The sequence below is a fragment of the Kogia breviceps genome, chromosome 13, assembly GCF_026419965.1.
Source record: "Kogia breviceps isolate mKogBre1 chromosome 13, mKogBre1 haplotype 1, whole genome shotgun sequence".
Taxonomy (NCBI): domain Eukaryota; kingdom Metazoa; phylum Chordata; class Mammalia; order Artiodactyla; family Physeteridae; genus Kogia; species Kogia breviceps.
Window position 1 is genome coordinate 69,138,847 of NC_081322.1, and position 144,179 is coordinate 69,283,025.

Genomic DNA, 144,179 nt, shown 5'->3' on the forward strand with positions numbered 1-144,179 from the left:
TTAAGAGTCACAGATGATGCCCTGGTTCCTGGCATGAGTAGTTGTGATGATACTTACTAAGGGGGGAAATGAAATGCTGAGAGCATGGAATGTTGGCTAGAGACTGTGTATGCTGGTGTGTGGTGGGGGATTGTAGGAAATGAGAAATCCATTTTGAAAATGTTGAGGTTAAAGTATTTGTGAGTATCTAAATACTGATCTCTGGAAAGCAATTCACTTCACTAGTCTGAAGCTCAGGACAGGGATTGGGATATAAATACAGATTTTGAATTCATCTGTATACAGTATAAATCTAATTGCAGCCATGGGAATGGATTAGAGCTCCTAAAAACTTTTGTAGAGTAAAAACAATCTCTATGAAAGAAGCAAGGGTTCATGAGACTGCAGAGGCAAAAGAGATTTAAAAGGTCTGGCAAGAACTAAATTAAGAGAGCATTATATCAGCAAAGAAAAGGGAAGAAAGATTTTTCAACAAGACAGGAATTATTCAAAGGGAGGATAGAAGACATATATATAAGACTCAGAGGTTCTTCTTGACCCGCTTCTCAGGGAAGGTTCTTTTGATCTGAGTAGAGATTACTTGGGTGGATAATAGAAAGAAATGTGTGGGTTTTCTAGATAAAAACAAAGGCTGTACATTATATAACAAATCATCAAATCTGTTCACCACTGTACAAAGATATATTTGTCAAAGTGAGGTCTCTGGACCAGCAGCATTAGCAGTGTCTGTAAACTTGTTAGAAGTACAAAATTTGGGGCCCCACTCTAGAGAAAATGAGCATAAAGTCTAAGGTGGGGTCCATCAAGTTGTAGTTTAGCAAGCACTTCAGGTGATTCTGATGCCCACTGAAGTTTGAGAGCCACTAGTCTAATATAAAGCAATAGTATTTGCCCATTTCCTCAAACTACTGTGTTATTATATAATGCTAAACATCACTTTTTCTCATCCTCCATATCTAATAAATCATTGAAACCTAGTCTTCATGTTAAATATCACTAAATTAATCTTATTTCATATTTTATATTTATAGCATATATTGTTAATATATAAATATGTAAATATCTAAATTAATATTAAACTATATAATATATATTATTTTATATATACATATTTTAAAAGATTTTAAGTTGGTTATATGTTTTACATCATAAGAAACAGCACAGCATCAAGGCCATTGAAACCTTTTATGTTCTTATCCCTAACGATATTCTCCTGTACCTGAGTAATAATTTTTCTAAATATTCTATTTATCATGCCTTTCTTCATTTTAAAATTATACATCTATAGGTATAGCTTTATTAAATATAGGTGTATAGGTGAAAACATGAATAGAAAAATAAAATATACTGGTAGGTAGAACACTTGGTGTATAAGTAACACAGAAGAAGCATTCAGTAATCTATTATCTGTAAGGCAACTAAATCAACCAGTAAGACATAGATTCAAATTTAGTCCTTGCTACTTGATAACTAGCTAATTTGGAGAATATCCGTTTGAATCTCAGTGTCCTCATCTGTAAAACAATTATAGTATTACCTACTTTAAAGCTCTGTGTAGATAACAAAGTTAACACGAAGAGCACTTGGATAACTATCTACCATAAAGAACATAGATGGCATATGGGCTCAATAAATCATCTTGAGTGAGTGATGCGTACAGGGAGATGGGACTATCTGGTCTTAGAATATTTGCTGTTGCCTCCTCTGCACATTGAAGAGTACTTGTTGTCTGAGTGCTTAAAAAGCATTTGTTAAAAGAATGAATTTTCACCACTCTTTGCTTTCCTGCTTCTCCAGACACAATACTTTGTCTCTCAAGCCCTCTTGTCTTCTCTTTTCCATCAATCTTTAATGACACATAACATTGTTTGGCACTGAATAAAATATACATTTTTTCTCACCAGAGAGGCTGAGCATCTTGTCAGTTTTTTGCTGTTGCTGAAATGCTTTTTTATATCTTTTCCCCATTTTTTATAGTAAAACTTTTAAAATTAATTATATTTTACAGAAATGTGCATAGATGCAAAGTGAGCAAATTGATGATTTCTCATAAAGTTTGAATTGTTTAATCACCACCCAGATCAAGCAATCACATATTTCCATCTCTCCACAAGTAACACGTTCTCTCCTCTTCTCAGTAATAACTTCCTTTCTTCTCAAAAATAACCAACAGTAATTTTGCATGCTTTCAAATTCATATACTGTATATTTTTTGTGTCTGACCTCCTTCATATTTTAATCTTTTTGAGATTAATTCTTGGAGTGGATTATAGAAAAGTAAATTCCCACTATAAAATATTACAACACAATAACAATCCATAATTTATCAGTTTTGAAGCAGTGTTCAATTAATGTTGACTCTAAATCTAAAGCTGCTAGGAACATTATTTAATATATCTTTTGGGGACTACATTTAAGAAACACATTCTGTCAAGTATATGTTTAGGAGTGGAACTGTTGTGTCATAGAGTTGGCTTATGTTTGGATTTATTAGATATTGCCAAACAGTTTTCCAAAATGATTTTACAAATTTCTATTTGTCTATAGGTGTATTTGTTTTGCCCTTATCATCAAATGGTAATTTGGTTGTCAGCTCTTTGAATGTATTATTCCTTTACCTCCTTTTGTTGGCATTGAGAAATTGACTGTTAATCTAATTGCTTCTTGGTAAGCAATTTTTTTCTATTTTTGTAAGTGGTATGTTTCTTTTGTTGTTGTACTACAACATGTCTGATAGTTTTGCAAGATTCTGACATTTGAATGTACATATCTTGCATTAGTTCTAATAAATTCCCAGCTATTCTCTCTTATCTATGTTCTTTCAGTCCAGAAGTCTATGATATAGAGAGTATTATCTTATTTGTTTTCCAATGTCTCTTACCCCCCTCTCTTTTTACATTTACTTTTCTTTGATGTTTGCAATTTTAGTAGTTATTCAGTTTTAACTTCTTATTTACTCATTCTCTCTCTTACTATGTCTATTTTTCTGTTTAAACCATTTATTGAAGTTTTAATGTCAATGACTTCTCTGTTTTTGTCATTTCTTAAAGATTTTAAAGTTATTTTTACATCTTCCTGGCTATTTGATAGGCTTTTTAACCACAAAATTTCAATACCATCTTATTTTTATTTTTATGATATTAAATATGTTTTACATAGTCTTTATCTAATATACATGTATATGGCATTTTGACATGAATAATTTTGTTTCAACCTCTTGCTCACTCTGGTTAATGTTTTATATGCTGAGACTCTACGTTCCGCGGGGTTTTTTGTTTGGAAATACAGTGAGCTCTAGATTCCATCCTTCCAGAAATATTTTTTACATTTGTTTCCATTAAGTTTCCTGGGACATATGCAAGAGAAACAGATTCTTAAGTTATTATCTCATTTAATGGGTTCCACTATCACTGAGAACCCAAAACCTAATAAGAATATTTGCAGATGACTGGCAAATATGTTTTTTCTTTTCCTCTTAGTGTTCAGATCAAGGCCAAGAAAAAAAGTCTTCCTTCCCACCTCCCATTCCTAATGAGTAGATTTTTTTTTTTTTAGTTCAGCCCTTAACTAAACACGTCGCTATTCACATATCCTGGGTGCAGGTGAAGGTATCAATTATGATTACATCTTCAAATTTGCCCAAGGCTTTTCTCCTGAATGTGGAACCCTTAATTCCCAAGTCCCTTAGTTATAGTGACTGGCAAGCTTCCCCAAGGCAGGCAAAAATCTTAGCATTTACTAACAGCTCTAATTTTTAGTTTTTCTCACTCTTTGCAGCCTTAGAGATTTTCCTTACTCCATCAGCTCAGCTATGTAGTTTTCTTTTTTTCTTTAAGTTGCATTTTATGTAGCATTTTATTTATTTTGTAATAGGAGGTTTTCTGGCTCTCTAGTCCATAACATTTCCAGAAAAAGAATACTCTTAATAGTCTTAAAGCTCTTTGGGAATCAAGATTCTTTCTGATTTTCCTTTGTCTCCTGGGGTCACACAAACTGCCAAGTAAATAGTATCCAATAAATATCAATCAGTTCCTGGTTGATGGAATGAATAAAGTGACCTGATTTATTTAGGGAGCCATACATAGGTCAGTAATGTTAGAGAATAAGATGAAGGTTGGAATTATGAGAAGCAAAATATCAAAAGGTAGGTAGCAATCAGATGAAAATAAGTCTTTCAGGTAATTTAAGGAATGTGATTTTAAATAAGGAGGAGTATCTCTGAAGGGTTTAGGATTAACTGATATGGCAAAGCTCATGGGAGTGGGCTGTAGTATGCAGAGCTCTGTGGAAAAACAGAATCAATAGGAGAGTTTATATATAAAAACACATTATATATATATAATATATATACACATATACATATGTGTATCATATATACATTTGTTATATGTTTATATTATACATGATATATTTACATTATTTAAAAGAAATATAAATATATTTAAATGGATATTATATATATTTATATACACATATGTAGCGAGAGAGAGATTTTAAGGAACTGGCTCACGTGACTGTGGGGATTGGTAAGTCTGAAATTTGTAGGGAGGGTTGGCAGACTAGAAATTCAGGTTAAGAGTTGATGTTGAAGTCTTTGGTCTGAACTCTATCTCCAGGGCAGGTGAGCAGGTGAGAAACTTAGGCAGTGTACCTATGCTTCAGTCTTGAGGAAGAATTGATTCTTCCTCCAGAAACCTCAGTCTTTGCTCTTAAGGTCTTCAGCTGATTGGATGAGGCCCACCAACATTATGGAGAAAATGTACTTTACTCAAAGTCAACTGATTGTAAATGTTAATCACATCTGAAAAGCATCTTTAGAGCAACATCTAGACAAGTATTTGATCAAACAACTGGGCACTATAGCTAGTCAATTTTACACATAAGTTAACCATCACAAGGTCTAAGCCTGATGGCAAACAAAACAAACATAATCAGAAGGTAATTTTAACAGGTAGGTAGAAAGTGAAAGATAACTGGTGTTTGAAACCATTTCTTTCAGAACACAGATAAGCCCTAAATGACTTCTCAACTCAGTGTTCCACTAGCCACTATCAACTAGTCACACTCATTGCATAAGATGAAAACCAACAGCTAAGCTTGCTGTGTGAGGTTGACTTATCTGAAATAGCTAGATAATATTTCAAAATATTTGGGGCTCTGACCAAATATATAAATTTATTTGTAATTATATAAAAATGTGTAAAATATTTATTTTAAAACATAATATAGTATATATATATATATAATATATACTATTGCAGTACAATTTGGGCTCTAGATTTTTCCCAAAATGTTTTTTTTTTTTTTTCCTCTTTGCTGTATTTTAGTTCTTTCACCCATGAGGATGAAAGAAAGCTTTAAAACGGTGTTTCTCAGTAGAGTTTCATCAAGTGTGTATACTTAAAATGACGTTCATGCAGTAGGAAAAGCAATATACCACTGGCTTCAAGTCTTTGAAATTCTGCTGGGATTTGAGGAGTCTACATAACACCACATGCTATCATGTCATTTTCACTGCTCAGAGACAGAAAGAATGTTCCTTACTTTTCAGTTATCATTAATCTAGTATTCTTTTTTCATAAAGACTTAAACCAAAATCCTCCAAGGAAAGATAATCTGTCAAGATGTTTTTCCTTTCCCCTCTTAAAATACTGAATATAAAACATGAATTCTTAGATTGAATCGGAGGAGTTAACAAGCACGGGAGCAATTTAAGAAAAACAAATGTTACTTTTTTACAAGGAGTGGCTAGCATACAGAAAGAAAGGCCAAGTCAGAAGTATATTTAAGCAATCATACACAAAATTGGATGTTGATTCAAGTTGCAACTGAATATATTCTTGCAGAAAGAATATTGCCATTTTTAGCATTTGGAGGTGATAGGGAATAAATTCAGGCTTAACTTCAAGTATCCCCATGCAAAATCATAGAAAAGAGGGAGTGAACAGCTATGTCCCTGTTTAATTCAATAAGCCCTTCTCTGTTACATTAGGGTTTATTGATGCTCTAAGGTAAGAGTTCTACAAGAACTCTTTAGTTAGTATTCTATACAAGCGTTCTATAAAAGAAAGAAAAAAATGTAAAGATTACTAAGTGCAAAAATCAAATGTATAGTAGAATAATTTGATATCCTTTGAGATTATGACAATATAAAATAGCTAACTGGCTTAAAGCACATCTGTGCATCTATAAACCTAGATTATAATCATTTGTTGCTTCATTGAGGACTTAGGTTTTTCTTCTGTGGAGAAGGAATGCTGAATAGAAGAATCTAGCTCTTTCTTCTCAGGAATACTTGAAAAATAGTAGCCACTCTAAGTCTCTGGAAAAATCTTAATGACTTTGTTGGCATTTGTTTCAGATTAAAATATGTGATCTGAGGATGTCAAAGAGGTTTTTTTTTTTTTTTCTTTAAAGCAACACATGTGCCCATAGTATTCTCCCTCTCAGAATTTTCCCATCCCGTGCTATATATTACTGTCCCTTTTCTCTTTGACCAATGCCTTATCTGTAGAAAATATGACTAAATCCATCTGGACTTCAGTCTAGCACTGTGACACCTGGGAATTTGTTTTGAATCATTGTAAAAGTTGGCACTGGGAACATGGATAGAGGCTACTCTGATTTCTCTCAAAACCTCTAGCCTGAAAAACTCAGATGGAATGTATACTTCTTTCAGTTACTATCATATTTGAAAACCCAGAATCTCTAAAAGTGAGCTTGAGTATATCAAGTATTCACTGGAATATTTTTGTCCTCATCTAGGCTGGCTATAATGCGATAGCAGAAGAGATTCAGTTGATTGTTCTTAATAAAGCATGAAACAAATTAAAAAAAGAGAGTTAGAGCGAGAATGAGAAGGAGAGAGAGAGAGATAGAGGGGAGGGAGAAGAAAGGAGGAAGGAAGGAAAGGAGGGAGGGAGGGAAAAAGAGAGGGAGAAAAAGGAAAGAACAGGAAGGAAGGAAGGAAGGAAGGGAAGGGAAGGGAAGGAAGGAAGGAAGGAAGGAAGGAAGGAAGGAAGGGGGAGAAGGGGTAAAGAAACTCTGGGCAGCTATTCTCCAGATCTAGAATATTCTGCCTTAACAGTTTGCATATATCCTGCTGGAGGTTTCTTATCTGGCAGGAAATGTACTTGTATTCTTACCCTTTATAAATCAAACTGGCTCCTCATTTATTTTGCCTGTTTTGGTTTTTGTCTTGTTTTATAAATAAGAAGTCCTTTAACTAACCTGTTCATGTTTGAAAATCCAAATGCTTTTTATTAAGCTTTTGATAGCTTTGTTTGTAGAATAAATCTAAAAACTAAACAGGAATTCAAATTTCACTTGACCAGTATCGATTAGTCTATTTTGTGTTTTGGGTGGTGTGCTTTCTGTATAGTGTTTAGATCATCAGTGTCAATGTTAGAAAAGCAGATGAAATGCAGTGATGATAATACAGGATGGTTTTAAAAGCTATCACAAAGAACATGAAGCTACTGGGAACCTAAGACAATGAAGCCTTCATAGCTATCTTGGTCTAGCAGAGACCAGGTTGCTCTATAAAATCTCCATGTATGAAATCATAACTATTGAAGGCTTGGATTGTTTTGGACTTGCTGATATTTGTGGAGATTTCAGCTAGAATTCTTTCAAAATGTGTATATTCCAACAATTTTTCAGCTTGATCTTTAATTTATCATTCACTAACAACTCCAAGAGGAATAAATCTATTAATCTTTCATAGAAAGAAAAGACAAAGCTTGTTTTTGTTATTGTTTTTACAGATTGTATAGAAAGGAATTAGGGAAGACAACAGAATGGGAGAAGTGAAGATGGTGTTAAGAAATAGAAAATGAAGTGTTCCCTTAGAAATCATCTGATGGAAGGCTAAAGAAAGGAACTGTTGAGGTTCAGAGACCTCATTCTCCTATAAAAATCAAAGACAAGAAGAGATCTAAATTTAAAATTTTACTATTTGATGATCTGTCAGAAATTAAGAATTCCTATGAAGACTATCATGGAGCTTTGGGTATGCAACATTGTACTTATGCCCTCCCTCATTGCTAGCTGGCCAACTACAGCTGATGCAGACCCTCCTGGACCTGAAACTGAATGCTTCCTAGCAGGAGCTCAAGTTCATTGCATTGTGTGATATGCTCCAAGGAGAATCAGCTACCCCCACAGCTTGTTTACTTTACTTTGAACCTTGCACTGATGTTTCCTGCTTTCAATAACCTCCAAGGGGAATTCAGCTATGATATCTTTTATCTTATTCTTCCCATTATTGTATATTTTCCTTATCATAATTTATCATATATGGTTCTTAGCTCATTTGATGGATTGTTCTTCATGGGCAAGGAACCAAACAATATTCCTCAGTTCCCTCCCTGAGTATATGCTTAATAACTATTTTAAAAATTGTATAGATGTTATAAAGTATTCTTGAGAAAGACCTTAGGTCACAGTGAATTCCAAGGGAAAAGTAGGGGAATTTTATTTTAAAATCTGAGTAAAGGAGTTTCAGGAAGGTAAATAGCAAGTTAAAAATACTGAGAAAAAAAAAAGAAAATAAAGAAGAACAATGAAAACATCATGAGCTTGATAGGACATGAGTAGGCCTTTAAAAGTCTAACCACTGTACAGTAGCAGGATGAGATTTCTCACTTCTTCTTCCTGATCTGCATAATAAAGGATGCATGGATCTTTCTTACAGCATGTGGATGGACCTGGCATCTGAAGAGCTGGGCTTCAGCAGTCAACACAGACCATCAGAATAAATCTGTGCTTGGAGCAGAATGCAGAATATAAGCTCCCCAGATCCTACTTGTGCCACCTCAGGCTTTAATCAGACCACTGTCGTTGCCCTGGTATTTTCCCAAAAGTCTGAATAATTTTGGGGGTTTTCAGAGGACAGCTGGAAGATTGCTGACCTATGACTGATGTTGGGAAGTCAGGATCTACAAGTGTCCTGGAAAGGTGTGGTAATAGATGAAGTACTGCCTGCTAATGCTTATAACTAAGCTCAGCCTAGACTAAATACTGAATCAGCAGTCCAGAGAAAAGTCGCCAACAAAGGGAGAGTTCTCATTTAAGAGAGTAGAGAAAACTTGTAAAAAACAGATAAATTCTCCTTTTTTCCAGCATGTGGTTAAAATTAGGATTTTGGCTTCCAGCAGGTCCTTATTTCATTCATTTATACAGCTGGGCACTTTGTTTCAGAGGTGTAGAAAGGCTGCTTGAAAGACCAAGAAAGCTATGTCTTTAAAAAAGCATTAAATTGGATCAGTTTAGAAAATTGTTAAATCCTAATGTGATGCCCAAATCATCTTAAATGACTCGAGGGGAGTAGTTAAAGATGTTTTATATATTTGCACTCTTTAGCATAAAATAAACCAGGCACATCAAATGGAAGAATGTGGGTGTGGGTTTCTCTATTCTTGGTTCTGTTCATGTCCTATAATGATAACATGTGCATATGTCCAAAACAAAACAAAACAAAACAAAACAAAACCTCTCTTTTATAAGCCACTTTCAATTCTGATATCTTTGACTGACTGAATGGGGTTTGGGCAATGAGCTATTCTATCTTTAGAAGAGCAATCTTTTCTTCATCATATGTGGCTTTTAATGCACCCTTTATGCTATTTTCGGAATGTTGCTACTTTGCCCATGACAGGAAAAATCTGTCTAGCCCACTGATCAAAAATATCAAAAATCTTTCTCAAACTGAGGGTTAGCAGACAGAGCTATTTGTCAACAGCATGTGTTCCCCTCAGGTAATTTGGATCCTTTCTCTTTCTTATTTTTAGTACCTCTTTTATCAAGCTTCTTAAATCCAGGCCTAGCATGTCAAATGTACTTTAAAAACATCTGTCTACTACTGGCTTTGGAGAATAGCACAGGATTAGGAAAGGACAGAAAGAGTTAATTCTTGCAGTTTTCACACTGGAATAAAGTTAATAGGCTGCCAATAACATGGGTTATAGTTGCAAAAGCTAAACTTATAAGTAATCCTAAAGGGAAAGAGGAAAATTGTTCCTGACAAGCTGAAATTACTTTATAAAACCTCTTATGTGTTGAGAAGCCCTAGGTTGGTCAGGGCATGAAGCTTATTTCAATGTTTAACTCAGTCTGTTTATAAAGAAAATATCTTGCCCACTATCCGTTTTCCTAAAGCATGCCCTTTAACCTATTTTTTGTTTCTTTTTATTGTTGGCATGGAGACTAAGAAGCCAGCTGCTAGACTGATCAATGCATGGTTACATCAACATAACATTTTCAGTCAAGTTCCCAGGAGCCTTCCTCCTGAATCTGTCATTTTGATTCAGATAACTAAATCAGGCTAAGCACAGCAATGATAACGGATGACTTGCCTCATTAGCTGGCTCCCGCTGCTTTATGCTGCCAGGAAGCTCTATAGTGACTGCCTAGGATCTTGGGAGAGATAACTGTTTTCTGAAATTATTTTGGTGCATTTTTCTTGTAATTCTCCACTTGCCTTTTGACAGTAATTTTACAGGATGACATATGTACCAAATCCACACTCCTGGATCTTCTTTCTCTAAATATGTGTCATGTGACTGGCTTTATGAACACTGAGCCCAACAGGCTTAATCTAGGGGACTATTTAAAAATGTCCTTTCATTTGTCTCCTTCAAATATTACATATCTGATAGCATTTTAATTAATAGTATTAGCAATATTAGGATGATCTGTCTTCCTACATGAAAGCAGATCCTGCTATAAATGCTTTCCTAGATCCAAAATAATATTTCAGTTGGGCCTTAGAACTCATTGAGCTTGAATATATTAGAATAATAGTTTAAAAAAACCCACAACTAATTATTTGTAGAAATTTTGGTGTGGAGGGGAGACTAAGCAAGCAAGAAACAAAGGATTTCATTCAGTCATCACAATCTGAAATTAAGAGACTCATCTTGGAGACTCATGAAATTAGATAGAATTGTGCATTTAGCTGAAATCTGCCTGTAGAAAAAATGGATAGGAACACACAGTCAGAAGCCAAAGAAGCTGCAATTAGACCATGAGCAATGATCCAAGGAGAGAGAATAAGGGCAAATTAAGTAGGGCTGTTCCAAACCAAACATTATTTTAGTAATATTATTACTTTTCAATATCAATCTATGACCAAAAAGCTAATCTTTAAAACTAAACCTGTGATAGCAACATTTAAATTTCCAAGTATTCTGTGGCATCTTTCTCTTGACCTCAGCTGACTGACATTCTCTTCAACAAAAGCCCCAAACAATTTCTTGTTTCAATTTTAAGCGCCTCCACACTCATTCATGACACACTCATTCACACTAGGTAGTATTGGACATCTTTCATGAATCTACAATCTCATTTCAATGGATAAAAATCTGCAATGGGGTCATAAGGATATATCTGATAAGTATTTTGATCAAAGTTGTATTTTGGTGCCCATCTAAATAGAAGGGAAGGAAGACATCTGAATAATAAATAGTTTTGTCCCTGAAGTCCTGAAAAGTCAATTTGGTGAGCCTATATCCCCATGTATGGAATAGTAAGATTGTCTAAAAGTATTTCATTGTTAAACATTTAATATAAATTTCAATCCAGTAACTCTGCCATGAACCCACAATCCATCAATACATTCTGCTTCTTTTATTGTACAGATTAGAGTTTATGGTCCATCATCAGAATCTCCCCCTTACAAATATCTACTAATTTCCATCTTGGCAAAAGCCGTACTCTGTATGGATGGAACCAAATATTTGTTTTCTCTTTGCTTGCACTTGAATGGTTGAACTTTACAGGACAAACTTATAGAAAATAGGTGACTGCTTCACTCAAAATACATGACATCAAAACCCAAATAGATAATAAAAATTACAAGCCCTAAAATATCTCCCTGGAAGCTTATGTTCAGTCTCTAAAAAAGCAGTTTTATTCATTTCTTCTCATCTGTGGTCGAACTTCTCATATACCTCTGGTCATCACTATCAAGACCAATACAACCACTTTTACCTGATGACATTATATATATATATATTTTTTTTTTTTTTTTTTTTTTTCGGTATGTGGGCCTCTCACTGTTGTGGCCTCTTCCGTTGTGGAGCACAGGCTCCAGACGCTCAGGCTCAGCGGCCATGGCTCACGGGCCCAGCCGCTCTGCGGCATGTGGGATCTTCCCAGACCGGGGCACGAACCCGTGTCCCCTGCATCGGCAGGTGGATTCTCAACCACTGCGCCACCAGGGAAAACCCTGATGACATTATATTAAGTTTTATGGAGAAAACAGAAACCACTGATTAAGGATTCCTAGAACATCTCTCCACAAAATTTTCTGTCCTGTTTGGATGTGTGCTCATCCTCACATTTACCTGTTGTTATTAGGAACTAAATGTGTCTCTAAAGGCTAGTCCTCTCACTTACGCTCTATATAGGGCATTTTCTCTTTGACTATCCATATTCTTTTAGACATTTTCAACTTGGCCCTTTCCATGTATCAGTACTCTAAAATTATGTATATAATCAAATACTTCTCATTGCCTCCTTATCTTCTAGCCACTCTTTCATTCTCTTCACATCAAAACAGCTTGGAAATGTAGATTATACTGCTATCATCTCAACTTCCTTCTGTCTCATTAACTTTCCATACTTTTATCATCTGACTCACATCTTCACAAGGGCACTGAACATGCTCTGATCTCAATCATCAAAGGACCTCAAATTGCTAAATTCAATGGTCACTTTTCAATTTATACCATATTCAGACTCTCAGGAGCATGCTTCCCAGTTGACATTCATCTCCCTCCTTTCCAACATAATCTCTCTGCCTTTGGCTGATACAGATTATCCTGGGTTTATTCTTAACCTCAGTCCCTGCTCGCTTTCTACTTTCCTGATTCTGCATCCTCTTTGCTAATTCTGGTGTTTGCAGTTCCTCAGAGCTTTGCTCAGGACTTTCTTCTTTCTTTATTTTCTCTTCCTGGGTAATCTCATCCATTCTTGTAGCTTAATATGTCTATGTGTCAGCAACAATCAACTTTATAAACAGTCTGAGACCTCCTTTCAGATGGCCAAAGATGTATATCAAACTGTATCCATGATATCACCCCTGGAAAGCCTCTAGGTAACTCAAACTTCCAGTACTAGAAAACTTCTAAGTGATTTCCATTTAAGCTATATGCTAAATTTGTTTAGTGTCCATTAACTCCACAATACATGCTAACAGATGCCCAGAACACTTCTTCCACATTAGTTAACTGAAAGCTGGTCAAGTGTCCCTGATATTTGTTCTCAAATAGGTTTGAGATTTAAGTACACATTATAAAAGTATAAGAAAGATTAATACAAGAAAGTTATCATTAATGAAAACTGACTTTAAAGCTTTGGAAAGATTTAATAAATATGAACTGCTGAAAATAACATAGTGACATGAATTGTAAAACTGAAAGTGCTTAGGAGAAAAAAAAATGTGAGAAACATCTACAAGGATTTAGTACTGAGATGTAATTGCTAAGAGTCTTAATTTTTTTGGAAATTTTGTTCAGATTTCAAAGAAACCAGATATAGAGAAAATATAATAGAAAATTTATTATGGGTGTGGTTTACACAAGAAAGAAAACAAAAATTTCATCATCAGATTCTACCTTAAAAAATGGACATATGTGTGCATGTTTCTGTGTTTTAAGACAAACTACCTGTTTAACGTGTATACTGCAATGAAATTTGTAATGGGCTGAAGTTACAAACAGAAAAGGCTTGAATTTTATTTAATTAAACATGCTTTGGAAATTTCTCTTCTCAAAATCTTGCCAATAACAGGTACAGATCTCATGGAACTTGGGTCCTAAAAAGTCTGCTGTGGCCTAATTTTAAAACACAAATCTTACGTTCAATTTAAATATTATCCCTTTCCCCAGCAAAAGGCTGATCCATAACTGGAAACCCCATTGGGAAAGGAGATATGGTTTGTTCTTTCAGTCTGCTTTACCTATATTATTTTCTCTTCTATGGATTCATGCTCCTCCATGATCAGGACTGAGGGGAGAAAGAGATGGGAGTAAAAGGAGTCTACATAAATGATATTCTTCTAATCTTGTTCAATTCCCTCTGTGTGATAGGCCCTCACATTTTACTTCTTATGAATCATATGACAGAATTACTTTGGAAGGTCTCCACAAGGACTCTTTCCTGCAGAGTTCCCTGACGTTGATGATGCAATAGCTAACTAAACTAATTTCTCTCATGGTATCATGGTATTCCCTCCAGCAGCTCCTTGATGGAATTCCCTTATTTCATGCAGATATTTCTCCTGATAGGTAGGTAGGTAGATAGAGCACAAATATAGAAAGTATGAAAAAATATTCAACTCAGTGATTTACTAAAAGCAAATGTATTGCTATCATTACCCAGGTCAAAAGACAGAACACTGCAGGAATCTAAAAAGCACATTTTATTCCATTAATATTTCCCAATTGCTGTCTGCTTCTTTTCCACCAGGTAATTATTCATCTGACTACAAGAAAAATCACTTTATTGCTTTCCTTTATATTTTACCAATCAGTCATGTATATCTAAGCACTACAGTTTAGTTTTGACTGCTTTTTTTTGAATTTATATAAATGGAGTCATGAAATACATATTTTAGTAAATTTTTATTATACAATAATATTAGATTTAAGAAAAGCTGAGATAGTTCCTGTATATCCTATACCCAGTTTCTCATGTCCTTTAGATTTTACACTATATGATATATTTATCACAGCTAGTGAGCCAATTTTAACACATAATTAACTAAATTTCATACTTATATTTCTTTTTTAGCCTAATGTCCCCCTTTTTTTTTTCTGTAACAGGATCCCATCCAAGACACCACATTACATTTAGTAATTATGTCTCCTTAGGCTCATCTAGACTGAGATCATTTCTCAGACCTTCCTTGTTTTAAATGACCTTGACAGATTTGAGGAGTACTGGTCAGGTACTTTGTAGAATGTTCCTCAGTTTGGGTTTGTCTGATGTTTTTCTTGTTATTGGACTGGGGTTATGGGTCTTGAAAAGGAAGACCACAGAGGTGAAATGTTATTCACATCACATCATGTCAGGAGTGCATCCCTTAGTTCCCACAAATGTACACACCCCAGATGTTAAACAGAACATTTCCAAGATGAACACATTCCCTCACCCAGCTTTTTGACCCAATTTTTTTTTTTTTTTAGGCAGTACGCGGGCCTCTCACTGTTGCGGCCTTTCCTGTTGCGGAGCACAGGCTCCGGACGCTCAGGCTCAGCGGCCATGGCTCACGGACCCAGCCGCTCCGCGGCATGTGGGATCTTCCCAGACCGGGGCACAAACCCGTGTCCCCTGCATCGGCAGGCGGACTCTCAACCACTGTGCCACCAGGGAAGCCCCGACCCAATTTTTAAGATGCCAATTTCTTCTCTCCCTCCACCCCAAGACATGTGAACAACTGCTAATAAAAAGCAGTAGACAGATAACTGGGCTATAGCATTTTCAACTCCATTCCGAAGTGAAGATTCCAATTACATCTGAGACTTAAATTCTCTCAAGTTTCTTTTTAAAAAAGTTCCTGAGTCCAGTATTTATGCTATTACAGCACTAGCTGAGTTGTGTCTAAAACTCATCTTTGTCTGACTTATCACTGATGATGTTAGGCTTAGTCACTTGCTGAAGAAGTGTTTGTCAGGTTCCTCCACTATAAACTTAAGCTTTTTTTTTTACCCCATTTTTTATAACGTACCCTTTGGAGGCAAGTTATTATGTGCAGCCTGCACTTAAAGAGTAGGGAGTTATGCAGCATCTCCTTAGTGGCAGAATACATGAATTATTTGGAAATCTTCTGCATGATTTGGCTCTTATCCTCCACTTTTTTATTTATTCAAGAATTTATTTGTATCAGTATGGACTCATGGATATATATTTCATACTTTGGGTTATAATCCAATAGTCTGTTTTTTATTTTGTATCTTAAATATTTCCAGTTCTGCTCATGGAAAGTTCATTCAGTTGGCATTTGTGTACCTTTATGTATTGCTCCATCTTTGCTTTGTTTTATGAGCACTTTTGTACTTCCTGCAGCTATGAGAGGCTCAGGCTTATCTTGTAATTCCCTTCTCCGGTTCTAGAATATGTCATTTCTCTAAGGAGCTATGGTTTCTTTTATTCACATTATGATTTTTTTTATGCCACACTTCTGTTCAATATTATATACGCGTGACTCATCAATGTTGTATTTAGCTGCAGTTTTGTTATTGTCATTGCTATTTCTCTATAGTAAAAATTGGCAAACTACTGACTTTAGGCCAATTCTAGTCTTCCTGTTTCTGGAAATAAAGTTTTAGTAGAAGATAGACACAACCATTTATTTATCTGTTGTCGATAACTGATACCATGCTACAAGAGCACAGCTGAGTAACTAAGTTAGACACATTGTCTCACAAAGCCTAAAAGATTTACTGTCTGTTCCTTTACAGAAAATGTTTGGTAACTTCTGCTCCATAGTATTCTATGGCATAAATACATTAAAAATGATTGATCTGTCCACTGTCATTGACAATTGGGTGTTTCTAGCTTGGAGTTCTTAAAAATTGCATGGTTGGATTTTATTTTTGTTACAGATCTGTTAAATGTGAAAAGATGTAATATTTTTATTTTTCGGAAAAGAGAGAACACGAAAGCGTATATTTTGTGATGCTTCTTTTTCCTGTTCTTTTTTTTTTTTTTTTTTTTTTTTTTTTTTGCGGTATGTGGGCCTCTCACTGTTGTGGCCTCTCCCGTTGCGGAGCACAGGCTCCGGACGCACAGGCTCAGCGGCCATGGCTCACGGGCTTAGTTGCTCCGCGGCATGTGGGATCTTCCCGGACCAGGGCACGAACCCGTGTCTCCTGCATCGGCAGGCGGATTCTCAACCACTGCGCCACCAGGGAAGCCCCTTTTTCCTGTTCTGAATTAAATATATATACTATGCGGCTTCCCTGGTGGCGCAGTGGTTGAGAGTCTGCCTGCCAATGCAGGGGATACGGGTTCTTGCCCTGGTCCGGGAGGATCCCACATGCCGCAGATCAGCTGGGCCCGTGAGCCAGGGCCGCTGAGCCTGCGCGTCCGGAACCTGTGCTCCGTGACGGAAGAGGCCACAGCAGTGAGAGGCCCGTGTACCACAAAACACAAAAATAAATAAATAAATAAATAAATAAATATATATATATATACTATGGCTCATGTAAACAAGCATTATTTATATTATATATATATGTATGCCTTATATATATTTATTATACATATATATAAGGCATACATATACACATATTTAATGATGTTTTTCTCAATGGAAAATATTGGATTGCCACTATTCTGATCTTTGAAACAATTCTGATTACTATACAATTCCAGGGAGTTAGGAGGGAATCAACTGAAAATATTATTCTCTAGGCAAATTTAGACGAAGACAACAAAATAAAACAATTTAAATTTAATAATAGTTTTTCCTGAGTAAAGGTGTCATGAATTTGAACACACCTTTTGCAAATGTAAATGGTGACTGATCCTAATTTATACCCAACAGGGTTGTTTAATAAATTCAGCACTCAGCTGAATTTATTTATAGGTTAAGCCAACTGACTGTTATGTGAAATTATTCTTAAATTGATTTATAAGGGAAAATTATAACATTTTGCTTTGGCAAGTATTTTCATGCTGTATTTTATACTAGATATTTGCATCATTTGATTCTGTGGGGTTTTTGTTTGTTTGTTTGTTTTTTTGCAGTACACGGGCCTCTCACTGTTGTGGCCTCTCCTGTTGCGGAGCACAGGCTCTGGACGCACAGGCTCAGTGGCCATGGCTCACGGGCCCAGCCGCTCCGTGGCATGTGGGATCTTCCCAGACCAGGGCACGAACCCGTGTCCCCTGCATCAGCAGGCGGACTCTCAACCACTGTGCCACCAGGGAAGCCCGCATCATTTGATTCTTAATCATACTGTATCCTTATGCTTTAGGGTTTTTTTCTCTTGTGCATACTGCATATTGTATACTGTTCATTCAGCTGTTATTGTTTGTATTGCACTGTTTACCCCCCATATTTGAATTCTCCCCAGGCACGAAGACAACACCATTCACTATGATTCTTCAAATTGCAGGTGACACATGACAAAATATCTGAGGATCTCTCCTACGACACTCTGCTCTGTTCCATCAGGGTGGATGTTTGTGATTCTACAGTTCACTAAGTAGCCATCTGGAGATTGAAATGCTAATCTACCATATGTTCACACACCATCATGCTCTACAGATAATATTTACTTAGCATCTTCTTTCCCTTAATTGGTGGACCAGTACTGGGGGAGAAGAAACACCACAATTCACTGTGATAAGTTAACAATTTATAGCAGAAATTAATTATCTCTTGCAACTGATGCTTATTGTGATGAAGTAAAGAGGTAAGTCAAAGGACTACCTTGGTCATCCATTGCTAAACTCTGAACATAGTGGTTAGCAACTCTTCTGTAATGTCATTATAACATGAAGGTGCTTAGCTTTGATTTTATTTAGTTTTAGAACTTTAGCCAGTTCCCACCTAATATAATCCATGTATTATCTTGCTATGTAATAATATTTTATGATTCATTAACTTACTGTTTTTTTAAATAAAACATTAAATCTTTCCCTGATCCTATTGATTGCAAGGGCATTTGCTGGATTTCTGATTTTATTCTTTCATTTTCCTTACATTTTGCACTCTGCAAGTCTTCCTTATCTCAATATATAATACCAATATTCACTATTTAGTTAGGCCAATAATCTATTATTCTTCATTTAGGCATCCTTTCTCACATCTCATATTCAGAACTCAGCAGGTTCTGTTGGCTCAAAATATAACTTCTCCAAATTATATCTTTATCTCTCTACTTCTTTACATCTCCTCTTCCACAGCTGTATTCAAATCCATAACATTTCTGTTTTAGAGTAGTTCAAAGGCCCCTTAACTGCTCTACTAGATTCAACCTTTGCAAAATGCTGATGTATTCTTCACCCAGCAGCAAAATGAATGTTATGAAACATGAATAATATCAATACCTATTTTGCTTAAAATCATTTCAGTGCCTCTTATTTCATTTAGAAGAAAACTCAAATATTAGACAGTAGCTTGTAAAACCACGTGTCGTTTAGCATTTTCTAACTGCATCTCATGCCGTTTGTCTCCTCATTGTCTCTGCGGTAGTCATAGTGGCCTTCTCTCTGTTCTTGAAAGAGCCCAAGTTTCTTTGCCCCTCTTGCTTTTTCCATCTACCTAGAGAATTACCCCTACGGCTCTTCACAGTGGACTCATTCTCATTTCATCAGGCAGATATTTAAAAGGCTCCTTTTCAAGAGGCTTTCCCTTACCACTACCACCACTAGGCCAGGGAGAACCCATTATTCACTGAAATTATAGCACTCTATTTATTTGCTATTTATTTATTATGTAAAATATAATGCATTTTCAATTTAACACAAAGCATTGCAAGTTTAATTTTATTCATTTTTCTAAGCATTTGAGTTATCAGTTTCCTAATCCACAAATTGAGGAGGTAAGACTTACTTCTGATTTACACTGTGATAATATAAATAGGTCATTCTTGAATAAATATTTAGCCAGTGTTTAACATATAATGAAGAGCTCAGTAAATATAACTTCCTTTCTCATTAGGTATATGTTAGAAGAAGTACATTTACTTTTCTTAATAATTAAAAAAAGCAAAAACAAAAACAAAATGAAAAATCCTTGGTGAATATCTTCATTCTTGTTTTGATTTAAATGGGGTAATGGGATTCTTTTGATTTTTACAATTAAGTTAATGATTATTATGTTGTTCAAATAGGCAGATTTTAAATGAATACTTCACAAGAATTCATAGTAAGTCATATTTTTTAATTTATACCGATTTTATTTTTGTTACAGAGCTGTTAAATGTGAAAAGATGTAATATTTTTATTTTTCGGAAAAGAGAGAACACGAAAGCGTATATTTTGTGATGCTTCTTTTTCCTGTTCTGAATTAAATATATATACTATGCGGCTTCCCTGGCGGCGCAGTGGTTGAGAGTCTGCCTGCCAATGCAGGGGATACGGGTTCTTGCCCTGGTCCGGGAAGATCCCACATGCCGCAGATCGGCTGGGCCCGTGAGCCAGGGCCGCTGAGCCTGCGCGTCCGGAGCCTGTGCTCCGTGACGGAAGAGGCCACAGCAGTGAGAGGCCCGTGTACCACAAAACACAAAAATAAATAAATAAATAAATATATATATATATATACTATGGCTCATGTAAACAAGCATTATTTATATTATATATATGTATGCCTTATATATATATATGTATTATACATATATATGGCATACATATACATATATTTAATAATGTTTTTCTCAATGGAAAATATTGGATTGCCACTATTCTGATCTTTGAAACAATTCTGATTACTATACAGTTCCAGGGAGTTAGGAGGGAGTCAACTGAAAATATTATTCTCTAGGCAAATTTAGACGAAGACAACAAAATAAAACAATTTAAATTTTTTTTTTTTTTTTTTTTTTTTTTTTTTTTTTTTTTTTTTTTTGCGGTATGCGGGCCTCTCACTGTCGTGGCCTCTCCCGCTGCGGAGCACAGGCTCCGGACGCACAGGCTCAGCGGCCATGGCTCACGGGCCCAGCCGCTCCGCGGCACGTGGGATCCTCCCGGACCAGGGCACGAACCCGCGTCCCCTGCATCGGCAGGCGGACTCTCAACCACTGCGCCACCAGGGAAGCCCACAATTTAAATTTAATAATAGTTTTTCCTGAGTAAAGGTGTCATGAATTTGAACACACCTTTTGCAAATGTAAATGGTGACTGATCCTAATTTATACCCAACAGGGTTGTTTAATAAATTCAGCACTCAGCTGAATTTATTTGTAGGTTAAGCCAACTGACTGTTATGTGAAATTATTCTTAAATTGATTTATAAGGGAAAATTATAACATTTATCTATAAGTGATGAACATCTCTGTAAACTATATTCATATATCATTTCTTATAGTGATCTTTTACTTTATTTACCAAAAAACGTCCCTTGTATTACCATTATCTATGTGTCTTAATTGATGTTTGTTGAGTTTATCTTCTAAATAACGTTATATCACATATGTGTAATGTAATAAGAGAAAAATTATATTGACTGTTTTTCGATTAAAGCATTATATGCTTTGGTAAAATTACTGAACATGTAAAAGTATGTGTGTCAAAATCATTTTTAATGTTTTTTACCTACCTGTGCAAATTCATCTCTAGAATAATATCTTGGGCACTATTGTCCATATTTGTTTGGTTTTTAAAAGTAAATATATTTATTACCTAATACTTATTGAGTAATATATTAAAAATTAACTAATACTTACTGATTTGCCAAGCATTGTTCTAAAAATTTTATAAGGAGTAACTCATTTGATACCTACATAAGGCTTAGAGGTAAAAATTATTGTGATCCAACTTTACAAGTGAAGAAAGTATGTGGTATTTAATTTCGGGAGTCCTGGCTTCAGAGTGAATGATTTTTAACAGCTACATTAGTGTTGCTACTAAACATATATGCAGTTCTCTGTGTATATAATGTGCATGTGCATTGATACAAGTATGTATATGTATGCATGAGCTCCTCTGTGTGGGTACCTGTGTGTCTGTGCAGTTTTCTTCCAGATGACATTCTCTGTATATTATATTTCTAAAATGTCTACCTGACTTGTAATAAAATATAAATTGATCTGTATTTTCCATTTGAATAAACTAGAATCAATTGATTATACCTTTATTCCTTGGAGTCTTAAAAATGCCCAAATAATGCGTTCTTAAGTATATTTGAAAATTTCTCTATCCCACGGGCTTTGCTGTGGGACTAAAAGTAAAGAACTATTTTGTAATAAAAAGATCTTTTATATAATAATGTTTCTTATCTGCGAAATAGAAAAGTGTATTTAAATCAACAAACTTGTCACTTCTACACTTAAATATCACGATTATTTCCCACAAGTTAAAACTATGTTTTTCTGGATTCATAATTCTAAATTTCTTGAAAAGTCTATGTAGTAGATGGAAATAAAATTGCATTATATATATTTGTTTTACAGAATAAGTAACATGTTGTATAAATATGAATTAATATTTTCAACCTAATAATAATAATAACTAATATTTATTTGTCCTTTTCATTTGAAAATAAATGATACAACACAACTTATATAAGCAGAACACTTCACTAAATTTTTAACCATGGATTTTAGGAATCCAGTAAATAAAGAGGTAAAGAATAGAGGGAACTATAAATGAAAACACCAGGATGAATGGAGGGGCAATAAAGATAAAAAACAAAGCAAACAAGACAAAACTTCACCATACCATTTATAACAAGGCAAACAAACTTTATCTTTGATTTCATTCTCATCCATTATTAAATACTGAATTAAATCATAGAAAGTACACACTTGTTTGTTTTCTTCCCTTTCCTTCCTTTTCTCATCATTAAAATGGGTATAAATGGTTTCTATCTTACACAATCATTGTGGTATCAAGTTTAAAACAATGCAAATGAGATTTAGGGGATAAAGTAAAAGTCAAATTAAGGTCTAATCATAATTTCTGGTACATGATGACAAAAAGTAAAATGTTAGTTTTGTTTGTTTTTTCATTATTTTATTTTACAGATGAAGAGATGAGAGCCATAATACTATTTCAGTTGAATGTTGTAAAATCACAGACTTGGAAAATACATTTCTCTAGATTCGTAGTATAGGCTTCTTTGCTTTAGTGCAGATAACAGGTTTCTTATAGTTTAACATAAAGGCAGAAAAAGATGCAAATTTACACTCAAAATGAAAAGAGAAATTGTGATTAATATGATTAGTGAACTCTAATGTCCAATACTGCTATAGCAATGCTTCATTCAATCAGAAAAAGGAAGAGTAGCAAGTGAAAATAAGAGTCCTATATTGACCAAGGAGCCAAGTCTCTTGGAATACACTACAGAGTAATAGAATGACTCATGACTTTTAGCTTAAGTAAAAATAAAGGCACGCAAAGCAAAATAGATCCTGGGAAATATATCCATATTTAGTTTTAAAATGTTTCATGCATATACTATACATGATATCTGTATAAAGCATTAGAGTATATTTACTAGAAAAAGCAAAAGAGCTCCTATCACAGTCAACAAGATTTAGAAATTTCTTATAACAAGTCAACTTAAAAAAGGAGGCAGGAATCGATAATTTCCAGGAGTTTGCCACAGAAGTGACTATTGACAATAAATATACTAAATATAAATGCATGAGAAAAAACTTTTTTTTTCTACTTTTTACCACTGAATAATGATTTATATGTGGTGGGAGATTAGAAAACTTATATTGTTACATTTAATTTCAATAACATGAGCTTATTTCCATATTATAAAAGAAAAATAATTATTTGGCCTAAAGTAGTAATGAAGCTTCAAAATTAGATGCATTACCCATCTGTATCAGAAAACCTCAATCTATTTAACAGTGTTTAACACCTAATTATGATTAGACTTTCAAATTTAAAAGAAACTAGGCAGGAAATAACAAAAGAAAATTAAACAGAAAGCATGTGTTTTGCACCTCAAATGGCTAATGCAATTTATAGAATATTTTATTAAAGTACATACAAATGATTTTATAACAAAAATACTGAATAACATTGTGATTTTTATAATTATTTTCTTTAGCTGATTGTTATTTTGTATTTGCATTCTATACAGTCTATGTCAAAGTAGCTAAATATCATGATCTATAGATTTAATATTTCTAGTTTATATAAAACCATTGAAGAGCATGTAAAGATGTTTAAATAGTGATAAAATTTTCTAATCCCCGCTATGTATATATTTTAGATAAAGTCAAATTTGTATGAATAATCCTATATCCTATTATATTATACTTACAGCATAAACACTAGTATATAATGTTTACATTTAAGGGGAAGTTTAGATAACTTAAGCTGAAGTTATATATAAATATATATAATACATATATAAATGTGGTATGTGTGTATGCAATACATATGGGTAGATAATTGTATAGCTAGGTAGATGATAGATAGATGATAGATAGATAGATGATGGAATTTGAGGGGCATGGGCCAAGAGTGGTAAAAAGGATATATTTTAGATGCAAGTTAATGTTAAAGCTGAGGAATTCAAGTAATTCAAACCTATTATTTTTCAGATAAGAAGACTGAGGTTCAGAGAGTAATTTCTCCAGGATCATATGAATAAGATTAATTTTATGTTAATAAAATAGTTTTCATTGGGGCTTCCCTGGTGGTGCAGTGGTTGAGAGTCTGCCTGCCAATGCAGGGCACACGGGTTCGTGCCCCAGTGTGGGAAGATCCCACTTGCCGCAGAGCGGCTAGGCCCGTGAGCCACAGCCGCTGAGCCTGCGTGTACGGAGCCTGTGCTCCACAACAGGAGAGGCCAAAACAGTGAGAGGCCCGCGTACCACAAAAAAAAAAAAAAAGTTTTCATTAACTGAATTCTCTAAAATAGTATAAGTTTATTTTCTGAGCTATGCACTACTAAAAGAGATGTAAAATTAAGAAGAATAGGTTATTTTCAAAATGATAAACTGCAATTTTTAGGGTTTGGCTTTATCTCTCAGCTAGTAAGTTTTAGAATAACTCATACTTATCAAAAGATGTGCTTTAATTTGTCTATTCAACTTTCACTAAGTAATTCAAGTGATATACACTTGTACATATCCCTAAATTTATGTTTTTGTCTATGCATTATATGATAGCATAAATTCTTAAACAGATTTTGTAAAATAATTTTTAAAACATCATAAGTATACATTTACAGTCAGAGTTATTTGCCATGTGCACCAAATACCTACATATTTAGATTTTACAAGAGAGCTTTAAAGTCATAGCTTGCTCTTCCCTACTCTAATATAGCAGCTCTACTACATGAATTAAAATTAAAGGAAATTTGCAACATATTTGAAGAAGTTAATCATTCCCTCCAGTAGAATAGAGAGACAGACATATTTGGTATCTATTAATCATTGTATTAAATATGAAGCATAGAGGTAAGAAAATATCCACTACATATTTGGCAGCTTTAGTGAACATCCCACAACTACTAAGTATCCTGACTCCATTATGTTAAAAGTTCAGATATACATTGTGAGCACCTTATATATGTATAGAATATGTATAATAGTCCACTGTATAATAAATAATATTATTTATCAGGAGATAAATAATAGCTGAAAATTTCCAAAGTGCAAAAATAAATCCAAGTATTCAACTTGAAACATGCATCCTATCTCAAGTGAAATTGAGATATTTGTTTTTAAAGATAGGTTAAATATTTAGGAAAAAAACACGCACACACAAAAATCAAAACTGGCTAACCAGCCAAAAAGACAAGAAAAATCCAGCTGCTAAATTTCTAAGTTTCCCCTCCTTAAAAGTCAGAAGATAATAAAACTATAGCTACAGAACATAAGAGAATTGATGCATCCCTAAGATCTTATTTATTTTTAGTTAATTTTTATTAGAGTATAGTTGCTTTACAGTGCTGTGTTAGTTTCTGCTGTACAGCAAAGTGAATCAGTTATACATATACATATATCCACTTTTTTAGATTCTATTCTCATATAGGTCATTACAGAGTATTGAGTAGAGTTCCCTGTGCTATACAGTAGGTTATTTGTTATCTATTTCATATATAGTAGTGTGTATACGTCAATCCCAATATCCCAATTTAAAGCCAGAAAATGTGTGTATGATGTGTAAAGGCATAAGAAAGACTGAAAAAATTTACTTAAAAGAAGATATTAGTCTGCTGCACAGTGAATAAATCAGAAATTAGTTGTGAAGAATGGAAAAGCCATGGCATGAAAAATCTGAAAATGAGCACTGAAAATAATGCTTATAGTTATAACAAAATAAAAGTCAAATATTATTGGAAAATAATATATCTAACACAAAAACCATTAGAAATACCAGAAATGCCAGAATATATACATATATATAAATATATATATATATATATATATATATATATATATATATATATATATATATATATACACACACATATAGGAAAGCAGTGGTGCAACTGTGGGGAAAAAAAATAAAATAGAGTCTGATGTGAGCAATTGACCAATTGTGGGAAATTTGTGTGTATGTGAGAGAGAGGGAGAGGGAGAAATATTTGGAACATTCTCCCATGAATGAGATGTGATTATATCTCCCGCTACTCTATCAACAAAATCACATTATCTGTTATCCATGGAATCATACATATTCAGTTGTAATGTGGTAAAACTATATGCTATTTTTTATAATTTTCAAAAATATAAAAGAAAAATTAAAAGTTTGATTATAACCATGAAACAGAAAGTTAATGTTATAAATGTCTGCATTGTAAAGGCAATTTACATTATTTACAGTCATTAGAATATCTAAGAGTCAAGAGAAATAGTAGAAGCAAGGCAGATAACATTACACCACCAGCAGTCAAGAGATATAGTATAAAATAAATAACCAAACAAAAGTTTGATTTTATTGTTAAATGTATGAAGGTAATGAATAAGGAAAGCTTCTGCTTCTGTAAATGGCAGACTTGTTAACATGTATCAACCTTCTGCTCAAAACAAACAAAAGACTAGAAAATCTAGGCAAAATATGGTCTTAAAACTACTTGAAGGGAATTCACAGCTAATAAGGCAGTGAAAATTTATGAAATGAGATTTCCAAGTAGAAGAAATCTCAGAAATAAAACTCTAGCATTTTGGAACACTTTTCCCCTAAAACTGCTACCCAATAGAGCAGCCACTAGCTTCATATTGGATATTTAAATTTTAATTAATTAAACTTAATGAGAACAACAGTTTAGCTCCTTGGAACGTACTAGTATCATGTCAATTGCTCAAAAATCACATGAGGTCAGTGGTTACCACATTGTAAAGTACAGATAGAAAACATTTCTATTGTGAAAGAAGTTTCTGTTGGATAGTACTATAGAGATGGGTCTCTGCAATTAAAGGAGAGAAAAATTAAAGGCTAAGAAACAGTGCAAAGATTTGGACAAACTCATGGAGTTAGGGGAATTGATTATAGATTAAATTATGGATTAATGTCAGCCAAGGACAGTGATACCTGCTAAAAACGCTATGTTTTGTGTGTATGTGTGTGTGTGGGGGGGTCTCCAAAAGAATATATCTAGGAATAAGGGTAAACCAGCCATAATCTACTCCTTGAATGCACTAGGCTCACATTCAAATTGTCTCAATACCTATAACTGTGTTCAAGGGAACTTAGATAGATAAAGCTGCTACTCCTCTGACAGAGTTAAAAACAATTAAGTAGATATAGATATATATATATATATATATATACACAGATATAGATAAATCCTTTCTGAAGAAAGACAAAATTTGTTCAATCCTCAAGTTATTTGCACAATTTCTCTTTAATATCCTGCATAAACTTAAAAACTTAGGCACAGGAGGGGATAGGAAATGTTTATAAAAGCTAAGAGAAAAACAGACATATAACTTAAAATAACCATGTCTAATACTCTCAAAGGTCAGGAGATCTTTAGTAGAATGCTAAAAACTATTTTTAAAAACAAACTCAACATCAACAATGATAGTTTCTACTATTGAAAACATCCTATGTGAAATTAAAAAATCAATGTATGCATTTAACATCATATTTGAGGAAGATGAATTGAGAAATAGTGAATGAAAGACAGGTTTGAAAAACTATCCAGAATAAGAAAGAAGACTATAAAATTATTTGACATCTACTATTCCTAGTATCTCATTTTTCTGCAACTGAACATTCTACAATTCTGAAATAAACGATTTCTGGGGCATCAGAGAGGGGAAGAACATGCAACTGACAGAAAGAGTTCAGTATGAACTTCATTGAAAAGAGTGCTTTATGTGGGTTACTGTGATTCTGTTCTGTTTCTTGATTAATTACTCTTATTACTAGAATCTACCACCAGGCTTTGTGTACTATTGGGATTAAATGTGAGTTGAAGTGAATAAATAAATAAATAAATAAAATGATGACAAAATAGAAGAAAATATATGAGATTTAGGGGTCTAATTAAGTTCTAAATGGAGTTCTGAAGAAGAGAAGAAATAGAATAAGGCCTAAGCAATATTTGAAGAGATAATGAATGGGATTTCTTTCTCAAAAATTGTAAAAGAAATCAAACCACACATTCAAGAAACTCTACAAACCTTAACCAAAATAAATAAATACTTACCTTACCTGGCCTTATCATAATATAAGGTCCTGATGATACTCCTAAAAATGAAAGATATAATCAAATATCTAAAAGCATTCCAATACTCCTACTGCTGAAAAAAGACAATTTATTTTCAAAGAAACTACAATTAGATTTCAGATGATTTCTCAAAAGAAACAATGGAGAGCAGAAGACAATGGAAGAGAAAAATAACTGCTAATTTATAATTATGTATATATACAGTAAAGATAACTTCCAAAATATAAATGAAATAAATAAGTTTTTAGACAAAACACAGATAGCTTATCACCAAAAGAATTTATTAAAAAATAATAAAGAGACAGAGAAACCAAGATGGCAGAGGAGTAGGAAGACAGGGAGTTCATCTCTCTCCACAAATGCATTAGGAATACATCTACTGATGGAACAGTTCTCACAGAACACTGGCTGAATACTAGCAGAAGACCCTGGACACTGGAAAGTATAAGAAAGATCCCCTCATAACTGGGTAGGATGAAAGAAAGAAGGGAAAAAGAAGAGGTGAGGAAGAGGGATGGGATCTGTGCCCCTGGGGGGAAGCTGAAGCAGAGGTGAGGATCTTGCATCCAGGGAAGCCCCGTCACTGACACAGAAATCAGTTAGAAAAGAAGGGGAGCAACTAAGGCTGTCAGAGGAAGGTGAAACGGCTGTGGCAGACAGGACGGAATGAGACTTACACAGATGGTCCACGCCACAGCCCTGCACATCCCAGACTGGGACATGTGTCTGCTGGTGCACACAAGGGCTGAGAGCTTGAAGGTGGGGATTGGAGAGCAAACCTGTGGTGGGGGACTGCTGTTGGCTGTGAGGAGACAGCCTGAGGGGATGGTAGGGAGGAAATCTGCAACTGGGAGTGCTTATGGAGGAAACCCAGAATGCCATAGAAGACGCCACTGTTGAGTGATGCACAGGGGGTGGAGCCACCATTGTAGCCTCTCTCTCCCCACGTGCTGGACCCTTGCCTTGCCAGGCACTAGGAAAAGCCCCCACCAGGGCTGGCCTTCTTGTGCCAGCTGCCAGGCACTAGGAAAGACTCCTTCTAGGGCTGGATCTCTCAAGCTCATGACTGCTGGCTTTCCCGTGTACCTGTCACCAATGGGGCCCCCGTGTCCAGGCAGTCGTGCCACCTCCATGCCCTGTCCTCACTGAGACAGACCCAAGTGTTCCAGGGCAGCCTCAGGAGCAGACTCCTGTGGGTGGTCCACATGCAGAGGTGGGGCTAAAACCACAGCTGAGCCCCAGGGGCAGGATGACTAACAAAGAGGAACAAAAATCTTTCCATGCAGGTGCACAAACTGCAGATTAAATCCTCGTGATCAGCTTGGTAAACCTGCATCTATGGAATACCTGAATGAACGAGTGTTCCCCAAACTAAAACCAGTCTATCTCCAGCAGCTGTGGACTTTGGGGACTAGTATATGCAGGAGTTGGGCCAGGTCAGAGTCTGAGCTGCCGCCACAGTGCCCACAGAGGGACCAGAGACCTACCTAGCTAGAGGTTTTGGAGGGCCTCCTGAGGAGGTAGAGGTGGTCTGTGACTCATGGTGGGGGCAAGGACACTGATGGCTGAGACACCAGGAAAATATAATTATTACTATTTTTTTATGTTTTGTTCTGTTATTTTTTATTATTATTTGTTTTTATTTTTTATTTATTTTTTAATGTTTTTAATATATTTAAAATTTTTTAATATTTCTATTTCTACATTTTTTTTTTGTTGTGCTGTGTTTTTTCCTTCTTTTTTTTCTTTTCTATGTTTTATTTTGCTTATATCTTTTTCCTTTGTTCTATTTGTTCTTATCTTTTTTACTGTTTTGGGGTTTGTTTTGTTTTCTTTGCTTTTTTCTTCAGTTTGCATTCTGCTTTTGTTTTTTTTATTTTTGTTAGTTTTGTTTTTAATTGTTTGATTTCGTTTAGGGATTTTTTTGTTTGTCTAGTTGTTCTCTTGGTTTTTTTTTTCTGTTTTTGTTTCTTATTTTGTATGTGTGTGTGTTTGTTTCTTTGTTATTGTTTGTTTAGTTTTGTTTTTTACCATTTGTCTGGGGTTTTGTCTATCTGTTCATTTGTTTGTTTTTAATTGTTGCTGTTGCTGTCTGCTTCTTTTTGTCTTTGCTATTTGTCTTGGGTTTTTTATGTCTGTTTGTTTTCACTTGTTTTCCTCCTGCCTTTTTTTCTTCTTTTTTTCCCCCCTTTTTTGCCAAGCCGTGTGGCTTGCAGGGTCTTCGTTACCAGGTGGGGGGTCAGGCCTGAGTCTCTGATGTGGGAGAGCCAAATCCAGGATGCTGGAAGTCCAGAGAATTCCTTGCCCAAGAGAATATTAATCAGCAAGAGCTCTCCTGGAGGTCTCCATTTCAACTCTACAACCCAGCACCATCCAACTGACTGCAGGCTCTAGGGCTGAATGCCCCATGCCAAACAACAAGCAAGACAGGAACACAAACCCACCCATCAGCATACAGGCTGCCTAAAGTCATACTAAGCCAACAGACACCCCAAAACACATCAACTGATGTGGCCCTGTCTATCGGAGGGAGGAGATCCAGCTCCACCCACCAGAGCGCAGGCACCAGTCCCTCCCACCAGGAAGCTTACACAAGTCACTGTACCAACCTCACCCACTGGGTGCAGACACCAGAAGCAAAAGGAACTATGACCCTGCAGCCTGCAGAAAGGAGACCTCAAACACAGTAAATTAGACAAAATGAGCAGACAGAGGAATATGTTGCAGATGAAGGAGCAAGGTAAAAACCCACAAGATCAAATAAATGAAGACAAAATAAGCAATCTACCTGAAAACGAATTCAGAGTAATGATAGTAAAGATGATCCAAAATTTTGAAAATAGAATGGAGAAAATACAAGAAACATTTAACAAGGACCTAGAAGAACTAAACAACAAACAAACAGTGATGAACAACACAATAACTGAAATTAAAAATACACTAGAAAGAATCAATAGCAGAATAACTGAGGCAGAAGAACAGATAAGTGGGCTGGAAGATAGAATGGTGGAAATAATAGCTGTGGAGTCGAAAAAAGAAAAGAGAATGAAAAAAATTGAGGGCAGTCTCAGAGACATCTGGGACAATATTAAATCCACCAGCATTCAAATTATAGGGGTTTCCAAAAGAAGAATGAAAGAGAAAGGGTCTGAGAAAATATCTGAAGAGATTATGGCTGAAAACTTTCCTAACACAGGAAAGGAAATAGTCAGTCAAGTCCAGGAAGCACAGAGAGTCCCAGAAAAGATAAACCCAAGGAGAAACACACTGAGAAACATATTAATCAAATTACAAAAATTAAATACAAAGAAAATTTATTAAAATCAGCAAGGGAAAAGCAGCAAATAATATACAAGAGAATTCCTGTAAGGTTATCAGCTAATATTTCAGCGGGAACTCTACAGGTCAGAAGGTAGTGGCAGGATATATTGAAAGTGATGAAAGGGAAAAACCTACAACCAAGATTACTATACCCAGCAAGGATCTCATTCAGATTTGATGGAAAAATGAAAAGCTTTACAGACAAGTAAAAACTAAGAGTATTCAGTACCACCAGACCAGGTTTGCAACAAATGCTAAAGGAATTTCTCTAAGCAGGAAACACAAGAGAAGAAAAGACCTTCAAAAACAAACCCAAAACAATTAAGAAAATAGTAGTAAGAACATATATATTGATAATTACCCTAAATGTAAATGGACTAAATGCTCCAATCAAAAGACACAGACTGGAATGGACACAAAAGCTAGATCCATATATATGTTGTCTATAAGAGACCCACTTCAATCCTAGAGACACATACAGACTGAAAGTAAGGGGATGGAAAAAGATATTCTATGAAAATGGAAATCAAAAGAGAGATGGAGTAGCTATACACATATCAGAAAAAATAGACTTAAAATAAAGACTGTCATAAGAGACAAGGAAGGACACTACATAATTATCAAGGGATCAATCCAAGAAGAAGATATAACAGTTGTAAATATTTATGCACCCAACAGAGGAGCACCTCAATATGTAAGGCAAATGCTAACAGCCATGAAAGGGAAAATCGACAGTAACACAATAATAGTGGGGAATTTTAACATTCCACTTACACTAATGTATAGATCATCCAGATAGAAAATTAACAAGGAAACACAAGCCTTAAATGACACATTAGACCAGACAGACTTAATTGACATTTATAGGACATTCCATCCAAAAGCAGCAGAATACACTTTCTTCTCAAGTGCACATGGAGCATTCTCCAGGATAGATCACATCTTGGGTCACAAATCAAGCCTCAGTAAATTTAAGAAAATTGAAATCATATCAAGCATCTTTTCTGACCACAACACTATGAGATTAGAAATCAATTACAGGGAAAAAAAACTGAAAAAAAACTGTAAAAATTACTGAAATGGTAATGTAATTAACATTAGCTAATGACATGTGAAGTTAACTTAAAGTTGATTATTCAGGAAAGAAGTGTGTAAAGCTACTTTCAAAAAAAAAAACTGTAAAATACACAAACACATGGAAGCTAAACAACATGCTACTAAATAACCAGGAGATCACTGAAGAAATTAAAGAGGAAATAAAAACATACCTAGAAACAAATGACAATGAAAACTCTACGACACAAAACCTATGGGATGCAGCAAAAGAAGTTCAAAGAGGGAAGTTTCTAGCAATACAACCTATCTCAAGAAACAGGAAAAATCTCAAATAAACCACCTAACCTTACACCGAAAGCAATTAGAGAAAGAAGAAGAAGAAGAAGAACAACAACAACAAAAAACAAAGGTAGCAGATGGAAAGAAATCATAAAGATCAGATCAGAAATAAATGAAAAAGAAATGAAGGAAACAATAGCAAAGATCAATAAAACTAAAAGCTGGTTCTTTGAGAAGATAAACAAAATTGATAAACAATTAGCCAGACTCATCAAGAAAAAGAGGGAGAAGACTCAAATCAATAAAATTAGAAATGAAAAAGGAGAAGTTGGGTCATTTGCAGAGACATGGATGGACCTAGAGACTGTCATACAGAGTGAAGTAAGTCAGAAAGAGAAAAAACAAATATCTTATATTAACGCATATATGTGGAATCTGAAAAAAACTGGTATAGATGATGTTATTTACAAAGCAGAAATAGAGACACAGATGTAGAGAACAAACATATGGATACCAAGGGGGAAAGGGAGGGGTGGGATGAATGGGAAACTGGGGTTGATATATATATACTATTTATACTATGTATAAAATAGATAACTAATGAGAATCTACAAAGGGAACTCCAGTCAATTCTCCGTGGTGACCTAAATGGGAAGGAAACCCATAAAAGATGGGATATCTGTATATGTATAGCTGATTCACTTTGCTGTACAGTAGAAACTAACACAACTTTATAAAGCAACTATACTCCAATAAAAATTTTTAAAAATAATAATAAAGAGTACATTATGAGTAGAACAGAAATATTCTGAAGTGAAAATTCATATACAGGAAAAAAATAAAGACAAATTGAAAAAAAAAAAAGAGAATATCTCTAAAAAGCAATACCTATAATGTCTTGATAAGATTAAAATAAAATAGATTTAAAATCAAAGATCAGAATTGTATGTAAATTTGAGTGGTGTCCAAAGAGTATAATATGCTAAGTTCCTGAGTTGTCTGTGAAGTAAAAGTAGCAATTAACATTAGCTAATGACATGTCAAGTTAACTTAAAGTTGATTATTCAGGAAAGAAGTGTGTAAAGCTATTTTCTAAGATCATTAAAGTAATCAGTGAAGGAAATATAAAGAGAAGAGTTAATCTATATATATATCTGCAAAGAATTAGACTAGATTAAGCAGGTTAGAATTTTTTCTGTACTGCTATGGTTTTTATTTCCATGTGTATGCATTACTTATTTTATTTTTAAATAGATAAAAAGAATGGGCAATGTTGATTTGAACTGTGGAAATTTCAATGATTTTCAGATGCTAAAATCTTAAACAATGAAATATGTTTGGAAAGGTAGTTATTATTTATAATGAAGTAGGCTAGATTGCAAAATCAACTGACATAAACTTTAAAGAAGAAAAAAGTGCTTTAGAAGAATGAAAATTAAATTATCTAGATTTTGCAGTGCTTATTTAGGAAAATGCCACCATTGTGTACAAGCCAATTCATGCTTTGGGTACTGAAGAAGTAAGAGCAGAAATAGTGGTGTTCTCAGGGAGATGGTAGGGCAGGTTTAATGTAAGGCAACAGTGAAAAGGTAGTATTTTATGTATACTTCGAAGTAAGCATAATGTATTTGCATCAGTTTGAGGACTCCACGAGGCATGGTGGGAAAAATTGTGAGTGAAGGAAGCTGGCAATTTTTGCCTGAGTAATAAATTACTAAGATGCCACTAAGTATGTTAATATATATGTTCCAGTGGGTTTTTGACTTTTGGAAGATTAGGGATAAAAGCATGTATCCTCTAGATCCTGGTGAATAGAGATTAAATTCCACTGTGGTATCAAAGTCCCATGAGGCTAGCACAGATACAGGAAAACGTTTTTGATTGACTGATCTGCTTCCACTGGGACTCCTGCCTTCTTGATTGGAGGTGGAATTTGCTATTCCAGAAAACACTCATCAATTTATAGAATTAACAGTGAACCACAATGGATTAGAAGACATATGTAATGGTCAACAAAGGAAGCTATATTCATACAGCTTGTTATAGACATTGTGGTGCAGTTAAACCGATGCTATTTGCAACCTATCCCAATCCTCTCAAGTTCTTCTACCTAGCTAAAGAGGTTTCCCTATATTCTTCACAAACTTTGTACTTTCTGGGGAAATAATTCCAGCACCTGGACTTGTATTCTTCAGAACAACCTTTTTACCCTAATAACAATAATGTGCAGATGCAGAGATACTCTTTCACTACTGCAATATTTTTCCCCGTGTAGGACTGCCATAGCCATCTTGCAGCCATGCATGGAAGGCCAAAAGGAACACATTGATGTTGACTAAGAAAGACATTGCTTATTTGCCAAATAAATACTGGAAGCTGCTTATTATAAATTAATTAATTCTGCCATTAAACAATGGTAGGAGGAACTCCTCTTCCAAAGTCCATGCTTTAGAAGGGCTTCACTCTGTTCCTTCTTAGGGCACTCCCCATTCTCCCCCTTTCCGACCAAGAGTGTGCATGTGTGCACACGTACACATGCAGGTGTGTGCACAAAGGTGCACACACACAGAGGTCTCCCCCTCCCCAATAATTTTTGTCTAGAGTTGTTATTACCTAAAAGTTTTCTGCTTTTCGAGGACACCCCTTTCTGGGTTTCTTGGCCGTAGAAAGCAGGACTCTATGAGGACATTTTTGTTCTATATCAGCTGACATTTCCAGTTTGCCTGCTTCTTCAGCTCCAAGTCTGGGGTGTATGAGACAGAAAATCCAGGCAACTGACTACTATGTTGGTTCTTGGGTCCTAATATCTGTAGTGGGTCTGCATTCTTTTCTCTATCTTTCAGAGTCTTCTTCTATTTGTTTTAGATATAATGTGCAGCACCTTTATTTGTACTTAGTTCCCATAGGAGAGACAGAAATCCCCTCTGAACAACCCAACGTCCAAAGAGTTGTCAAGGGGCATCTACGCAGTATGTGGATTGGGCCTTTACCTGTGGGCTAGGGTTCTAAATATGTGTACAAAAGACCACATGATTTGTCATGGAGCCTGAAATGGGAAAAGAAAGGGAGCAGGACAGGGACTGGAGGTCAGCTCTGCACACATTACCATTATCTGAAATGGAATTCAAAGGAGTATGAGAAACCTAAATTAAAACTTCATCCTTTAGATCTCTACAAGGGCTTTTGCTAAAAAATGGAGTTCAAATATACTTTAACAGTTTATTTAATTGATTTTAACTACCAAATACATATGATATAAAGGCATTATGTGTGTGTGTGTGTGACAGGCCTATTTGTGAGTATTCGCTTTCAAAGTTAATTTTATAATTAGTAGAATGTTACATACCTAAATTGTTGCTAAGAATATGAATGTTAAATATTGTAGTCCCTTGTTAAGTTCTGAGTATTGCATCATCACAAAAAAACTTGCATTTTAAGGGGAATTAGAATTAAAGAACGATATTGTCCCCCAAAGAGGAAGTATTGGCCTTTTTGCTGAGTCTTAGACTTCAACACATTTTTCTACATTTAAGGTTTGGGATTACCCAGAAAATTTAAGCTTTAAAAACTTAAAATTTCTGTTTCACCATGATATTTATTTTCTACATTAACACGTCGAAAAGTTTGTATTATCCCTATGGAAGTACTGTTTCCCTCATGAATATGTCTTGACATCATAAGACAGATCATAATGAAATTTAACATACAAATTTAAGTTAGTAAAGAATAGTTCAACCTAACTGCTTTCCAAGCCAAATCAAGAAATTTAAGTTAGCTGAGGGTCGACACTTTTGGAATGCAAAAGATTTATGTCTTGGGCTTCCCTGGTAGCGCAGTGGTTGCGAATCCGCCTGCCGATGCAGGAGACACGGGTTCGTGCCCTGGTCCGGGAAGATCCCACATACCGCGGAGCGGCTGGGCCTGTGAGCCATGGCCGCTGAGCCTGCGCGTCTGGAGCCTGTGCTCCACAACGGGAGAGACCACAACAGTGAGACGCCCGCGTACCGTAAAAAAAAAAAAAAAAAAAAAAAGATTTACGTCTTAATAGAACTTATTGATGGTTTCCTTTTTATATTATGTTTATAATAACATAGCTGAAACTTTCTAACAGACACTGAAAATGCTCCAAAAAGTATGCATTCAGGTATTCGTTTTTTAAAATAAAACTATTAGAAAACCATAAAGTGTTAATGAATATATGTGAGGATTCTTGTCAACATGAATAATGATAACCTCAAGGTCAATTATATGTCTGACCCAGGTACAAGTGTTTCCGTGATTAAAGAAGTTGGGTGGAAATACGCTAAGAAGATGACTTACATGTTAGAACGACATTGACTTATAGGTCTCAGGTTGCCTAGACACCTCTCAAATTTGAAAAAATTCCCACTTGAGATGAAGAGTGGAAGCTGCTCAAATATCCATTAACATAAACTGGGATTTTTTTAAATTTTAGAACTATTATTTTATATAGAGGGAAATTTTGATCTTATTCTAAATTATTTATCAACTACAGCTTTTTGGTCTAATTCAGCATGGCTCTTTTATTATTCCACTCATAAAGTTGGTGAAATATTTCTATATATGTATAATATTTCCCTTTTAAACTTGACTGAATAAAATCAACTACCGAAATAATTGTGGTAGCCTCTATTCTAATGGCAGAGTAAACAAGTGCCTCAAGCAAAGATAGCCTTCATCATTGGCATTAATTAGTCCTATTGTTGACAGAGGCCACAGAAGATAGAACTATTTTCTCATCATTGGCATTAATTAGTCGTATTGTTGACAGAGGCCACAGAAAATAGAACTGTTTTCTCACATACATAAGAGGTTTCATAGTTTTGGGAACATCAGTGGAGCCTTTGTAAATAAATTCTGAATGGTTCCTTTGCCCTAACTTGATAAACTTGCTGTTGCTACTCCATTACAAATGCTCAGCACTTGATTTGCTAGATAAACTCCAAAAGAAATGGAATAAAAGCAGTAAGTTCCAAAAAGAAAAAGGGATCATGGTGGAAGCTAAATTGTATAGTGATATTGTTTGCCTAATTACAATTTTGTATAGTCAGGAAGGTTTAGTCATTAAATAATATTGAATAAAAAAATTAGAAAAATCATTATGCCATCATAAACTTACATATATTTTATTTTAAGGAAGGTCATATAAAAATCTCCCTGGGGTTTTCTTTAGACAATTATATCTACATTCCCATTCTTTTAAAGTAGCAGTGCTCTTTAAATCATTTTAGTTGGAAGGTAAATTATTTTCTTACTAAGCATTACATTTACAATCCTTAGGATATTGTGTTTTTCATATTTACTGGAGACTGAAAACAAATCTACCCCACTGGAAAGTGAATACAGACACATGAATAAACTGTTATTCTTTCCTAAGAAGAATAATCATTCCATATAATTAATATTCTTTGGAATATTATTAAAATGTTATTCATTTTTTAATTAGTGAGGTTGAATCTTTATCCTATAACAAAGTGAAAATATTTTCAAATTACATAAAATATATCTTGACATTAATAAATTAACCCATTGTAATTGGGTTAAACTCCACATGTTCACTTAGTATGGCCTTTGACATCACCAAAATGTCATATTTATAGTGTATTAAAACACAGTTAATGCATTGAACTCTTTCAGTTATGTAAAACATCAAATCTCACCTGTTTTGAGGCATTAAGAACATCCTTCATAAAAAGTTATCTTTCCGTCTTTTTATATAGCTATTCTATTATTCCATTAAGGTTGTCTTTATTATTATTTTTCTCCTACTTTTTCTTTTCCCCCTCCTCCCCATAATTCCTTCCTTCTACTTCTTCTCCTTTTTCTTCTTAGACCCAATATATTATATTTCAAAGGATTAAAACCATGCAAAGTATTATGCAACTAGAGTAGAATCAAATTAGAAATCAACAACAAAAAGAAATTTGGGAATATACATATATTTGGAAATTAAACACTTTTATAAACAACTCACGGTTTGAAGAGGAAATTTAAAATGAAATTAGAAAATACTGTGAGATGACAGAAAACAAAAGCACAACATATCAAAATGTATGGGATGCTGCTAAATTATGCTTAGAGGAAAATTTATAGCTTTAAATACCTCAGTTTTAAAAAAATGAGGAAAGATCTCAATAAATATCTTAAGCTTCCACCACGAGAAACTAGAAAATAAAAAGAGCAAACTAATGCAAAAACTAGCAGAAGGCAAGAGAGAAAATAATTAGAACAGAAATTAAAGAAATATACCAATAGAGAAAATCAATGTTGTATTTTGTTAAAAAAGCAATAAAATTTAGAAACTTTTAACTAGACCAACTAAGGAAAAAAAGAGAGAAAAGACAGTCATTAAAAATCAAGCATTAAAGAGGGGACATCACTACTGATGTTATAAAAAATGAAAGGATTATAACAAAATAATCTGAACAACTTTATGAGGCCAACAAAATAGACAACTTAGATTAACTGGAAAATTTTCTAGAAAACGTTACCATAACTGACTGAAGAATACATAGGAAATAGCAATTTAAAATAGTCCCTCAAAGAAAACTCTAGGTATATACAGCTTTACTGGAGAATTCTATCTAATATTTAAATAATGCAAATCATTCACAATTACATAATGTGTATAAGGCATTTTGCACAGAATCCCAAACAGAAAAAGAAAAAAACTATTATTACTATTAGGGTGATTGATTTTATAAACAAGAGGTCACTAATGCTTTTTATTAGAAGTGGGATAGAAGCCAAATTGCATGAATTTAAAAACATGATTCAGTAGAGGGAGAAATTCCATATTATTCTAAAAGAACATTTCTTTAGAGAACAGAGGAAAATAAAGTATCTTATAGTCTTTATAGCTAGAAACCTAAATTATATAAATGATAATATTTAATTCACATCAAATATAACCTTTTCTTGAAGAGTATTACCACTCAAACAAAAATGATAAATAACCACTTTCTATGGTCTAACAGAAACTACAGAAGAAATTTTCCTAATAAAATTTTAGATATCATTAAAAGATTAGAAATTATTTATTTCTATAAGCTTTGTGAAAACTCACAACCAGTGTACAAGTCCCTCTGATTATCTGTCATCACCATTAGATCTTACAAGTGGGTCTACTTTGTCATTCAATTCTTTAAGAATTTTATAGAAATTATTTTGCCTTTTCACCTATGGTTGCCTTCCCAATGTTTTCCACACAGATTTATGTAAGTATGGAATTCTTTGTTAGCTGAAGAAAAATTTATGATTACCATCATTTTCAAAATTTCCTCTGTAGCAGCCTTGAGTGTAAATTATATTTTCTAAATAAAGCTGTCATCATCTTTATAACATTTACATTCAGTAACTGATGCCGGGATGGCTTTTTTTAAAAAAACAGATTAAAAGTCTATATTCCTAGAATAACCAAAAAGGAAGGAAGACATTTTTAGCATTTGAAAAATTTTTTGCTACTTAATAAAATAAGACATTAAATGCTACTACTTATGTAAACTTCTATAAACTCCCCTGGTAAACACTGATTTTGAAAACAATTTTTTTTCCTTTGAAAATTTACTTGGACTATGTATCACTGGTGTGATGATTTAGACATAAAACCTTCTGAATATTACTTTATGCTAATAAATTCTCAAGAGAAGAGATACTATTTCATCAAATAAATTCCACAATTTTAGAAACAGCCACAACTTGCCAACCTATTGAGTGTATCTCTATATTTGATTACTCTGCACCTGTGTGAAATGAACATTAAAGCAGTATGTATTCTGAGTGAATTACAGAGTCTGCTGGCCTTATATTGATATTATCTTCATTTATTTATGTTAAATCTACTTAAAACATCAGGCTCATAATAAGGAACACAGGACAAAAGTTTCTATTACATTTACCAACAGGTATGTAGACTAATTGTTAAGAAGTATCTATGGGTATTTCATGTATCTTATGTTAGAAACGTTCTTGTTCTCTAAGAGCTAATAAAAATACAATAATATTATGATCATGTCATTTACCAACTGTATAACAATATTAAATGCATATTTGTATGATCTTGAAAAAATCACAGTCACCAACTCTATAAATATATTTTTTCAAATAAAGTTATCAATATTACAAGCTCTGGAAAAACTTACTTGTGTGGATAAAATTTGTTTCACCTGGAGCTACATTTCCCTGCGTTTGGAAACAAAAGGGAAATCCAAAGGTGAATTTTCCTTTCTCAGGCCAGATATTTACAAAGTTTTATTTATCTTTAGAGTTTAACAGAATTTTCATGATAAAAAAATTATTTAAAAAGAACAGTATGATTGCACTTTATTTTAGAAACTTTTACTTATAGTGTCTCTTTTGTATTAAAAAATGACAGTGCTTTAACCATCTGGATATGGAGATAACCTGAAAATACTGATGTGTATTTTCATGATCCATGTTCACCTTAGAAGTCAACTGTGTTCTCTGTCCCCTGACATTCAAATGAAATTGTAGCTCAATCTCCCTTCCACATCAAAAGGATAACTCATTATTTCTCTCACTTTCTCAGAGAATTCTTGAAGAAATTTGTTTTTCAAGTGTGGAAGAACTCTGGGATCCTACATTCACTAATTTTTTAAAAAAAATTTTGTATCCTCTCACCACCCACTGCCTTCGTTTCTCCTTCTCAAGCTGCTTCATATTGGGAGCTATTTAAAATAAAAGCCTACGTGGCAGAATTTAACTGAAGGTATGTATGGTGATACGGTGGTAGCAGTATCATCATACATATGGAGGGCAGGTTACATAACTAGGTTGATAATGCAAAAATTAACCTCATGTATTCCAATTGTTAAAAGACCTTTGGCCATTTTACAATTAGATATTTCTTACTGGCCAAAGTTTTCGGCAGCCCCCCAAAGCCTTTGATTATGTCGCTCAGAACCACCTTCCATTTTGTAGTTTCTTTTTTCTATTTTCTGGACTACTTGCCCCAATCTCTGTATTCCTATTAATTTCTCATGCGGAGTTTTTAACCCTCAATCTGTGCCGTAGTTTCATTTCTTCTTCTTGATCCACTCTTCAGCTTTTTCACCCTGCTCTGTGTCCCGAGAGTCTGATATGTATGGGCTGCCTGCAAGGGCTTCTTTGTACTCCAACATCAAGCTGGCTTCAACCAGTGGAACACACCAGCAGGAAATCAAAAGGTGGAAAATTGAGAAATCAGAGTATTTGTTCTGCTGAACTCTCACCTTTTTACGTTTCCATGTATTTATTACATCCCTCTACATAAGAAAACTGCCCCTGTGGGTGGCCATATCCATTCTTCCAGCCTTGCCTTTTGAGGCTTGACTTGTATACTAAAAAGTTTACTAAGTTTTTTTTTCAACCAAAATAATTCTTTCTGGGAAAATATATGGTGCCTGCAGTTATCATACCATTTTTTTCTTACCCTAATATACACATCTAAAAAGGAGTCAGCTTTGTTTACGATGCTGATGATATTTTTGAAGTAAGCCACAAAAAAAGCAAATGATGGTTATGGAGGGCTTTGTAGATTTTGGCTGTTTTATGGACTGACAGAGGGATCAAAAATTAACGTTATCTAACTACACCAAGAAAGACATAACCTAATATTTTCTAGTTATATGAAACAAAAGCTCTTAGAAAATCATTTTCCAAAAGAAAACTTCCCTCAATGATATACTTTTGTCAGGAAAGCACGTGGCACCTGAAAAGGAGCTTTTTTTTTTTTTTTTTCGGTAGGCGGGCCTCTCACTGTTGTGGCCTCTCCCGTTGCGGAGCACAGGCTCCGGACGCGCAGGCTCAGCGGCCGTGGCTCACGGGCCCAGCCGCTCCGCGGCACGTGGGATCTTCCCGGACAGGGGCACGAACCCGTGTCCCCTGCATCGGCAGGCGGATTCTCAACCACTGCGCCACCAGGGAAGCCCAAAACTAGTAATTTTTTGAGAATATTTATATTTTTGTAGCTCTAAGATCCTGGTGTTTCATATACTATTTTAACTTTATCTGAATTCTTCCCTAATATTGGATATGAATGCCTTCGTTATGTCATGTGTTTACAATCAAAATTTAAATAAACCAGTATGATATATAATTCCATATGTCTTGATTTTTAGTTTTAAAAATTCTGTTTATGAGCAACGATTTACAATAAGAAGCAAACCTGAATGACCCATAAAATTACAGCTACTTTCTTCCTACTGCTATTGTACATATTGATCTGAACACAATTTAGATGGTCTAGGCACAAAGAACACTGGAAGAATATATCTAACACTCCATTTTAAAGACATGAAAGGCAAAGCTATAGCAGCACTCATTTCCCTACCTTTCAAAACGGCCTAATTTCTAAGCTGATAATCAGCATAATGATTAAAAAGATATTATTTATGAACTTACTGACAATCATCAAGGGATGTGTACAATTACTATCTCATTTAAATCCAAACAACCCTTTAATATAGTTACTATTTAGCATTCCCAGTTTACTGATGGAAGAATAAGGCATAGAGATGTTTGCAATAACCACATCAATTAGCAACTGACTTAACCTGGGTTTGGTGAATTGCAATAGGCTATTAGGCTATTATTTGTTGGGTTTCCATAAGGCCCTTAAAGAATCTTCACTGAACTGTGAGAACTAAAGACACTTAAAGCAAAAACCCTCCTTTCAACATCTCCCTCCTTTTTGGCTACATCCTAAGAAGTAAGTGTTAAGTAACAGGTCAAGATTTGGGGCTTTGGCGTCAGACTTCCCAAGTCTCAGCTTCATCATTTTTGTCTTTGAGATCATGAACAAATTTAAATCCTCTTAGTTTGGGGTAATTCTTCTGCTAAATGAGGACAACAATATCCAACTCAAGTTTTAAGGTAAAAGTAAACAAGATTCTGTATGTTAGGAGAGTAGAATATATCTGACACATAAAATACTCTGGTTCTAACCAACTTCTCTAATGAATACCCCTAATCCCCTTCTAATATTACTGTTTCTCTGAACTCTCTGACTCTACCCACTTCAAATTAGGTTGCTAATCTTTCTTCTGTCTCTCCCCAGGCGTACAGCACAGAGTAACTTGCTTAGTCATGGAATCTCCTAAGAACAAACACATTCCCCAGCAAAAGTATGTGTGCCTTGGGATCTTACTCCCCAAAATTCAACTGCCACATTCCTCACTGATGTAACAGATGGGCTATAGAACTTCTGCTGACCATTACTTAAATTAGTATTAAACCTGTGAAGTCTTCAAGAGGCTCTAGAGTGCATTCTGCTCTTTTCTTCTCAATTGTGCATTCAGTGACATCATATTGGTAGCTAGATATCAGCCACGGAGGAAGGTTGTTATTATAAAAATCGGCAAACACTACAAATCAAATTTTTGTTTTGCTTTTTGTTTACTTTTCTAAAAGAGGTTTTTTACTCACTCACCATTGATTCAGACTAATATGCTTTATAGACCAGTATTACTCAAGTTGTGGTTCATGGACTAATGCCGGTCATTGATCTGTTTCCTACCTCGGATTAACTACAGCAATTGAATATAAGTATTTGGAAAAGTTTAGAGTATTTGGACATTGCCATTAATACACTTAAATCAACGATGCTTTTTAAATAATTAATTTCTGCTCAGTTTTACAAATTCTTCAGTCCATCATGGATTGGGAAAAAATATGCACTGCTACAGATGTGGTGCTTAAGTAGTCCCCATTCCTTGGCATCTCTATAACCAGATCACTTTCAACTTTTGCCCTTCCATGGAAACTGGGGCTCGTCCAATCCATTGGTTGCTTCCCTTTCTCACTGTTTAAGGACCAAGAATGACTGATGTCTGCACTAACTCAAATTACTGTAGTAAACTTATAAGCTTACTTTTTCTGTGTTCTATGGTTTCCATTTTTCTGGGAAATCATTTTTATGAAGCAAATTATAATATTTCTCTAATGAGGAAAGCTATCTAAGAATCACAAGGAAGAGATTGGCATGGCCAGAAGGAAAAGAAAATGGTGTTGGCAAATGTGGCCAGAAGTAATTCTGCAGTGAAAAGGTTTATGGCTTTTTGAGACTTGCTTGGAAGTTCTGGTGCAAAATATCTTTATTTTTAAACCTAATCTTATTTTGAAAGCCATGATTTACTTCAGAAACTTTGGCACGTATTTCAAGCACTTCAAATAATCTATTGAATATTTTATAGTTTGTATTTTCCCTAGTCTAAATTTATACTAAAATAAAAGCTTCAGTGTTATTTTAAAAGTCAGAAACCAGAGACAAAGGGAAAACCTTAAACCAAAGACTTGGTACACTTATCTCCTGCACATCCCATCTGATTATATTACTGTCAATTTCTACTTCAGGCTAAATTATGTGGACCAATGTATATTCAGCTTAAACATCAGATACACACCCTGTGCCTCTACAAGTTGTCTTCCCACTGACTCTTGAGTACCTCACTCAGGTAAAGGAAAAGGGAATTAATATTTATATAGATTCTACTATGTGCCAATTCATTTACATTTAGTATTGCATTTAATATCCACAGTTGTCAAATAGGAATATTATTAGCCTTAATGTATAGTCAATATATCTGAAAGCTAGAGAGGTTACACAATTAATAAATGACAAAACTAAGTTTAAATCTTAGTTTTTATACTGCACAGACAACATGTGTTCATTCCATAACCTGATACTACTTGTTAATCATTCAAGCTTCATTAAGTAAAAACGTTCAGTTTCCAAAATTTGCTTCATGCCAGAGTTGTCTCTAGGTTTATGAATAGTTTAGTTCCTTCCACACTTACTTTCTGCACCGTTTAACTCTTTTATAGAGAGGCCTCATATAACTAACTCACCCCAAATTTCATGTCATCTTGGTTCTGATTAGTTTTGTGAAATATTCGTTTCTCCAAAAGCAAATCCATTATAGAAGCAGAGAAAGGAATAAATAAAAGTTTACTCTGTTTGGAGATTGCAGACACTATGGCTCTTAAATGGCAAAAATAATACTTAACCAAAGAAAACAAAGCACAGAGAACAACTAACCCTGGATTGACTATGGTTATTCCAGCTAGATTTCTAAAATAGCAGCATTAATATATATCAACTAAAATCATTATCTTTAAAAAAAAATAAAAGTGACCTTTAACAGGAGCAAGATGGGTAATGATGGGAAACAAGGAAAATTCACTTATCCTTTTAATTGAAAGTAATGCTCAGCATGACTGTACCTATTTTTTTAAGTAATTGAAAAAATTAGGGACTCAACATATTCTGCAGAAAAAAAAAAAAGAAAAACAACTATATGTAATCAGTATATAAATTTTTATGGAGATATAATTTATAGATGATAAAATATACAGATAATTGCATATTGTCTATTAAGTTTTCATAAGTGTGTATACTTGAATAACCACCATTCAGATCAAGATGTAGAACTTTTCCTTGGTCACAAGATTTGTCCTACTATCCTTCCCTGTCAATTTCCATCAGGAGAGACTACAATTTTGATCTCTACTATCATTGATTAGTTTTGCCTGTTCTTGATGATATTATATAGACAATCAAATTCTTCTGTGCCTGCTTCTATTTTCCATCATATTTTTGAAATGCTTCCATATAAGGCAAACATCAATATACTGTCCCATTGTACAACAGAAAAGTGTTCATTTTATGTGACAATTTATTTCTTCATTTTCATGCTGATGGACATTTGACTTTTTTCTCTGGTGCTTATTTGTTTCCTATTTTTGGCTATTATGATTAAGGCATCTATAACTATTTTTGTAGGGGTCTTTTTGCAGACAGCAGCTTTTATTTCTTAGTTAAGTAAGTAGCTGTGGAATTGCTAAGTCATATGGTAGGTATATGTTTCACTTTTTAATGAACTTCCAAAAGTTCTCTACACTCACAAATTTTATAGCAATTTGTGAAATTTTCAGTTGCTTTATACCCTTTATACATTGTTCGTTTTTTTTAGTTTGGCCATTCTAGATATGAAATGATATGTTATTGAAATTTCCCTGATGATTACTAATGTTGAGCACCTTTTCATTTTTACACCTTCTTTTGTGAAGTGTTTGTTCATGTCTTTAGCCCCTTTGTTATTGGGTTGTTTTATTTCAATCCTTGAGTTGTAGGAAGCCTCCATATACTCTGTGTGTAAATACTTTGTCAGATATGCACAATATAAATATTTTTGCCCAATCTGTAATGCCCTTTTCATTTTTCTTTTGGTATCCTTTAGAAATTAGAAATTTTAATGTTAATAAACCTCAATTTAGCATTTTTCCTTTTATGTCTAATATTTTGTTTTGTATTGTATGAGAAACCCTTATCTACTCTAAGTATTAAGGATACTTGCATAAATTATGTTCTAAAATGTTTCTGTGTCTCGTTCTTAAGTTCAGATTTGAATTATATTTTGTGTGTGTAGTGATGTAAGACTTGAGGTTCATATTTATTTCTTACAGAAATATGCAGGTGATTCCTTGGGATTTAAAGGAAATACAACATGTTATTTTCCCCTTTAAATTCCCATTGGAATTTATTCAAATATCTACTCATACTGTTCATGTGGGTTTTTTCTCGATTATCTATTACAGTCCATTGATCTATCTGTCCATCCTTACCCCAATACTATACTGTCTTGATCACTGTATCTTTACAGCATTACTTAAAAATCACATGTGTGAGTTCTACAAATTTATTTTTTAAGATTGTTTTGGCTATTTATATCATTTATGTTTCTGCATACACTTTAGAATAAGCTTCTCAAGTTCTGCATATTAAGCACATTTGCATTTCACTTTCAGTTATTGAATTGAGGTGTAATTTACATACAGTAAATTGCACAGATATTAAAGTCACAGAGAACTGGTGACATGACAAATGCACATGCTTATGAAACCCACTCAAAATACAGAATACGTCTATTACCTCAGAAAGTTCACTAGTCCCTTTCCTAGGCAACTCCTCTTTCAAACCCAAGATGCTATCAATATCTTGATTTATGTCACCATAGATGATTTTATTTTTGTCTAATTTTTAGATAAATATATTCATACTGGATGTAACCTTTTGTCAATTTACTTTTCTCAGTTCATACATCACTTTTGGACATTTATCCATATTGTTTTGTGTATCTGTGATCCATTCCTTTTATTGGTTGGTAGGAGGCCATTTTGGGAATGTAACACAACTTGTTTATCCATTCTTTTATTAATGATCATTTGGGCTGTTTCTATTTTTTGACTTTTATAAATAAGTCTTCTATGAACATTCCTTTAAAAAATTTTGTATGAATACATGTTTGTCAATTCATTAATCTTCTCAAGTAATGTATTCTATTCATTGGTTCTATTCTTGTCTTACATTCTGGGACATAAGAAAAAATTGTAGTGGTGTCATACACTGTGAGGTTAGTTAACTATATGGTTTTCAAAAGAATTGTTCTAGGAATGAGCTGAGAGAGGATGGTAGGGGTAGAGGGTGATCACTTTTGTCTTCTCTAGGTGTTCTTACATCACTCATAAGTGCAGTAACAGTGGTAGCCTTACTTGCCAGAAGCTTGGTGCTTGATTGCAGAGGGCAACTCTGTTTTACCTAATGGATTAATCTTTACAATGCTCAGGACCATGTCAAGCACTATGTTATGTACTGGGGCTACGAATCTGAAAAAGGCAATTATAGCCTTTGGAAAAGTAATATTCTAGAGGCAAGAGAGATTTTACAAAGATGATTGCCATGCAGTGTTACAAGAATAATAGTAAATTCTTTACCAGGTATTATAGTAGCACAAAATGTGTAAATATTTCAGGAAGAGTGATTGATTCCTGAAAAGTCTAAAAGCGTGAGTGGGAATTATCTAGGCTGAATGAAGTGTCAGTTGCAGAATTCCAAGTGTAATGAAATTAAAAGCAAAAAATGGAGGCTAGAATTAGCATGGCGTGTGCAAACATAATGTATACATTTTTATTTCACTTAACATAATATCATTAACATTTTCCATATTTTTACATAATCTGTATAATCAATGTGTAGAGTTGCATAATAGTATTCCAAGTTATTATTTAAAACACTTTAAGGGTAGTTACTTTTATTATTTGAAAAATATTTCTAGTTTTAGAAATGTGTATTAAAGCTCAGTCATGCAATAAATATAAAATATGTATGCTTTTATTTACTTTAAAATTTTTTTTACTCCGCGGCATGTGGGATCTTCCCGGACCGGGGCACAAACCCGTGTCCCCTGCATCGGCAGGCGGACTTTCAACCACTGCACCACCAGGGAAGTCCTATGTATGCTTTTAGAATGATGTATTTTATTGTTATTTTTTCTCTGTATAAAAAGTAGTGTATTTATCTTTATAAATAAATAATACACAATATTTTTCTTAATCACCATAATATTGCTATTTTGAATTATAGAAGTTACATCAGCTATTGACCATAAGTGCATCATCTTTGTTACCTATTCATTGTTGAAGTGAGAACCAACTTAGAGTGAAATTTATATGCTAGAAAACTATGTTCCAAAAACTAAATCCTAAGTGTTAAAAAATGGTGTATTAATGTTTCATCATAATTTTGTTTGTTTATTTTGAATCAGATAAAACAAATAGTTCTTTATGTGTATCTAATTTCCACTCATCTACACACCCGTCCACCCACCTATCTATACATTTATCATTTATTTATGTATTAAATATGCACATGCATATTTGGAAAAGAGAAATAAAATTATATTCTACATGCCAATATGCTTTATCGACTAAGAAGATAAAGATGAATGAGGCAGGAATATCAAAGAACAAAAAATTCCTATTGCTTATTCTAGTATACTTGTGATTTTATATTTATCATCAATTGTTTGTCACTATTTGATTAAATAATTCCATGAAGTTAGATGTTTTAAACTGAATGGCATTTATTCTTGTGGAATTAATTCTTTATAGAACTAGGAACTCTATTTCACTTGGATCACCTATAACTAATACACTATATGAAAGATCATTCTTAGATGTTTACACTGTCACTTGTGGGCCATTCAAGTGCTGAGTAATTCCATTTATTGTCTTAACACGATTTCTGTTTTCGCTTACTTATTTAAGCCTAAACAAAATCAAGTTGTGTTTTCTCATTTTGGAGGGAAGAATTGGGGAATGGTCAAATTTTTTCTTTCAATAATTTGATAAGTAAATTAGACAAATGAATCTTTTGACATATTTATTATTTCAGTAAAATAACTTTGTAGATACGAGTACGTAAAATAAAGGTAACACATAACTGAAGAAGGCAGAACACTAGAATTTAGAGCTTATAAGAAAATGCTATTAAGGACACTTAATGCTAGAAAAAAAAAGTATGCACATATATGTTGTACTTTATGTTCCACAGAAAAGATTTTAGCTAAGAGACAGAATTTATATGCCATCTTATTTCAGTCACAAAAGAATCAAATCTTTCCTCTTTTCTGGGTTATTAATGCAGGATGCCAGCTATAATTAAGGTCATGTTTGCTTAGTTTTCTGGAATCAAATTTAGGTTTTATTTTCTCATTCATTTATGCATCTTTTATTTTAGTGTCATGACATTTGCTTCACTTACGATTTTAAAATATTAAAGTAGGTCCTGACTTTTAGATGTGTATGTGAATCAAAGCTATTTGTGAAAAAAAACAAACAGAATTTAGTACAACCTGTTATTCTTAATTTCTCAGAGAAACTTAGACCTACTCACCCTACACTGTTGCAATAAAACCCTTAACTCTCTGTTATCAGAAAGACTGATGAAGATTCTGCAATAACTATCACCAGGTAACTTTCCTTTTCAAAAATTAACTGTGTCACACTACAAAATATTAATAACTTGAGCAAGTAAACCTGGATATGAAGGAATTTTCTGTGGCTCTTAGCCATAAAAGAACATTGCAGAGTGTTTTAAATAAATACGGCCTTTAATGGATTTTAATAGTCCAAGATGCCCTTACTTATTTTTTGTCACCATATGCTTGGTACCTACCTCATCCTGATTTGTGCACAACACGGAGATAACAGATATGCCCACTCCAACAGCGAGGCTGTAAGATCTTTAATTCAAGTGATCACAGCCCTCCTCTTAAAATTTTGTGCAGCTTAGTCAAAAAAATTTTAGCATGGAATCTGTCATAAGTTGAGCCAACATTTAATCTAATTACCCATGGGCAGGAGGAGGAATCAAGGATTATGTAATGCTTTCCTTTGGAGTGGGAGGTGGTTGGAGCAGCTTAAAATAAATGAGTAAGTTGGATGTGGTAGGAAAGCTTATACAAAAGCATTAACAGTACTTATATCAAAGTTTATCATATGGTTTTAATTTTTAATTCATTGTATTTTCAACAATATACAATAAAAATATGTTTTTATAAACTCAGATTTCTATTAGATGCATTATTAGTACTGTTTTCTCTCCCAGCAAGTAAAGTAACAAACAGAAAGGGTTTGCCTCATTTGTGAAAGCATAGCTTAGCCTAACATATTAGGTGTCCCAACATACAGAGTAAAACAAGGCATTGGATGTGTTAACATGACTTAGAAAAATACTTTAAAATATCTATGATTTATTTCACCATATAAGAAAAATGCATGCATAAGTATTCTGATCACATGCTGAGCCATGTAATATTTTTCCTGGGTACTTTTCTCCCTTTTTATAACTCAGAGGCTTTTGCTTCAAGTGCGACTTTTGCATGTATTAACTTCCGATCTTGCTTAAAACTGAGATAACACTTACCATAAAATGGTAATCTATAATAAATTGTGCTTGCCCATATTTCATATTATTATGAAATTCCTGTTAGGTAATAGATATTAATGTATATTGGTTAAAAGTATAACATATTAACATATTTCATTTTAATTGTAATGTGACAGTAATGATTATAAGAAATCTCAAATGTACACCTAATATAATTGGATATGAACACCATAAGCTCAGTGAAGGTTATTTCCTTTATAAAAAATTTTATAAAGCTTTGTTCTTCTTTCTCAAGATTGCTTTGGCTATTCAGGATCTTTTAAGGTTCCATACAAATTTTAGGATTGTTTGTTCTATTTTTGTGAAAAATGTCATTGGAATTTTGATAGGGATTGCATTAAATCTGTAGATTGCTTTAGGTGATATGGACATTTAAAAAATATTAATTCTTCCAATCCATATGCATGGAACAACTTCCCATTTACTTAAAAAAAAGAATGATGATAAAAACTAAAAAATAAGGAAAAGGGGAAATATATACAGTTTTGCTACACTGGACTCCTTTCTCAAGGCATAAATGTAATTAGTCATACAATGATCTATTTCACATAGCTTTGTAGCTCTGCTGCTAATTTGGAGGACTGGAAATTCATGCATGTTCCTTTCTCTTGCTATTTATTTTTATACTTAATCATAATTCATGGCAGAGGGTTGACTTGTTCTAACAAAAAGCATCAAATATCAAAAAGATAACAAATAGTTCTTTGCTGAATCCTAATAAAAGAGGAATATTTTCCTTATAACTGTCACAGTGTAATTTGTCACTTTTAATAGTGTCATATTTTTATATTAGAAAAGATAGTTTGCAAGAAATCCAAGGTTGGAAATATCAAATAAGCCATTTCCAAAATAGCAAAACAAAACAAAATAAAACAGCAACAAAAAACTCATGATGCTAAAAAGAAACAATTTAAAAGATTGTAAAAATTCAAATGCGAAATATCCCTTTGGGAGCATTAAGTAGAGGCCTGTTAACAATCACTCACTTCTCTGACATTAAAATGGTTGCCAATATAGAAACAACGTGGTTGAATTTTTATGAAATTCATTAAGTACTGTCTCACATCTACACTTTCTCTGTTGTAAAACTGCTCATTGATAGAATTCTACTTCAATGTAGAAAAACAACATTTCCTATAAGAACAACTAGAAATCTGGATAATTGTTTTTAAGGTGCTTAATGGTGTTAGAAAGCTGAAGCAGCCAGGATTCGAGGAGACAGACCCATAAAAAGGGAAACTCATTAAAGTGAGTTAACTTCTGTGCTACACTTTTGCCCTTGAGCCATTTGGTAATATGAAGCTGAGTTTAGCAGAAAGCAGCTAAGATGGAGAAAAGCTAGCTGGGGAGAGAACAATGGGAGTTTGGAGATGTAAGGTAAACACAAATTTAGGGGCTAAGAGTCCAGAGATAAGAGAAGCCCCGTGAAGTGAGACTAATGCGTTGCCTTAGTTTTTGGCATAAGGCATTTGCCTTCTAAGCCATGCAGTGTGAACATTAGAAAGCGGCTGAAAATTTGATTGCAATATTTGAGAGTTACAAGTGTCACAAAATTAGTTCACAACTCACCTGGCTAAACAACACAAGCCTTCAGTTTGGAACCTGGAAGGACACATTGTTGAAGTGGGCATAAACCAGAGGTAGAAAAAGCCAAGTCGAAAGATAACATGAAGAGAATGAAAGGCAAATCACATACGGGGAGAAGATATTTGTTATATATGTATCCTTTATAACGTGAATACAAAGAATTTTATATTCAAAATATATACACACTACCCAAAATTGATAAGAACAAGACAGGTAACCCAACAGATAAAACATGCAAGGAACTTAATTCAATATTTTAAAACAAACAAAGAAAATATTCAAATAGTTAATAAACATTGAAAGAGCTGCTAATGTTTATTAGTCATCGGCAAAATGGAACATAAAACCATAACAAGATTTCATTAAATACCTCCTTCAGGAAAAATTTTAAAACAATTTTTGGTGAGGATTTAGAGCAGTTGGGACTCTTTGTGATGTTGTAAACTGGTATAATCACTCTAAAAAATTACTTGGAACATATCAATTTCTTATGACCCAACAATTTCAATCCTAGATATAAACTTAACAAAAGCATGTATATATGGCCAACAAAAAAATATAGAATTTCATAGCATCACTATTTATAAAAAGAACCCAACTAGAAACTATAAGTCTATCAACAGATGATTGAATAAATACTTTGGTTATTCTATCCCATTGATTCTCAACTGGGGGCAATTTGGCTCCCTGGGAACATTCGGTGACGTTGTGAGATGTTTTTAATTGTCATAACCTAGAGGAGATGGGGATGGTGTTACAGGCATGCAGGGGATAGAGGTCAGTGATATCATTAAATGTCGTAGAATGCACGGGACAACCCTCACAACAAATAATTATCTCGTCAAAAATATCAATAATGCCTAGGTTGAGATATCATGATCTTTACAATAAATATTATACTTTCCTGAGAATCAAAAAATTAACGCTATATGTAAACCACCAATTTATCCCACAAACATAAGATTGAGAAAAATAAACCAGAGAATACATATTTCATAATCCCACTTATATAAATTTTAAAAAGCAGAAAAACCAATCAATGTCAATAGAAGACAAGATGATGGTTCCCTTTGTGGAGGAGTGGTGGCTGAGAGGGTACAGGTATTATTTTATTTCTTGATCTGAGTATTTATTCCATGGGTGTATTCACTACTTAAAAATTGTAAGGTTATGCATAAACAAGAAGAAAAGACAACCTTCAGAATGGGAGAAAATATTGGCAAATGAAGCAACTGACAAAGGATTAATCTCCAAAATATACAAACAGCTCATGCAGCTCAATATCAAAAAACAAACAACCCAATCAAAAAATGGGCAGAAGATCTAAATAGACATTTCTCCAAAGAAGATATATGAATGGCCAACAAACACATGAAAAGATGCTCAACATCACGAATTATTAGAGAAATGCAAGTCAAAACTACAATGAACTATCACCTCACACCAGACAGAATGGCCATCGTAAAAAATCTACAAACAAGAAATACTGGAGAGAGTGTGGAGAAAAGGGAATCCTCTTACACTGTTGGTGGGAATGTAAATTGATACAGCCACTATGGAGACTGTATGGAGGTTCCTTAAAAAACTAAAAACAGAACTACCATATGACCCAACAATCCCACTACTGGGCATATACCCAAAGAAAACCATAATTCAAAAAGATACATGCACCCCAATGTTCACTGCAGCACTATTTACAATAGCCAAGACATGGAAACAATCTAAATGTCCATAAACAGAGGAATGGATAAAGAAGATGTGATACATATATAAAATGGAATATTACTCAGCCATAAAAAAGAACAAAATAATGTCATTTGCAGAGACATGGATGGACCTAGAGACTGTCATATAGAGTGAAGTAAGTCAGAAAGAGAAAAACAAATATTGTATATTAATGCATATATGTGGAATCTAGAAAAATTGTATAAATGATCTTATTTGCAAAGTGGAAATACAGACACAGATGTAGAGAACAAATGTATGGATACCAAGGGGGAGGGAGAGTGGGATGAACTGGGAGATTGGGATTGACATATATACACTACTATGTATAAAATAGATAACTACTTAGAACCTACTGTATAGCATAGGGAAATTTACTCAGTACTATGTAATGACCTACATGGGAAGGAAATCCAAAAAAGAGGGGATATATGTATATGTATATGTATGGCTGATTCAATTTGCTGTACAGCAGAAACTGACACAGCACTGTCAAGCAACTATACTCCAATAAAACAAAAAAAGAAAACAAAATTGTAAGGTTATAGTATGGACTTATGAGTGTGTGTGTGTGTGTGTGTGTGTGTGTGTGTGTGTGTGTGTATTCAGTACAAAGTTTACTTAAATTTTTCATTAATCACCAGCCTGTAATATTTAATGGGATGTTTAATACCAAGATTTCATGTATATGTGTAGTTTGGAATTCAGGCAACTTCAATTTCTTAAAAAGACAGAGTGCTATTTAAAGTGAAATAAAATCACCTAGACAGATGTCATTTTTATTTCCTAGGGGTGTGTGTGTGTATGTATGTATGTATGTGTGTGTGTGTGTGTGTGTGTGTGTGTGTGTGTGTGTGTTTGCAACACATTATCAATGGGGTCTTTTCAATACAGTGTTTAAGAAATTTTTTTCCCTCTGATGCTTATTTTTTATTTTCTTTCAAAGACAAATGCTTCAAAATGTTTTTTCATTTCTTAAAAAGTAACCTCGCTTCCACAAGAATAATAAAATAGACAGCATACCAGGGTACCCTACAGTGAAATACCATGGCAACAGATACTTTGGCTGAATCTTTTTGACTATGGGCAAATCTGTCCAAGTCTGTCAAATTCAATATCTTAAAATTGCCAATAGCAATATTAATGTTACAAGAGGAATAGTACTGTATCTTGGCAATATATTTAGTTAAGATATATACCTAGCTATGGTAAGTCAAAAATAAATCACCTGATCAAGGCTTATATGCACAGAGAACTAAACATTAAATATAAACCATTTTATAATTTCACTAAATTACTGTATGGTAAAAAATATATATGGATTAAGGGAATCAACATAGAGATTTCTATGCATATATGTATTTACAGGGTTCTGACAGAACAAAGAGTACAGAATTGAATTTTGAACAGTAACTGACTCTATATAGTAATATATATGCATGTATAAAACATAAATCGTAATATATCTACCAGTATAACATGTGTTTATGTGGATTATGTTTAATTCAAATATTCATCTTCTTAAATGCAATATGCTCATATGTATGTTCTTGTTGGTCTGCATCACTTATGCCTCCTACTCAAGGAGGATTTACAGAACAATGGAACTCTGAAGACTGTATGAGTGTGGTGGAGAGAAATTAGAAGGGCAGGAGGAAAGGCAGGAGGAGGGACTGGGGAAAGGAAAGGAAGGAAGTAAAACAGTAAGAGGAGGAGAGGATGTGGAAGAAGGGGCCATTGAGGAAGAACAGGGTGGAGACAGGAGCAGCACTGTATTCAGAGCCTCCATTGCAAGTGGGTTAGGCCATGTGACTAAACTGTGGCCAATGCAGTATTCATGGAAAAGCTCTCTGATACTTTGGTAGTTTCCTTTAAATGTAGTTTCAGCCTCTTCTCCCCTTTTCCTGAATCCTGGGGCGACTCTGTGAATGGGAGCCACATGCAGCAGAGAAGTAGGACAGAAGGATTCAAGGAACATAGTGCTACGTAACTATCATACAACCTCATTAAGTACCCTTAGATTTTTTAGGTAAGAAATAAATGTCTATCCTGTTATGCTATAATTTTTAGTTCTACCTTCCTCCAGCCAAACTTATCCTATTAAAGCTGAGCCTCATTTCATCTCCCATGGATCAGACATGGAGCTGGAAACTCAGGATACAAAGTACATGAAATGACCTATTGTACTCAAGAAACGAATAGTCTGGAATTTGAGAAATATTAAAATTTTAAACATTAAAATTAGTGCAGTAAATAGTTATAAGTGTAGCAATATTACCTATAATGTGTAGTACTACAAAACAAGGTCTGGGAGATGACCCTGGAGCTGATATGTCTCAAATGATTATTCCAAGGTGGACAGGTGATCATTCCAGACAAACATGTTAGAAGGCATAAACTTACTACCAATTACTTCTCAATAAACTGAAAAAATATTGAACGTATGATTCCTTTAAATGTTAGCAATACTTATACCAGAATCATGGAACTTGAACATAAGAGAAACTTAAGGCCAGAGATAGGCTTTATTGTTAAGTGATGGCCAAATATAGAGACACTTCTAGGACTATGGAATTTGAACGTTGTCCCCTATGCAGTAGTAGAATATTTGAAGAGTTTTAAGTATTGAGGATGAATTTATCACACACTTGTTTTGAAAGATCCTTTGGGAAGATGAACTGAAATAATGAGACAGGAGATAGGAAACATGATTAGCTCTGACCTAAGACAGAGCAAGTAGAGAAGGTTAAATTGATATTAAAGATGATAGTTGTAGAATTAAATAGTGCTCTTTCCTTTGTCACTCGTGTTAACATATGCTTATTGAAGCTTCTTATTATAATCAAAGGATGGCTTGTCTCTGTTTGATGTTCCTATCTCTTTAAAATATATGAGCTATAGTTCTGGACTAAATGCCATCCTCCCTGATATTTCCAGAACAAATTACTGAATTTGTTCTCAAAGGCTGCAACCACCATCTATATACGATGGTATGAGAAGGCTTTGTGCACATAATATCTATAATAGAAATATTAATATAAATTATTTAATATATATATATATTTAGTATTGGAGGAAAACCAATAATGAAAACATACTGTATCAGGACAGAAATAACTTCATTTGCTAAGCCAGAAAATTGAAAGTGCATGTTATAAATGTATAATAACTCAGCATACTTGGCTAGGTTCAAACAAAACAAGAAACAGGATGCTAGCAAATTCCCGAAAGATTTTATACTCTTCTATTCACTGCTCACCTCTCTCCCAAAGTTAAACACTATCCTGATTTTGAAGAGATAAATTTTCCTTTCTAGTTTGAATACGTTATGTATAGTCACATATAATCATATAGAATACAATCCTTTGTGTCTTCTGCCTTTGCTCAATATTTTATTTGTGAGATTGATTAATGCTTTTCTGTATACATGTAAAATATTCATTCATATTTCTGTATTCTATTCTATTGAGTGAACATTTATTTATCCAGCCTACTGTGGATACACATTTTAAACTATAATGAATAGTTCTATAACAAACATTTTAATGCATATGTTCTGAGGCACGTGTGGCAACATTTCTCTGGGATATACCCAGGAGTGTGTCACAGGTATGCCTATATTCAGCTTTAATAAATACTGCTTAAAGGTTTTATCAGTTGTACAAATATTTCTATAGACTTTTTCACCTGCAGCCTCTGACATTTGTATTTTCTTATCAAACTTGGCATTTTCTATTTCATTTTAGCCATTCTGTGGGTATGTTTAAGTGTGGCATGGTGCCTTTAATTTGCAGTTCTTCAATGACTAATGACGAGTTATGTTAATTTTTCTTATTAACTTGAAGGAGATATTTATATATTTTAATGAAGAGTTCTTTATAAGAGGTTTGCATTGTGAATATGACCTCTCACTGTATGGGTAGCTCTTTAACTTTCAAAACGGTGTCTTTTGAAGAACAGAAGGTTGCAAGTATAATATAGTTCATTTTATCAATTTATGTTTCTTCTTGGTCCACACTTGTATATACTATTGAAGAAACATTGACCTGAAGTTCAGAAAGATAATCTCCTATATTTTCTTCTAAAAGTGTTAATTTTTTTTCACATTTTACATTTCTATTTATAATTTCTCTGGAATTAATTTTCATGTAAGATGTAAGTAAGATACACTGCATTGTCACTATTATAAAATATGAGGTTGTATATGTTTGGGTCTGTTTCTGGATTCTCTATGGCATTTTATAGTTAATTTTGTCTGTACTATCCTAATTATAGCTATCCTGATTATAGCTTTATAAAACATGTTGATATCTTGAAGTGTAAGTTGTCCAGTTCTACTTTTATTCTTCATGGTTGCTTTGATTATTCATGATTTTATATTTTCACATAAATTTTTATTTGTCTGGTAAATTTCCACACACACACACACATTCACACAGTGGTAGGATTTTGTTTGGATTGTGTTGAATATATATATTTATTTGAGAAGAAATTACACCTCTGCATTACTGTGTCTTGCAGTCAGTGAACATGGCATATTCATCAACTTTTGTTCATTAGAATCCCTCATTAATGTCTATATAACTTTCAGAGCAGTCTTCTTTGTATGACTTTTGCCATGTCTGTTTCTTGGAATGTAATGCATTTTGTTGCTATTATAAGTGATTTTTTATGCTAAAATTTATTTTCTATTTCTTTTTGTTTCTTGATTTTTCTCCCAGAATATATAAGTAAAATTAATTTATGTATATTGATCTTGTATCCTCCAATGTTTTTCCTAAATGAACTACTTCAATGTTTTTCACATATTTTATATATTCTACAAATATCATTTGTGAATGGTGCAAGTTTTATTTCTTCCTTCCTAAACTTCATGTGGTTTTTTTTTTGTCTTATTACACTATTTTTAACCTCCAGTATAAAAATAAACAGAAGTGGAGATAGTGAATATCCCAATTCTGATATCAACAGTGGATGGTGGAGAGGGGACTGAATATTTGACAATTAACAATGATATAAGTTTTTGTAGATATTCTTTACAAGATCTAGAATGATTCCATTTGGTTTTAGTGTCTTAAAATTTTTTTCTCAGTAACAGTTATGTTTTTTTCCAAATATTATGGCATCCTTTACTTTGTTAATATGGTGAATGGTTTTCAATCCATGTTAAACTAAACTAGCATTCCTAAAATATACTCCACTTTGATCATGGTGTATTATCCTTTCTATACATCACTACATTCTTTTTTAAAATTAATATTTATTTATTTTTGGCAGAATTGGGTCTTCTTCGCTGTGTGCAGGCTTTCTCTAGTTGCAGAGAGTGGGGGCTACTCTGTGTTGTGGTGCGCAGGCTTCTCATTGTGGTGGCTTCTCTTGTTGCGGGGGCTCTAGGTGCATAGGCTTCAGAAGTTGCAGCATGTTGGCTCAGTAGTTGTGGCTTGTGGACTCTAGAGCGCAGACTCAGTAGTTGTGGTGAGGGCTTAGGTGCTCTGCGGCATGTGGGATTTTTATTTCTAAATAAAAAATAATTTCTGTGGCATTTTTATTTCTAAAAAATACGTAAAATGTAATTTCTTCATTTAATATTTATAAAAATTCTTCTGTGATACCATCTATACTTGAGGATTTCTTCATGTCAGCATTTATTTTACTAGTAGTTTAAATTAGTACTATATAAAGGACTATTAAGTTTTTCTATTTTATTTTGTGCAATTTATATATGTCATCATTTTTCATTTTAAAGAAGTTGTCAAATTTAGCAGGAATAATATCCGTTTAGATTTTCTCCTTTTGTTCTGGATATTGGTCTTTTAGTCTTGTGTCCTATCTCTCCTTCTCTCTGACTCCCTTTCTCTCCCTGTGTCTCTATCTCTTGGTCACTATTGCTAAAATTTAACAACTAAAATAGTGTTTTCCAAGAACCAACTTTTGGCTTTGTCGAGTATCTTTATTATATATATATATATGTTTCCTATTACTCTCTTTTTAGCATATATTTTTATTTCTGAAAAAAAGTAGAAGAAGAAAGTAAAAACTTTCTTGGACCTTAAATTGTTCCCCCTTTTTTAGCTTTTAAGGTGGAAGTATAAATAATTAATTTTCAACTTTTACTATTTTTAATGTGTACATTTAAGCTAAAATTTTTCTTTAAATACTGTTGTAGTTGCATTTCACAGTCTCTGATAGGTCATATTGTTATTGATAATCACTTAAAATTTTATTAATTTCCATTGTGAGATATTGTCAGATTCATGAGATACTTTAAGTGTGTCATGGAAATATTTGAAATGGTTGCATATTTTTGTCTTCTTTCAGTATTAGAACAAAATATAATCCACAGTTATCAGATAACATGAACTATATTGATTTTAACCTATTGCTATTTTGCAAACATATTTTATGCACCAAGATATAGTCTTTTTTGATATCCTATATGCATTTTATAGTTAATGGATGCAGTGTTCTATATGTGCCACCACCAGATCAAACTCGTTCTTAATTTTTCTTGTTCAGTTCTCATATTTCCCTTATGATTTTTAGAAGACTTTATTTTTTACTTTTGAGCAGACTTAGGTTCACAATAAAATTTATGGGAAGGTACAGAGATTTCGTATATACCCACTGCCCCCGCATATGCATAGCCTCCCCCACCATCAACATCTCCCACTGAGTTGTACATTTTTTACAACTGATGAACCTGCATTAATACATCACAATCACTCAGTCTCCATATTTTACATTAGGGTTAACTCTTGGTGTTGTACATTCTTTTGGGTTTGGACAAATGAATAATGACATATATCTATCATTATAATATCATGCAAACTACTTTCATTGCCCTAAAAATCCTCTGTGCTCTGCTTATTTATCCTTTCCTCCCCTGCCACCCCTCCAAGCCCTGGTAACACTGATCTTTCTACTGTCTCCATAATTTTGTCTTTTCCAGAATATCATATAGTTGGAATCATACAGTGTATAGCCTTCTTTCAATTAGTAATATGACAGCTGGTTCTGTAATTTGATTGAGGTATATTAAAATTCCAAACTATTATCATGGCTTTGTCTATCTGTACTTTTGATTTCAGCCAACTTTTTTATTATTATTGGCAGTATTGAATTAGCTGGCAGTAATTCAAGCCAAGTTATAAAGAATGTATAAATTTATAATTGCTTAACCTTCTATCTTTATGAAGTATCTCTGTCTCCCATAATAACTCCTGTATACCTTTTTCAACTATTTTATTTTCAACCTATCTGTTGAAAACATTTCTCTGTGACATCTGAGGTTTCCCAACTTGTCATATAAATAATGTCCATTTGTATTTCAAATGAAAAAACAAGAAAAAAACATGAAAAAACCCTAATGAAACAGAGATGAATAGTTTACCTGGCAAAGTGTTCAAAGCAATAGCAATAAGAATGCTAACAGGATGTGGGAAAAGAATATATGAACACATTGATAATTTTATCAAAAAACTGGAAAATACAAAAAAGAACCTATCCAAGCTGAAGAATACAATAACTGAAATGAAAGATATACTAGGATAAATTAACACCAGATTAGGTGATACAGAAGAACACATAAGCAATCTGGAAGATACAATAATGGAAATCACCCTGTCAGAACAACAAAAAGAAAAGCAAATTAAAAATAAAAATAAGGATAGTTTAAGGGATTTCTGATACATCATCAAGCATACTAACATTTGCATTATAGGGGACCCCAGAAAAAGAAGAGAGAAGTTATAGAAAATGTATTTGATGTAATTATGGCTAAAAGATTCCTGAACCTAAAGAAGGAAACAGCTTTCCAGGTACAGGAATCACAGAGAGTCACAAATAAGATTTACCCAAAGAGAAATACAACAACACATACTAATTAAAATGACAAAAGTTAAAGATAAAAAAATAATTTAGAAGGCAGCAAGAAAAATGCAAAAATACAAGTGAACCCCCATATGGCTATCTGCTGATTTTTCTATAGAAACTTTGCAGACAAGAAGTGAGTGAGTGACATGATATATTTAAAGTGCTGATAGGGAAAAATCTACAACTTAGGATACTCTACCCAGCAAAGTTATCATTTAGAACTGAAGCAGAGATAAATATCTTCTCAGACAGGGGAAAATAAAAAAAGAAGAAAAGAAAAGAAAGAGTTCATCAATACTAAACTGACCTTACAAGAAGTGTTAAAGGGTCTCTTTTAAGTGAAAAAGAAAAGGCTAGAACAAAAAATAAAAAATTATAGGAAGGAAAAATCCCACATGTAAAGGAAATATATAGTAAACACTGCAGACCAACCACTTAAATAAGCGAATACAATGGTTAAAAGACAGAAATTGTAAAATCAACTATAACTACAAAATATGACATCAAAAACAGAAAATCTGGGGGAGTGTACATCTTTTGGAATGTGTTTTAACTTAAATGACTATCACTTTAAAACAACTACATATAGTTATAGCTCAATATATATGAACTCCATGAAAATAACATGCCAAAAACCTACAATAGATACACAAAAACTAAAGAGAAAGGAACACAAACATAACACTGAAGAAAATCATCAAACCACAAGGAACAGACTAAAAGAAGAAAACAGTGAAAAATCTAAAAAACAACCAGAAAACAAGTAACAAAATTGTAATAAGTATATACCTATAAATAATCACTTTAAATGTCAAAGGACTGAATGCTCCAATCAAAGACATAGTGTAGCTGATTGGATAAAGAAAATAAAAAAAAAAAAACAAGACCTATCTTTCTGCTGCCTACAAGGGGCTCACTTCAGAACTAAAGATACACACAGAAAGTGAGGAGACGGTAAAAGATATTCAATTCAAATGGAAACAAAAAGAAAGTTGCAGGTAGCAATAGTCATATCAGACAGAGTAGACTTTATTTTTTTATTTTTTTATTTTTTTCAGAGTAGACTTTAAAACAAAGTCTATAACAAAAAGAATAAAGGGTATTGTATAATGATAAAAAGATCAATATAAGAAGAGGATATAACATTCATAAACATATATGGTCCTAATATTGGAATATCTAAATACATAGAGCAAATATTAATAGACATAAAGGGAGAAATTGACAATAATATAATACTAACAGGGAACTTTAACACCCTCTCTAACCCCACTTACATCAATAGACAGATCATCCAGACAGAAATCAATAAGGAAACAGTGGCTTTAAATGACACATTAAACCAGTTGAACTTAATAAACATCTACAAGACCTTCCTACTAAAAAGAGCAGAATACACACTCTTTTCAAGTGCACATGGAACATTCTCAAGGATAGATCACATGCTAGGCCACAAAAAAGTCTCAACAAGTCTAAGAGGATAGAAATTATATCAAGCACTTTTTTGACCACAATAGTACGAAACTAGAAATCTATTAATGGAATAAAAATGGGAAAAGCACAAAAATGTGGACACTAAAAAACATGCTACTAAAAAACCAATGGGTCAAGGAAGAAATCAAAGAAAAATCTGAAAATACCTTGAGATAAATGAAAATAAATATACAACTTTCAAAACTCTATGGGACACTGCAAAAGCAGTTCTGAGGAAAATTTATACTGATACACGCCTACCTCAAGAAACAAAAAAAATCTCAAGTAACCACCTAACCTGCCACCTAAAGGCATTAGAAAAAGAAGAACAAATAAAGCCCAAAGTCAGCAGAGGGAAGAAAACTATAAAGATCAGAGCCAAAATAAATAAAATAGAGGCCCCAAAATAATAGAAAAGATCAATGAAACCAAGGGAGGATTTTTCATAAAGACAAACAAAATTGATAAACTTTTACCCACACTCATTAAGAAAAAAAAAAAAAGGAGACCCAAATAAACAAAACAAGAAATGAAAGAGGAGAAATTACAACCCATATAACAGAGACACAAAAAATTATAAGAGAATAATATGAACATTTATATGCCAAGAAATTTTACAACACAGAAGAAATAGAAGAATTTCTAGAAATAAGCAACCTAAAAACTAAAAGTTGAACTACCACATGATCCAGCAATTCCACTCCTAGGTATATATCCAAACAAAGTGAAAATATTAAATCAAAAAAATCTGTGCACCCCAATGTGCATAGCAGCATTATTTACAATTGCCAAGACATGGAAGCCACCTAAGTGTCCATCAAAGGATTGATGGACAATGATGTGGCATACATACACACACACACACACACACACACACACACACACACACACACACACACAATTAATATTATTCAGCCATAAAAAATAGTGAAATTTTGCCATTTGCAGCAACATGGATGTACCTTGAAGGTATTATGCTTAGTGAGGTAAGTCAGACAGCGAAAAACAAATACTGTATGTTTTCAATTATATGTGGAATCTAAAAAATAAAACAAATGAATACAACAAACAATACAGCCTCACAAATACAGAGAACAAACTAGTGGTTACCAGTGGGGAGAGGGGTGGAGGTAGGTACAAGATAGGGGAATAGGGGAAGGGGATTAAGAGGTATAAACTACTAATATTCTCTAATACCTTTAAATGGAGTATAATCTATAAAAATATTGAATCATTGTACATCTGAAACTAATATAATATTATAAATCAACTAAACTTCAATTTTAAAAAAATCACACAAAAATGCATGAAATAACCTCACTGAAGAGGGCAAATAGGGCAAATTAGGGAAAATACACCGACCAAAATAACTTTGGAAATGAGTGAAGACTATTAAATCTAAAGGCAAAAGGAATAGTACATAAGCACTGTATTATTGCTGATAAAGTTGTGTCACATGGATGCCCAGGTTAACAATTCTTAAACCACTATTTGTGTATAATGGAATCAACCAATGAATTAATGGACAGTGGATGGTGAGAGCCAGGTTTATCACTGTTGGAGGAGAAGATTATAGAGAAGCAAGGGCAGAAGGCTAGAATGATCCATGTGTTAATGTATTTGAGTTGGAGTCATGAGTATGAACTCCCACTTAACTTCATACATAGATAATATATATACATGAATTAGTATACACGCATATATCTCCTTGTTCTGTCAGTTTAGATGTCCTAAAAGAACAGTAGTAACAAGCACATCTACCACCCAGATCTTTGTTTCTAACACCAAGATTGTGACAAAAGATTGTGGGCTCTTTGGAGAATTGGATGATTCTGAAGCTGGGCAGGGAATATCCAAGATGAGCCTGGTGCATCACACAGTTCCAGAAAGTAAGGGAATGTTAAACACACACACACACACACACACACACACACACACACACACAGAGTAGGGATGGGAGTTTGTCAAAGGTACACAGGAATCAACTAAACAGCTCCCAATGACCAAAGCTGTAGCAATTTGAACAACACAATAAATAAAATAGTATTGATTATATCCCAAAGTATAAAATAAATAACCTTGAGTTCATATGGAACTCAATGATGGAATAAAGATATTACTGGGAAGAATAGACAAATCCCTGTATAGAAGAATTCTAAATAATTTACATAGATCCTCCTACCTAAACAAGGTGGAACCGACTTTCCCTTCTTTATGTATTGGCTGTGCATAGTGACTTTCTTCCGAAGAATACAGACTGCAACAGTGGATAAACAGTAACTTTACAATGCAGAAAAGTGACAAATACTACCTTAGCCAGATAGGCTTAACATCATAATTGATAAATCATATTGGTAGCAAGTATCACTGATTTGTGGTGAAAGTGGCACCTTCTTCCCCTAAATCCATAAGCCCAGTCTAGAAATTAGAAAAACAACAGAAAAAAATCAAATTGAGGGATATTCTGCAACATACTTGATTAGTATTCTTCAAAATTGTTGTTATAAAAAAAAAAGTCTAAGAAATTGTCACAACAGAGAAGCATAGAGAAGCATAAAGAAGCATAACGGGGGCTTGGCTTCCCTGGTGGCGCGGTGGTTGGGAGTGCGCCTGCCGATGCGGGGGACACGGGTTCGTGCCCCGGTCCGGGAGGATCCCACATGCCGCAGAGCGGCTGGGCCCGTGAGCCATGGCCGCGGAGCCTGTGCTCCGCAGCGGGGGAGGCCACAACAGTGAGAGGCCCGCCTAGCACAAAAAAAAAAAAAAAAAAAGCATAACGACAATATAATATAGCATGCTAGATGAGATCAGAAAAACTACATTAAGAAGAAACTTAGGAAGTCTGAGGAAAGGATAGACTTAGACAATAATACATTGGTTTGCTGCCTGTGAGAAATGTACAAAGGTAATATAAGATGTTAACAGCAGGGGAACTGGGTGTGAAATATATGTGAATTATCTGTTCTGTCTTTGTAACTTCTATAAATTTTAAACTAGTCTTAAAAAGTTTGCAAAAAATAAAACATTACTTTTTTCACTTAACATATGTTGGAGAATTCAATATATCACTATATATGTATATGTATATATATATATATATATATATATATACACATATATACACATATATGGTATGTATATTAAAACCTTGTAAATGTGTGTTTATCTTTTGTTTACCATTTTCTTATTCATGGACATGGGATGTTTTAAATTATTTCCTTTTCAGGTCAATGCTGCCATATCCCTATCTCAATATGTACATGGTGAAACTTGTGTGTGTGTTAGATTTTTCAAAAGGGTTTTGGGTTTTACCTGTGCCTTACCTGAAAGACTATCCCTATTTTAAACATAGAAAATAGATATTCCATACTGGAATTCGAGTAATTTAGTGATTTCATTGTTTTTACATTGAACTTGTTCTGCCTAGAACTTACTTTTAAAAGTAAAACAGAGAAGAAAGTAATTTTTCTTCCTAGTTGACTATCCAGTTCTTAGAAAACCACTTGTTGAGTAAAAATTCTTTTCATCCTTGATTTGAAAAGTCATATTTACAATACACTAAATTGTGATATTCTTTACTAACTCTGAAGTTCATTTGCCTTTAAACTGCACCTGCTCTGTTTCTAGCAAGGAGCCAAGTATGCAATTCATTTTACAAACTGGTGAGATTTTTTTTTAAAGAGTGAATGGAGTTGATATCTGCAGAGATACTTAAATAAAATCCAACAAAAGATTTTAAAAATCTTAGGGAAAACAATTTTTAAAGGAGAGCACTTGCAGGCTGAGTAACATATACTTAAGCTTCTGAATTTTAATAGCATTGGTCTTTTATTTACTCCCTCCTACAAACTGGTACTTTCAGAATAACAGTTTATCTCCCTTTCCATCACATAAGCTTTTTGTTTAGTAATACAAAAGGCCAAACACTAGGAAAGGGGGTAAACATTATATATATGCCATATATATATTTATTTATTTATTTATTTATTTATTTATTTCTCATATATATGAAATAGCTATGAATTTATATATATAAATTCAGCCTGAAACATATGTTTTCCCAAGAACATATTTTAAGGCACCTCCATGTTTTAATACTGACTTGGCCTAATGAATAAGCACAGTAATTGGCCTCTTTTCATCCATCATAATTTTAGTTTTATTCTTTTAATTTTTAACATCCATAAGTTGAGACTAAAACTTAACAGACTTGTGACTGTGATTAATAGTATTTTCCTCTAGGTGTTAACAAACCTTCTGCCACTATTTTTTAAAGGACTTCAGAGGTAACACCTGTTCAATTTCTTATGCCAGAATTTATCTGTCCTTCTTTTGTTCTAATATAATACTTCCAAATTTATTTTAACAAAATGCAAGATGACAGAACTAATACATACAAATATTCTTAAAGTACTACATTAATTATGCTTAGCTATTTCATCCATCAATGTTGGGAAATGATAGATAAAAAAAATATTTCTAAATGATTTTTCTTGTGAAGCATAGCATATTAGCTGATAGCTGGTAGACATGTCTTATAGATATGACAATATTACATAGGAATATGGAGCACTATATATTTGATCATCATAATATCTGGATCACTCAGGGCACTCAATGATTTTATAAAGTTTAAAGGTAGAACTAACAAGTTATTTTCATATTTTATTATTATATTGAATGTGGCTTTTAAATGGACCAAATCTTTCTAGATTTATAAACAAAATACTTCTTCATCATAAGATAGGGAAGGAAAGTAAATATATACATCATAAAAATATACCACATACTCAATTTCTTTTTAAGTTGGTTTCTTCACAGAACATCTTCTTCAATAGTACTAAATTAAGAAAAAAGTTGGAGCAATGCATTTTCTCACATATCACCAGGATCATGTAAGATAGAAAAATAGTATATATCTACTACACTCAGAGAAAAGTAGCAAATATGCAGTCCATAAAAAATATAGCATCTCTCTTTACATAAGCTTTAATCGTGAATAAAAAGAGAAGAGAAAAAATATTTCTCAACTCTTTATGAAATCAACTTCACCTTGATATTAAAACTTGACCAGTTCATGATAATAAAAGTACAAACCAATCTTATTCACGATCTTAGAAGCAAAAATCCTAAACAAATATCAGCCAATAAAACTCCATGATTTAAAGAGGTGTTTACATCAAGAACCAAAGAAGCAGAATTTTAGGAATCCCAGAATGGCTTGCTATTTGAAAATCTATCAATGCAGTTCAGTTAATATAATAATAATAATAAAATGATATAATTCTTCAAAATATTCAGAAAAATAATTTGATAAAATTTAGTAACCATTCATAAGAAATTGTTGGAAACTAGGAGTAGAGGATAACTATACTTATAAAAGAGCCTTCAGAATATATCACATGTATCTTTGAATTTTAAAAATAATCTGCTTTATTCACATGGTATTCCATCGCCTTACAAAGTTATTATTTTCTTTTTGTTGGGAACCATGTTATACAATTAATTTTGTATTTGTCCTTGGCACTCTACTGGGAAAATAATACACACTGATTTGATTACTATATATATATATATATATATATATATATATAGATATATATTTACTTAAGTATGTACATACTTAAAAATCAGCTACCTAAACTCAGGTATGTTTTCTAGGACCATTGCATTAAAATTTAATTGCATTAACATTAAGGCTGAATCTTAATTTCTGATTGATATTTAAGTGTCAGTGATGTGTTTTTTTGAATATTCACTTGCTTGTCACATATTTCCCCGTCAACCCTCACCCTTTCTTTATGATAAAAAGCAATATGCCTACAAAAAATTAGATGAACTAAGAGAATAAATATTGAAAAGACATATCAGAGAGTATTCTGTCTTGAACAATTAATTTGGTAATATTTGATCAGGATGGGCTAAGTTATACTGCAGTAAGAAAGAGCCCCCAAATCTCAGTGGCTTAGAAAGAAATTGCGTGTTTGCTCCACATGTCCAATGTGGGTTAAAAATGAATTCTGCTTACTCCAGTCACTATGGAAGGGATGCTGATAGAGCCTCCACCTTAGCACATGCATCTAGTGTGACTTTGGTCAAGATAAAGGGAATATGCTGAATTGCATACCAGCTTTAAAGTTTCCAACCAGAAGTGAAATCACTTTTGCTCACCTTAAATTGATCAAAGTAAGATATGCGATCACAAAGAGTTTTGAGCAGACAGGGAAGTGTAATCGCATCATATGCTTGAAAGTGGGAGAGCTAGAAACAGCCATAATGAACAGGGTCTGCATTTCCCCAAGCAAGTATTCAGTGCACTTTCACATCTTCCCATGCTATACAAATCTCAATTTGTAATGACTCCTCTGAATTAATGACATCAAAAAAGTGAAATAAACAAGCATTCTCCTGATGAACTAAAACAAATTAAGCATTCTCTTGATCATCTAAAATTAATTAACTAATTAGTAAGTAAGTAAGTAAACTGCCCCTGAATTCTCACAAAAGTCTTCCATCTTAAAAGGGAATAGACACAGTAGATGCTGATATGTAACAATTCTGAAACCTACTGGGAAAATGTTTAGAATTCCTCTACCCTAAGTAAGGAGACTATTCCTTGACAATGATCCAAATTTCCTCCTTGGGAGGGATTCCCTATTTGAATTTTTCCTGAGGCTACTGTTTTATTCTCTGAAAGATTATTTTATCCTTTATTTTTTTTACATTGAACATATGTAAGCCAGGCACTAGAGAATAAACTTTTATTTGGGAGTATGCAACTTTTTAAGCCTATTTCTGTTATTTTTTAAAATAAGTTTTTAAAAATTAATTTATTTTATTTAATTTTGGCTGCTTTGCGTCTTCGTTGCTGTCTGCGAACTTTCTCTAGTTGCAGCAAGCAGGGGCTACTCTTGTGGTGCCCGGGCTTCTCAGTGCAGTGACTTCTCTTGTTGTAGAGCATGGGCTCTAGGCGGGAGGGCTTCAGTAGTTGTGGCACGTGGGCTCAGTAGTCGTGGCACACGGGCTTAGTTGCTCCATGGCATAAGGGATCTTCCCACACCAGGGCTCGAACTTGTGTCCCCTGAATTGGCAGGTGGATTCTTAACCACTGTGGTACCAGGGAAGCCCCCTATTTCTACTTATAAGATTGGGATCCCAGGGATCTTTGCATCAAAGAGTTAAAGGCTTTTCTACTTCAGGAATATATTTTATTTGACAAGAAAACCTTCTTAAAAACCTACTGAGATTCTTATCCATCAGATTCCAGTCAGGTCATAGGACAAAAAAACTAAAAGTAGAACTACCATATGACCCAGCAATCCCACTACTGGGCATATACCCTGAGAAAACCATAATTCAAAAAGATACATGTACCACAATGTTCATTGCAGCACTATTTACAATAGCCAGGACATGGAAGCAATCTAAATGTCCATCAACAGATGAATGAATAAAGAAGATATGGCACATATATATATACAATGGAATATTACTCAGCCATAAAAAGAAATGAAATTGAGTTATTTGTAATGAGGTGGATGGACTTACAGTCTGTCGTACAGAATGAAGTAAGTCAGAAAGAGAAAAACAGGTACCAGATGCTAACACACATATACGGAATCTAAAAAAAAAAAAAAAAAAAAAAAATGGTACTGATGAACCTAGTGGCAGGGCAGGAATAAAGATGCAGATGTAGAGAACAGACTTGAGAACACAGGGGGGTAAGGGGAAGCTGGGATGAAGTGAGAGGGTAGCACTGACACATATACACTACCAAATGTCAAATGGATGCCTAGTGGGAAGCTGCTGCATAGCACAGGGAGATCAGCTCCGTGTTTTGTGACCACTTAGAGGGGTGGGATAGGGAGGGTGGGAGGGAGACACAAGAGGGAGGAGATATGGGGATATAGGTATACATAGAGCTGATTCACTTTGTTGTACAGCAGAAACTAACACAACATTGTAAAGCAATTATACTACGATAAAGGTATATATAAGACAAAACCCACAACAATAATACATGACTGGGACCAGCTTAACCCGTTCAGTAGTTTTAATGTGTCTTTGACAATGAACATATCTTAAAATTTTAACTTTCTATGTTTAGGATTGAAAAGCAGTTGTCTTATCTAATCCTAAAATTTCTTTCAATTGCGTATCTCTCCACTGCCCTGTATAACTGCTAGCAACTGTCCAGTTCTTTCTTGAATTTCTCTCTCATATGTAATACCTTGTTTCATGTAGCAAATACCAAGAAGTTCTTGCTAATAATTTTATTTTCCAAACTTTTAATTAAGGAATTCAAGTTCGTAATGTACAAGAACATCCTTCCAAGTGATCTTAAGCTACCGTTTTACCAAATGTTTTGCCCATTGCAGAATACTGATCACTATTTATTCAGACTTAAATAACAGATGCTTCACTCACTGCCTAAGCTAATGCCACTACATATTTCAGGGTTTGTTTCTGTTTTTCTTATATGTTTCCTGCGGTTGTTATGAAAGCAGCTCACTCTTGGTACCAAATTCTAAATTAATTATATTAGCCAAAGTTATGTTGCACTAATTAACAACTCCAAATCATAGTGCCTTCACAAAATACAGTTTATTTTTCATTCCTGCTGCATTCAGAGGGTTGTCTGCTTATTATACCTACTCAGTTCAACCTTGTACACAACTGATACAATTTCTAAGATGGTAAAAAAATTAAATGGCAAATCTTCCACTGGCTTTCAAAGCTCTGACATGGCCCTGGCACACATCCTTTTCAATTAAAACCCTCTGGCCAGGGACTTCCCTGGTGGTCCAGTGGTAAAGAATCTGCCTTACAATGCAGGGGATGCAGGTTCGATCCCTGGTCAGGGAACAAAGGTAGCACATGCTGTGCGTTAACTAAGTCTGCGCACGCGCGCCACAACTACAGAGCTCGCACACCTCAACTACAGAGCTCACGGGCTCTGGAACCCGCGCGCCACAACTAGAGAAGAGGAAAACCCTGCACACCACAACTAGAGAGAAGGCTGCGCACTACCATGAAAAGTCCGCGTGCCGCAATGAAAGACTCCGCATGCCTTAATGAAGATCCTGCGTGCCACGACTAAAGACCCGATGCAGCCAAAAATCAACAAAATAAATAAAATAAATCTAAAAACAAACAAAAAAACCCTTTGGCCAACATCAGTCACATTTTTAAACTAAGTTAAAAAGGTGAAGAATGTATCACATGCATAGATTTGAAAAAACAGAAATCTTGGAGAATTGTACCCCAGCTAAAAATTTTAATGCTCTCTATTGTCTTTCTCCAGTGACTTTTCACATTTATGTATACATATTTAAGTTCTTTTGATCTTTAAGAAAAACATGTTAGGAAGAGCATAGTAGCTACTGATTTACAGTATTGGAAAATTTTCTCCCACCAATATCAAAATGTGTTCAATCACAATAATCATGTGTAGGCACATAATAAAATTATAGACCTCTAGTCCTCTGCAAAATAGATTCTGATTTGGCAGACCTGAGATGGACAACCAATACACTATCTTTATCAAATATACCAGGTGATATTCATGATCAGATAACTCAGAAATATTTCTCTGCCACATAATGTGCGTAAAAATACTTAGTCTTCTGAAAAAGATTCTGCAATTTTTACCTTGTGATTTAACTTATTGTTATTTTTAGAATGATTTTTGCAATTTTAGTTATTATTAGACTTTCTATTTTAAGCAGTTTTAGGTTTACAGAAAAATTGAGCAGAAACTACAGAGTTCCCATATACCCCTGAATGCCCTTTTATTAACATCTTGCATTAGTGAAGTAATTTGTTACAACTGATAAGCCAATATTGATAAATAATTAACTAAATCCATAGATTACAATGGGGTTTAATTTTTCTGTTGTACCTTCTATGGATTTGACAAATATATAATGACATGTATACACCATTAGGCTATCATACAGAATTGTTTCGGTGCCCTAAAATTTCCCTGTGCCCCACCTACTCATTTCTCCCCTTTCCCTCTGGAAACCCCTGGAAACTACTAATCTTTATAATGTCCCCATAGTTCTGCCCTTTCTTGAATGTCATGTAGTTGGAATAATACAGTTTGTAGCCATTTAAGACTGGCTTTTTTCCACTTGAGAGTGTGCATTTAAGGTTCCTCTATATCTTTTTTGTGGGCTGGTAACTCATATCTTTTTGTATTGCTGAATAATATTCCATTACAGGGTTGTACCATAATTTGTTCATTCACCAATTGAAAGATTTGATGCTGTCAGTGTTTTGGATTTTGGACATTCTAATATGTATGTAGTGATGTCATTGTTTAAAGTTGCTATTCCCTAATGAAATAGGCTGTTGAGCATCTTTTCATGTGCTTATTTGCCGTCTGTACGTCTTCTTTGGTGAGGTGCCCAATAAGGTCTTTGGCCCATATTTTTGGGGGGTTGTTTGTTTTCTTATAATTTAGTTTTAAGAGTTCTTTGCAAAATTTGGATACCAATCCTTTATCAGATGTGTGTTTTTCAAGTATTTTCTCCCAGTGTGGATTGCTTTTTAGAACGATTTTCAGTTGTGTGTATCATAGGCAGAATAATGTACTCTCAGAGATGTTCATCCTTTATTCCCTGGAACCAGTAATATGTTACCTTATATGGCAGCCCTGTTGACACTTAACTTTAGTTTAGAGAGACCTATTTTGGACTTCTGACTCCAGAACTCTAAGGTAATAAATAATAAAATTTTATTGTACTAAACCACTTAGTTAATGGTAATTTGTCATGGCATAAATAAAAACCAATAAATATGGTATACTAGAATTGTAAGCTATAACAAGAAAATACTTCTGTCTTGTCAAAAAGTCAATTCTGGGAGTTAAAAAAGAATAGTCTGTAAACCAGATAATCTGCTGAAAATTAATTTACATGCTTAATGAATATTCATGAATCAAAGTAAACAAGTATAAATAATTTTAAATAAATGGTAGGGATCAAATACAGTTTCATATGTTATAAATGATATTGAAATAGTAGGTTACTGAAAAAAATAACATGAAACTATGAAGTATACTGCTTCAGGTTTTTTTACTTTGGGGAGAAAGATTTGAAGGAATTTATAGTAAGTATCAGAGACCAGATCTTTTTCCTTATTTGCAAGACCTTAAGTGAAATTTTGGCATTTTAAAAATAAATGCGTGTTTTCAACAGAATAGTTTAAATTTTTAATTAATTTGAACATTACTAGAACAAACAAGGAGATAAATGAGAATCAACTGTTTAAGGAATTTGTCTCCTAGTTTGCATAAATTCACTTAAGAATTATTCTAATATAAATTTGGCACCAGATTAAGAATGTAAACTGTAGCATTTTATCCTTTGGGTAAATCAGAGACTAACCTTCGTTGTAAAGAAACATATCAAGAGCGGTTTTCTCCATATCTACAGAGCCTGGAACGTAGCTGGCATTCGAAAAATATTTAACAAATCAGCGTGTTCTCATCTGGAGTGGTAGATCTTGGAACTGATCAGATATTAATCTAGTCCAGAATCTTTTCACTTACTAAACCATGTCTACTCACTTGTTGTTACTTATAGAAAATATCTCATTTACACATTTTATATTCAATTGATTTGATGCACTTCACAATGTATGCCTTGCATTTCAAGCAAAAATGGTGATGAATGTAAGTTTCTTGAAATATTTTCAATAATAAATTACAAAATGTTAGTTCCCTTACAAAAAATACATAAATATTGTTGAGTATATAGAAAACATAGATAAGTACAAATTGAATAATGTGACACATAATACCAATATACAATGTTGTGTCAAGTTAGCACCCCTCATCAAAAGCTAAATATTTTTTTTAAAAATAGATAAAAGGTTTACTAATTACATAATGAAACTGGGAGAATTGTGTCTTCTTCCTGTTTAGTTTGTGTATAGAGAGTACTACTGCCATTGGATTTCTTTTTCTCAAATGCAACTGAGCCTAAATAAAACTGACTTATTCTCTATCATACGCATAGTGAGCTCCCTGAAGGCCACGCTATCACCCATGACATTCAGGAAGGGAGAAGTTTTGCCTAATGACCTGCAATTCTGAGCTCCCACTTCTGCTTGAATTAGTTCAATTTATGGATGATGTCTCTAACTCACACAACCCATCCTTGCTTAGCACGATGAGGTCACAAATGTATAAATTTGTCTTCTCGATAACCTCAAAAATCAATGACCTTCACAAACAAACCTCACATAAGTTCTTTGCATGTGTAGCACAATTTATTGTAGTAATTAACTAATACAAACAAATTTAAAATTGGAACCTGGAAATCTCTATAATTAGATTTAATAAATTAGGTTTAATCAGTTAATAGATTAAATAGATTAGATCTCTACAATGTAAGTATTCCTCCCATAACTTCACAATAAAGAAACTCATTTACTGATGCTAACAAACACTGATCCGCTTTCTGCAAATAAAGATTAAATTAGTTATTTCTAGATTTTCATGTAATGTAATGTAATGTCAAATATTTCATATACATTTAATCATACAGTATGCACTTTTCCGCCTTGTTTACTTACCTCAGTACAAACTTTGTGACAGGTATCTAGGTTTTGCAAGTATCAATAACTCATTCATGTTGATTGATGATTAATATTTTATTTTGTGGATATATCATGATTTGTTCATCTTTTCGCCACTTGATGGACAATGGGGTATTTCCATTTTCAACTATTATGTGTAAGGTTTCTTTGAACATTTATGTACAATTCTTTGTGCAGACACATGGTTTCATTTATCTTGGATAAACATTTAGGGTTGGAAATGCTGGGTCAAATGATAATTAAATATTTACCATAATGAGAAATTGCCAAACTGTTTCCAAAAGTGGTTTACTTCTAGAAGTTTTATAGGTTTACTCTTTATGTTTTGTCTATGATTAATTTCAAGTAAATTCTGGGATATGCTCTGTGGTCAGAGTTGAGTTTTATTTGTCATATGGATGCACAATTTTTCACTACCTTATTTTGAAAAGACTATTTCTTCTCCATCGAATTACTTGTGTACCTTTGCCAAAATCAGTTGACTGTGTCATTCTATTTCTTGAATCTTCTAAGTTCCATTGTGCCTTGGTAAGTCTACCTAGAGGCTTATAGATTTTACTAATTATTTTTTCAGACCTGGCTTTTGATTTCATTGATATAACTTATTTTTCCTATTTTCTAAATAATTTATTTTTCTCAGCTTTATAATATTTATTTACTTCTGATTATTTTTATTTAATTTCCTGATTTTTTCCCTAATTTCTAAATTTGATCATTGATTTGAATAATTTTATTTAATCTTACTTTCACTAAATTATTTTTATTAATCTTTATATTTTTAAATAATTTCCTATAGACATGAAAGTTGCAAAGTTAGTGCAGAGAGTTGCCAGATACCCTTCATAAAATTTCTCCTGTTGTTAATATCTTACATATTCATGGTACACTTGTGAAAGTTATGAAATTATGAAACCAATGTTCATATAGTACTGTTAATTAAACTTGGTTTATTTGTATAGAACTAGTTTTCCAGTAATTTTGTCTTTGTGTTCCATGATCCAATACAGCTTATCGCATTGCATTTAGCTGTGATGACTCCTTACTCTCTTCTGGTCTGTGATGGTATTTCAGTTTTCCCTAGTTTTTCATAACCTTGACAGTTTTAAAGAAACTAGTCATGTTTTTTGAAGATTGTCCCTCAGTTTAAGTTTGTGTGATGTTTTTCTCTTGATTAGACCAGGGTTGTGAGTTTTTGGAAGGAAAAGCACAGAGATGATGTGTGCTTCTCATTACATTATTTCAGAGGATACATGACATCCACATGGTGTCACAGCTGATATTAAACTTAATCACATGGCTAAGGTAGTAAATATTGACAGATTTCTGAATGAAGCTACTGCTTTTACCTTTCTACATTCTTTTGAAGTGAGTGACTAAGTTTATTCCTCTCAAATACACACACCTTGGGAGTTGATTAAGCTCTACCTCTTGGAGGGGGACTATCTAGATATATTACTGGAAAAATTATCTAAGGAAGATTTGTGTTTTAAGGAAGATTTGTGTCTTCTCCCACATTTATTTGTTCAATCATATATTTATATCAGTATAGAGTCATGTATATTTATTTTATACATTGGATTATAATCCAATATATTTTTTTTTTTGGCTCAAATTTTTGGTTCATCTTTGGCCACTGGGAACCCTTTTATGTTACCTCCTCTGTCTCCTTTCTAACCACACGTGGTTGCTGTTGTTTTTGTTGTTTGAGCACTTTGTTACTTTCTAGGGAAATATGATGCTCAAGGCTCATCTTGTATTTTCCCTGTCCCAGTCCTAGAATGTGTAATTTTTTCCAAGTTGTGGTAGTTCCTTTTATTGGAGAGTGTAATTTGGAAACAAAGATCTGGGCACTGGTGTGCTTCTGGCTACTGGGAGGCCTGGCTTCTAGAGCTTCTCTGGGGTCAGAGAATATATATGTGTAATAATCTACATATACACAGATATCTATTATTGTTTTAGTATATAATTATCTCTATATGCATACTAAGCTAAATATAAATTCATTAGAGGTCTCTAACTCTAATGAAGTACCTTGAGGTTTACTCTAGTCTTCCTTTCATGCCTATTTGTAACTTCCCTTTCTGAAAGTGAGAAACCTGTTTCCCAACATACATTATCCATTTACTTATTTGTTCAACCTCAATATACATGTACATTGTTTCAGATTGTTAACCCATACCTCCATAAAATACAAATTTACGAAGTAGGGTACAGTGTTTACGTATGAATCCTTTTATCTTTAGCTTCACAGTTTCCTGTCAAACACTGTTTTCCAAAGGTACATAGGTAAAATCCTTTTTGGGTTCTTTTATTTGTTTGTTTCCTTCAGTATGGTCGTATAAAACATCTATAGTACAGTTAGATTCATTTGTTGTCCTCTGTATACCATCCCAGTATCCCCCTACACCCTGGTTGACTTTTTTTCAATTATATTTTAACTTCCTAAATGTTAAGTTAATGATTGTGGATTGTCTAAGAGTATGCTAATTTCAAACATGCATTCACTCATACATTTATTCAAAACTTTATTGACATGCTAGAACATAAATTCTAGCAGGAAGACTTAGGATATAAATGTAAAAAATAAAAAAAAAATGAGATGACAGGGAGTGTTAACTTTAGGAAGAAAATAAAAATATAGCAGGGTACGTAGAAAGAGCAACCTGTCAGCAATGCTTTTTTGATAGGTTTATTAGGGAAAACCATTCTAATAAGGTAAAAATTTAATAGGGATGGAAGTAGGCAATGGTGTGGGTTATACAGATTTCTCCTAGAGACGGTTTCTATGCAGAGTGAACAGTAAGTGAGTGACTCTAAAATTGTAGCCAGTTTGTAGGTATATTCCAGAAAAGAGAAAGGAGGCAAGGTCACATTGGAGCCTCTGAACTGAGGAGAACAGAAACAGATGTAAGATCAGGGAATTAGTAGGATGGTTAAATCTCTTAAATACTGGTAAATACTTATAAAAACTTTGGATTGTGTTTTTCTAGGTTAAATGGAGCTATTGAATGGTATTTAAAGAAGAATGTTGGTGTGAAGGTCAAGTGAAGGATGTACCTCAAGGAGGAGTAAGGGATCAATTCTGTAGTATTGCGAGTAAGACCAGTAAGATGTGGAGTAGGATTTGAAAAGAGCAATGTCAATGAAGTCTTGAGATAAAAGCCTTAAAGAATTACGGTCAAAGGATGCTCCCAAAATCAGAAGTGGAGGCCGAAAATATGGAAAATATTTTCAACGAGTTTTTTGCTCTAATATAGAACAGAGGAACAGAATGGTCACTGGAGGGAAGTGTGAACACAAGGGCATATTTATTTTAGGATGGGGGGTATTATACTTGGTTTCTATGGTGATGGAAATAATTCAGTAGAAAGCAAAAAATGATGGTTTGTGGGAGAGAAGGAATAACTTCAGAAGTGAGTAATCAGGAAATGATAGAATCATGTATAGAAATGGAGGAGTTCACCTTAATTTACTTAAAGAAAAGAGGATAAGGAGTGTGTATGGATACAGATGAACATTTGTCGATATAATGAAGTGTGGGAGTGCGTGGGAGAAGAATGTAGACGGTAGAGCAATACAGAAGAATTTCTTAGTGAAATAAGAAAGATCATCAGTTGATGCTCATAAGAATAGACATGGAGCTGGAGGTTTGAGGAAAAAGAGAATAAATGACAGTCATCAATGGGAGTGGCTACTTGGTTAACAAGGGAACCACAGAGTGTTCGTCAGCACCATGGAGCTGCTTAATACTTACGGTCATAATTGAACGTGAAACAAATCACCATGAATTGTAATTTTCTCTAGCCATGTTCAACATCTGGGCTGCTGGTGTGGTGTATGCAGAGTTCAATTTAAATAAAGTCTATTTTATTGGGCATATGTAACAAAGAGAAGGGGGTATAAGCGATTGATGGTATGTGTAAGGTGTGATTTGCTAAACTATAGTATAAGGCAATAGAATATAGGTAGGAAGTAAGGCTATTAGTGGATGAGACTAGAAATAAAATGTTATTAAGTCAAACAATCATAAGTCTTAGATGTGTGGGGAAAATATTGAGTTGGATAACTGGAATAAACAGGTTGGAATTTTAAGATGCTGTGCTCAAGTCACTGAATTTAAGATTGTAGCACGATTGCAGGTCTACGATATGACCCTCAGAATAGTGACTAAAAAGGGGTGGAAAACAGGATCATTTGCGGTAGGGAAATCAAACTATAAATAGGATCTTTTACATCAGTATTAAATCCCTAAAAATTGTGACGAATAGTGATGGAGAGAAATAAAATAGTTTCTAGAATCTTTAAGGTGTGAGAGATCGTGAACTGGATGTTTGATTTTTTAAATTCCAAAAGAACAAGTAATAAACAGTATAGTTGAGTATCATGAGGTTATGAAATGTTTCATTTTTGTTGTTGGTGGGTTTTGTTTGTTTGTCTGTTTTGGAGAAGCGTGGAGGAAGAAAAAGGGGTGACTTAAAGTAGCAATGAAAAGAGCAGGGAGCACAATTATTCTGTTTCAGAAGCCATGGTACTTGAAGTATGGGAGGAAAATAGCTTGAAATTACTGTAGTCAAAGGAGTGTCCTCATGGGTTAGCCAGGTTTCAGTTAAAGCCATAAGGTGAAATCAGGCCTACCCTTAACTTTATAATTAGCAGGAAAATACTGCAGCTGGAAGCCTTCATATCATATATCTAAATATTTTTAATGTTTAAATCAAGCTCACAAACTATTAATAAATTATATTCTAAGCTCTTATCTTTACAAATATATTTTCATCATGACAAAATATATAAAATGTGTTAAAATGACCAAAAGTTGATAAAATATCAAAGATAATAAAATATAATTATTCTCTGTGAATGTGTCCAGTTGATGGGACATATTTGCATGAGAAATGAAATAAAGATATCTGTCTTTCTTATATTATTGTACATTTATTTCATTAAATTTATTTTCCTCATTCAAGCAAATTATTATTTATGCTGTTCTAATCAAATTTTCATATAAGTTCTGTGGCTGTTAACAAAAGTGACTGAAATAATATATTCTACTGAGTGAATTGTGTCCTCCTTAAAATTCATATGTTGAAGCCCTAACCTCCAACGGCTGTATTTGAAGATGAATCTTTTAGAAGGTTTTTAAGGTTAAATGAGGTCATTAAAAAGGTGTCCTAGTCTGATATAATTGGTGGTCTTATATGAAGAGACCTCCCTCCCTCCCTCCCTCCCTGAGCATTCAATAAGCAAAGACCATTTGAGGAAATAGCTAGAAGGTGGCTTGTCTGCAAACCAGGAAGAGAGACCTCACCAGAACCTGACCATACTGGCACCCTGATATTGAACCTCCAACCTTCTGAACTATGAGAAAATAAATTTCTGTTGTTTACACCACCCATTCTATGACATTTTGTTATAGCTGTCCAAGCAGACTAAGACAATATACTTTCACAAAAATGTAAACTATGACAATTTAAAACTTTGAAAATACATTTCATGTGTCTTCAAAAAACCTATTTTTAAACTATTGAAAATTACCCATTAAGACTGAGAAAAAACAAATAAGGAATCAAGATTATAAATCAAAATCATTTAATAAACTTTTTTTAATTTAAAAATATTTTATTCCAAATGTATCAAATATATTTGTAAAATATAACATTTCTAGCAGGTATTACTAGTTGCCAAAAGAAAGAATCAGAATCATGTTTTACAGGATGATTCATCTAGGCTCCTGTATATAAATCTTATATATAATATGAAATACTTAATATTGTGAAAGAATTATTATCTATTAATTATTGGGAATCATTTACTAATTTGCAAATAACTTATTAATTTGTGACTACCTCTATAACCATAACTGAAACAAGAAAAGAATAGGAAAATGGATGTTCAGCACTACTTGGAAACGATACTTCCTTATACAAGAATCTATTGCAATCTTGCTGAGTAGAGGATTCGAAAGTTAATTAATCTTTTTTCTTACATAAGCATTTCTGCTGTTCAAAATTCTCCCTGCACTTAATGTCAGCATCCATATTTAAGATTCCCGGAGGTACCATCCACAAAACTTCATAGCATTTAGATGAAGCTGCAATTTGTTTCCAGGACATAGGGAAAGAAATATGAAGAAGACTTTCCCTGGAGCCTGATCCATGTTGTTCAAGAGGAAGAATGTTTAGAGTTACAGGACACACTGTGATAGTTGCAAGCTCCAGAAATTGCCCATGGTTCTTCCATAATCATCTATGCACATGAGTGTGGGTTTGTGAGATGTGAGTTCTTCATAAGCAGTACTGCTGATGTGAAGGGTCGTTTTTTATTTCTCAGTATGAGATGTCAGAGTTTAAAATATAGGAAGCCATTGAATTCAGCGGACTACTTCCAATTCAACCAATGGATATTTGAAGTATTGGGAAGGGTGATGTTAACAGGAACCCTGAGTGCACTGAAAGTCCACTTGCAGTTCATCAATGTCACCTTAGAGCACAGAGGAAGGATCTGGAAGCAGGTAGAGGTGTGGACTCACCAATGAAAGTGTGAAAACTTGAGAAAGATCATTACGCAGAATATTCAAAATTCCATGGGTCATTTTAACTTCCATTTGATGACTGCACTTGTCGTCTCTTTTAAGTAGTTTAACTAAATTTTATTTTACATTTTATTATATTACTTTGCACTTCTAGAACAATGGTAAATGCTAGTTTCCGTACTGTACACTCTAATTTCTAAAAGAATAATGATATTACAGTATTGAGCCTATATTTTCTACAAAACTAAGCAGTTTCATCAAGATAATGATGTGGTTGTTGTCATCATTATTGTTGCTGCTGCTGCTGCTGTGGCTATTCTGACCCAGGTGGGTTTCCCCTCTAGACTTCAATCACAATCATCTTTCCTAAGATAATCACATATTTGTTCAAATATCTAATTTTCTTCTATGTAAGTGATGTGAATTAGGGGACACCGACTCTATCCAAACTAAAGAGAAGCTATTTTAGACTACAGTTGGAAACTCTAGAACGTGATGCCCTACTGGACATAAATAACGATGCATCTTCTTCCAGCAGCTGTGAGGAATCATGGTACCATGATGAAAGACAGCCTACCAACAAGGAGTGCAGGTCATGAAAAACTCAGAGAAATGAAGCCTGCATATTAGTTTAATTATGCAATTAATCTGCATACCTGAGCTTTCAGTTATATAAGATAATAAATTTCCATAATTTGTGCTGGTTTTTCTCTTACTTGCATATGAAAGCAAGCCAGCTGATAAATATATGAAAGAAATATCCTTCTATTCTAAAACTACATGGATGTCATTCAACAGAATAGTTAAATAAGTTCTGAAAAATCCATAATGTATCATGTTATTAAGAATGAGCAAAAATAATTAAGGTAGGGTCATATATACTATTGGAGAAATGCCCTGGACACAAAAAAAGATCTTTACTTTTAAAATCTAAAAGAAATTACTAGTTCTTTTACTAATCAATTGAATTTAGTTTTCAAATTTTATTTAGGCTTTTCTCATTTATGTTAATAAAATAAAATTGGTCTATAAATTTTTAAGATTTTTTATTACACAATTTGTCTTTTTTTGTTGTTGTTAACAGCTATTTTGGCTACATAAAATGAATAGGCAAACATATCATTTTACCATAATCTGGAATAAGTGTAATTCCCAATTTAAATAAAATTGGTAGTACATGTCCCCCTAGAATTTGAAAGAACTTTGTTTAAAACCATAGTGCCTTGAAAACTTTTATTTGGAGAAAAAAACTGATAACATTTAAAGTTTTGCTAAGTAAAACCCCTCTAATACTTTATTCTCTTCGTGATCAGTTGGTTAGGATAGAGTTATTGAGCCTCTATTTCACAGCATTCTGGATCTCAACAAAAATTGGCAATAAACTATCAGGTTGATTTATTTGACTGTTTGACTTCTATAATTTATTATTTTAACTTTTTAATTGAATAAATCTAAAAGATATTTTCTTTTATAATAAGAATCATAAATATTTGGGTACAATTTTGGTGTCAAAACGCTTTCTTCTTTCCCATTCCAAAACTTACTAAAGCTTTTGATATATGACTTCTCTGTGGAAAAAAATAAATTCTTTGAGGGTTTTAAATGTTAATTTTTTAATATCTTAAGGAAACTATATGTTTTTTCTCTTTAATTCTATTTAATATCACAAGGGCAGTTAGGTTTAAATATAGATCGTGCATTTCCTCAGTTAAAAGGAAATATATATTTACTATTGTTCAATTAGAAAAAGCAAATAACACCTGCCTAATTATGTTACACTTTTTTCAAAATAGAGCATGTCCATCAGGACTTCTACCTACCAAGGAACACAGAATTATTTTGAAAACTCTGTTAAAAATTGATTGAAATGTGACTTAACCTAAGGAATTCCATTCAACCATAAATAAACCAAAGAAAGGAAATGGATATTTGCTTCTTTTCAAGTCTGAAAATTAAGCTTTGGTCTACAATTAAATTAATGTCCTCTGAGAACACCTTCTTTTAACTTCCTAAAAATTATTTCTGAGGAATAGATTCAGTAGCACCAAAGTTCATTGTCCTTATAATGACAGAAAAAAGAATAGTTTTTATTGCCTTCATTGGACACAATTTTATCAAATATCTCTTATACCTGGATTTGTGAGAGAATGTAAATTATTTGTGCATATTTGTAATTCAGAACTACATCAAAATATTAAAAATATTCATCCTTTTACTTAATTGAATTTGAATACAATTCCAAGTCAGAACAATAGAAGCAGCAGGACACCCGGAAGGGGAAAGGAAGTAATTGGCACTCTGTACAGCACAAGCTGGTAAGATGGAATAGGTGAGACAGTACCATTACAGTATGCTACCAAATATGTAATTCATTCATTCATTCATGTCCTTTCATCCATTTCATAATTCAACATTTACATAATGAGTATGTACTATGTGGTGGTCATTGTAATCGCTATCATGTATGTAATGATAAGCCAGAAAAAAAGACAAAAAGACATAGTGCTGTCGTGGAAATTATATATTAGACATGTCCAACACTTAACAAAAATTCTCCAAATAAATGTGAAATGTACAAGTGTTATGTGTGTTGTAAAAGAGAGCAATATTATGCTTTGAGACCTTGTAGTACAGTGTATTTAATCTTGTTGGAAGAACAGAAGAGTATTCCTGAGGAATTAAATTATTAATTCCTAACATTATATGTAATGTTTATTATATATCAGAAATTCTTCTAGTTCTTAGGATGAATTATCTTATGTTGCCCTTACAACAACTATATGAGCTATATACTTTTTTATGTTTAATTTTTTTTAATATACAATTTTAAATGTTGTCTTTGCCCTGAAGATAAATGGTTCATAAATGAATTATATGTGGACTCAAAGGGAGGGAGGGAGGCTTAAACACACACAAACAAAAACATCTTGCCCCACCACAAATTTTTCTGACTTAAAGTAATTGAGCTATATACTTTTACTACCTTCCTTCTACCTGTGAAGACCTAAGGCTCAGACAGATTAAATAACTTGCTGAAAGTTACATAACTGGTGAATGACAGAGCCAGGAGTAAGATCCATGTAGTCTAATGCCAGAGACTACAATTTTAACTCCTGTAATGTACTCCACTGAGAACCTAACTATTGATATAATGTCAAGAGGCAGAGTTTATTAGACAAGCCTCATCATGTAGATCAAGCAACAGTCATCAAGGGAACGGTAAAGATAGTTCAGGAAAGAAGAATAATTATAATAATTATAACTCAAGTATGCAGCAACCTCGTGATTTAGGAAAGGCAGTGTAAAAAGGAAATATACATAACTAGTCTTGAATCTACTTGATGAAAACATCAGTAGTTTTCTTATATCAGTTTGCATACGAATCCACATAAACTCAATTCACAGAATGAAGATCAATCATATAATAGAAAGAGCCCTACTCTATGACAGAACACTCTGCGTCTGCTCCTAACCTTACAACTTAAAGTTGAATGACCTTAAGTGGGTCATTTGTCTTAAAACTTTAGTTTCTTTAACTGGGTAACAGGAATTGAACCACCTTTATTCAAGTCATAGGTACACAGTCTTTCCCCACATCAATCCGAAATTGAATTCTTTAAGTTAACACGTGCACATATATTTGCTTCTATTTTGTGAATAACTATTGTTAAATCAACTTTAACTCTTAAAAAGTAATGTTTTAATTTATTTCTTCAACAAATATTTATAAATCCCTATTAAAGACACTAGACAGATGCAATGAACAAAATAGAGAAGGGCACAATTTGGGAGCTTACTTTTTAGAGCAGGTAACAAATTAGCAAAATTGTATATAAATATTATTTAACTTAATAATTGAATATGAAACTTACAGAAGCAATTTATCAAATGAATAACTCTGATGTGGGTAAAAATAAAACACCTCTTTCAAATATATCATTGGGAAGTGTCTTTATAGAGGAATACATAAATATTCTTTTTTTTTTTTTTTTTTTTTTTTTTTTTTTTTTTTTTTTTTTTGCGGTATGCGGGCCTCTCACTGTTGTGGCCTCTCCCGTTGCGGAGCACAGGCTCCGGACGCACAGGCCCAGCGGCCATGGCTCACGGGCTTAGTTGCTCCGCGGCATGTGGGATCTTCCCGGACCAGGGCACGAACCCGTGTCTCCTGCATCGGCAGGCGGACTCTCAACCACTGCGCCACCAGGGAAGCCCCATAAATATTCTTAATAGAAATATAAATCATGGGATAAATACTTTGCTAAAGTGCTTCAATTTCTGAAAGCCACACAGTGAAGAAACACAGTGCATTTTTTAAAATTCCTATATTTTACACAATTTTTGCTGAATATTTATCATATTTATTTGTAACTGTAGTACGGCTTCTACAGAAGCAAAGTTAATTGATATTATAAATCCTATTCAAAAGTTTGCTTTTCCTTAAGCAAAACAACTCCAATATCTTTTGTGCAAACTCATTTTTTTCACTTATTGGATTTAAGAAACATATTTGCACTTCTAGTACCTTCTATTTTTTTTCTTCAATGCAAATATATCACCTCATTCTATTAAAAGAAATGCAAATCAAAACTACAATGAGGTACCACCTCACACCAGTCAGAATGGCCATCATCAAAAAATCTACAAACAATAAATGCTGGAGAGGGTGTGGAGAAAAGAGAACACTCTTGCACTGTTGGTGGGAATGTAAATTGATACAGCCACTATGGAGAACAGTATGGAGGTTCCTTAAAAAACTAAAAATAGAACTACCATATGACCCAGCAATCCCACTACTGGGCATATACCCTGAGAAAACCATAATTCAAGAAGAGTCATGTACCACAGTGTTCATTGCAGCTCTATTTACAATAGCCAGGACATGGAAGCAACCTAAGTGTCCATCAACAGATGAATGGATAAAGAAGATGTGGTACATATATACAATGGAATATTACTGAGCCATAAAAAGAAACAAAACTGAGTTATTTGTAGTGAGGTGGGTGGACCTAGAGTCTGTCATACAGAGTGAAGTAAGTCAGAAAGAGAAAAAAAAATACCGTATGCTAGCACATATATATGGAATCTAAAAAAAAAAAAAAAAGTTCTAAAGAACCTAGGGGCAGGACAGGAATAAAGATGCAGATGTAGAGAATGGACTTAAGGACACGGGGAGGGGGAAGGGTAAGCTGGGACGAAGTGAAAGAGTGGCATGGACTTATAATACTACCAAATGTAAAATAGACAGCTAGTGGGAAGCAGCCACATAGCACAGAGAGATCAGCTCGGTGCTTTGTGACCACCAAGAGGGAGGGTGGGAGGGAGACTCGAGGGAGGAGATATGGGGATATATGTATATGTATAGCTGATTCACTTTATTATAAAGCAGAAACTAATACACCATTGTAAAGCAATTATACTCCAATAAAGATGTTTAAAAAAGATCAAAATTTATTATCAATTGAACAAAACACCCAAGACCTCAGTAATCTCTAATAAATGCAACACTTTCCAGCAATTATACAGTATTTCTAGTAACGCCTCATTACAAAAAGATGTTTTACAAATTATCTTTACTTCTCAATTTTTCTTTTATTCATTTTTAGAAATCCTTGTCTTGTTTTTCACTGAAAAAGTCAACTATTCTTCAGGTATTGGCTTAAATCTTAACTCTTAAGAATCCACACAGGGGCTTGGGGGTGCAGTGGTTGAGAATCTGCCTGCTAATGCAGGGGACACGGATTCGAGCCCTGGTCTGGGAGGATCCCACATGCCACGGAGCAACTAGACCTGTGAGCCACAACTACTGAGCCTGTGCGTCTGGAGCCTGTGCTCCACAACAAGAGAGGCCACGATAGTGAGAGGCCCGCACACTGCAATGAAGAGTGGCCCCCCACTTGCCACAACTAGAGAAAGCCCTCGCACAGAAACGAAGACCAAACACAGCAAAAATAAATTAATAAACTCCTACTCCCAACATCTTCTTAAAAATAAATAAATAAATAAAAAGCAGCAAATCCTCTTCTTTAAAAAAAAAAGGAATCCACACAGATTTTTCTCTTTTATAGTACACTAATATTTTCCTTCATCCATGTATGACATTTTGTAAGTATCATTTATTTGAGTTTTCAATTGTTCAATATAGACTTTCCCTACCAATTGTATGCTCATGATCTCAATGACCATGTGTGTTTTGTCCACACTTATCTACCCAGGGTCTATCACAGTTCCTCATACAGAGTATAAAAGATGTCTTCCATAAATGAGTGAGCACTGGGTGACATGATAGTGGTAAAAGTCTTAACCCTTCATTTGTTACTTTCTTTTGCATAGGAAATACTTCAGAATTATTTATCACCTACTTAAGTTCCAATATTTATCCTTATTTGTGCCATTGCTTAGTTCTTCCAATTGCAAAAGATGCTGTGTTTAATAGAATAATTTGTTACAATTCTATTTCCTCCAACAGTCTCATGGTGCAAATACAAAAACACAATAGAGACTGAAAACCAATTTTTATCTTCTTAATCTACAGTTTTCCTGTCCCTATGAATTAATTTTAGTGCCCAAAATTTAGATAAATATGTCTACTGAGATTTTACTTCTTCCAATTTTACTTTATCTAATTTTATGGGCTCAAGAGACTTCACTGTGCTTAATTAATTTCAATGGTCAAATTTCTAATCTTTCCAGTTTCCCTAAGTAGGTCTTTAAGGGAATAAATTTAATAAGCATCAGATAATTTTTCTTTGTTCCAATCTATACTCCTATGCCTACAAGAAAAGATGCAGTAAATGTTAGAAAAAAACAACATAAGTCCTGAGCCAGGATATTACTCATAATGTCTGATGAACTCACATGCAATTTAACAATTATTCTATTTTACTGTGTCTAAGTTTGGATTACCACCTCCACCCCCAAGGGGGGGAGAAAAAAAAGGTCTGTAACAAGGGAACTGAAGTCATAGAACTGGAAACCAAGGAAGAAAAGTTAATCCAAGAGTATTTTTTGAACTAGTTACCCTGATCCACAAAGGCTTCATCCTTCTATAGACACTGCATAGAATACACTAGAATAGAAAGAATAGAATAGAAAGGAATAGAATAGAATAATAGAATAGAATGAAGCAATCAGATGGAATGCACTTGAGAAGTTTCTTCCTGAAACATGGAAGATGGGAATTTTATACCCATCATACCCTGACCCTTACTGGTTAAGTGTGGGTGAGGCTGTGCACCCACATTTTACCAAATGTAAAATAGATAGCTAGTGGGAAGCAGCCGCATAGCACAGTGAGATCAGCTTGATGTTTTGTGTCCACCTAGAGGGGTGGGATAGGGAAGGTTGGAGGGAGAAGCAAGAGGGAGAAGATATGGGCATATATGTATACATATAGCTGTTTCACTTTATTACACAGCAGAAACTAACACACCATTGTAAACCAATTATACTGCAATAAAGATGTTAAAAAAAAAAAAAAGAAAGTGAATAGAAAGAAAAGAGAAGAATTCCATGGACTCAACTCTCGGAAACTTCAGTATTAAGATACTAGGGGAATGAAGTAGGACCAATCAGTAAGATATATAGAGTGGCCAGGGAAAGCCAAGAGAAAGTGATAACTGGAAGCTAAGTGGTGACAGTTTTCTGAACAAGAAGTAGTGAACAACATTCTTTATTGCTTTAGAAAGCAACTAATCACACCATCAAAGTAAAGTTGATGAATTCTTTTCAGGGCCTTGTTTTAAAGCAGTAGAAATTTCAAGGATTTTTAGGTTTTCCAAGCCACTATGTTATTCTTCAGGATGTTTCTAATAAGGGAGAAGGGCATCATAATGTCTTTATAATAATTTTAAGATGTAGAAATGTTATTCTCTGGTTTAATATATCATTATATGTCCATGGAGATTTTAAAGTAAAATTAACACATCCATATAGAAAGTTATCAAAAAATCATTGCAATCATTGTGAAAAGGATACTGGACAAAATACACAATATAATATTAAACTAGAAGCACAAGTATATTATGAAATATTGTGGTTTTTTTTTAACTAAAGTTTATGGTGAACCAAAATTACTATTTTACTATATCAATATTATTACCTGCTTCTTACTTGGATTCAGTAGCTTATATAAGCATTAGTGTGTTATTTTAAGACAATACCCTTAAAATGTGGTTTTGCCTCTTAGTACATGTTTTATATTGGAACATCAGCTTTAGAGGACAATCTTTTAGTATAAATTAAAATAAATATATGGATTCCATCATTTGGAATATACCTTGGGTAGGTACAATTATAAAATAGAGAAGTGTATATACTGACATTCACTTAACACCATTCACATTATCAAGAAAGTGGAAACACCCTAAATGTCTAGAGACTAGAGATTAACAATGAAATTGATGGTTATATCCATATTTTGGAGTAGTATATAAAAAGAATAAGCTACCTAGATGAATTAGTAGATTACTAAGATACAAATTAGTAGGGGAAATGTCCATTATGTTACAATTTATGTTAAATATTTTTTCTTCAGGTTCATATAACCTTGTGTATATTTTGGTAAAGATATGCAGATTATTTATAGATTATTGGCCTTTGAAAAGAAGACTGGGATGTTAATAGTCCATTTTGAGTGAGATTTTGAATGATTTTGATTGAGCATATGTTCATGCATTGCTAATATGGTCAAACATTTAAAAAAATAATGTGCACTATCATATTCTGTATTTTAAGGAATGAGCAAAACTGTATAATGTCCTATATAAATATATTGATAAGTTTAGCCATAAAACTGAGCAACTTACTTATGATTTTGTCTTTATAAACATGTAACACAGAGTTTATTTCTCTACCAGATGATACTTTAATCAGATCTCACTTCATTGCTATTATAATTTAAAGATTCTGTTGACTGTTTTTTGTAAATATAATTATAGATATAGTAGATTCATCAATCTATTAAACTCAGTTACTGTAAAAAAAAAGAATTAATATAAATTAACAATAGACTTTCAGGCAAATTAAAAGGGTAAAAGCTAAATTAAAAATGATTTCTTTGGCATGATTAAAATTTATTCATGTATTTTGGACATAGATTATCCCTCCCTTTCAATAAAATAAATATTTGGCTTTTGGACCACAGGGAGGTTCTGATTTTGTTTTATTAGGCTTCATATGTTTATCCTAAAAACCTCAAGTGCTTCTGAAGAGAATGCCTGGAGCTTGAGTGGGAAAATCAACTCAGTCAACCAGATCATCACAGCTGACACCCAGATAGTGCTTCTAGGAGGTTTATATGTACTAACTCATTTGACCCTCATAAGAACCATGTGAAGCAGTTATCAATGAGAAAATTAAAGAATAAAAATGTGCCCAATGTCACATAGCTAATAAGTGGTAGATCCAGGATATGAAGCAAGCTAATCTGGTTCTCAAATCCAGTTAACAATGACTCACACACAAAAGTAGATTTCTACATCAACTGTGAACAGTCACTTATTTTTCAGGAACAACTAAAATATTCCCTAGAAAATTTTGAATTTTTGCTCAAGCATTCACCTAATTAAGCAATTTGATAGCAGCTAAAACCTAATAAAAACTTCAACTCAGATGTATGGACAATCACATGAGCCACTGATATTTTAAAAACACATTTGTAACATTGAAAGACATGATTTCTTTCCTTCACTTGTTATTTATCATTACATATTTTGCACATTGGAACATGGTCCCATGGAGATGACTCTTTTAGAACAGTGGTCCCCAAACTTTATGGCACCAGGGATGGGTTTCATGGAAGACAATTTTTCCACAGATTTCGGGGTGGGGGGCCGCGGGGAGTGGGGGATGGTTAAGGTGGTAATGAGAGAGATGGGGAGCAATGGGGAGTGGCAGATGAAGCTTCGCTCCCTCGCTGCTCACCTCCTGCTGTGCAGCCCAGTTCCTAACAGGCTGCAGACCAGTAGTGGTCCACTGTCCAGGGGTTGGGGACCCCTGTTTTAGAAGATAAATAAATTTAGCTCAGATAAATTAAAAAATTAGTTCAGTAATGAACATCCCATTAATACATTAAAAATATCAAATGGACCATAGATTCATAAAGGGTTAATCAGAAAGGACTTGAACTAGTGTTTTTGTCTTTTCAAGATATATGCCCAGGAGTGAGATTGCTGGATCATATATTAGCTCTATTTTTAGTTTTTTAAGGCACCTCTATACTGTTTCCATAGTGGCTGCACCAGTTTACTTTCTCACCAACAGAGTAGGAGGGTTCCCTTTTTTCTTCACCCTCTCCAGCACTTATTATTTGTAGACTTTTTGATGATAGCCATTCTGACTGTTGTGAAATGATACCTCATTGGTTATGATTTGCATTTCTCTAATAATTAGCAAGGTTGAGTATCTTTTCATGTTCCTGCTGGCCATCTGTATGTCTTCTTTGGAGAAATGTCTATTTAGCTCTTCTGTCCATATTTTGATTTGGTTTTTTTTTTTTTTTTTTTTGATATTGAGTTGTACGAACTGTTTGTATATTTTCTTGGCTTTTACTTTTGTTTACGGTTTCCCTTGTTGTGCAAAAGCTTTTAAATTTAATTAGGTCCCATTTGTTTATTTTTGCTTTTATTTATTTATTTATTTTTGCCTTGAGAGACTAACCTAAGAAAACATTGTTATGATTTATGTCAGAGAATGTTTTGTCTACATTCTCTTCTAGAAGTTTTATGGTGTCATTTAGACTTTATTTTTGTGTATAGTGTGAGGGAATGTTCTAACTTCATTTACATGGGGCTGTCCAGTTTTCCCAACACCACTTGCTGAAGAGACTGCCTTTTCTTCACTGTATATTCTTTCCAACTTTGTTAAAGATTAAATGACCTTAGATGTGCAGATTTATTTGGGGGGGTCTCTATTCTGTTCCATTGATCTGTGTCTGTTTTGTAACAATACCTAGCTGTTTTGATTACTGAAGCTTTGTAGTATTTTCTGAAGTCTGGGAGGATTATGCCTCCAGCTTTGTTATTTTTCCTCAGGATTGCTTTGGCAATTCTGGGTCATTTGTGGTTCCATATAAATTTCAGGATTATTTGTTCTAGTTCTGTGAAAAATTTCATTGGTAATTTGATAGGGATTGCATTAAAACTCTAGATTGCTTTGGGTAGTATGGCCATTTTAACAATATTAATTCTTCCAATCTAAGGGCATGGGATATCTTTCCATTTCTTTGAATCATCTTCAGTTTCCTTTATCAATGTTTTATAGTTTTCAGTGTATAGGTCTTTCACTCCTTGGCTAGGTTTATTCCTTGGCATTTTATTTTTTATGTGATTTTAAATGGGATTCTAAAAATATTTTCTCTTTCTGATATTTTGTTATTAGTGTAAAGAAATGCAACAGATTTCTTTATATTAATCTTGTATCCTGCTACCTTGCTGAATTCATTTATTAGCTCTGATAGTTTTTGTGTGGAGTCTAATTTGAAAAGACACATGTATCCTTATGTTCATAGCAGCACAATTTACAATAGCAAAGACATGGAGGCAACCAAAGTGTCCATTAACAGATGAGTGGATAAAGATGTGGTATGTATATACAATACAATATTACTTGGCCATAATAAAAAAATGAAATATTGCCATTTGCAGCAACATGGATAGACCTAGAGATTATCATACTGAGTGAAGTAAGCCAGACAAAAAAAGACAAATATTATATGATATCACTTATATGTGGAATCTAAAAAATAATAGAAATGAACTTATTTACAAAACAGAAACAGACTCACAGGCATAGAAAAGAAACTTATGTGTACCAATGGGGAAACAGGGGATAAATTAAGAGTATGAGATTAATGGATACACACCACTATATATAAAATAGATAAACAACCAGGATTTACTGTATAGCACAGGGAACTATAGTCAATATCTTGTAATAACCCATAATGGAAAAGAATATATATACATACATATATATATATATATATATATATATATATATATATATATAAACTGAATCATTTTTCTGTGCACCTGAAACTAACACAATATTGTAAATCAACAATACTTCAATTTAAAAAAAACGAAAAAGAAAGTACTTGAGCCTGATTTCCTTAGGTGACTTAGAGATTCTGCCTATGTGAGAAGTAGAGAAGCAGAAGTTGCAAATGCCTTTTAAATTTACACAAGCTAACAAGATTGCTACATTTGAAAATAGTAACACAGAACAAAAATGAGTCTTCTGAAACACCTTCACAATTAGGGCAGGATAATACTACAACACTTTTCAAAACAGTTCAAAAGGAATGTATTGTTACATTAATTTTTTCATCAAATTAAGTTTAAAATTAGTCCATGTATATGGGTTAGCATATGGTATTTGTTTTTCTCTTTCTGACTTAATTCACTCTGTAAAGATTATTGAAATTTTCCTTTACAGTGTGATAGGAATAAGCAGGAGTAGAATAGACAGCTAACTTAAATTTTGTCAAGCCAGTCTCTCTTAGTATTTAAATTTAACTCCACTGACAACTTCAATGAACAGTTTAAAATATAATTATGGGTTCAGTGACTATTTTTCAAATCAATTAATTTGAGAACTATATTCATAAAATAACTTTTCTGATAGTTTGCACTTCTTTTGATAAAAACCAGAATTCCCTTGATATGGGGTAAGGCAGGGCCATTACACACACCATGTTCTTTTGCAAAATTATCTTGGCAGTTAGTGATCATTTACTCTTCTATATGATTTAGTAATGTCAGCTTGTCTAGTTCCAGGAAAAATGCTATTGAGAGGCTAACTGGAATTCCATTTAATTTATAGCTAATTTTTTAGAACTGGTAACTTTATAGTACTGAATCTTACTATATATAAAATCATATTTTCTCGCCTTTTATTTATGACTTTTTTAATGGTCCTCAGTAATGTTTGATCATTTTCTTTATACAGGGTTTGAATTATATTTATATTATATTTATCTCTTTATTCCTTGTGCTTTATTGTTTAAAAGTATTAGTTTTCATATATTATATTTCAGTTTCTAATTTTTAATTGTATGAATTTTAAATAGTAATATTTCATCTAGAAACTTTGCTGAAATGATCATTCCTATTCTTTTTTTTTAGTGGATTTTTATAGGGATAATATAAGCCATACTCATAGGCAGTGAGTTCTGCCTTCTTATGAGAAGAGTCCCACTGTATGCTTTGATTTCAAACACTGAGCATGCCTCCAAAAACCCATCTCATACAGAAGAATTATGTTTGCCGTTGTTCTGCAGAATTCAAACTTCCTGCCACATCTGCCTGCTTCCAAACTTGGGGTACAGAAGGCTAGAGAGGAGCACCAATCACTGCTTTGTGTTTCTTTCCAATTTAGTGCCAATGGATTCTCTTGTGTTTGAATGGGATATGATTTCCCTAATATTCTTTATTTATACATCTTATATTTGTTTTCATGAGTTTTATGAAGATAAAGATTTAATGCATGAGTTCACAAAACTAAAATGAGTAAAAATTCCCATTAAATATATTATCACTTAAATATTATTCAATAATAATCAAATCTTCCCAAATTTCTAAAATCTGTAGTATAAGAGGCTAAATTTAGCATCCTAATACAGCGGAAAGAGCTCTGGTTCAAATCTCAGTTTTATCACTAATTAGATATATTACCTTACAAATTACAGTCTCTGTCCTTTGTTAAGATTAATACCTTTAGGGCCTTCAGTTTCCTATCTGTGAAATAAGAGTAAAAAGGTTTTTCTAATCATTATATATTTTATTTAAATGCTCTAAAAGTATAATCTCTTAACATTTATTCCTTTTTTAATGGTACATCAATTGAATATCTGGAAAAATAAGTTGACTTGAAGGACAGGAAAAGCTTGATTTAAGTGACATTGTTGGAAAAGTACCCCCTCCACTCTGGCCAACACTGAGGTTTACACTGACAGTCTAGGTCATCAAGTGTGGTTATCTTACAAAGCTATCTGAAAGGAAGAACTGAGGCGTTGTTCACTGCTGTCTTTATCAATATAAGAGAGTAAGTCCATGAGAGATAGATAACAGGAGTATATTTTTATATTGTTATTATTAGAAACATTTACTAATTATAAAACAAGATCCAGGAATTATTCAAGGGTGATTCCTGTTAATCTAAAATAAACAAGTACAAGATGATCAGCCTTTGAAAATTAATGTTAATAAATGAGAGACCTGAAAGGTGCATGCACAATGACAATTATATAGCATTCTGTATTGATTCATGTTAAATATATACTTAGAATCTAGATTCCATGAGAACTTGGTTATTTTAAAAACTGGACTCTTTTCTAAAAGACTTTAGAAATGAATTCATCACATTCTGAAATGGTTTCAGAAATATAAAAATATAAATAAAATGTCAAATAATCAGTTAAAATATCAACAATTTACTGAACCAACATGTTTGGGAAATTGCAAGAAAAATAAAAAAGCTAGAAATATATGTTACCTAAGTCCAAGAGAATGAAAGGCATAGTTATTTTATTTTTTTCTTTTTGTAATTTACACTTCAACATAAAACTGAAAAGCAGCATTACAGACACCTGCTTCAGTATAGTCATTGTTTCCATGGTGCCACTTTCCATCACCTATTTTTAATAGTTTACACAACAAGATCAAGGGTATCCCAGCTGTTGCTGCCACTGTTGCTAAGCAACCTTTAAATCCGAGTTCAAGAAGACAAAGAATCATGCTTCAAAAATTTCTCAAGTGTCTGTTTTATGCACCCCCGACCCTACTTTCCTCATTTTGCACCATTTTCAATGTTTATACTCAGATGATTGGGGTCTTTTCCTTAATTCAATATTCTATATATGAATCCACCATTCCAAATGTTACTGGAATAAGCTAAATGTTTTTGTTCATTTTCAAAATTTAAGATGTATGTTCAACTACAGGCTACCTCTAACACAAAATAAGCAGATTTATAGTGTTAACTTTGTTTTAATCAGAATGGGAAGTTGTTTTAGGTTTGTAATCTATTGCAACTATAGCATGGCTGTGCCTGAGAGTCTTGTGAAATGACACACATATCAACGGCTAGAGATTTGCTGCCTGCAGAGAATTACAATACCCTCTTGTGCATTCTGAAATCTAAATATCATCACCTGCAAAAGATAGACAGGTCAAAATTCTATAAGAAACAGAAGAAAAACAGAAGTGAAGGAGTTAGGGAACTTTGAACTTGGAATTTCTGGCTGATGCAAATTGCTATTAATTAAAAAGACATACTTTTTTTCAAACATTTCCGTAAACAATAAGGTTTTTTTTTTTCTCCAAAAGTAATTACTCAGAAACCAATGGCATATCTCTTTCTTTAACAGATAAGTAAACGTAAATCAGCAGTGTGGAAAGTAAATAATAAAGGGAGAAAACACCTTAGCTTTGCATGTAAAATTTAAAGTAGGATAGGGATTTTAAGAGCTCTTAAGTCATAATCAAATATTCCTGAATAATCCATATGACAATAAAGGAATATCATAATATGATTTAAAACTAGAGATTTGATGAACCTGCACGTATGTGTGTAACTATGTCCGGCTGCCAAATTAGTTGATGCAGCTGGCGTTTAACCCATTGCTGAGATTGAGAGTTCTGGTCCACACAGTGCTGGCCCATGCAGTGAAATGGTCCATACTGACTCAAATACTCAGCTCCTCAGATTTTCTTTTTACCCTCTTCTAACAAAACACAAGGCTACAGTATTTTCCTTCTAAATTTTTTCATATTCTTTGCTCTATTTGGCTATTATTTTCTGGCTGTCTTCTAAATTCTGCTAAATACCTAGAAATCTGTTTGTTGTTGTAATGGTGGTGTTGGTTTACAAATTGTTAAAGTTCACTGAATTGATTTAAATTATCCACTATTTGTTTGTCCTTCTGATTTCTTTAGCACTTCTCACTCCTATTGTTATCTTTAAAAATTTGTAAATTTTCTCCTGCAAATATATGTAACTGCTAAAAATGTCAGTTCACTATTAATTGATCATATTTCCTACTCAAAGCTATGTATGTAATGATAATGGATTTGGGTTGGATATATGTGAAAGTAACCAAGAGGTCCTCAGTGACAAAAGAAATTCCCCTGTGGTTGCATCCATATACATGTTAGAGAGTCTAGAGTCCAAACTCCTTGAGTAAATTCTGAAGTGTTGGAAATTAACCTGAGACATTCAGCTGAAGTTTAGTCTGTGTTTTGATACAGCTGTTTAACTACCCTTGCTAAAAAATTGTTATGAATGATAAGGTTTAATAAAGTTCTCTGGTATTAGCTCACTAAGCTACTTCTTGACACACCCCTCTACCTCCTTTTTTGTCTTTGCTACAACAATCACCTCCATTTCTTCACTGCTTTATTCATCTTGCTTCTTCCACATTTTTCTCTTAGCTTGAAAACATGCTATATTAGTTTGCTAAGGCTGAAAAAAACGTACCCCAGACTAGGTGACTTAAACAGCAGAAATTTATTTCCTCTCAGTCTAGAGGCTGAAAGTTCAAGATCGAGGTATCATCAGGGTTGATTTCTCCTGAGGGCCTCTTCCCTTGGCTTGTACATGGCTATCTTCTTCCTATGTTTCACATGATCTTCCCTCTATTCATGTATTATATCCTAATCTCCTCTTCTTAAAAGGTTACCAGTCATATTGCTTTACGGCCCTCTCTAATGACCTCCTTTAACGTTAATTATCCCTTAAAAACTCTATCTCCAAATACAGTCACATACTGAGTCACATATTGGGGGTTAAGGATTCATCATATGAATTTTGGAGGGACACGATTCAGTCTATAACACATGCCTGTCCATCATCCTAATAAAAATTTTCCATGGAACTTCCCTCTACCCCTCCTCCAGCAAAATGATTTCACCACTCTTTTTCCTGAGCTTGTTAAGAGACTACACTGAATTCAATCTGTGCATCTGCACCTTCTATTTAACTCTTAACTCACTGGCTTTTACCTTCTATGCTGAGAAAATTCATTCTAAACATTATCTAATTATGTCTTCATTTTTACTAATAATTCTGGTGACTATTTTTCTTATAACTATATACAATAGTATCTATTTTCTGTAGAGCTCCCCTTCATGCCTCAAATATTGTGTCACTTTTAAATGTCTTTCTCTTATAGTTTTATTGAGATATAACTGACATACAACACTGTATAAGTTTAAGGTGTACAGCATAATGATTTGAGTTACATACATCTCAAAATGATTACCACAATAAATGTAGTGAACATCCATCATCTCCTAAAGAAACAACATTAAATAAATAGAAAAAAAGTTTTTTTATGATGAAAACTCTTAGAATTTACTCTTAATAACTTTCATATATAATTCACAGCAATGTTAATAATATTTATCATGTTGTATATTACATCCCTAGTACTTATTTATTTTATAGCTGGAAGTGTGTACCTTTAAACTACCTTCATCCAATTCCCCCTCCGCCTAACCCTCTGCAGAAATCTGATTTCTTTTCTCATGTATTTATTTGTTTGTTTTTGAAGTATAACTGGCTTACAACACTATGTTAGTTCCTGGTACACAACACAGCGATCAATATTGCTATACATTTCAAAATGATCACCAAGATAAGTCCGGTTGTCATCTGTCACCATACAAAGACATTACATAATTATTGACTGTATTCCCCACACTGTATATTTCATACCTGTGACTCATTTATTTTGTAACTGAAAGTTTGTACCTCTCATTTCCCTCACCTATTTTTTCTTCTTGCCACTTCCTTCCCCTCTAGCAACCATCTATTTGTTCTCTGTATCTATGACTCAGTTTCTTTTTAGTTATGTTTGTTCATTTGATTTTTAGATTAAATATATATACATACATTCCTATGTCCATTGCAACATTATTTACAATAGCCAAGATATGGAAACAACTTAAATGCCCATCAATAGATGAATGGATAAAGAAGATGTGATATATATATATATATATATATCCATATATATATATATATTCTCTTCAATGACTGAATATTATTATTATTCAGCCATTTAAGAGAATGAAGTCTTGTCATTTGTGATAACATGCATGTGCCTAGAGGGTATCATGCTAAGTAGACAAATATTGTATGATTTCACTTAAATGTCTTTTTTTTTCCCTATGAAATTCAAACTATCATATATGTGATTGGTAGTATCTATCACATGTCCTGTTCAGGAACTCAAAATTTAATTGAAGCATCTATATACCAGAATTTCTATTATATTCTAAATTAAAGGTTGTTTATTTGTTTGTTAGTTTGGGGGTTGTTGTTTTTGTTCTTGTGTGTTTTGTATTTGTTTCCTTTTCTTATTTTTAATAAAGATTTCAGGATTTCCGCATCAATCTATTCTTCCATGTCTAGAGAGAAAGAAAAATTTTCTGGACACATCAATGCAAATCAAGGTGTAAGTGTGGGCTGACATAGTACACAAATATTTATTAAATACCTTGTATATACTTCCAGGAAATTTTGCAAATGCTGGATATTGAGCAGTAACCAAAGCAGACAAGGTTCCTGTTTTCATGGAATATATAATCTACTGTAGAGAGAAAGAGACAAACCCTTAATATATACAAATAAATACTAGAATGGGGGAGATAATGGCTATTAAGACAAAAGAAAAATAGCATCAGCAGGACATGGACTCATGTAGCAGGCCTTGTATAAAATGGCCTTAGAGAGAAGAACTAAATATAGAGAAGGAATGAGTAATGCAAATATTTGGGGAAGAATATTCCAGGAAGTACAAGTAGTATGTGCTAATCTTGGAATATAAAAAAATAGTGACAAAGGGTCAAAATGGCTGAAGCGCAATGAAGAGTGAAATAGGAGATGTACTCTAGAATATTAGATCTGAGCAATTAAGATCATATAGGGACTCTGTGCCCTGGTAATGATTTTGGCTTTGATTTAAGGGTGATGTGAATGTTTTGAGCACAGGACTGATGCAATATACATATTTTTTAATGATTACTCTAACACTTCTTCTGACCATAATGGAATTGCTTGCACCAGACCAATATTCTAAGCAAGAACTATAAGAAAAGCAGGATAAAATGGAAAAAATGGAGACATAAAAGAACTGATGAGTTTCACAGAACTTGAGGAATCAAGATTCCAGAGATAAAGGAATCATAGAGAGGTGAGCTGACATTTTACATCTGCTTCTTCTCTAAGTAAATTTACTGATTCTTCAGTAAATCTGCTACAAAAGGCCAAGGCTAAGAGTCACAGAGCCAGAATAATTTTTGGACATTTCAGATGACTAAATAGGAAAAATTGGAGGTAAGAGCTGCCCATAAAGACAGGACATAGAAATAAGTTAAGTTCTCAGGAATGAGGAGTCAAAGAGAAGTAAGCTTAAGCCTTGCACTCTGAAGATTTTCCACTTGAGCTCAAAAAGTCTGAAGGTAAAAGACATTACAAATACTAATCTAGCAAAATCTATATTAATAGCAAACACAGTAACTTTAAGTGAAGAAGTAATATAGAAGGACACTGTAATAGTAATAGTTAATTCACCAGGAATATTAAACAATTCTTAATTTATATGCACCTGACAACATAGCATCACAATAGTTAAATAGACAAATCTATTATCATATATATTGGTAAACTTTGTTACATACCTCTCAATGAGTATCTTAGGCTGTTTGGGCTACTATCAAAAATATCATAGATTGGTGGCTTATAAAAAACATAAATTTATTTCTCACAGTTCTGCACATTGAGAAGTCTAAGATAAAGTCACTGGCAGATTCAGTGTCCGGTGAGGACCTGCTACCTGGTTCACAGACATCTATCTTCTCACTGTGTCCTCACATGGCAGAACGGATATGGGAGATCCCTGAGGTCACTTTTATAAAGGCATAAATCCCTTTCATAAGGGCTCCACCCTCATGACCTAATCACCTCCCAAACACTCCACTTCCAAATACCATCACTTTGGGTATTAGGTTGCAACATATGAATTTGGGTGGGGACACAAATATTCAGTCTATAACAACGGATGATAAAATACACTGACAAAATTAAAAGACATCAAATTTTATTTAAAGAAAGCTTTTTAAAAACTATAGACCATAGCAAGACTGATCAAGAAAAACAATTTTTTTTTTTTTTTTGCATTACGTGGGCCTCTCACTGCTGTGGCCTCTCTCGTTGCGGAGCACAGGCTCCAGATGCGCAGGCCCAGCGGCCATGGCTCACGGGCCCAGCCGCTCCGTGGCACGCAGGATCCTCCCTGACCGGGGCACGAACCCGTGTCCCCTGCATCGGCAGGCGGACTCCCAACCACTGTGCCACCAGGGAAGTCCAAGAAAAACAAATTTTTAAAAAATCAAATAATTGACATGAAAAAGCATATCATTACATATTCAAATGACATAAAAAGATGATAAGAAGGTATGAACATACGTATGTTAAATTGTAAAATTTACATGAGATGAGCAGATTCCTAGAAAAACATGATTCTATATGGTTAACAAAAAGACACAATCTGGGGCTTCCCTGGTGGCGCAGTGGTTGAGAGTCCGCCTGCCGATGCAGGAGACACGGGTTCGTGCCCCGGTCTGGGAAGATCCCACATGCCGCGGAGCGGCTGGGCCCGTGAGCCATGGCTGCTAAGCCTGCATATCCGGAGCCTGTGCCCCTCAACGGGAGAGACCACAATAGTGGGAGGCCTGCGTACCGAAAAAAAAAAAAAAAGACACAATCTGAAGAGGCATTATTTATCAAAGAAATAGAATCTTCTAAATGTCCCAGAGTGTAATCCACAAAACCACTTAGTTTTATTGGAGAATGCTTCCATATTTAAAGGTGGAAGTAACAGCAATCTTAAATAAACTTCTGAGATTAGGAAAGAAGAAAGCATTTCCCAAGTCATTGTTTGAAACTGGAAACATTTGTTGCTCAAATATCATTAAAAATGTTAAAAAGAGGAACTCAAAGGCAAATACCCCTATATATGCAAGAATCTTAAACAAATATAAGCAAATCAAATCCAGTTACCTATAAAAAGAAAATACCATTTGTTTGTATTCCAAGAATACAAGAGTTGCATAAAAATTGAAATACAATCAATGCAACTCTTCGTTACGCGGGCCTCTCACTGCTGTGGCCTCTCCCGTTGCGGAGCACAGGCTCTGGACGCGCAGGCTCAGCGGGCCCAGCCCCTCAGCGGCATGTGGGATCCTCCCGGACAGGGGTACGAACTCGTGTCCCCTGCATCGGCAGGTGCACTCTCAACCACTGCGCCACCAGGGAAGCCCAATGCAACTCTTTTTATTTAAAATATAAATTTAAGTCATTTTATCATCTGAATAGCTACACAAAAAAGGGTTTCATAAAATTCAACATGAATTCATTTAAAAACTCTTAGAAATCAGGCAATAGAAGGATTTTTAAAAATTCTGTTTAAACATAACAACAGAAAACCTATTTCAAACATTATACTTAATAATGAAAATTTTAAGCATTACCCTGAGCTCAGAAATGCAACAGAACACTCCCTTTCACCATTTTCTGGTACCATTGTACAATCCTTGTTAGTACAATAAGGCAATAAAAATAAATAAAATGTATAAAATTTGGGAAGAAATAAAATTATTTTTTCACAAAGGATATGGTAGTAAATATAGACATTACTAAAAATTTACAAATTATCAGTATAAATAAGTGTACTTAGCAATTTGTTAGATAGAAGGTCAATTTACATGAATTATCTATACCAGCAATAAACAAAAAGAAACTAAAATTTGAAAATGAACCAATTTATAATGGGCTTGTCAGTCATTAAATATCTAGTAATAAATTTAATGAAAGATGAACTGATATAAATACAGAAATTACAAAAGACTCAAAAGGAGGGGTAAATGTTCATGGATTTGAAGACAATATATTTTGTTAATATTTCCACTCTTCTTAAATTGATATATATATTCAGTATAATCCTAATCAAAAGAAATTAGTATTAACCCCATTCTCAAACTATACACAAAAAATTAGTTCTAAATGGATTGGAAATCTTAATATAAAAGTTAAAACAGTAAAGCTATTAGACAAAAGTATAGGTGAATCATATTTTGATTTTATAGTACGAAATATTTGATAAAAAGGACATAAATAACAATAAAGAAAAAAAATAATTTTGACCATATTTATGACTTTAAGGACAACAAGCCATAGACTGAGAGAAAATGTTTGCAATACACAATTCTAATAAAGAACTTGTATCCAGAATATTTAAATAACCTGTACAAAAAACCCTGTCAATCCTATAGAACTTGGAAAAAGTCTGATACAGGCACTTAAAATAAAGAGTACCAAACGGTGAATGGACACACATAAAGATGCCCAAATTCAGTAGTGATGAAAGAAATGTCTATAAAATGACAACGAAGCACTACTAATCACCAAATATAAGAGCAAAATAAAAAAGACAAAGTACCAAGTATTGGTCATAATATGCCTTAAGTGAAGACCTCATACACTGCTGATGGCTGTGTATATTTGCACACCACTTCAGAAATCTTTTGGCTTTTATCTACTAAAGTTGATCTCATACATTCCCTCCAATTTCACTTTTAGATATATACCTAGAATAAAAGCACATATAGTTTCCAAATATGTGCAAAAAGTGTTCATACTAGCACTATTTATAAGATCCACAACCTGGAACAAAGCCAAATAGTAGGTGGGTATACAAATGTGGTATAATTATACATTGGAATAGTGTATAACAATGAGAACATTGAACTCTTCAGAAAATATTTAGAGACATAGGAAAAGAAATAGACGATTTGATTTTGTACATGGTAACATTAATAAACCTACTAGGCATCCAAGGAAACATTATTTGACTGTAAGAAGCTGAATTTCAGGAGAAAAATTGGTAATTGAGATGTAAATTTGGAAGTCATCACTTTTTACATAGTAGTAAAATCATGCAACTGGACAAAATCAGCTAGAGGATAAATGTAGAGAGAGAAAATGGCCAAGAATTGAGCTTGGAGCATTCCTAAGTTTAGATTCAATGCGATAAAGAAAAACCAGCAAAGGTTTAGAAGGCATGATGAACCAAGAAAGAGTGATGTCAGACATCACATGAATAAAGCATTTCAGGAAGGGGTGTGCAATCTCCTGTTTCAGGGAGTAACTTTTAAGTTACTAGTATGGGCATTGAGAGTTGAATTTCGAATTTGGCAATACCGATATCACTGGTGATTTTAACAAGAGTTGTTCATGTTGAGTGGTGAAAATAAAGTCCGAACTGGAGAGAGTGCTAGAAAAAGTGGGAGAAGAGGAAGTTGAAAAATGAGTAAAACAATCTTTTTAATCATTTGCCATAAATAAAATCTAAGAATCAGGGTTGAATGGGGAGAAGGGGTACATGATGAGGTTTACTTTTAATTTTTCAAGATTGTAAAAGTTTACAGATTACAAAAATGATTTAGTAGACAGGAGAGCTTGATGATGGAATGAGAAAGGTGAATTGCAGGAGCAACATCCTTGAGTAGATTAAAGGGAATCCAGAGTACTTGCAGAGTATTTAGCCTTAGGTAGGATCAGAAACATTTCAACTTATGTAACAGAAGAGAAGTCAGAATATGTAACTATGGATGCAGGAATTGCAGATAGACCAGGTGAGTTATGTAGAAGATAGAATTAATTCAACATTTTAATTTCCCATTGTCATTACCTTGCATTCTCCGTATTACATGGAGAGTTTTAAATTTAAAAATTGGAACGTAGAGTAGATCATTATTTTTTTCAAATTTGTTTTAGCCACATGGCTTCCCAAGCAAATAATAGATAATTATCTGCTGAGTGCATATGCAGAAAAAAATCCAACCTGTTTGAAAATTATATTCACACTCACTGAGAAAATTCCCATAAGGTTTTTGATGACATTCTGGACCAAATTCCTGTAATTACTTATATATGTAACTCTTCTTTCCAAGTCAGTTACATATGCTAGTTTTATTACCTTGTTGAAAGTAAATTTATTAATCCAGAAAAGAAAGCTTCAATGACAGATGTGGCCCTGAATGCGGAATTTCAGAGAATAATTATCTCCTCCCAGTATAAAATCACATCTTCTGTTAGCAAAGGATATAAAATAGAAACTTCTTCAGATGGAGAAGAAAGATATTCTGGAGGTTAGGGGGTCACTCTAAATTGTCTGCATATTCCAAGATATCCCCAATGTAGTTGACTTATAGTGTATTCTAACCAACACCCTGGTTTTTACATAACAAATCTGGCTGAATTGTGTACTACTCCAACCTCTGGAAAATTTCAGGAACATTTAGAGTCAATCTCTGAATATGGATTTTTATCCCTGTTATTCCTATTGTAAAAATAGTCATTTTTTTGTTTTGGTTTGGTTTTGGGGTTTTTTTGCCCTGCTTAGAGTCCAACTTAATTTTCATTCCATTATTTAATGGAGGAATTTGGACTTGTTACACTTCATGTTAAATATTGACTTGTATCTGAAGCAACTAGCTCTCTCCTCAGTTTTGCCATTGCTTATACCCTATAAAATTTATCTATGGAAGCAGCTACCTTTTCCACAGAGATTCTGTCAGTGGGAAGACAGTCTCAGAGGATTTAGAAATCAAAATTTGATTAGGTATTTTACCAGTGCCAGTTATGGCTATTACATTACCACCCATGGGGAGTTTCGTTCCTTATTGCCCTCTCTTGGTCTGAAGAATTCCAAAGCCACACTTTTCATTCAAGATCAGTTGCCTGTGACCCACTCTCAGGTACTAACTTTTGTATTATTTTTATTTATTTAGTGCTTTAATGTATTTGAGTGTCATGCACCACAAACCAACTGAATAAATAAAAGGGATAGCTGAGTGATAAAAACTTCTTAGAAAAACTCTTGGGTTAATCATAAAATCAAAGAAAAAGCTGACGAAACAATTCCCGAGAAGAGCAAGGAAAAGGGAAGATCTCGGAATTTCAGCAGCAGGAGTTTGATGTTATGAAACCTTTAAGGTTGTCACAAGGTAACTCCAACTTACAGCCTTTACTCTCTGTATGTTGTTCTACAATTTTCAAAATTTCTAAAAGATAAACTATAATTGACACAGCATCTGTCATATGATTGTATTTGTGACCAGATGAGAAAATATTTTTACCAGATATATGTTCAGGGTGGTAGGTGACAGGTTTCTGGCTACATGGAGAAAGTATGTGGTATATATATATATATATATATATATATATATATATATATATATATACACACACACATATATATAATATATAATAATTTAATAGCTATCACCCTGGAAATGTAGATAATTCATCATACTTTTGTTTATTTTCTTTCTCCTTCACTTAAATTGGTTGTCTGGTCCTATAATGTATATATAATTAGACCTAAATAGCTTTCAATTACATTGCCTCTTCCTATAGTCTTGGGATGACAAGTGTCAGCTCTCTTCTATTATTTCATTTTTCTATCCAATTTCCATTGGTTTTCTTGCACAAAGTCTAAAACTGTACATATGAGATTCTACTCTTAAAACAAATACATTTAAAATCAATCAGACATCTCTTGACATTGCCTGTGGTGCTTTTCCAAGAAAAATGGGAAGTGGGAAAAGAGAGCATTCTGTGCTGAGAGTAAATAAAAGCAGAGGTAAAGAAGTGAAAATATAAGGTTCATTTAGATGATTCTGAATATTAAATTACAAGTATTCTACCCCAAATTGTGAAGTATAAAGGTGGATAGATAATCACGTAGGATAGTGCCTTCTAAAATTTCATTTAAAAATCACATCGTACCTTAGCCATTTGAAAAATGTATTTCAGTTTAAAATTTATAATATTTATTAGCCACAAAATATGAATTGTACCAGTGGTTTTCAAACTTGAGTTCCCAGTCAATAATTTAGACTGCTTCATAAGAATACAGAGTTCCTTTTTTATAACCTGTTACTTTGGCCCATAATGTCTTTTTTGGGCCCAGTAAATGGTATGTAACAAACCACACAGATTCTGGAGCAGGCTCTCTGTAGATAAAAGCTGAGGAAAAATTCAACTATACTTTCAACCCTATGTGTCAATCATAGACATAAACAGACTTTATGAAACTAATTATCACTATTGGCTATTGGTTGCTAAATGTGCACTTTTGAAAAGTTGAGGAATGCCTTCCCTCCAGAACTTTAATTGCAAATATTAATTAATGTACTAGTGTACTTTGTGTCATAATTATTAGGAAAAGAAAGAGCCCATATTCACTTATTTATTATCATATTTCTCTTATAAAGAAATAGAAGGGAAACCAAAATTAAGGCATGGTCCCAAGATTACACAGCAACTGAGTCAACCCCTATTTATTATTCATTCACTCTCTTCCACTGTCACTACAGTAGCTATCAAAGTATGTTCTAGAAAAAAATGTAAGTATAGAAAATAAGTAATAAGAGAGGTTAATTTCACCAATTAATGTAAGTATTTTTTTTCTTTTTTTTATGCTGAAAGCAGCATAGGGGTGCTATTTCTCCTGGTATTTCTCAACCAGACTCTTGCATGATAAAACAATTTTACTCTCATTGGTCTATTGTAACATTTAAGTTCATTTCCCATCCATCTACATTCCAATTGTGCACCATATAGGTTTACTTTTCTATCCATCTGCTGCAGCAATCCCTTCCCGTCTATGCTAATGATAGAAGAAGGATATAAAAAAGGACCCTGTGGTTGTTTTAGTTTTGTTTTGTTATGCAATGCAGAGGCACTTGGAGCAGCAGGTCAATGAATTCTGGGAACTACATCATTTTGACACATGAGACTTTGTGGAATGAATCAAAGTTAAATCCCATGAATAAATGCTAGTGTTTAATAATCATTCCATTTATGGAAGCTTTATTGTGAATTCATAAAAGCAAGGACAACATTTCCTTGCTAGTCCACAAATCATCATCATAAGTAAGGCAATCTTGAATAAACTGAGCTGGACTATGTAGCCTGCTTGGCAGTTGTAAGTTTTTAAATATGGATTAGAGACGCAGACACTGGGAGAAGTTGTCCTGAAGCAAGCAAGTGACAGCTCCCACAAATAAAGGGAAAAATGTTAAAACAATAAACAAAAGAGAAACAATTACTTGCTCATTACAAACATGTCATATTGCATTCTTTATTTTGATTGTGGAAAATTAGCCATTGACTACCAGGAACAATTGATTTTCCTTCACAGCTGTTTTCTAATTACATCTGAACACTGAAAATTCTAGTGCAGCCATTCAGCTGTACAAAGAGAATTTTCTTTTCTTACTGCTGCTGTTGCTGCAAGCTCTACCCAGCAGCATGACTGCAGTGAGATGTTCTGTACTGAATGTCTGTGGTGTTTGTATTGAATGCCATGCTTTTTAGGGATGTTATAAGAACTCAAATATTTTAATTTACATAGGGCTAGACTTAGTGTACAAGCTGTCTCCCCAGATGCTATTACGTAGCTTTCTCTTTCTTTTTACCACCATCATCAAAACAAGGAAAAAAGAATAAAGATAGCTTGAATCTGTACATCTATTTCTTAGTCAATGCATAGTCGCCAATGGATCTATTTTTGTCATTGTGGTTTCTGATGAGTGCTTTGGCACAGTCTTGCTGGGAGGGTGGAGGGTGACAGGCAGTTTCCTGTCAGTTGATTCTGTGGGTAAATTCTAAGCAAAGAGCATGGAGATTATTAACAGGCAGGATTCCAAGGTTTCAGAGAAGCATTTGAAATTTTGGATGCTTCCTCTAAGCCCTTCAGAATTTCTCCTAAAAATGATTTCAGTCTTAAACGAGGCCAGACATGTGAAACTTGCCCTTGGGAGTTTTCTAGGACTTGCAGGTAGGAAATTCTGGAAAAAGAGTTAAGCTACTTCCTTCATAGCTCCAGGTCTCTAATTAATCCTTGCCATAATTTAGGTAAAAACAGCAATGTTAACAATTCTACGAGAATAAAATGAAATATCAAAATAATTTTTTTCTCAATGATGTAATTTCTTTAAAAAGTCATTTAACTTTTTAATGTTATTGTACCAGATCTGGTTTCTTTGTTGTCATTTATTAAATATTTGCCCTCCAACTTTGAGGTAATCTTAACCACAAACCTGTTCACTAGATTGTGATTATTTCTAGTCTTGAATGAGATCTACTAACCTCTGTAGTTCCTGGAATGATGCAGTGTAACTTGACATTTGCTATTTTATTTGGAAATCTCAAAGAGCCTTCCATGGTCCAACCTATCTTAGTATCTTTTGACAAGATTAAGAAGACTAGGGTGATATTTTTATCTCATTTTTTTCAATGTTCTTTATTCCAAGTTTGGACAAATTTCATTTGTGACTTTTATAATATAAATAAAGTTTAAAAAGAAATAAAACAATATAAAATAAATTGTTAAGGAAAACCCAGAGCCAGACCATAGATCAAGCAGAAACAAACAGATTTTACTCAGAAACTATTACAATAGAGGAAAAGAGACCGCAGTATAGACTGGGCTCATTTCCAAATACAACATGGACAAGTGGGGATTTATATCCAAGGGGCAGTTTAAGGGCATCAAAGGTTGGAAACCTCACGGGTGAGTGGTGATCTGGATTAACAGATTCAACACAATTCTTACTAAAGGCAGGCTAGGTGATCAGCTATCCCTTGGGGATAGTAGGAGATGAAGAATTTGATCAGATATCCAGGGTGGTGAATTCTCACTTAACAGGATTCTTGCTTAAACTGGACTCTTGAGGACACGACCAAGGTTGGATCTGGTCAGGCTCCAAGGAGCCAGTCAAGAGTTTGGTCAAGGTGAGAGTCTTTGTCATAATGCACTGACATTATATTAATTTTATTTTATCGCCATTTCTCAATTTTTGACATTACAAAAGATGAAAACCATTAGCATCGAGTTTTTTAATCTCTAAAGAAGGACTTTTGAAACAATGAGGAAAAACAAAGAGAGCTTTGGGTATGATGGAGGTACATAGTTAATTTAATAAAACCAATTCTTTTTAAATTCTGGGATTTTCCTCACATAACCATAAAAGCATTAATAAAACAAAAAGCATATGCTATCAGCATCAGAGAATGCCAAATATATACTACCAAATAGTCAGTATTCAGTTATTAAAATTGAAGGCACTGTAAATATTTCACATCTGAAAGGGTTTAATACACAGAATTAGAGGCCAATACAATTGTTGGGAGGTGGGGGAATGAAGTTCAAAAAGTCTGCTTTCAAGAAATTCTTAAGTGAAGGAATCTCAGGAAGTCATTCATGCTTTCAGTTGCCTCCCATACCTCAGAAGACAGTTATCAACAGGATAACCCAAAATCTATGGGAAAAAAAAAAAAAAACATATCCACCAAAGCCCACCCATTTACCCTCCACTACCACCTGAGAACAATGGCTTCTACTCCTACACAATCTCATGAGATTGCCTCTCACCAGCTTAAAATAACTGAACCCCAAAGGTCAGGATATGTAGTTTCCAGTCTTTATGCCCCTGAGGAATAGGAAATATCTTAGAAAGTCAGAGATGATCATATAACAACAATATCTAGAAGAACTACATTTGAATACAACAGTAATCCAGTCCCTGAAAGTAATAAAGTAATAGCCACAATAATGATATCTCATGTAGAGATGTTCAATGTGATAGTCATTGAATTTTTCCTTACCACACTATATCAATTTCTTTTCTCCAGACTTAACTCTATATCAACTATTCAACAATAGCAGCTGCAATATAGCCCAAAGGAGAGAAGTGGATAATAAAATCATATAATTGATTCTGCTCTTCCTCCTCTTCTTTCTTTTACCAAAACAACAACGACCACCACACAACTTCAATTTTGAAACAGCAGTATGTCTGACATGACATAAAATGAGAAAAAGTATCCATACTGTATTAACTCTCTTTATGAAAAAATCATATAAAAAATACCTATTAATTGACAGCCGATATACATATCACAGTGTTCAGTTTGGGCACCTGAGTTGTTCTGGGGATAGGTTATCATGAAGATGAATTATATGTGAAAGCAGAGAACATGTATGTTTAGCATTTTCCAGATGGAATATCTAGGTCTAATGTGTGAATATTTTAAGCATATATATTATGTGACAATATTAAGAAGTTTTTTTCAATATTCAAATAAATATAATTCACAGCTTCCTGTATCTAGAGTATGATTTTGGCTCCTTGCCAGGAACACACAGCAATTTATGTTGGGTATTTACTGAGGATAATCTCAAAGTTTTATTCCAAATCTTATATTCTATATGATTACAGTTTGTAATAAGTTCTTAGAAGCAAAATCAAGATTGAAAAATAATTTATTTGTATATAATTTCAAAAGCCTCTTAGTAATCGGTGGGAGATGGGTTCCTTGTAACTTATTTTAAGAAATCTTGAGAATAGAAAGTACGTTATGAACTAAATGTGTGTGTCCCCTAAAATTCAAACGTTGAAGCCCTAACCTCTGTTGTGACCAGCAATGGGACCTCTAAGGAGGTAATTAAAGTTAAATGAGATCATAAGGGTGGAGCTCTTATCTGATGGGATTAGTATCCTTATTGAAGAGTCAGCAGAGAGCACCTATCTCTACCCCTTGCTCTCTCTCCCTCTCAGACATGCACAAAGAAGGGATCAGGTAAATATGAAGCAAAAAGGCAGCTGTCTGCAACCCCAGGAGAGAGCTCTCACCAAATGATAACTCTGCTGGCACCTTGATCTTGGACTTCCAATCACCAGAGCCGTGACAAAATAAACTTCTGCTGTTTAAGCTACCTAGTCTGTGATAGTTTGTTATGGCAGCCTAAGCAGACTAGTACAAGGTATAATAAAATTGAATTGTCGATTCACCAAAGAAAATACAATAATTGCTATTTATTTGGCTTGTTGGAATTGTCTGGGAATGGACATTCCCATGGTCACTCACTCAGAACTTGATAACTATTTATTTCCAAGCATGCATTTAATCCCATTACTTGGTATTTCACTTGAATGTGTGCTCTACAGTTATACCAAATTATGACATTCCTTTTATTGACCCCATATAAGGTGATCTTAGAAATTTAGGAATTAATGTTCCCAATTCAGAGAGTATTAAATTGATACAAACTCTTAATTCTTCTAGATGGAAAAATAAATTCTTGATTTCTTTTGCTACCATAGTATGAAACAAGAGGAAACAAACTCATTTTTTTCTAATTTTTCATTATTACAAACCATACTTCAATGAACATTCTTATACTGTTTTAGTTTGAGTACCCCTCTCCCAAATCCAACTGAGCCAAGAATTTGGAGACAGCCAATTTATTTCAGAGGGTATCCCAGGCACCACAAATGAGAATCAGGAAAAGAAAAACAGAAAAGAGAAAACGGGCAATAAAGTATGTTTTAACAGGATAAATACCACTGTGAGCAACCAGGGTGTGATTCCACTGGGGACTGTGTGGAACATGTCTCAGGATTACTCTCCCAGAGTACGAGGAGGCTGGAGCATTTAGTTCCTGCTCCCCATTCCCTATGTTGAGAGCTGCCCTCAGCAGTGTTCACACAGACACTTCCTGATTGCATCCATGTCCACCATTTAGGGCCCATTTGTTTCCAGAGAAAGGGCTCAAATAGAGAAGGAAGACCCAGACACACAAGGTTAGGGTCTGGTAGCAGGTCAATAGCTGTTTACAGAAGCAGTAGGTGAACTCAGGCAGGCCAAAGGGACATGGGCCAGGCATCAACAGCATCTGCTAAATCCTTATGCATTCACGTAAAAGTTTCTCTAGGGTACATACCTGGAGATGCTTCCACTGAATTGTGTAATAGCTGCATCTTTGACTGTACCAGATAGTGCCAAATTGCTCCTCAAAGTGGTGATGCCCAAAGATCATTCTGCAAAAACAATATGAAAATTTCCAATGGCTTGTTCTTTTCACCAATATTTGCCATTATGAGAATATTAAATTTCTTGCCAATTTGTTATTGTGAATTAATGTCTTACTCTATGTTGGCTTGTAACGAATTCCCTTATTACTAGTGAGCTGACCATATTTTCACATTTTTAACTGCCATTTATATTTTTTTTCTTTTCTGATTTGCCATTTGTTTTTTCCATTTTGCAGGAGTAATTTTTTCTTTTTTCTCAATTTGTTAGTGATTTATATACCTTAAATTTCCAGTGTCTTTCCATTTTTTGGTCTTTATTTATGGCTGGTAGGAATGTAAAATGTACAGCCACTCTGGAAGAAAAAATTGCACATACTTTACCATATTACTCAGCAATCACACTTCCGGGCATTTGTTCTAAAGATATAAAAACTTATATGCACACAAAAAACTGTATGTGATTTTTCATAGTGGCTTTATTTGTAATAGTCAAATAGAAAAAACCCAAATGCCCTACAATGTGTGTATGGCTTAACAAACCGGTAAATCCATACCATGGAATAGTAAACAGTGATTCTATTGATACAAGCAATGATTTGGAGAGATGTCAAGAGCATTATGCTGAGTGAAAAAATATTGCATCAAAAAATTACATAGCATGCTATTATTTTATATAACATCCTTGAATGACACAAATATAGAGATGGAGAACAAACTAGTGGTTGTCAAGGGTTAGGGATATTGGAGAGGAGGGTGTGAGATCTTTGTGGATGAAATACTTTTCTATCTTGATTTTGGTGATGGTTACATGACTCTACACATTATAAAGTGACATAGATCTATATACACATGTTGTATCAATGTCAATTTCCTAGTTCAGGTATAGTACTATAAGCAGGTCAGATATAACCATTTAGGGTAACTGGATGAAAGATACACAGAACCTCTCTGTACTATCCTTTATCTTTGCAACTTCTTGTTAAAATATAATTATTTCAAAATAAAACATTTGTTAAAAAGAAAGTAAAAACAGAAAAGGAAGCTGCCAGACTAACTGAAAATGTGGTTTTGTCATTTTTGCATTCCCATCAAAAGTAAATTAGTTTTTATTTCAACATATTAAAAATATCAGTCCATTATATTTTTGTTTGCATGCTTTCAGGTGAGAAGTCTGATATATTCTTACTTTATCTCTGAGCAATGTATCTCTTTTTTCTACTTGCCTTTAAATTTTTCTCTTTTATCTTTCTTATTTGCAGTTTGAACGTGATATACATAGGTTTTTGTTGTTTGTTTAGTGTTGCTTGCTAAACACTTGTTCTCTGAGAAAACTGGGTATTTTGCTTGTTATCTGTCACTAATTTAGAATGTTCTTGACCATTACTCCTTGAAGTATATTTTCATCCCAGTTCTCTCTTTCTTATATTCCTGGGGTTCCAACTAGATATATGTTAGAGTGCATGATATTACTATTGTTCCTCAGGCCATGGATCCTTTGGTCTATCTTTTTTCTTCTACTTTTTTTTCCTTTTAATTTAGTTTTCTGCCTCTCTTTGGAAATTCTATTGACCTATCTTCAAACTGGCTGTATCTTTCCTGGGCTGTTTTCCTAATCGAGTCAAAGTCTACCGATGAGCCCATCTAACACATACTTAATTTTCTTTATGTGTGTTTTTTAAAAAAAGTTTTCTATAATTTCAATTTAATTACTTCCTACATTTCCCATTTCTCTGCTAAAATCACCAATCTAATCTTTCATGTTGCCTACCGTTTCCATTAGAGTCTTTAACATACTAATCATAGTTATTTTAAATGTCTTTCTAATAATTTCAAAATCTGTATCACATCTAACTATGGTTCTGATAATCGTTTTGCCTCTTTAGATTGTGAATTTTATTGTCTGTTTGTATGCCACGTACATTTAGTTGGCATCTGAAAATGCCATATAGGATAGGCCAGTCAAAAATGAGGTATATATATATATATATATATGGGGGTGGGGAGGCAATGAGAGCCTCTCTTTCAGGCCTTTAAGTTTTTCTTGTGCAGTGTGCTTTCACCTAGACAAAATTTAGTCATGGTTGGAAATTTGCTAGAGTTTGAGTATCCTTGTCTGACTGCTTCTCCTCTCTGTGTTGCTCCTCAAGAGACTCTCTTACCACTATCCCAGCTGTATTCCAATACTATGTGTACTCAACACTTGTGGTGGTAGTTGTCCCTTTCAGGGTAGAGGGAGAAGAGGTGAGAGTTCTCTGACGTTCTGAACATGGGTCTCAGGGATATGGCCTTCGGAAACATTCCTGCCTCTCCTCCAGATATATGTTGGCTCTAGTAGTTTACCATTCCTTCCTCCAGAGTTAGAGTTTTTGTTTGTTTGTTTGTTTTACACCTCTGTTCCCCAACCACCAGCTGCAGTAGGTTCCACCGATGCCCTCTGTCTACAATTGTGTTGTCTTCCACCCTGAAGATTAAATATTTTCTTCCATAGGGAAGTCAGGGAGATGGATTCCAGGCCATATATGATAGTGCCTGCTATTCCCATTGCCTAGCTAGCACCATGAGGGAAGCTTTCTCACGGTTTTCCCAGTCTTTTGAGCTTTTTGTGGTATTCCTGAAGGAAAAGCTTGCAAAATTATGTACATTCTTCTCTGTCTATGGGTTCCCATCTGGCTTTTAGCAATGTATTACAAATTTCTAGCTGTATCTTCTCACTGGATTAGATGGTTATAGTGGCATAGGTGGTGTCTTTGCCAAGTAGGCAAATACTCAGGTTCTGTGTCTCCCTGCAGGTCTGTCTTTAGATTTCTGATGCATTGTTTATCCTGTGATCTCAGTCTCTTATAGTTTCAAGGAAAGTAATTAATTTTCAATTTTTCTTTCACTCTCTCATAAGTGTGGGAGTTATCCTCTTTTTATCCCTCTACATGTCTGAGCTGAAACTAGAGTACTGATCATTATTTGAAAAAAAAAAATTACTAAGATATTATATTGGGTCCAATTTTTATCATTTACCAGTGAGAAAACTAAGGCTCTAGAGTTTATATACCAAAAAACTTGGCTAGTTATTGGGAAAACAAGGCCAGAATCCAAGATTTCTGAATCCCAATATAATATAATACATACCAAATGCGATTGTATCTCATTTTCCTTTTACTCTTTCTGTTAATTATGGGGTTTTGTAAGACAAATATATACAGAAACCATTGAATCAAGTCTTTAATTTTGTACTTATATTAAACAGAGACATGACTTTTAAGAAACATGTAGGATTTTAGTGGAATATCTGAGAGTACTAAATTTCAATGTTAGTGATGTTGTGACATTATATTTCCTTGGTGTGAAAAAAAAGCCATCATATATTTTAATGACTTTTATAACAAATTATTTTTGAGAAGTATGACTAAAATTTTGAACAGGCTGTAAAATCAAAATGACCTTTATATCTAATATAAATATTCACAGTGAACCACTATAGTCATCATATTTAGATTTTTATATTTTGTAACTCTCTTGGTGGAAATACAAATGAGCCAAACATTTGTTCTTACATGATTATATATTTTCAATCATTAAAATCTGGTAAATGATTTTTCATCTCCCTCTTCATTTATAGGGAAAAAGTTCATAGTTTCCCTAAACACTTCCAAATATGCATTGCAGATCTTTATGTATGTATATGTGAGTTCAGTTTTGTTTTTGTTTTTGTTTGCTTTGCAAAGAAAGAATATTCAATACAGCAGTAATAGCTAAGAAACAATTCATATTTTTAAAGTAACCTGCAGTGTGGTTTTGGAGTATAGGGGACTCATATGGATAAGTGGGAACAGATTATAGAGTCCAAATGAGATATATATGGTCAATTTATTTTCTACAACAAGTAAAGTGTAGTCTTTACAAAAAAAATGAGAAAAGAGGAAAGGGTAACCTTTACAAAAAAAAAAGAAAAGAAAAAGTTCTGAAAACGTTAGATATCTATATCTAAAAGAATGAACTTCATCCCATAACTCATACTACAGACAAAAATTAACTCAAAATGAATGATGGAAATAAATGTAAGAGGTCAAATTATAAAGTTTCTAGAAGAGAGAAGAATAAAGTCCTTGGTCTATAAAATGATTATAGTGTATAAAATTTGGATTTCATAAAATATTAACTTCTCTTCAAAACAAATGGTTAAGAAAATACAAAATCACTCCTGAGACTGGGATGAAATTTTGCAAATCATATATCCAATAAAGGGTTTCTATTCAAAATACATAAAGAATTATTCAATAACAAAAACAATAGCTTTTATTAACTGAACAAACAGTAAAAATAGGTAAAATATTTTATTGGACACTTTACTGAAGAAAATACTTAAAGTACGTTAAAACGGTAGCCAGCACCATTAGTCATTAGGTACATACAAACTAAAGCCACAGTAAGATACTTCTACATACCTAGCAGAATAGCTAAAACTAAAGTGTCTGAAGATAGTAAGGCTGAGTGAGAATGAGGAGAAACTCTCATACACTGTTGGCAAGAATGCAAAAAGATAATTACCATTTCTCACAGTTTTATATTTACTTATCATGTGATGCAGAAACTCCACTGTAGGTATATGTTGAAGAAAATGAGTATGTTCACAAAAAGTTCTGTGTTCAAATATTTAGATTATTGGGTTGGCCAAAAACTTCATTTGGGTTTTTCATGACATCGTATGACAAAACCCAAATGAACTTTTCGGTCAACCCATAGATATATACATAAAAGCCCCAAACTATAATCAATTCACTCAACTCAAATGAATCTCAAAGAATTATTCTAAGTGAAAAGACATACAAGGAGGATAATGTATCATTCTTTTTATATGGAATTTGCAAAAAGACAAATCTATAGTGACAGAAATAAAATCACTACTTGCCATAGACTGGGACTGGGGTATGAAATTAACTACAAAAATGTCTCAGGTAACTGTTTCAAGTGATGAAGATAATCTCTATTATGATTACAGTGGTAGTTCCACACTGCAATGATTAGTCAAAGGGCATCTAATCTTACACTTAAAACTGATTAAATTCATGTCATAAAAATTATACCTAAATAAAACTGAGTTTTAAAAAGTATGCTACAAAAAGTCAGTAAATGGAGGAAAGTTAGTCTTTTCAAAAATGGTACTGGAATAACTGAACATCCACATGCAAAACAATGAATCCTGAAAAAGACATTTCACTCTTCATAAAAATTAACTCAAAATGGAATAAATACCTAAATGTAAAATTCAAGAAGATAACACAGAAGAAAATCTAGACAAACTTAGATACAGAGATGACTTTTTAGATACAAAAGTAAGGCATGATCCGTGAAATAAATAATTGATAAGCTGGACTTCATTACAAGCATCTGATCTGTCAAAGAAAATGAAAAGATAAGCCAAAGACTGGAATAAAATATCTGCAAAGACATATCTTATAAAGGATTCGTGTAGAAAATATACAAAGAACTCTTAGAGTTCAACAATAAGAAAATGAGCAAATAGGCAAAAGATCTTAGACAACTCACCAAAGAAGATATACGGATGGCAAAGAGCATATGAAAAGGTTCAACATCCTATGCCATTAGAGAAATGAAAGTTAATGAGATACTGCTAACCACCTATTAGAATGCTCAAAATCCAAAACATTGACAGCACCAAATGCTGGTGAGGTGTGGAGCTACAAGAACTCTTTATTAATTGCTGGTGTAATCACACATGGTACAGCCACTTTGGAGGAGAGTTTGGAGGTTTCTCATAGAACTAAGCATACTCTTGTTATTCATCTTAATTCAAAAAAACAGTGAGAAAACCAAATATTATAAAAATAGATAAATTAAACCCAATTGTACTAGCCTATTAAGTTTCAAGAAGCTGTATTAGGTATTTATTGCTGCCTATCAAATTACCCAAAATTTTACTGGCTTAAAAGAGAAAACATTTATTACCCCAAAGCTTCTGCTGTTCAGGAATTCAGGAACAACTTCTCTGGGTGGTTCTGGCTCAGGGTCTATCCAGAAGTAGCAGGCATGGCTTCACCCAGGGCTACAGTCATTTGCAGTCTTGGCTAGGGCTGAAAGTTTTATTTCTAAAATGGTTTACCCATATGGCTAGTAGAAAAAGTCTTCATTTCATCACAATGCAGATCTCTTCATAAGATGCTTGACTATCCTCATACCTGGCAACTCACCCTCTCAGAGAGCAATCTAAGAGAGAGAGAGACAGAGAGATACAGACAGAGAGAAAGCAGGAGTGCAAGGAGAAAGCTACAGTGCCTTTTATGATCTAGTCCCTAAAGGCATACATTGCTGCTTCCAGTTAATTCTATTTGTTAGAAGCATGTCCTCAAACCAAGCCCACAAAAAAGGGATGTGGGATTAGGCTACAACTCTTGAAGGGAGGAGAATCAAAAAATTTGTGGACAGAGTTAAAAGAAGAGTGATTACCTGGGATAATTAAAGAAAGAATTAGTCCACAATGAAACAAACATGAGGTACCCAGGCTTAGTTTTCTCTTAGTTTCTCCTTTTTCTGCATATTGCTCTTCAAATCTAAAGAGAAACATAATCCAATAGAGAGTATAATGGCAATGGCTGAAATATGCTATTTTTAAAAATGCAATTTTCTACTTAAATAATAGTCTGGGTGAGGTGAATAGAAAATATATTTTACTGGTGCTTAGTATTGCTTAATATAAATTGACCCTAATGGAGAGAAGATGGTAGAGAATGTGGTGATCATTTTGCAATATATACAAATATCAAACCATTATGCTGTACACCTGAAAGTAATATAATGTTATGTCAATCCTCACCTGATCCTCTCTCCCCCACCATATATATAGCCAAATCAAAATGGGCCTCCTCATGTTTTAGCCCCTGCTGTCTCCCCCTTCCCTCCATTTCTCAAGGGCTAGAGGATTAACTAACAGGGGAGACATTCACTTCATAATTGAATGAAGAGGTAGATAAAGAGAACTGATAAGCAGTTCACTTTTTTGGGGGGGTGTGGAAAATCTGGAGGTAGAAAATCTCAGTGCATCCGCTTGTCTGTCTTTGACTACTTTCAACCTAGTTATTAAATTCAAAAGTTTGGGGCTTCAGCCTCTATTTCTATATTCTATTTTCTGATCTAGATGTTGTTAATCCCCTAAAGGATAAAAGGTATGATATACAGAAAAATAAAATATTTGAAAAAGGAAAGCAAAACTACTATACAAATTATTGGTAAATGATGAAAAAATTATAAAGTAAAACCAAATGGAAATTATTTTCATAAAAATATAATACCTGTGTTAGAAATAAAGAATTCAGTAGAAGGATTTTATAACTGAATAATACAGCCAAAAGTGCTATCTTATTGAAATGGAATATTAAGTTTAAAAAGCCTTCTAGAAATCATCAGAAAATAATAAAAAACATGGAAGGAATAAGAACCTGAGGTATCTACGAGATAGAAAGACATGAAACTCCCTAAAATAAGAATCTTAGAAGGAGTTAAAATATATACAGAGCAGAGGAAATATTGAAGCAGTAAGGAATGAACAGATCCAAATATTAGAGAAGATGAAACATCTCATATTAAGAAGTCTCATAGTATAAAGACAAGATCTTTTAAAAAGCCACAACCAGACACATAATAGTGAAACTAAGATTTTCTAGAACAGTGGGAAAATTCTAATCAACTCTTTATTAGATTTATAAACCACACCAAGGACAAGAGCACAATGGAAAAATATTTTCAGAGTGTACAAGATAAAGGACTGTATGATACTATTATTTTTATGGCAAACTAAACTGATATATTAAATAAATATGTAATTTAAGATACCTCAGGAATTTTATGATACAAAAATATTTACTGGAGGATATCCTATTGAATAGATATTAACAAATCAAAGAAAATGCTTGGGCTTCCCTGCTGGCACAGTGGTTGAGAGTCCGCCTGCTGATGCAGGGGACACGGGTTCATGCCCCAGTCCAGGAAGATCCCACATGCTGCGGAGTGGCTAGGCCCGTGAGCCATGACCGCTGACTCTGTGCGTCCAGAGTCTGTGCTCTGCAACGGGAGAGGCCACAACAGTGGGAGGCCCGTGTACCGCCAAAAAAAAAAAAAAAAAAAAGAAAAAGGAAAAGGAAAATGCTTAATTAAATATGTAAGATAAGGGTGAGTGAACAGTTTAATAAAAATTATTGTCATCTAAAAACAGCAAGAATAAAAATGGAAAAGAAATGGAAATTTTATCCCTACTATTGTAGACTAAAACTACAGAGGATATTAATATTGTGAGATGAAGAGGTGCACAAGACAAAAGAGAATCTTAATGTCTACTCTGGCTCAAGAGAAAGATAAAGAAATCAATTACTGAAAATTTCAAGGGAATCCAGAGTTCTGATAAATTATAAGCAACCACCAGATTTAAAAAATATGTAATATTTTCGAATCAAAACAAGAAAATTTTATCTCTTCTTAAAATGAGAAAAAAATAAATGCATTGAATATAAAATGAGATGTAAATCTAAATATAGTCATGATTATAAAAAATATAAATCAATTAAATTTAATAATGCAAAAGGTGAGGGCTTCACCTACATACCGCCTCTCCATGTGGCCTTGATTTATTGACAACATATATTTCATGGTTGCTCAGGTCTATAAAAGCAAGTGTTCCAAGATAATCAGATGGAAGCCATATTACCTTTTCCGACCCATCCTTAGATGTACCATAGTCTTACTATTGCTACCATACTAACAAGCCTGGGATTAAAAGGAAGAGACTATAGACCTCAATTCTCAGTGGGAAGGAAAGATGTCAAAATCACATCATAAGATGAGCATATGGCCGAGGAGATATTATTGTAACCATCTCTGGAAAATAAAATCTGTCAGTCTGTCTTCTAACTAAAACAATCCATTTTCCTATTTCCTTCTCACAAAATATAGCAATGCCTTCCCCTAAAGCCCCTAAGCCTTCTCCTATAACAACATCAGTCCATCAAGGTTTAAGATCTCCTCAGGTAAATCTGGTTCAGCTACAGCTGAGGCTCTTCAGGTCCTGTACCTTGTGCAGAACTCTTTGAATACAATTTCTCTCAAACTGATAAACTGTGAACTAAAGACATATTATACGTTCCCCACATAGGGAGCACACAATGATGGGACAGGCATAGAATAGCTGATATAGACACTCCCATTCAAAAACAGGAGACACACAACAGTTACTGGTCTGTAAAATTATCTGAATCCATCCAGGCACATGTGGTCAGTTAACTGTTTAGGGCTAAATCTTCATGCCTGGGATTTCTTGGTGGCCCTAGGTTCTATGATCTGAGATCTTGGTTTTGCCCTCTGAGGCATTTTTCTTTTTCCATAACAAATGGCCTGTGGTTGCAGATGAGTGGTTTTCTCAGCCTGCTTCCTGCCTGTATTCCTTAAAAGAGTGTGAAAACCTTCCTTTATTTTATATAGTCTTTCTTGCCTTTGACTCAATATGATATTTCTTTAAAAAGAATCTCTGTTTTGTGGTATCCATTTATAATATACTCCATTAGACAAAGGCCACATCCACTAAAACCTTTCACCAGGGGCTCCCTTTGAATTTACCACGTGATAAGCTTTTCAAGATTCTTAGAAACCCTTTTTTTTTTTTTAACAGCAATGGCCACAGAACATGCCATTAAGATACTTGGAAGGCCTTTTGTGTGTGTTAAAGGGTCTGTGAGGCACTTTTGAGGTCTTAACAAACACTTTTAAAGTTGCACTCTTAGTTTCATCTTTACCATGAGACATTTTTCTGACAGCGCCCGAGAGTTGATTTATGAACTGTGGCTATTTCTTACTTTATGACTCTTCTTCTAGGGGAGGTTAGGAATGAGAAACAGTTTCATTTACAAACTCAGCAAGTCTAGGATCATTTATATTTATACTAAATTTTCTCCTCTCTCATTTTATGTTTGGCAGCTAGAAAATGATAGCACACTCAAAACTGTGCTTGGAAATCTAATCCCTTTACCTTAGATCATCAAGTTCTTAGTATATATCCTCTATTTTCTACATTACTATAGTTGTCAGTTTTATACTTTCTGCCTCTTCATAAAAGGGTCTCTTTTCCTCCAGCTTCCAGTAACATTTTCCTCTCTTTTCTTTAAACCCTCACTTACAGCCTCCTCACAGTGCTTTATACTTTTACTAACACTGTCTTTGATGCCCTTTAGGATTTCACTAATGGTTTTCTAGGTGCCCTTTCAGCTTCTTCCTACCAACCCATACCAACAGCACTGCATCATATCTTAGATTTTGTAAAGGTAGCCTTCCATTACCAGTACCACAGTCTATTATGGCTATCTATTTACCTATTATAAAAATTACCCAAAAAGCTCATGGCTTAAAACAACCATTTTATTATGCTCACATACTTTGTGAGACACCAATTAAAAATGGGCACAGTAAGGTGGTTTCTCTCTTCAACTTGTTATGTAAGGACTCAATGGGAAGAAGTCATAGATTAGCAATCACTGGCCAGAGGGAGGCAAGACTCACCTAGAGTTTTCTTCATTTACATGTCTGATAGTTTATGGTGATTGCAACTGGAGATGTCATCTGGGACTGTCAAGCAGATGACAATTTGTCTACATCTACAAACGGTCTTATATGTGACTTGAGCATCCTGACAGCACGGTAGCCTTGGATTTCTCGTGAGGCACTCAGGACTTTAAAGGCAAGTGTTCCAAGTAAACAGGCTGGAAACTCGGTTGCCTTTTATGATCTAATATCGTGACATAAACCAAAAAACAATTATTTTGTTGAAATATCTGAGTATGTGCAGGGACGAGTGAGGCTGGTTCATCTCTTTCTATCTTCAACTGGGGCAACTTAACATAGGACCAGGTTATCCACTTTCAAGAAAACTCAGTTACATACTTGGTAAATTGATACTGGCTGCAGCCTGGAAGCTCAAGCAGGGCCATTGTGTGCATATGTCTGGGGAAGGGTGGGTGTCTTATTTTCTCTCCATGTGAACGTTTCCATAGTCTACTTGGACTTCCACACAGCCAAATGACTCAGTTCCAAGAAAAGGTGTCTCAATAGAATCAAATGGAAACTATTTTGTCTTTGACAACCGAGCTTTAGAAGTCACAGAGCTCCTCCGGGTCGGGCGGTGGCCGGCCGCTACAGAGCATTATTTTTGTCATGTTCACAAACTTATCCAGATCCAAGAGGAAAAAGCAGACACCACTTCACAATGAGACTACTGTCAAAATTATATTATTAAAAGAGAATATATAATGGGAAATACTGTTTTAGCTATCTTTGAAAAAAGGAATCTACATGATGAGTATGGTTAATGTTGCTATATGCTATACCTGAAAACTGCTAAGAGAATAGATACTGAAAGTTTTCATAACAAGGAAAATTTTTTTTCTTTTTTGTTAACTATGTATGAAGTGATGAATATTAACTAAAAAGAGTGGTAATCTTTTTGCCCTATATATAAGAAGTCAGGTCATTTTGCTGTACACATTAAATGTATACAGGGCTATTCATCAATTATATTTCAATAAAACTGAAAAACAAATTAAAATGCAATCTGCCAAACCACTCTACTATTCAAGCTTTTTAGGAGAAAAAAAGGATGTTATATGTGATGCATGCAAGCGTAAATGTATACACAATATACATACACATGCAAGAACAATCAATGATTATGAAATTAAGATTTTTTTATCCTCATTTATATAAAGAATTTATCTGAATCTTTAGTACTTTTTAAATTAAGAGGCAGTCTGAGTGTCTTTGTTTTGTGTCCACTTTGAGTTTACTGTACCAGACAAGCTTAGGGAAAGACATATTATTCAACACACAGACATGGAGTTTTTGTTGTTGCTGTTTCTTCAGGCTACAGTAGGAATTAAAATTTGATTTTATTTTTTTATATAACTGGTATATTACATACTCCCACAAAATGTCTTGTATCATTAAAGAAAATTATCTTTATTATTATACCAAAGTAGAAATAAATATTCCAATTAACTTATCTTTCTGATTATAAAGAGCTGTTAGTAAATGTAAAATATTGAGAGATATTTAATTTCAGTTCTTGATGATTTTAAAACAAAGTCAATCTTAAACAGTTAAGCTAAGTAATTCACTTAAAATAATAACAAAATAAAAGATTCTCAGAATGGGAACAAAAGACAGCACAGCTGGATATTTTTTTCATAGAAAATTACATTTTAGATCGGCAATTTGTAGAAAAAAGTCAATATCAGATTATACTCAGTTTGTTCTACTCTTAAATAATATAACACCTTTATTAAAAACAAATGTAATTCTCCTTATTTGGTCACATAAATACAAATTGTGCTTTTGCTTATTTGGCATTAGAAAACATAATTATGGAATTTATGCCACAATAAAGTGGCACGAAACTCTTACACTCTGGATGTATTTGAACCCATCATGTAATTTTGATCTGGTACTTATTTTTATAAAGTTAAACTGCTCAATAAATCTAGATCTTATAAGGCTACCAACAGGTAAGAAATTGATCTATAAGAAAAATGCTGGAAGCCTGATATGGAAAAAGACTATTTTTAGCTTACTGACGTAAGATGATTAACAGAGGACTAATAACTCAAAGACAAATTAAGTATCTGTTTTTCAAAACACCAATTCTATTTGTTTTGAAATATTTGCTGAACAATTGAAACAAAAGAAACCATAAGAAATGCCGCATATAAAAGCTGATTATATTTTAACTAAGTTTTAGACAAAGGAAGAGTTGAGGTGATTTTATTCTGACAATTAGCTATGCCCAAACTACTTTCCCCTCAGTTCTCTTCCTTCTGTGATTCTAGGTTAGAGTTGGGGCACAACAGAACTGTTTGCAAATTTGAAGCTGAAATGTCCTTAATGATGCTCCAGGCTTCAATTAAGCTTATTCGAGTTACCAGCATTGACTTACCCTGTCATGTGGGCCACTACCCTAGATCCCAATTCTCCTACTTCAGTTGCTCCAAGTCACGGCACATGTGCAGCCCCACTGTAACTGATGCGAGCAACTTCTGGAAGAAACTAGCACTTTTGAGGTTGAAGGCAGTTAAAGACACACACATGCTTCAGTTTGTCCCTATAGGTTCCAACTTGCTTTTGCTTTCCTTTCTCGTCAGGGCAAGCTTTACCCTGCCTGTCAGCTGTTTTGACCTACAGCAATTTTAGGCTCACAGCAGACAATGGTGTAAGTTCTCATTAGAATCCTTCAAGGGTTTCCACAATTATGTAACTCCATCCCTATAGTAAATCCCATATTTCATATTACTCATCCTGGTATACTTCCCTGGTCAAACTGTAACTAATACATCAGTCAAGTCAGTTAAATCAGGTTTAGGACACTTAATCTACATAAGTTTGGGGTTCAGTTACTGTGTTTTTATAGTCTTTGCACATGTCATTTTCATATTTCCCTCCTTGAACATATTTCTCCAACTTTAAGCAGACATTGAAGAGTTACTGGATGAGGACATACATGTGTTGGAGAATTAATGAAATATGAACATACCATCCCTCAAGCATCTTGAAGTATATATTAATTAAGAATGAAGTACTATAATTTTGTTTAGTCATATAAACTACCCTTGGTTTATCTAAGGTAGGATTTATAGAAATTGACATAAGAAAATATACCAAAATGTTTTATGATTATAAAAAGGTTGATAATTCCATTCATTAACCATACACCTTCTATGTGGAAACAGTAACATTTAGGGTGACTATACAGATAAATAAATAATGCCCCCAAACCCTCCAGGTAAGCTTACCATAAACTAACAATGTTGGTAGTAATATGAGAATGTCTTTTCTTTGAAAACTTAAAGAGCATGAATAATACAGTATCTCAGATGAAGTGACATTTGAACTGGGTCTTGAATAACAGGAGATGTCTTCTGGTATTCAGAGGACCAAGAAAGGATGTAGAGATAGAAGTAATAACATAAAAGAATGGAGACATAAAAAAGCACCCAATGTGCAAGGAATGGTGACCAGTCTGATGTTACTACTCAGATTTGTGCTTTCGATAGATAATTCTGAAGTCAATGACGAAAATAAATTGGAAGTGGGAATTGGAGAATGCATCACTGGTTTGCAAGCTTGGGCATTAATAGTTCAGGAAGGAGGTATTTTATACCATGCACTTGAGATTCCTACAGGACACTGAGATAGAGATCTCTAGTAAACTAATTTACATCTAGGTTTGAAGATCAGTTGAGTGGTGGATACCACTGTTTAAAATTGATCAATCACTAGCCTTTGGGGAACACCAAGTCAGAACACGAAATACGGCTTGCTTGTTTAAATGTATTTGAGAGACAGATCTTATTTTCAATTAATTTATAATTTTGACATGAATTATAAGTTGTTTAAATAAATCTCCAAATAAGCTTAATATACTAAAATATAAAGTTATCTGAATAACTAAGTCTTTTAATAGTGAAAGTATAATATTTCCCCCAAGATTGTATCTTTAGATAACCCTGGGGTCCCAGACTGCTTTTAGTTCTCTAAGATTAAGTTCTTAATGTCTCATAGATTTCTACTGAGTTTATAACTATTCTACTCTCTATACTGGTAAAAGAAAATTATAGTCAACTTCCTCGGGGATGTGATCTAATCACAGATGAAACGTGGCATCTGAGAAACCATTCCTCATAGACTAATATTGGCTCAATACATACAAGTTATTATTTCACTGGAAAGATCCTTCCTTTCATGGGAGAACCAAGGTTAGTTTTAATTTTAATACTAGCATTGTGTCCTTCTTCATGAAACATACTTTCAAATATTCCTAGCAATTCATAACTTTTTAAAAATGCACTGATAGGGCTTTCCCTGGTGTCGCAGTGGTTGAGAGTCCGCCTGACGATGCAGGGGATGCGGGTTCGTGCCCCGGTCTGGGAAGATCCCACATGCCGCGGAGCGGCTGGGCCCGTGAGCCATGGCCGCTGAGCCTGCGGGTCCGGAGCCTGTGCTCCGCAACGGGAGAGGCCACAACAGTGAGAGGCCGGCGTACCGCAAATAAAAATAAAAATAAATGCACTGATAAAAATGTATTTAATTTGAGATTTTGATCATTTAGTTTCCAAAAAACATTTTAGGGAAATAACTCTTATCAGAATAAAGCAAAATTAATTTGCAATACATTAAATTTAATTCAAAGATGGAAACCAACTAAACATAGGTACTGATATTATGGCAAAAGTAAGTAAACCTAACATTTAAGAGATTTATTGAAGATCTAAAGGAAATTTTCCTGACACTATCAAGTTGCCAATCAGTGAAATATTGCAATTAATTGTGAAAACTTCCTCAGAATACTTAAGATATAGATGAACCTACATATCACTTATATGTTCCTGGCAATAAACACAGAGTAGGAAAGATTTATCTTTATATACTATGCACCATAGGAACAACAAATCAAGGAATCTCTCTAGATAAACTGCAGATTAAAAGACACTTTCTTTTGTGTGTGTGTGGTACGCGGGCATCTCACTGTTGTGGCCTCTCCCGTTGCGGAGCATAGGCTCCAGATGCGCAGGCTCAGCGGCCATGGCTCACGGGCCCAGCTGCTCCTCGGCATGCGGGATCCCCCCGGACTGGGGCACGAACCCGTGTCCCCTGCATTGGCAGGCGGACTCTCAACCACTGCGCCACCAGGCAAGCCCAAAAGACACTTTCTTACTTCGAAACAATGAGAGAATTTGGGGGATATTTTTGTACAATATTATGGAAAAGTAAAGATATCTCATCATACTACAATATGATAAAAAAAGTTCGAAGAAAAAATAAATATTTAGATAATTTGAGGAGAGCACTATTGAAGCAAAGATTACATAGTGTGAATGAAGCGATTTTGAAATTCTATTTAGAGGATAAACTGAAATTTTATTAGTATTATAAAGGTTCTTTTTGGTATGAAACTGTGCATGAAAAAAGACTAAGGAATGGAAATTACAGTAATTTATTAACGCAAAATTATTTAATATCTGTGAGCACTATACTTTCTTTAGCCCAGAAGATCTGTAAATGAAAATATGTTTCCATTCTCTTCAAAATATTTGTACTGTATTGATTAAAAACTTTATTCAGGGAGCTATTTCTTGTAATTGTAGAGTAAAGATAGTTGGACAATTCTTCTCTTAAGAAAACAAATATAAAGCTGGACTAAATTGTCCAAAAGGGACTTTTCAAAGCACTGAAAAAAAAAAAAAAAGTAAACAACAAATTTAGAAGTGTTTACTCTGGATAAGCTGTTGTAGGAACTGTAGCCTTGTTGCCACATGACAGGGCCTGAGAAAGCCCTTTGAAGCAAAATTCAAGAGAAACTACAGAACTTGCCCAATATTGAAACTGTTTCTCAATGCAAATATAGCCCCATCGACAGAGCTTTAGGGACTCAGGGTGGCTGACTACTTTGCAGAGAAAAGAGGCACAGGGAAGACCTTTAGGGAGCCAGGCTTAAAAAAATTAATGTATGGTGACATTAGTGACTCACACAAGGTAAGGGTGACATTCTGCTATTTGAGTCCAGGCAAACGAAAAAACAATAATCTTAAAAAATAAAACAAAGATGAGTCTCTACAAAGTATAATATACAATATACAGTTTTCAACCAAAGATTACTAGAAGAGCAAAAAAAAATTAGAGCATTACTCATACCCAGGAAGAAAAAAATAGTCAACAGAAACTGACTCAGTATGGGCACATGTTGAATCGAGCACACAAAAACTTTAAAACAACCATTTTAAATATTTTTAAATAATTAAAGAAAAATTATTCTCAACACCAATGGAAATATACTAAGAATGATGCAACAATATTCTACCAGCGAAATGTATAATCATTAAAAAAAAAACTTCACTAGATGTGTTAAGCAGCATTTTGGAGATGGAAGAAGAATCACTGAATTAAATTGGAAGATATATTAGTAGTAATTAATACAAAAATCAGAGAGAAATAAAAGTTGAAAGAAAAATGAAGGGAGACAGAGAGGTGTGGGAAAATTTATGCAAACCAACATATAAGTAACTCTCCCAGAAAGGAGAGAGAGAAAGAATTAAAAGTATATACTGGAAAAAAATAATAGCTGAAAACTTCCAAAATTTAGATAAAACCTTTAATTCACAAATCCAATAAGCTCAATAAAATCCATGAAGGATCAAAAAAAAGTGAATTAGGGATAGACACACCCTAATCAAACTGCTGAAAGCCAAGATTAAAATGAAAATCTTAAAAGCTGCAAGAGAAAAATGGCATCACACATGGAAACAATGATCTGTTACTGGCTAATTTCTCATCAGAAACAATAGAGAACAGAAGGGAGAGGGATGACAAATTGAAACTGATACACACACAAACACAAACTACCAAACAGAAATTCTACATTCAGCAAAATTATCTTTCAAAAATTAATGTTAAATGAAACCAGTTCTTGACTTAAGAAAATAATAAACTGAGAGAATTTATGTTTAGAAGAACTGCTCTACAAGAAATAGTAAATAAAGCCCTTCAGATTGAGAGGAAATGATGTTAGATTTATAACTCTGCTGGAAAAGAAACAAGGAAGAACACTGGAAATGGTAAATACAAGAGCAGTTACAAAATATTGATATACACAATTTTATTTTTCTCTTGGTTTCTTAAAATCCATGGGACTGTTTAAAGCAAAGTACACACACACACACACACACACACACACACACACACACACACATCAGCAGAAAGAGGAGACTAAGCAAATGAAGATATTCTAGGGAAAAGTTGTTTTTTAACCAATGTAAGTCAATAATAACATAAATAGGTTATGGTAAGTTAAAAATATACAGTGTAAACTTTATGGCAACCACTAGAAAGCTAAGAGCAGGAACAAGACAAGGAAATCTGCTGTCACACTGCTTTTCAACATTGGAAAGGAGGTTCTAGTCAATAAGTAAGTAAAAAAAACAAAAAAACAAAAGTCACACAATTGGAAAAGAGGAAGCAAAGCTGTCTATTCACAGGTGGTATGATTAATGAGTGAATTTAGCAAAGTCACAGGATACAAATCAATATGCAAAAATCAATTATATTTCTGTACACAATTATCAAACAACCTAAAGACACAATTTTACAACAGTCCTATTAACAAAAAAAAATAAATTATAAAAAATTAATGGAAGATGTACAATGCACGTATGCTAAAAACTGTAAAACAATGCTAAGAAAAAGTAAAGAAAATCTACATAAGGTGTCAATCATACCCTTTTCATCTGTTGGAATATTTGGTCGTGTTAAGAAGGCAATTTTCTCTAAACTGATATGTTGATTAAAAGTATTCCCTGTGAAATCCTGGATCTTATTCAGAAAGTGACAAGCTGAATTTTTTATTTATATGGAAATCCAAAGTATCTACAGTAGCCAAAACGATTTTGAAAAAGTAGTACAAAGTTGGAAGACTTATATTACATGATTCCAGAATGTACTTTGGGGTTCCATAGTAGTTAAGACAGTGTGTTATTAGTTCAAGACTAGACATATAGATAAATGGAACATAGTAGAGAGTCAGATATTGACCCAAAGACATATGGTCAATTGATTTTCCCACAAAGGTGCCAAGGAAATTCAATAGGTAAAGTATAACATTTTCAGTAAGTAGTGGTAAAACAGCTGGATACACAAATGACAAAAAAACAAAACATTTAACTCTCACCACACTCCATTCAAAATAATTACATCATAGTGTTGATAAATCATAGCCATAAATGTAATAACTAAAATCATAAAACTTCTGGCATGAAACACAGGATAAATTTGTTTGTGTTTTGGGGTTAGGCAAACTTTCTTAGACAGAAACAAAAGCTGGAACCATAAAAAGGAAATCTTGATAAACTGTACTTTGTCAAAAATTTTTTTAATCACACAAAATCTATCCAACTTTATTTAATCACAAAGCCTATGCTTATAGTGGTGAAAAGCATACACAGAAGTTAATTTATTGCTTCTAATGTAGGGAAAAGATGTAATCCTTAAAATTTTTGTTTTGTTTTAAGAACAGCCTTATAAAATGCAAAACAAGCATGCTGCCTCAACACTGAAAAAGAATATTCACATCCAAGTCCACAAGCAGCATGTGTATGTACTACTAATAATACTCCATACTATGTCAGAGAAAATAAGAAAAACATAATAAGTATATAAACTTCATCATAAAGGCAATATATATGTGTCTTTGCCAAGAAATTTTGAATGTAATTTAAAATGTTGCAAAGCCAACTAAAACATTCAAGTCTATTCTGGACAAATGGCAATTACTAAAACTATCTCATAGACATGGCTGTTTATTTTTTTAATTTTTAATTTAATTTTTATTTTATATTGGAGTATAGTTGATTTACAGTGTTGTATTAGTTTCAGGTGTGTAGCAAAGTGATTCAGTTATACATATACTCATTCTTTTTCAGATTATTTTCCCATATAGGTTATTACAGAATACTGAGTAGAGTTCCCTGTGCTATACAGTAGGTTCTTGTACATTATCTATTTTATATATAGTAGATTATCTATTCCATATATAAACTCCTGACTTATCCCTCCCTCCCACCTTTCCCTTTTGGTAGTGAGAAATATGTTTTCTATATCTGTGAGTCTGTTTCTGTGAGTCTGTTTCTGTTTTGCAAATAAGTTCATTTGTATCATTTTCTTAGATCACATATAAGTGATATCATATGATATTTGTATTTCTCTGTCTTTCTCAAGGTTTGACCTTAAAAAGGCACTGTTAGAAAAATTAAAATGCAAGACACAGACTGGGAGAAAATGTTTTCAAAATATAAATCTCAGAAAGTAAATACTTGTATCAAAAATATATAAAGAATCTTAACAACTCAACAATAAGATAAACAACCCAATAAATAAATATGCAAATGATTTAAATAAACACACAACCAAAGGAGATGTTTAAACACATAAAAATATGCTCAAAATCCTAGTTATTGGGGAAACAGAAATTAAAACAACAATGTGATACCACTGTGTGTACAATGAAATGGATAAAATTAAAGAGAATTGATTTTTCCATGTGTCAGGGAGGAAACAGAAAAACCAGTCCTTTCAAACATTGCTACTGGGGATAAAAAATGGTCCAGAAACTTAAGAAAATAGTTTGGCGGTTGGTGTGTGTGTGTGTGTGTGTGTGTGTGTGTGTGTGTGTGTGTTTTAAGAAAAACATACACTTACCGTAGGACCTGGCAATTCCTCTAAGGAATATATCCAAGAGAAATGAAAACATGTCCTCAGAAACACCTGTATGCAAATGCTCATAGCAACATATTCATAATACTATAAAACTGTGACAAGCAAAATATGTTTCAACTGGTGAATGGGTGAAATATGATGTATATGTGTACTTACAAGTAAATTTGAACTAAGTGTAAATACACACAAAACATGAGTGAATCTCAAAAAACATAATGTTAAGAAAAAGAAGCTAGTCACAAAAGACTATATGGTACATAATTTCATTTTTGTAAAATATCTAGAAAATGGAAAATGTAGCGTGCACATGAGCACACACACACAAAACAAGATTAGAATTACTTGGAGATAGGAATGGGAGCAGTGATTGACTGCAATAGCATGGAGGAAGTTGGGGGTGATAGATATGTCCTAAAGCTGGTTTTTGGCGAAGAGTGTATAACTGTATACATTTACTAAAATCACTGATGTTTAAAATTAACATGGGTGAGTTTATGGTATGTAAATTATACTCAGTAAAGGTGTCCAAAAAGAAAGAAGCATTTATAAGTGTTAGTAAAAACATTGTGCAAATTAATATTTATTGGAAGTATATGTACACAGATATTATGTGCAGTGGTATAGAAGCAAAAACTAAATTTGTTTAGGAGACAGATATCTCAAGTGCCAGACTTCAAAAAAGAATAAATATTTTTTAAATGATATCTTCTGGCTTATCTAATGAGTACGAAATCATGAACATTAGTGGAACTCCCCAAAGCCAAAATAAATTTGTATCCTGAGAACTAAAGGAGAATAAAAAATGCAATTACATACTTTCTCTTTAACTACTTGCATTACTAATATGTATTTATGACAGACATTGCTTTTCTTTAACCCTGGGAAAAGAAGAAAGGCTAAAGCATACTTTACAGGTGATAAAATATACATATCTGCCATGCTTAGCATTGTTGAAACATGAGGTATTTGTCAAATGAAAATTTCAAAGGCAAGGAAACTATATCCATCATTTGCAAATATTTTATAGTATTTTTCAGGATATATTTTAATTTGCTAGACTTGTTCCTACATTCACAAACATAGTATGATGAAATTTAATATAGCTTGATAAACATTATTTGTTAAATTTAAGCATTTATCTAGTGAAATAATTTGGAACTCTTTACATTGCCCCCCTTCCTCCCATCCAATGATGCCAAGTTTTTACGATTATCAGGAACTATATTGGAGGCTTTCTATCTCTTTCAACCATATCAGCTTCTGTTCCCCAGGGTTGCTATGTGTCTACATTTAGACAATCTCCCTTTTGAAACCTTCACCTCATAGCCTCTTTAAAAGTTATGCTCCTGGGCTTCCCTGGTGGCGCAGTGGTTAAGAGTCGAACTGCCGATGCAGGGGACACGGGTTCGTGCCGCGGTCCGGGAAAATCCCACATGCCACGGAGCGGCTGGACCCATGAGCCATGGCCGCTGAGCCTGCGCGTCCGGAGCCTGTGCTCCGCAACGGGAGAGGCCACAACAGTGAGAGGCCCGCATACCGAAAAAAAAAAAAAAAAAAAAATTTATGCTCCGCCTAAACTCCAGAGGACCCTAACAACTTATTTAAATTTGTTAAATTAATTTTCCACTAATAGTACATAAGCTGTAATTGAGGACTTGAGGGCCTCTCGTATTTAAAAAGTGCAGAATATTAGTATATGGAATTTCTGACATTCAATTTGCTGATCAAGGAGTTTATTTTCCTCATTTTGGTTTATTCACAAGAAATATTAAGTCCCTACTATGCTCCAGATGCCGGCATTTTCTCTAGTACAGCACTGAGATTCACAGTTATGTGGCCATGGGATAAATGCATAATCAAATCTACCATGTCCTCCTTCTGAATGCTTTATGTCAAAACCTTTAATAACTAATAAAACACATTTAATAGTTTTATTTGAAGATATATAAAACCACATCTAATCAAATAGAACATTTTGCATTTGAATTTATACTGAGTAGCACGGTAAACTTAACTCACTAAGAAATAAGAGGAAATTAAAATGTAAACAAATATGCATATGTTTAGAGCTAAGTGAAAACACCATACATATGTTCAGATATAACTTTAATTATCCACAAAAGGGAATAATACAGATTCAGCTTCAATATAATCAATGTTTTATCATTTTCAGTGGAGAATTATGTAGTAAGTTTTCTTTGCATGCAGGCATAGTTAGGGTAATGAGAGAATCTACTAAGTCATTTTGAAAGCATATACAGGTAGAAATTAAAGCAAAGAGAGAAGCTTCTTTTTATTCATTAAAATAGCTAAAATGGATTTTTTCCTGTAATTGATACCTAGTGTCATAGCGTTATGGTCAGAAAACATACCTGATATGATTTCAATTTTCTTAAATTTACCAAGGCCTGATTTGTGAGCCAAGATATGACCTATCCTGGAGAATGTTCCATGAGCACTTGAGAAAAAAGTGCACTCTGTTGTTTTGGGATGGAATGTCCTACAAATATCAATTAAGTCCATCTTGTTTAATGTATCATTTAAAGCTTGTGTTTCCATATTTACTTTTATTTTGGATGACAGCAAGATCCTTTCTAACCCACCTCATAGAGAAATGGAAATAAAAACAAAAATAAACAAATGGGATCTAATGAAACTTAAAAGCTTTTGCACAGCAAAGGATACCATAAACAAGACAAAAAGACAACCATCAGAATGGGAAAAAATATTTGCAAACGAAGCAACTGACAAAGGATAATCTCCAAAATTTACAAGCAACTCATGCAGCTCAATATCAAACAAACAACCCAATCCAAAAATGGGCAGAAGACCTCAGTAGACATCTCTCCAAAGAAGATATACAGATTGCCAACAAACACATGAAAGGATGCTCAACATCACTAATCATTAAAGAAATGCAAATCAAAACTACAATGAGGTATCACCTCACACCTGTCAGAATGGCCATGTCAAAAAACCTACAAACAATAAATGCTGGAGAAGGTGTGGAGAAAAGGGAACCCTCTTGCACTGTTGGTGGGAATGTAAATTGATACAGCCACTATGGAGAACAGTTGGGAGGTTCCTTAAAACACTAAAAATAGAACTACCATATGACCCAACAATCCCACTACTGGGCATATACCCTGAGAAAACCATAATTCAAAAAGAGTCATTTGTTATTCCCGTCCTACCCCTAGTCTCTTCATGACATTTTTTTTCTTAGATTCTATATATATATATATGTGTGTGTTACCATACGGTATTTGTTTTTCTCCTTCTGACTTCACTCTGTATGACAGACTCCAGGTCCATCCACCTCACTACAAATAACTCAGTTGAGGGTATAGGGAGGGGGACGGGTAAGCTGTGACGAAGCGAGAGAGTGGCATGGACATATATACACTAACAAACGTAGGGTGGATAGCTAGTGGGAAGAAGCCACATGGCACAGGGAGATCAGCTATGTGGTTTGTGACCACCTAGAGGGGTGGGATAGGGAGGGTGGGAGGGAGGGAGACACAAGGGAAGAGATATAGGAACATAGGTATATGTATAACTGATTCACTTTGTTGTAAAGCAGAAACTAACACAGCACTGTAAAGTAATTATACTCCAATAAAGATGTTAAAAAAAAAAAAAGAGTCATGTACCACAATGTTCATTGCAGCTCTATTTATAATAGCCAGGACATGGAAGCAATCTAAGTGTCCGTCAACAGATGAATGGATAAAGAAGATGTGGTATGTATATACAATGGAATATTACTCAGTCATAGAAAGAAACTAAATTGAGTTATTTATAGTAAGGTGGATGGACATAGAGACTGTCATACAGAGTGAAGTAAGTCAGAAAGAGAAAAACAAATACTGTATGCTAACATATACACATGGAATCTAAAAAAAAAAAAAAAAAAATGGTTCTGAAGAACCTAGGGGCAGGACAGGAATAAAGACACAGATGTAGAGAATGGACTTGAGGACAGGTGAGGGGGAAGGGTAAGCTGGGACGAAGTGAGAGGGTGGGAAGGAGATGCAAGAGGGAGGAAATATGGGTATATATGTATACGTATACCTGATTGACTTTGTTATACAGCAGAAACTAACACAACAATGTAAAGCAATTACACTCCAGTAAAGATGTTAAAAAAAAATAGCTAAAATGCCACTTGTGGCACTGACATAAAAGGAAAATTATTCTGAGTACCTAGAAGTAATACCTCATAGGATAACCTCAAATGATAACTTATGGGAATGCTTTCTAAATTGGAAGAAAGTACAGCACAGAGAATTTAACTACTTTGCTAACAATTAGTTCATTGATATGTATAATTTTTATTTTCTTTAAATCAGTCACTATAATATGAACATTAGATGTCTTACCCTGGAAAATTGATAGTAATATTATAAAGAGGGGGAAACATATTAGGTTTGATTCCAAATTCAGGTAGCAACTTAAAATTGTATACCAGAAAGAGATATTTGGAAAACAAGGAAAACAGTTAATACTTTTATAAATAATCTGACAGCTACATGCTTTGCTCATGCAAAATGATCTGCCTCTGCCTAACAAATAAAGTTTCCATTTTTAAGACATTATTTTCTTTTACATATATCCCTTATGCATGCCTTTTACTTCTAAATAACTGACTTAAATATAGTTTACTTTGATCTAGAGCAAAAGAAAAGTTGTTAAAGACATTTATGATTATTGGACTGGAAAGCATAATTACTTTAGAATCCAATTTGCATTAATCAACTATATCATTAGAATCACACTCTAGCGTTTTGGAAGTGTAGGTTTTCAAATAAAGGAAAATAAATTTTTTAATGCCTCTTTTCAAACATTAAGGCCATATGAATGATATAATCAAGTTTTGCTTAATGTTTCTTTATGCCTTTTACACACAATGTCATAGTAGGAAAAACCATCCAGTCAAATATCCTCCAAAATAAAGCATCTGTTTCAAAAAGCCCTTTGGCAATAGGTCATTTTGGCTATATATGAACACCTATGATAGGGAACTAATTTCCTCAGCAATTTAAATCGGTGTGCATTAGATCTTTTTGTAACACAGATTTCTTGTACTTTGAGATGAAATCTGCAGTTAGCTGCAGCCAGAAAAATATCTTAGTTTTCCTAACCACAGCCCTGCCAATATTTAGACACCTACATCTTTTCAACATCTCCTTTATTCTCCCAACTAAACAACTGTCATATTTATAACTAGTCCTCATTTGACAAAATGTAATGATCTTGTTTTGGAGATTCTGGATTGTCAATCCTCTTTGCCCTGCTTTTTAAGAAGTCTTCTATTTTAAAATACTGCCTGTCTAGTGGGCTCAAAATAGAATCTTACCACATTTAATCAAGTATCTATAAAAACATAGAATATTCATAGGGACCTTTGTAAAATACAACAAAACAAAAATGAGAGTAGGGCTTAGAAGACCAAAATAAATGCCATAATTTTCATAATTACATTTTAAAAATTAGTAATACGTAGCATTCAGATTGTGTTTCGACAAAAGGGGATAAAAAAGGCAACAAGAAGGGATTAAAATAAGATGATTAAAGTTTTTAAATTTCTCACAAGAACAGGATTAAGTAAATATTAGATTCATGAAGGGCACAAAGGACTTAAATCAGTTATGTGAACCAATTTGATAAAATCACACATGGCAAGGATAAGGGAAAAAACACAATGTGAGAGAAAGTGAAGTACAGGGAAGACATAGATAGAGATGAATATGTAAACACAGAGACAATAACTGTTCTTGAAAAAAGACCATTGTATGTGGAACAGATGCTATGATCTATGATTTTAGAGTTAGATCACCTAGATCTAAAATCTAGATGATCTAGATTTTAGATCTAACATTTTTTCTGCAGTGAAGAGAATCCATAATATGTAGATCAATAAGAAAAAATTACCATTTGTGAATAAATTATAACATAATCTTACAAGACACGAGCAGGAAAGCTTATGATTATTCTTACAGCGAAACAGAGCAAACAACAAACTAACTATAAAATCAGGGTAGCTTCAGCATAAATTCCAAATGATTTCAGACACAAGATGTAATTTGTTTAAGAAGTCAACAGAAAGATATATTTAGAAAAACAGTACAGAAGAATCACACATTCCATATCTTATTTAAAAAATTACTTGGGTTATGATAAATTGCTGTAATAAATTACAAATAAAAGCATGTAAAAAATTCTAAAGTTGGACAAAACAATATTATAACAGGTTGCAAGCAAGACAGTAAAATAGAGATAAAAATTACTAATAATTTAAAATTTTGTTATTAATTTGAATTCACATCCTACAGAGATCTATAATATTTGAAATAATAATATCATGTATCAATATATTAGTTTTCCAGGACTAACAAAATGAAAACCATAGACTTGGTGGCTTAAACAACAGATATTTATCTTCCCACAATTATGGAGACTAAGAATTCCAAGATCAAGGTGTCAGCAGAGTTGGATTCTTCCAAGGCCTCTCTCCCTGGCTTGTAGGTGGCCACCTTTTTGCTGTGTCTTCACATACTCTCCCTCTGGGAGATGGAGAAGATAACCATGCTAACACTGATCAGACAACACTAGAAATAGGTCTATTAATTTCAGATATAGAGGATTTTCAGGGATAAAAAGTAACATTACATGATGAAAAGGGAGTCAGTTCTCCAAAAAGGACATAACATAAACTGTGTATGCAACAAACAAGAGAGCATCAAAAAACATGAGGCAAAAATGAATAGAACTTCAAGACGAAAGAGATAAATCCACTATTATAGTTCATAATTTCTGTAATTGATAGTTCAAGCAGACAAAAAATAAAAATAGAGTTGACTTGGACAGGACCATCAACCAATGTGATCTAATTGGCATTTATAGAATAATTCATCCAACAATAGCAGAATATGTATTATTTTCAAGATCACTTGTAGTACACACCAAGATATATCACATTCTGGGCGATAAAACCAACTAACATAAAAGAAGAGAAGTCATGCAAAATATATTCTCAGATCACAATAGAATTAAGCTAGAAATCAGGAACAGAAAAATAGCTAGAAAATTGGAAATATTTAGAAATGAAGCAAAATATTTATAAAAAATATGTGAATAAACAAGTCTTATGAACATTTTAAAATATTTTAAACTAAATGAAAATGAAACTACAGTATATTTAAAAAGCACAGAATGCACTGAAGGCAGTGCAAAGAGAGAAATTTGTAGCATTGAATGTAGATATTTAAAAAGATCTAAAATCAATCTAAACTTCACCATTAGAAAACTAGAGTAAGAAGTGCAATTAATTTAATTTAAGTTAATTTTAATTTTAAGCAAGTACAAGAAAACAAAAACTAGAACATAAATCTATAATTGAAAATTTAAAAATTAACAGAAAATCAACAAAACTAAAAGCTGATTTCTTTGGAAAGATTAATAAAATTGATAAATTTCTAGCCAGGTTAACCAAGAAAAATGGGGACTAAATTTTGACCTCCCCAAATTCATATGTTAAAGCCCTAACACCCAGTGTGACTATTTTTGCAGACAAGGGCCTTATGTCTCTTACCTTCTTATTACCAAGGAGATAATGAAAGTCAAATGATGTCATAAGAGTAGGGCCCTAATCTAGTGGGATTTGTATCCTTACAGGAGGAAGAAACACCAGAGATCTCTCACCACATGTAAAGACAGAGGAAAGACAACATGAGGACACAGTGAGAGGACAGCCATCTGCAAGCCAGAAAGAGAGGTCTCATAGAAATCAACCTTGCTGTAACACTGATCTTGGAATTCTAGACTCCAGAACTTATACTGATTAAGCCACTGTGGTATTTTGTTATGGGATTTTAGTAGACTGATATGGGAAGGAAGACGCAAATTATAAATATATATATATAATGTATACAATAAATGAAACAGAGTTCATCACTACTAATTGCATTGATACTAAGAACTACTAAAGAAATAAATTGAATAACTTGATGTCCACAAAACAGATAAGATAGATGAAATAGGCAAATTCTTTGAAAGACACAAACTCCCAAAATTCATACAAGGAGAAATAGATACTCTGAATAGGCATATATATCAAAGAAATTGAATAATTAATTAAATTAATAGCCTTCAAAAGAAAGCACCAACCACAAGAAAAGAAAGAAAGAGGGGGGGAGAGAGAGAGAGAAAGAAAGAAAGGAAGGAAGGAAGGAAGGAAGAGAAAGAAAAAGAGCAAGAAACAGAAAGAGAGAGAAAGAAAGAAGGAAAGAAAGAAAGGAAGGAGGGAAGGTAGGAAGGAAGGAAGGAGGGAAGGAAGGAAGA